This window comes from Tachyglossus aculeatus, chromosome 22, assembly GCF_015852505.1.
Source record: "Tachyglossus aculeatus isolate mTacAcu1 chromosome 22, mTacAcu1.pri, whole genome shotgun sequence".
Lineage (NCBI taxonomy): Eukaryota > Metazoa > Chordata > Mammalia > Monotremata > Tachyglossidae > Tachyglossus > Tachyglossus aculeatus.
This window is the reverse complement of record NC_052087.1, coordinates 20,301,653-20,435,519: the sequence shown is the minus strand read 5'-3', so window position 1 is coordinate 20,435,519 and position 133,867 is coordinate 20,301,653. Positions and strand designations below refer to the sequence as shown.

At 41.2% G+C, this 133,867-nt stretch overlaps 2 protein-coding genes and 1 non-coding gene across 3 annotated transcripts; 2 read left to right on the top strand and 1 right to left on the bottom strand.

Annotated features, from left to right (window-relative positions):
• Nucleotides 1–23,572: 23,572 nt before the first annotated feature.
• Nucleotides 23,573–78,426, bottom strand: PDHX (pyruvate dehydrogenase complex component X). Its single transcript, XM_038764971.1, has 11 exons — nt 78,327–78,426; nt 68,137–68,214; nt 59,513–59,613; nt 52,047–52,243; nt 46,745–46,843; nt 42,160–42,334; nt 40,692–40,839; nt 35,102–35,160; nt 30,122–30,280; nt 24,383–24,447; nt 23,573–23,972 (listed from the first exon to the last, which is right to left on the bottom strand). The coding sequence occupies exons 2-11, from the start codon at nt 68,195–68,197 to the stop codon at nt 23,708–23,710; spliced, it is 1,329 nt and encodes a 442-aa protein (XP_038620899.1). The 5' UTR covers nt 68,198–68,214; nt 78,327–78,426; the 3' UTR covers nt 23,573–23,707.
• LOC119944330 lies at nt 29,058–29,195 on the top strand. Its single transcript, XR_005455819.1, has one exon. It is a non-coding gene; the product is annotated as a small nucleolar RNA SNORA7 (small nucleolar RNA).
• A 3,205-nt stretch (nt 78,427–81,631) lies between the features above and the next one.
• Nucleotides 81,632–116,150, top strand: LOC119943438 (APAF1 interacting protein). The gene is made up of 7 exons (XM_038764413.1): nt 81,632–81,791; nt 91,876–91,976; nt 106,255–106,303; nt 110,903–111,020; nt 113,432–113,567; nt 115,131–115,298; nt 115,925–116,150. Exons 1-7 carry the CDS (start codon nt 81,732–81,734, stop codon nt 116,022–116,024), a joined length of 732 nt encoding a protein of 243 aa, XP_038620341.1. The 5' UTR covers nt 81,632–81,731; the 3' UTR covers nt 116,025–116,150.
• Nucleotides 116,151–133,867: the final 17,717 nt, after the last annotated feature.

The window sequence follows — 133,867 nt, the reverse complement described above, 5'->3', positions numbered from 1 at the left end:
AGATGAGGACAGCTGGCTCAGTAGAGGAGAGCTGGCTCAGCAGAGGAAAGGAAATTGTTCCACCTCTTCCCCGATGCCCAGTGCAACAAACATAACTGGCTGTCCCTAGCTTGGCCACACCAAGGATGGTGGAGAAAGCCCAGTACTGGGAGTCAGAAGGACCTGGGTTCTAATTCCAGCTCCACCACTTGTCTGCTGGGTGACCTTGGGCAAGTCATTTAACTTCTCTGTGCCTCAGTTACCTCTTCTGGAAAATGGGGATGAAGACTGAGCCCAAGATGGGACAGGTACTGTGTCCAACCTGATTAGGTTGTATCTGCCTCAGCACTTAGAAAAGCGCTTGGTACGTAGTAAGCGCTTAACAAATACCATCAGCATCAGCATCATCAAAAAGCCATTCATGGGTATGACCAAAGAGGGGAAGGAATTGGCATCCACTGGTAGTGATTTGACCCCGATGCTGCCCGCTGCTCAGCTGTTCCCTGTTGATATTTTCACGCGGAGTGGGCAATGCTTTTCTGCTTGAAGCTGGGTGCCTCCAGAGAGGAGAATTAGGATGGAGGAGGAGGAGGGAGCTTCCTCTCTCTCCTCAGTTCCTGGAAGTGCTTGCTGCACCCTTAAGACCTTTGTCCGAAAGAGAAAGTTATATTATCTTTTGAAAGGATGCTTTTTTCTCATGTACACGCCCTCTGAGGCAGTGACAATGGGGCTTTTGTAGCAGATGTAATCATTCCTAAGCAGCATTAAAAATGAAGCCCATTTAATTGAAGTAAAAAAAAAAGAGAGAGAAATAGAGGGAATGAGATTGACTTGGTTTGAAGGGGAAATGCCAGAGAGGCTGTGAAAAGATCCTGTGGACTGATGGTAGAGTAAAATTGCCTTAACCGTAAAACACTACAGATGCTTTCCCAAACAACCGTGATACAATGCAACAAGTAGATCTGGCTCTCATCCTGTCACTTTATTTTCCCAATCAAAGAGAAAGATCCAGTTGGGCAACCCCTTTTCTCAGGAAATTTTTCATCCAGGCTAACGGCTATTTTGCCCCATGTTCCGGAAAGTTCTCATTTTACTGCACAAATGTGCTACTTTATCAATATATAGGCCTTGCTTGGGGACTCACCATTGGAAATTTTAACTTTAAACGACTCAGAGCCAAAAAGATGAGAGACCTAAAATATATAGGCAGGGGGTGGAATTGAAGGACATACTATATACAGTGGTACCAAAGAAGATCTGTTCCATGCTTTAGACTGGAATTTTGGCAATAACAAATATCCCAGGTTTTGAATGAAGGCTGCTGAGCACTGGATATTTTTAGGCAATAAACTTACCTTGTAATTAGAGTAGCCAAATGTAAGCATCTTTAGGGAGAAAATTTTTGCTTTTTCTTCTCATATGAAGCAAGACTGTGGACTGGTTGTAGGCAGGGAATGTGTCTACCAACTCTGTTATATTGCACTCTCCCAAGCTCTTAGAACCTAGCTCTGCACACAGTAAAACACTCAATAGATATGATTGATTGATTGATTTAGTTATTACTTAAAATAAGCCAATTCATATAGTGAGTGCAAAAGACATTTGCCAGTAGTGATTTAGGACAATTTATTCATGTTCTAAGTAAATGGTGAGCACTGTAAGAGGCCTGAGAGATTTATCTTAGCTAGCATATAGAAAACAAGTCTGAAAAGTCCCAAATCTTTCCATTTCATGTGGGAAATAACAAGATGGTCTCTGAGCTGCTCACCAGGAGGGAACTGCCTTTAAGACTTTCTAGGGCTCGGACCCTAAATATCATAATAATAATAATAATGGCATTTGTTAAGCACTTACTATGTGCAAAGCACTGTTCTAAGTGCTGGGTGGGTACAAGGTGATCATGTTGTCCCACTTGGGGCTCAAAGTCTTAATCCCCATTTTACAGATGAGGTAACTGAGGCTCAGAGAAGTTAAGTGACTTCCCCAAGGTCACACAGCAGACATGTGGCGGAGCAGGGATTAGAACCCATGACCTCTGATTCCCAAGCCCGTGCTCTTTCCACTGAGCCACACTGCTTTAATACTGACTAAATCACCACCCCTACAGTTATTCCTAGGCTTGGAGAACAATGGCAAATTCACTCCCAATTACTGATAATAATAATGATGGCATTTATTAAGCGCTAACTACGAGCAAAGCACCGTTCTAAGCGCTGGGGAGGTAACAGGTGATCAGGTTGTCCCACAGGGGGCTCACAGTCTTCATCCCCATTTTACAGATGAGGTAACTGAGGCCCAGAGAAGTGAAGTGACTTGCCCAAAGTCACACAGCTGACAATTGGTGGAGCCAGGATTTGAACCCATGACCTCTGACTCCAAAGCCCAGGCTCTTTCTACTGAGCCACGCTGCTTCCTGACATCTGAGAATATATTTTAAAAGAAATGGAAACAGTTTAAAAGTAAAAGTCAGAGGTTATTTTGCCTTTCAGACAGAGGAAAAATAAAAGCAATGGCTCTAATTTTAATTCCCAAATCCACGGAATGAAATCTGCACCTACAGAGAATGTTGCAAGACAGCAAAATGGGTCCACCAAGGTCCCAAGAGTTCAGGAAAACAACTGCAACAGCCATGAAACATCTCCTCAGTAGAGGGAAAAGTTTGCTGTAGGTAAAGGCAAATGACCAAATTGCTTTTCTGCTTCAAATCTGTGAGAGGAAAGCATGAAAGGTGGGGGCTACGATTAAAAGAAGAGGTTAATATAGCTGCAGATCTAAGAAAAAGGAAATGACAGCGGAAGCCCTGAAAACCCCCGTGAAGGGTTATTGCTATTTTACACAAGAAACAGGCTGAGAGGAAATAAGCACAAGTTATATTCAAGGGGGACAGTTGTGGACGCAAAAGGCAATTACTCATGCTGTACTTGAATGGACTAGTAAGATATATATCCATTTTTCAAGTAAGAAGTAGAGCACCATTAATTATCATTAAGACCTTCGAGCCTCTTTTGGGCTACTCCATGACATGGCCTAGTGGAAAAAGCATGGGGCTGGGAGTCAGGAAACCAGGGTTCTAGTCCTGACTTCACCCCTAGTCTGCGTGTGAATTTGGGCAAGTCTCTTAATGTCTCTATGCCTCAGTTTCCTCATTTGTAAAATGGGGATAAGATATCTGTCCTCCCTCCCTCAAGACTGTGATCTCTGGGTGGTACAGGGACTGTGTCTAATCTGATCGTCTCAAACCGCCCTCAGTGCTTGGCCCATAGTATACATATAGCAAATACTATCTTAAATCAGGTGTAAGAAAATTAGTAAACAGGTCTGATTGATCTAAAACACCAACAACAAAAACTTTTGAGCTGTAGGTCATCTTGAACCTGAGTGACTACTGGCTATGTGTTATTTCTTCCTTCCTTAGGGTCCTCCCTTCTCCAACCAGCTTGGGTGGTCTGGTTGGCACCTTATCGGGTCTTTTATCTTTGGTGTGTCTTTCACCTTCCAGTATCACAAAACTCCCTCAACAATTGAGAGCTGGAGAAGCAGGTGTCTGACATTTTCATAAAGATGTCTCCAGCCTAAACAAATCTCTTCCTCACCTTTCCCTCCCTTGGTCAAGACTCTTGTCAAAGTTACACTTGAAGGTTCTCTGTGCTGGGAAGTGCTGAGTCCTGAGAGTTAAGTGCCTTCTTCACCTCACCTAAAATCCTTCCTTTACAGCAATTTGAATTTCTGGAAGAGTTTAGTACTGTTAAAACAAAGTTTCTCTTTATCAAGACCATCCAGGGGAGAGTTCAAAGGACACATCATCTAGCTGTGTCAGAGAAAGTTTGGAAGAGATGAAATTCCTCATTAAGACTTGGAAAGGTTTACGTGCCCTGGCTTGCTCATTCAAGCTGTTCTTCTAAAAGCACAGTTCACACAGTAAGGCAGACAAGTAGTGGGCCAAAAATACCACAGGCCAAAAGAGGCTTCGTTTTCCCCATCAGGATAGAGGGAGGTTTGTGGACTCACCTCCAGCCATAATCTAATCAATATCCTTCTCCACAAGCACAGAATGTATTCTCCACTATGTATGGGATTCCTTAATCACTTTGTCTGGAGTTTATGATCTTAACTGGATGTTTGTCTTGCAGGGTTCGTCTGAGCTGACAATAAGCCCTTGGAGGGTGAGAGTTATCTACTCCAGACTTTATGTCCTTCCACACACTTAGAAAAATGCAGTGTAACCCATGCTTATATTAATTGAATTCAGTGATGTTGTACTTATACAAACCTGGTTCCATCTACTGGTGGCCTCCAAGATTGCATTTACTAAGAAGCTGGAAACTATTATCTAGGCTGTGAAGCCTCATGTGGGACAGGGTCTGTATCCAAACTGATAACCTGATAAACTGATCTACCCCAGTGATTAGAACAGTGCTTGGCACATAGTAAGCACTTAACAAATACCAATGTTATTATTATTATTAATATTAACCTCTACTTAGACTCAATCAATCAATGGTATTTATTGAGCACTTACTATGTGCAGAGCACTCTTTTTCCAATCACCCCAACGTATTTTCGAAGGAAAGAGAATTGCAGGCCACAAGAATGGCAGCTCTCAGGGTCACTTTGGACATTTGCAGAAAAGGCCCAAAGTCCCAGAATTACATCAAATCATACAAGGCAGCCAACTTCACAATTCATCTGCTGTGTGACTTCTAGCAAGTCACTTCACTTCTCTGTGCCTCAGTTCCATCATCTGTAAAATGGGGATTGAATCTTCTGGTTTAGACTGAGAGTCCCATTCCGGACAGGGACTGTGTCAGCATTACCTAGAAAGCCTACTCAAGGAGTCTCATTTTGGAAGGATGTAGGAACCCCCTCTGGAGCCCTGATTTTTTTTTTTAGTCATAATTCCCTTTTCTCTCCACCTTTGAACCAATGGTGCCCTTCCAACCATGTTCTAGGCTTTTACTGGATAGATCTTTTTTTTTTTTTTGCAATGATGTTGAAAGTAGAGACCCTTAGCCAATTGTGTCCCAAAGCTAGAGTGTGTCCTGTTATATTTTTGAGGAAGGCCTCTCATTCTCTACTAAACTCTTCAAAATTTGGTAATTCTCCTTTTTTTCAATAGCCTCAGGTCTAAAACAAATACAAGTCTAGAAACAAGAGCTTAGGATATAGTAAATCACATCTTTGGCTGAAACAGAAGCAACTGGATTATCCATCTGGTTGCTAGAAGGACAGTCCATTGACACTTTGGCTCTTCCACTTGCCTGCTGTGTGATTACTTTGGGCTTAACACTTCACTTCTCTGTGCCTCAGTTTCCTCAACTACAAAATGGGGATTCAAAATCTGTTCTCCCTCCTACTTAGATTGTCAGCCCCATGTATGAGAGGGACAGTGTCCAACCTAATTAACTTTAATCTACTCCAGCACTTAGACTAGTGCTTTCCATATAATAGGTGTTTAACAAATACCATGAAAAAAAAAAGAAAAAGCTACAGCAATTATAAATGAGGATAGTCTCAAAATCCAAATGTATGAGGTTATAATTCTTTTGAAAGTCCACAACCAGAGCTAATAGTTGTTAAATTTAGACTCATTTTCAGTGATAATTCGATGTGTGGGCCAAAGCCACCTGCAAAGAAAACCTCCCCAAGTGACAGTAACTGGTATAAAGAATATCCCAGGAAGGCATGAATCACAGACCCCTCTTGATAATTAGGGCTTCTCCTAAGAGTATTTTCTTCAAAGCCGGTTAATAATGAAACATCTTTTCTTTCCTAGCATTCAGCGGAGGAGCAGAAGCTTTCTTTGATTAGGTGCTGAAACCCAGAGTGACTCAATACCAGATCCAGTTCTGACTTCAGTCAGTCAATCAGTGGTATTTAGTGAGCAGTTATTGTGTGCAGAGCACCGTACTAAGTGCTTGGGAAATCTTAAGTTTATCCAGGCTGAATTGAAGCGAAAGCTTAATAAGAATCAAGGAAATCACTTTTAGTCTTGGGAAAATGAATAGGGAATTAAAGTTTCTTTGTGGACTTATGGATGACAAAATTTAGCACACCTAATGTATCCAAATGCCAAACTAGTCCTATTACTCTATAAACACTGCAGAAGTGGATCTTCTTCCTGTCCCCAAAGCTGACAGACGAAGGTTCAGACTACAGGTATCTGAGAGTCCAGGTCTCATCAGGTGCTCTCTTTTCAGTTCGTTAAATATTTTCTTTCAACTACTCCTAGAATCCATGCAGTTAAATCTCTCCAGAGACTTTCTACCTACTCCCTTCCAAAAGAAGACCTCAAAAACAAGCCTGATGGCTTTCAGATATTGATTCCCCCACTTGGTCCTTACCATTTGGAGTGCCCCTAACTCAGTAGTCCCTAGAGTCAACAACAGCAGTTGGAATGTCTCAGGACTGGCAGCAGTTTTTTTTAATGGTATTTGTTAAACACTTACTATGTGCTAAGCACTGTACTAATTGCTGTGGAAGATACAAGCTAATGTGGTTGGCCACAATCTCTGTCCCACATGGGACTCACAGTCTTAAACCCTGTTTTACAGACGAGGGAACTGAAGTCCAGAGAAGTGAAGTCATTGCCCAAGGCCACACAGCAGACAAGTGGCAGAACGGGGATTAGAACCCAAGTCCTTCTTACTCCTAGGCCCATGCTCTATCCAATAAGCCATGCAGTTCTAGCACTACACAGACTCGGGTGCTGCAGTTGAACTGAGACTCTGCTCTGCCCCAGTCAGTATGATTGATTAATTTTCCTGTGCTCCAATGAATAAGATTGATAACGATACAGAATTTCCCCATATTTTTCACTGTTGCAGGTAATCACAGGAGTTCTGGAAAACATGAACTGAGGACTTCTTCCCTGTCATATTATTATTCTGAATTTTTTATGGTATTTGCTGAGCATTTACTATGTGTCAGGTACTGTACTAAGCACTGACTTCATTTGAGTGGCTTGACCTCTGGTACTTAGTTTGGTTTGAGGATCCTTTCTGGGACAGTGACAGTGTTAATTATGTTACAAAATAATCTCATTGGAGGAATCTCCTTGGTTGACCATACAAACATTACCATGGCACCTATTAACCAAAGAAACCAGGTGGAACCCATCACTCTTTTCATTCATTGATTCATTCAATTAATTCAATTGTATTTATTGAGCGCTGACTGTGTGCAGAGTACTGAGCTAAGCACTTGGAAAGTACAATTTGGCAACAGAGACAATCCCTACTCAACAGGCTCACAGTCTAGAATGGGGGAGACAGACAACAAAAAAAAACCAAAGCAAGTGGACAGGCATCAATAGCATCAATGTAAGTAAATAGAATTATAGATATACACACATTATTAATAAAATAATTAGAATAATAAATATGTACATATACACACAAGTGCTGTGGGGTGGGGAAGGGGATAGAGCAGAGGGAGGGAGTAGTGGAGGCGATGGGGAGAGGAGGAGGAGCAGAGGAAAAGGGGGGCTCAGTCTGGGAAGGCCTCCTGGAGGAGGGGAGCTTTCAATAGGGCTTTGAAGGGAGGAAGGGGGCTAGAGTTTGGCGAATGTGAGGAGTGAGGGCATTCCAGGCCAGAGGTAGGACATGGCCAATCTCTCCCACTGACTTAGAAAAGACATATTGACACATCATATCCTTCCCCACAAGATTTCATTCATTTTGGGATTTTTAAGTTTAGTTTTTTTATTTGGGTCAGTTCTCTTTTTATTAAAAACCAAAACAGAAAATCCCCAATTTATCAACTGTGAAAGGTTAAAAAGTGGTGTTTTCACATCCTGCTATGGTCTGTGAGTTTTCGGAAGCCCGCGGACCCAAGTCACCCTCCACATACTAGGAGAACAGGGATGCATTGCTTAAGCAATGCACAGGGAAATGGAAGGCAATGCGAGTTTTAGGACTTTGAGACCTTGGCCAGCTGTTTTCAGGAGGTGAGAGTTGGCATTTCTTCTCCATGGCTCAGCAATAGGAGTCTGATAGCCACCACTATCCAAAATGCAACAGGAACCAAATCCACTAGTATGCAAATCATAGCCTGGCCCTATTACTCTATAAAACTGCAGACTTCAGTATCAGACTTCGGGTATCAGAGACCCTCTCTTGGCAAGTGCCCTCTGTTCAGTTCTGGTTCTTTCAAAACCCTTTCAGAATTCTTAAAGGGAAATTTACCTGGGGTTCTTTCTACCCACTTAGTGCCAACAAGCAGATCTCAAACATGTCAGTTTGTTTGAAACCAGTCTGGCACAAGCCGTCCCGGCACTAGACCCTGGGTACGGTGCGCAATTAATTGTAATGAATGTGTCATTAAGATGGTTTTTTAATCTCCGAAGAGTCAACGCCAAAAAGAGAGCAGCATGAGGAGATCGGGAAAAGGGCAATTTGACTCTGGCAAGATCGAAGGAAAGTGCCGTCGGCAGTAACCATGGAGAGAGAAACCCGGGTCCTCCTCCTTTGGCTTTGGATCTCCCTGGCCCAAGGACACAGCACCAACCCTGCCAGCAAGGTTGGATGTATTCCTCTGTAGAAAGTAATGATGATGGTATTTGTTAAGGGCTTACTAGGTGCCAGGCACTGTACTAAGAGCTGGGGTGGATACAAGCAAATCAAGTTGGACAAAGTCCCTGTCCCACCTGGGGCTCACAGTCTCAATCCTCCTTTTACAGATAAGGTAACTGAGGCACAGAGAAGTGAAGTGACTTCCTCAGGGTCACACAGCAGACAACTGGTGGACCCAGGATTAGAATCCATTAGGTCAGTCCTCTATCTACTATGCCATTTCTGTTCCATTCACATTCATGATTATTCTATGAACCTGCTTTTCTCCTTGGGAGAGCTTTTAAGCCCAACCCTACCAGAGCCTTTGGGATCCATTTTCTTTTAGCACAGTTTACTTTTTTCAGTGTCAATGAAGTTTGGTCCTACTGCTAAAGTGATAGTCTCGCCTATATTCCTAATTTACTGTTTGACATTCAGGCTGGTTGGGCAGTGGGCAACCGTTGAAATATTTACCATTTCTTTCTCTGGGTATCCTTACTACCACCATACAGACATCCTTTTGCACCTTGATCTAGATAGCTGTCTAGATGAAGAGCTGATGTTTTTGATGCACTTCACCAGGTATAATAATATTATAATAATAATAATTGCGGTTCGTTAAGCATTTACTAAATGGTAAGCACTGTGGCTAAGCACTGGGGTAGATACAACAGGATCATAAAACACTCAATACCCAATGCATCTTGCTTCTCATTGGCACCAGGCACACTGTTTTCCAGGGCTCCTGACCACCAGTCCTGTGTTCTTTTGGTCGCCAGACAAATCTCTGGGAAAGGGATACCAGAAACTGAGGGAGTCAGAAGTTGGGGGAAAGAGTTTGGATGTTATCTCTAGAGTTTGGGATGAAAGGGAGAGGAGTGCTTTTCCTCCCCTTACAAATCTGAAGGAGTTTCTATACCTTTTGAGGTCTGATAATAAACTGCAAACAAGTGGGAGATTCCCTGTTAATACTTGCAAAGAAAATGACGGCTTTCTTCCATGCTGGGAACGGGGTCGGAGGGGGAAGGGGCAGGCATGCCATCAAACCCAGGCTCCAGCTTCAAGAAGATAAAGAGTATATGGGGGTCCCTGAAGGTGTGGTTGGATGCCAGTTCCACACAGAGGGTGTCTACAAGAACTTTCCTGGCAGTGTTTTGTCTGCTTGCCCTTGAATCCCCATGAAAAACGGGGTCCAGACCCTGATCCACTCCGTGGCCTATCCCTATCCCACCCCTTCATTCACAATGCCAAAATCAAGTAGACTTGAGAAAGGGATTAGTTGCTTTGTAAAGCTGCCTCTTGGGGAATTCACTGGATATGAGGATCTCTGCCCAGAAACTTGGAATGCCTTCATGGTACTTGTGTGGAGAAAGGGGCTCTCAAACCCTTCCTGCTGAAGAGACCTTCTTCCCACGACACTAGAGTTGCAGGTCCATATGGATTCAAGGAGCTAAAAAATCGAATGACTTCCTACAGTCCCTTCTCTTTTCAAACACATTCTGTGACTTCGATGTCGATTCTTGTTCCAAGTAATTACACAGGACAGTTGACAGGACAGAGGAATACATCCAGCTTCAAGTCATTTTGATAAGGCACAGGAAATGTCAATGAGCAGGAAATCAAGGAGCCAAAGAGGCCAGTGGCCAGGACAGTCTGTAGTTCCCAAAGTCTTGGTACAGGGTTCTGCACACAGTAAATATTCCATAAGTATCGCTAACTGCTGCAATAACTTCCTCTAAACTTCATGCTGGAAAATGTGATTTGAGTTTCCTTCAGTTTATCATCATCCAATTCCCTCAAAATGCTTTACAATCCCATTCATCCCCTTTCTAAGGGAAGAAAATATTCCTTTGCAAATATCATTCCACTCTTACAATGGGGAAATTGAGTCAGTTAGAGAACATCCAAGGTCACCCAAGGTCAGAAAGAAGTCTGGTCTTCTGGTTCATGCCCTCTAGACTGTAAACTCCTCCTCTAGACTGTAAACTCGTTGTGGGCAGGGAACGTGTCTACCCACTCTGTTACACTGTACTCTCCACTCAGTACAGTGCTCTGCACACAGTAAGCGCTCTATAAATGTGACTGATTGATGCCCTAGGTCCCCAACCAGTCTACCACTACACATGGAGTTACACTTCCTCCCTCTCCAGTCACAGATTACCAGAGACTAATAAAACTTTCAGAGTTAAATATCGTCACTTTAAAAAATGACTTAAATTTCATCTCATACTGGGGTGTGCCTCTGTCACGTTTTACCTGTGTGCAAACTCATCAACATCAGCATCAATTTTCCTGAGGTCTTGACTTGGAATTTGGCCAGGGAGGTGTTTTCTCAACATTAGCCCTGCTTTGTTTTCTGATTAGCCAACAACCTCTTGGCTGTCTATGTGCTGATTATTTCAAAAGATGTTATGGAGGTCAAAATCTTCTTTTCAAAGCCCTTCTGAAATAATTGTACCTCTGGGAGGCCTTCCCTGATTAATCTCTCATTTTCCTCCACCCAACTCCAGTATTCCCCAGCAAGAGCCATTTCAGAACTGCTGTCTCACCGAAGATATTGGGTACTCACCTCCTCTCCTATTTTACTTATGCACAAATCCTTATACCACTTCAATGCTCCCTTGTACCTGTAACTGATTTTCCCCTGCTACATTGAAGGCTACCCCTGCTACCACTTGAGGACAGGCATCACTTCTACTAATTCTCTTGTACTCTCCCAAGTGCATGCAATAGGCCCTCTCTGAACACTACTGACTAGCAAAACTACATCCCATTATGTGCATTACATTATATCCTGACGGCAAGGCAAACCCTAGAAAAGATTTGCACTTTTTTCACAGTCCAACATAAAACTTTTGTAACCAAAAGCGTACACTTCCAAGTAGAAACCCCTCAAACTTGAAATATTTATTAGTGAAAGGTATGCTTTAATCCGAAACAAACCAAAGACGATATTTCAAAATCTAACTCTACAAACTGAGGGTTTGCTGAGCCACAAATTTCATCTAGATAAAACTGGGAGATTTCTCAAGGTAAAGTGTCCACTACAATCAGTTCTGCACTATAAAATTATCTTGATAATTTAAATCCAAATTATACTTTAAGCGTCAATTATCCAGGTATTTTAGGTAAAGACTTTCTTGGTTTGAAAACTTTGGATAATTGAGACTAAAGCATATTTTGGCTAAAATAATTTATATCTTGGTACCGTATACCTGACCAAAAACTTGGGTAGGTTGGTCATGGCTCAGAGATGCCACTGAAAAAACAAACAAGATATGATTGGTGGTGGGTAATAGGAAATGCAGAGGCGGCAAACTGAGAATCACAGGGCTGATTCCTGGTTTTTCCACTGACTCACTGAGGGTCGGGGGTAATTTTCCACCTCTCTGCGGTTAACTTTGCTCTCGTCAGCTTTTTCTGGGGTAGCTTTCATTAGAAGGCTTTGCGTAACTTTCATAAGAAGCAGTGTGCTCTAGCGGTTAGAGCATGGGCCTGGGGATCAGAAGGACTGGATTCTAATCCCAGCTCCACCACCTGTCTTCTGGGTGACCTTGGGCAAATCACTTAACTTCTCTGTGCCTGTTGCCTCAGCTGTAAAATGTGATTAAAACTGTAAGCCCTATAAGGGAAGGGACTGTATCCAACCTGATTAACTTATATCTATCCCAGTGCTAAGTATAGTTTCTGGTACACAGTAAGCACTTTAAAAATACCATAAAAAATGCCTCATAGTAAATGGATTCTTGTGGGTAAAGTCCTATAAAAATGAACAAATAAAAGTCACTAATCTGTTTCTGAGCCATGACCAATGTACCTGAGTGTTTGGTCAAGTAAAATGTCCAGCAGCTGAGGGCTTGATTACTATCCATTTTTGTAGTTTGTGCTGGAGGTGCTATCCAAACTGCGCTCCTCTAGTCCAGTGGCCAGCCACCATTTCCTCCTTCCCATCTGATTTTGGTCCATAATTGGGCATCATTGCTATGACAGCAAAAATTGCTTTTGCCTTTGACCTTCAACCTTCCTTCTGGCACTTATTCTCCTTATGTGAATGAGTAATGGGACGTACAAAAGTGTGTTTACATAACAGACACAACTTCTCAGGACTCAACAAACTACTCCTGAATTCAAAAACATAACAATCTTAACTCTAGACTCCTTTATTTGGTGGAGTAAAAATAACAGCCCAATGTTGGCAAACATATTTTAAATAAATCTCACTGGATATCTTCTAAGACTTCTGAATACCTTGAGATTTACAATGCCTAGGAAAGAGATCAGGGCTTTAAGCTATCTGGAATCTGCAGGATGAATTGATCACATATCAAGAACCCATAGTTGGTGGAATGAGAACTGCTAGGCTGTATTGTTCTACCCCCTTTTGGCTTGTTGAAGCGTCTAGATTGTAAGGTCCTTGTGGGCAGGGAAAAGGTTTACCAAATCTTGTACTGTGTTCTCCCAAGTGTTTAGTACAGTGCTCTATAAACAATAAATGCTCAATAAATACCATTATTTGATTTGACTGAAGCTCTTCTTTGCATCAATTCATCTGCCTTTTCAACATCTTTGTTCTCCCACTTAGCAATGAACTTCTTTTTCTAGTAGGTATTAGGCCATTCTCCTCAGATGAAAAATAAATCCGTCTCACACAATGGCATTCAGAAGAATTGAGGGAGTAGATTTCATCAGACATAAAAGAACTTTGATGTACTGATCTTCTCAGACTCTTAAAGGAGAAAAAAAATCATTTGAATCCTTAAACAAATAACCTCCTTCCTCTCAAAGGGGAAAGTATATAATGGCATTTTCCACCCTGATTCCCAGATTTTTCGAAGGCAAATGTGAACTGGAAATCATCTCAGGGAACAGTTTTGGCTACTGTTTTACAAAATTTCAAATAACAATGAGGTCGGTTGAGAGGGATGGAGAAAATAAAACTTTTCTATTCTCTTTAACCTTTTTTTATGGTATTTGTTAAGTGCTTACTATGTGTCAAGCAATGCTCTAAGAGCTAGGATAGTTACAAATTAATCAGGTTGGACAGTCCCTGTCCCACATGGGGCTCACAGTCTAAGTAGGAGGGAGAACAGGTTTTGAATCCCCATTTTATAGTTGAGAAAACTGAGGTATAGAGAAGTGAAGCGACTTGCCCAAGATCACACATCAGGCAACTGGCAGAGCCGGGATTAGAACCCAGTCCCTCTGATTCCCAAGCCCGTGTTCTTTCCACTAGGCCACGCTGCTTCCCACACTGTTTTTCTACTAATATTTTAATCTATCAAATCTTTTAAAATAAGAATCCTGCAAACAGCAGTATCAAACCAGAAAAATTAAAGGAGACTTTGGTAGTGAAGCACAGGAAACCAGCTACCAGTCTTGTAGTCTCCTGTGGAGCCTGGAATTCTAATAATAATAATAGCATTTATTAAGCACTATGTGCAAAGCACTGTTTTAAGTGCTCAGGAGGTTACAAGGTGATCAGGTTGTCCCATGGGGGGCTCACAGTCTTCATCCCCATTTTACAGATGGGGGAACTGAGGCACAGAGAAGTTAAGTGACTTGCCCAAAATCACACAGCTGACAATTGGCAGAGCCGGGATTTGAACCCATGACCTCTGACTCCAAAGCCCGGGCTCTTTCCACTGAGCCACGCTACTTCTCTACAGTGAAACCCACCAAGGACATTTTATTCATTTGACCTTATTGTTCAAATTTTGAACCATTTCCTCCTGTACAATTTAGTCATACAATCATATTTATTAAGCACTTAATGTGTGAAAGTAATGCAGGGTAAATCCAAATTCTCACTGGTTTACCTCCCATTTTATATTTCTTTGAGTAATTTTCTAATGTCATTGATAAAAGAACAACCAAATGTTTTTATTTGTTCCTTAGCATTTAATCCACCCCAGCTACTACCTTTCATGAATCCGAAAGCTGCAGGGAAGCTAACCCAGGTATTCCCACCATTAGAACTGAAAGAAACCCTAATGTCAGATTAGCCTGAATTAGTCAGATACTTATTTTTACAATAGTATGTGTAATTACTGTAAAAGAGACTGCCAAGAACAGCAACAACCTCTGTTTGCCTATAAAAAAAGATGCATTGAGTACGCTTATACAGCAAAGACTTAAAAAGAAATTAAATGTCAAATTTAGCATTTCCCAATAAACTAGACATCAAAAGAGATTCTACAGTAGGGGAGCCACCCTCCATTTAGACTTAATTTGGGTATTTGAAGTATACGGAACATACTGGAGGAACCCACTTTTGATATTGAGGCAAAAATAACTGAAAAATCATACCTTCGTTTCTCTCATTCAAACCCCCCCCCCCCACCTTGATGGAAATTCTCCAAGCTAGGAGTTAGAAGGGCTTAAAAATAATCATGGTCACCTGTTCAGTTTTCCATCCAAAAAATGCTTTACAAACTATCACTCTTACCAGTCTCTACTAGTTTCTCTACAGAGAAGCAGCATTGCCTAGTGGATAGAGCATAGGCCTGGGAGACAGAAGGACATGTGTTCTAATCCTGACTCTGCCACCTGTCTGCTGTATGACCTTAGGTAAGTCACTTTACTTCTTAGTATCTCAGTTACCTCATCTGCAAAATGGGGATTGAGACTATGATCCCCATGTGGGACAGTGATTGGGTCCAACCTGATTTGCTTGTATCCACCCCAAGGCTTAGTACAATGTCTGGCACATAATAAGCGATTAACAAATTGCACAATTATTATTATTGTTGCTATGGTTTCATTTAACAAATGAGAAACTGGATGCAAAAATAAAATAAATTACTAAACCCATTATTAAATTTAGGGTGCTTAACTTTACTCAGTTCATGTGTCCTGGTCAAATGAATAAAAAATACAATAAACCGAGGCAATCCTATTGTGGGCAACCCTGGGGCAATACCAGGGCTAAGTGTTTTGACCCTGGGTGTTGTCAACGAACTCCTGGACCCACCTGTGTTTGGAAAGGTCTCCCTTGTCTTTTATTACTGTTTCACAGCAGATATGCTATAGCTTAAGGTGGGTCCTTGCCAACCTCAAATTCATGTTTCTACCACAATTAATACATTAACATCTGGTTTTTATCCTTTATTCAACTACTATCAATCAACCAATTGTATTTATTGAGCCCTTACTGTGGGCAGAACACTGTTCTAAGCACTTGGGAGAATACAATATAATAGGGTTGGTAGACATCTTCCCTGCCCACAGACAGTTTACGGTTAACTAGCTTTTAAAGTACTTAGTCTTATATTCTGAGAATCTTTCCTAAAACTGGGATTTTCCAGGGCCAGAGGGAATTTGCTCTTAGAAAGGATACCGTATGCAAGATGTGACAAACACCTTCACTCTATTCAAACAATAGATCTCTAATCATTTAAAATAGAAAGAGAATTCACAGTGGAACTTCACTATTTAGTGCTTTGTAAGCAATCAGTAAATATCATGGATTGATTATTCACTGTCATGTGATTGGAAGTTACAGATTTTTATTCGTTGGTAAGGGATCATCTCAAATATCAATTCAAAAAGGCTCAAGTAAGTATCTTCCATAGGTATTTTAATGCAGGTTACCATGTTGAACATCAACTGGCAAGCCTGGATCATAATCAATCAATCAATAGGATGTATTGGATGCCTATCACGTACAGAGCATTGTGCTATGCCCTTGGGAGACTGATGGACCCAAGTCCATCCAAGAGGCCTTCCTCAACTAAACCCTTATTTCCCCTACTCCCTCCCACTTCTGGATCACCCTTGTACTTCGATTTGAACCCTTTAAGCACCTGGTATTCACCCCACAGTCTGTTCACAGCATTTATGTACATATCCGTTATTTATTCTTATGTCAGTCACCTCCTCTGGACTGTAAGCTCCTTGTGACCAGAGAACATGTTTACCAACTCTTTTGTATTATGCTCTCCCAAGCACTTAGTATAATGCTCTGCACACAGTAAGTGCTCAGTAAATACCACTGATTGATTGGAGAAAGAAATGTTAGAGCGGCTCAGAGCAGGAGTGTGGAAGCATAAATATGTAAACCAAGAAATCTAAGTTATATTTAAGTCAAGAATATCCACAAGTGCTAAGGTATATGAATATAAGTGCTAAGGGCAGTTGTTGAATGAATTTGATATCGGAAGGTGGTGATTAATCCGAGAATGCCTCTTGGGGGAGGTGGGTTTTTCAGGAGGATTAGGGGGTGGTGAGGGCTGTGGTCTTGGGTGACTTCGAGGGAGAGGGAGTTCCATAAATGAGAAAGGGAGTAAGCAAGGGGCCAGAGTCGAGAATGAGACATAAAAAGAAAGTGAGCTTGGGAGGAACAATGAGGGTGAGCTGGCTTGTAGTGGGGAAAAGAGCTGAAGTCAGTGGTTTGGAGTTTCTGCATGATGCATAGCTCTTGATGTCACAAACAACAGGATCCTAAAATAAAGTTCATTTATTTGAATTGATGTAACACTAATCAGGCCCTAGGGTCCTGTCTTATTAAATTACTTTTCTGTAGACATGCCCATACACACACTTAAACCTTAAAAAATGTGTCTATAGACAGGAGAAAATTAAAATCACTTCAGCTAAAGAAAAGGTAAGAGGCTATTGGAAAACCTGAGATGTGTTTCCCTTAGGCATGTCTGGCTTAGCAAAGATGATTTTCTGTACAAGGAGATTTTCTCTATTTTAAATGTCACGAAAACACCTACATTTCACACAACTTTACAAACACCAGGCTCCACACTTAAATTGAAAAGGTTTACGCATTTTGTTGGAAATACTTTTATCACCTTTTTCAGCTGTCCCTAATCAATAAAATCAATTCAATGCTAATTAAAGACGCTGCAATCCTTTAAGCCAGTCTCTTTGGGTGCCAAATAAATATCTAGAAACATTTAGAAACAGGGAACATGTCTGCACAACATACCACTAATAATGCCTCATAGCTGGAGGCACTTGTGTTCTCTATATACCTCAGTCACGTTCACTGCATGTGGTCGGAAGTCACTGAAAATGACAATAAAAAGGCAAACACAGCAGCTTCGGCAGGCCTTGCCTGTGGGGCTGCAGGGAGCTCAAGATGAGACAGCATGCCTCTTGGCCTCCCATCCAATCGGACCCTCGAGCGAGGCTACCAAGGCTGCTCCTCTCAGCACTAACCAGGACCTCCGTTCCAGCATGCCCTGTGCCTGTGGGACACCAAGGGACGCGAGCAGCAGCAAGGGGCCTTCACAAAATTTAGAAGGGTGGGAAGACTTTAGTTGTGACTGGACTCTGGCTGAGCTAGGTGGAAGACACTGTGAAGCCACTACTGGTTCCAATGAACAAACGACCTGTTGGATGTTGAGCTGTCTTTTGTACTGTTGATGTCGTTTTGGGGTTTCTATTACTTTCCCTCTAGACTGTCGGCTTCTTGAGTGGAGAGAACATGTCTACAGTAGTATTCTCCCAAGCACTTATTAATAGGGCTCTGCACACAGTAAGCAGAGAAGCAGTGTGGCTCAGTGGAAAGAGCCCGGGCTTTGGAGTCAGAGGTCATGTGTTCAAATCCCAGCTCCGCCAAATGTCAGCTGTGTGACTTTGGGCAAGTCACTTAACTTCTTTGTGCCTCAGTTACCTCATCTGTAAAATGGGGATGAAGACTGAGCCCCACGTGGGACAACCTGATCACCTTGTATCCTCCCCAGCGCTTAGAACAGTGCTTTGCACATAGTAAGCATTTAACAAATGCCATCATTATTATTACTACACAATAAATACCATCAACTAATTGATTCCATCTTTCCTTATATATTTGTTGCCAAGAGCCTTCCCACCTCCTAAGGTTGTAAACCCCTGGAGAGCCAGGGACTGTATCAAATTTTCTTTCACACATTTTTGCCCACTGCTTGATACAAAGTAGGTGCTCAAAAAATGCTATTACTATTACTACACCTCACACTGTTGTACATATCATTGTAAAAGTTTGTTTCAAACTCACAGGTAGACTCCAAGGCAGTGCTGGCTAAGCAAAATGACAAATTCAGGCAATTTCCAAGGGGCAATTTTACACTGCCTTACTGAAAGGTGGCTATGGACACTTCTTAACAGCAAGATAGGTTCAGTGGGAGTTTTGAAAGCTCAAGTTGCCCTGCTACTTGCCTAAGAATAATAATGGTGGTTTTTGTTACAATGTAACAAGCGCTGTTCTGAGCACAAGATAATCAGCTCAAACACAGCCCTCGTCCCACCTGGGGCTCAGTCTAATAGGAGGGAGTACGGGTATTACAGATGAGAAAACTGGAAGCCAAGAGAAGTTAAATGACTTTTCCAAAGTCACAAAGCCGGCATGTGGTGGAGCTAAGATTACAGCCCAGGTCCTCTGATTCACAGTCCTATGTTCTTCCCACTAAGCCACGCTGCTTCTCATGGCTGCTGCCACTCCACTGTACTTCAGCTTCTCTATTTTAGCTTTTTTTTAATCTTTCATTTTATTTTACCATAAACTAAAAGTGACATTGGGGCCGCTCTGGGGACATGCCCAGGAGAACAGGACACCCGTTTTTTTCCCTGCCTGGGTCATCCCCAGATGTAGCAGAGGCCCCTGAGGAAAACAGCACAGGTTGTTGCAGCTCCTCCTGTACAACTATTTATTTACATGCAGGACAGTGCTCTGCACGCAGTAAGCACTCAATAAATACTATTGATTGATTGACTGTGGCCATACAGGATATCCAAAGGTTCCTGTATCACCTCTATTTGTGGTAGTGACACTTTAGATCAGCAACCAATCCAGATAGGGTGAGTGCTGGGAGAAATGGGATCCTTGGCTCCTGTACCAGCAGGCAATCACAGACCTGGGTGACTCAGAACACTGTTTCTGTGGATTGGACCAAATCCTGAGCCACGCAGAGAATCATGGTTCTATTGCATTCTAAATGTTAACAACCTAATAATAAAAAGCATGCTTAAATCTAAGGTCAGGCTAAAAATCATTTATTACTGTTTCCATTTCATCAGTTACTGCCTGACCCCATCTTCTTTCCAAAGCAAATTAACACAAATCAATTAAAATATTTAGTGATTCCTTCCCTTGATTAAGCTATCTTTTCCCCTACTCCCTCTCCCTTCTGTGTTGGTTCTGCACTTGGATCTGTACCCTTTAAGCATTTGAAATTCATTTCACCATCAGCCCCAGAGCACTTTTGTACATATCGCTAACATTTATTTTAATGTCTGTCTCCCCATTTTGATTCTGAGCTACTTGTTAGAAGGGAATGTGTTTACCAACTCTATTGTACTGTACTCTCCTAAGAACTTAGTGCTCTGCACACAATAAGAACTCAGTAAATACCTTTAATGATTGATTAAAACTATTTTATGTTAAAGATTATTTCATAAGCTGGAAGGTGAGAACTTAAAAATAAATAGCCCAATGTATGTACCAAATCAGAATCCCGTATTTTCAAGCCAATGAGTGTTTCCATAACTAGTTCATTCTAACCTGCAACATTCTTGCTCTTCCATTTCTTTGCCTCAGCTAAGCGGAAGTTCACTGTGCTGCAAAATGTAATGAGGACAGGTTTTATGAGCCTAGAATCCAAATACCATATTTCTTTTCACTTCTAGATATTACAGAGCTCACTAGTACAGAATATTACCTCATAGCCCTACCTATCTTCCAACAGGATGCATGGATCCTGGGTTCATTTTGGGTACTCAATCTTAAGTAACTCGACTGGAATTGCAAAGCTAAATCAAATTTTTAAAAGTAACAAAGTTGATTAAAAAATATTTACAACAGGAAGACAAATATGACAATGTTTTTATTAGTAGGCTGAATTTGTAGTTAGGAGTGGAATACTTTGATCAAGAAGAAATTAAAGCATCAGTTGAAAATGAAGTGTTTTTCATGTTAGAGAACTCTTTACAACTTATTGATTTTTACTACCAAATTATGTTAAAGTGTCTAATCCATATCATTTTACACTTTTATATTCACTTTATAGATAGCTGCCAATTATAAGGATACCATAAAGGAGGCTTGATAGTGTGGCTTTTAAGAGAAAATATGTAATACAAGGTTCATCCTTTACAATAGTCCTCATTTGGTACCTAGATTAAAAGCAAGATGGGTGCCTGGGTTCCTTCCCTAAGTAGTATTATCATAGACAAAATCAATCTTATTGAGTGCTTACTGTGTGCAGTGCACTGTACTAAGGTCTTGGGAGAGTACAATCTGAGTTGGTAGATGCATTCCCTGTCCAAGAAGAGCTTAGTCTAGAGGATCCATGTAACAGTAATTTTTTTTTATATTTGCAGATGACATCTTTGCACAGATATCATCAATATGGAAAGATGACAAAGTATGTGGACCCACTAAACTAGAGATGCTCACATCTTGATCCAAATTTGAATTAGAAATCAAATTCAGAGGTAGGCCAAACTATATAAAAAAGTTATGCCAAAAAAGGAGAATATCATCACCAGCAATTAATATATAGCACCTTTCTTGTGAGCTGCTCTTCCTGCTTAATACTTTCATCAGCTATCCATCCTCATGACAATCGTGTGAGGTAGGCAAGGGATTATTCATTATTCCTTTGTCACAGATGAGAAATTGAAGCACCAAATTCAGAATTTCTTACCCTTCAGTGCTTCAGTGCTTATGCAATTCGAACGTCAGATTGCTCAGACATAGCTCAAAAGCAAATGGCTTCATTTAGAATTACCCTGAAAGTGATTTAACTTCATCATCATCATCAGTGGTATTTATTGAACGCTTTCTGTGTGCAGAGTACTGTACTAAGCACTTAACTTGTGAAATACGACTCTTGCATTTAGCAGTGGTATTAGTTTACTCCAGTGGTTTAAAATTTTCAACTCTTAAGAATGTTTGAATAATGCTTTTATATTTGAAGTTCAAGATTTAAACTGAAAAGAATAACAATGGCATTTATTAAGCGCTTACTATGTGCAAAGCACTGTTGGAAGTGCTGCGGAGGTTACAAGGTAATCAGGTTGTCCCACGGGAGGCTCACAGTCTTAATCCCCATTTTACAGATGAGGTAACTGAGGCACAGAGAAGTTAAGTGACTTGCCCAAAGTCACACAGCTGACAATTGGCAGAGCCAGGATTTGAACCCATGACCCCTGACTCCAAAGCCCGTGTTCTTTCCACTGAACCACACTGCTTCTCCCAATGGATTGCAGCATGTTTTAGGTAACATCCGGGAGTTCCCATTATAACAGAATACTGCAGTATGGAACTTAAATAGTCAATGATGTCATACACTGTTTCTTTATGGGTGTGTTTCTAATTGAATTACATTTCCATTTTACCCCCGTTCATTTATGCACTTGAAGTTATCAGGGAATTCTTATAATTATGAGACACTTTTGCTTAAGAACTGATCTGTATTTCAATGCTGATCTTGACTAGAGATTGGACTAAATGAGGAGCTGTACTGAGTAGTCAAGAATACAAATCAAATTTTACCATCTGGCTATTTGCCCAATTTTATAACTCTCTCTTCTTGGCAGATATTGCATAAATACTGGGATTACAAGGTATTACAGTTCACCCAAGGAATTCTAATTTTATTTCTGATGCAATTCCTATTTATTGCAGGATAATATTCTGATTATTTCAAATTATGGGCTCTACCCTCTGTAAGATACATTTATCAAACTTGTGCCATAATTTACTCCATATACTCTATTAATCAGTCATATTTACTGAGTGTTTACTATGTAAAGAGCACTGTACTAAGCACTTGGGAGAGTAGAATATGAAAGAATTAGTGGACATGTTCCCTGCCCATGCCAAGCTTACGGTCTACTCTAGAAAATCAAGAAAAATTAAAGTGAATGGGAAAACATTTTACTTGAAATTAAGAGTAGCTTTTAAATACTTTCAGGAAGGAGACCTTATGTGAAACATTGATTTACATAAGTTGTCAGGCAATACGATAAATGCATTTATGAATTATTTTCTTTTTCTGTAACTGTCCATCTCAAGGCTAAGTGGTATTAATTGTTAATCCACTCCTATGCATCTTGCTTTTGCAAGTTCACAGGGTAACAATATTATGAGCAGAAAGAGTCTGAGACTCCCCTCATGGCAGTAACATAACAAACATATAGACCTCAGGTGTCTACACAATCCCTCAAGATGAAATCCTGCTTTCAAAACGCCTGTCCCGCCGTCAACCCCCGGCCCATGTCCTCGCCCTGGCCTGGAATGCCCTCCATCCACACATCTGCCAAGCTAGCTGTCTTCCTCCCTTCAAAGCCCTACTGAGAGCTCACCTCCTCCAAGAGGCCTTCCCAGACTGAGCCCCCTTTGTCCTCTCCTCCTCCCCATCCCCCCTACCCTACCCTCCTTCCCCTCCCCACAGCACCTGTATATACATTTGTACAGATTTATTACTCTATTTATTTTACTTGTACATATTTACTATTCTATTTATTTTGTTAATGATGTAAATTTAGCTTTAATTCTATTTGTTCTGATGACTAGACACCTGTCCACATGTTTTGTTTTGTTGTCTGTCTCCCCCTTCTAGACTGTGAGCCTGTTGTTGGGTAAGGACCATCTCTATGTTGCCAACTTGTACTTCCCAAGCGCTTAGTACAGTGCTCTGCACACAGTAAGCATTCAATAAATACGAATGAATGAATGAGTATCAGAACATCTGCTACTCATTTTCAATGCTGTGGTTCAAATACAAGCTGGAATCATGCTTGAAAAACACAGCTTAAATTCAGTTAATGGATGACATACTCAATTTTAACCCAATATACATCATAAGAAAGTCAGATTTCTGTCCTTGAAATGTTCTCATCTCTCTTCACATTTTATAACCATTTTCCAATCTGAAGTACATATAGATGAAGAATAACCTTTTAGCTATTTGACTGGTTAACTTGGAATTTGAATATATAAATATCCTCTTCCCTTTGATTAGCCTTTAAACATCTCTAGCTTTAAAATATATTGATTTCTAAAAGTTGGACATGGTCAAAAGATGGGTCAGAAACATTTCTCCCTCAAATAAATGCAAATAAATTAAATATTTTATTTCTCTGTCTTCCACCAACCATTTAAGTTATTTTCTTCTAGATGGTAACTTTTTAGTAACAACCTGTACATTTTTCTAAGGCAAAGACCAATTCCATTTTAAATCATTTTATGACAAGGCAAGCCGGATAGGATTCTCTAGGTTCGCCTTAAAGTTTTCAAGAAACTTTGAAGCCAGTTCATCGTCTACCACTCGGCAATCACTCGCCAAGGAGACTGTCATACGCTGCTGTTGCTGCAGTCTGGTATTTCCTTCTTCATCGTGGGTAAGTCTGAGTTCAGGTCGAGAGCTTCCCACAGCCAAAATGCAGGCCTGAGGAGGGTTTATTACTGCTCTAAATTCGCTGATGCCAAACATTCCCAAGTTGGAAATACTAAAAAGCAAATAAAAATGACTGAGTTATCAAAACCTCTCTTTTAAACACAAACAATCTTATCACCTAAAAATGATGCCTTAATTTGAATATGTAAACACATTTACCCTTTGGGCAACTTGTGCATGGTTATTTCAAAATGAACTGATTCCACCAAAGGGAACAACCATTTCAGTGCACTTGAACATTTCTTTCTGATTTTCTGAAAGGTTCTTTAATATGAAAATACCGATAATGGCCTTGGACAGGTTTTCTCCTTATGGTTTCTATTATCTTAAAAGGTAAATGTCAAAGAGGATGAACTTTCTGGGGTAAAAATAAAATAAAATGAAGAAAACCTGTATTTTACAGAACAAGTCAAATTGCTAAAACCCCTATTATTCTAAAGGCAATTAAGATTTCTATTTTACCTAAAAGATCCTCCTTGATATTCTTCTGGTAACAATTTTCCATCTCTTGCTTTCTTTGCCAGAGCCTAAAAATGAAAATAGAAAAATGAACACTCAAGATAGTCAATCAGTCAATACTGCAGACAATTATTCCTGCCAATTGGAAGATTTTGCCATATCAGTTTAAACATTTTTGTTAACTGGGCCTACTCTTTCCCAGTTGTGCCCTTATTTAAATTTTCCTTATGTCTGGTGTCTTCTGTTCCTACTGATATTTAAAATTTTCCAGGCATTTTCAATACTAATTTTTCAAATACTAGAATGACTGAAGACCATTAGCCATTTCAGTGAGCTCAACATTTTAGTGAGCTTCTAGTTCCCTGATGAGTAATGTAATTATGGTGTCTGTTTTGCAGCAAACATATTGCTAAAATTTTAGTTGACCTCATTTAGCTTTGTAACTCTATCTCAAGTTTGGGGTGAGGTGAGGGACAGAGACAATCTCTCTCAAAGAAACACTATCAAACTTTCATCACCTTTGGATTAAAAAAGAAGCATGTAGGCTAGTTTTCCTTTATTTGTAATAACACAGAAGTACAAACGTTCAAGTTTTCTGCTCATGACTTAACACAGAAATACTTGGTTATAAGCCAAGCAAGGCTACTGTGAGAAAGCAACAATAATATAAATGGGTTGGAATATAGTCAAAATAACCAGTCTTTAATGAACAAAATTATCTTACAGAACATGAATAAAAGCCAGACTAGAATAAAGATTAATTTATAGTATAACAATCACAGATGGTAGCTAATGAACAATTAGCTACAGACTGTTTTAATTTTCTTAGACAAAAGTAGGATTTTACCGCCAACTCAAACTATCACAGATGTGAGCACTGATTAAAAAGGATTTGGATTTGAAATAACAATGGAATGGCTAATTATACTGATGATGATGATGAAAGGAGATGGGCTGTGATCTGTGTTAGACCCTGAAATCTAGGGAGCAAAGAGAAAGCGATCTGCAAATGTCTCTTTCCTTAAATGGGCAATTTGGTGATCAATCATTGACCATGACTGCAACATCACCCTCTTCAACAAAGTTATTTTTTATGGTATTTGTTAAGCACTTGCTATGTGTCAGGCACTTACTTATTAAGCGCTGGAGTAGATACAATCTAATGAGGTTGGATGTGGTCCATGTCCCACACAAGAGTCACTGTCTTAATCTCCACTTTACAGATGAGGTAATTGAGGCAAAGAGAAGTGAAATGACCTGTCCAAGGACACACGGCAGACAAATGGCAGAGTTGGGAATAGAACCCAGGCCCTTCTGACTCCCAGGCATGCTCTATATATCCATTAGGTCACACTGCTTATCTACTGAATAAGCATGTACAGTATGCAGAGGAGGCACTTAGGAATTTACAAGAAATGGCAAGAAGTAATCCCTGCACACAAGGAGCAGGAAAAGACAGATGAATACAAATTATAAAGATACAAAAGAAACCAAAGCAGAAAGACATATTCAACTAGTAAAAGCGGAAGTGAACAAAAATGAGTCAATACACATACTAAATAAGCAGATTTACACCTGAGTACTCAGGGTGATTAATAGGATGTCCTGTCCAGTAAGGTGGGGATTAATCTGGGAAGACTTCCTGGAAAGCATATGTGGGGGTTTTTAGGCAGAGGATCAGACAAGTTCTCGATGACCACAATGGACTGTACGAGAGCTTTTAAACTGCAGGAGAGTTTGGTTGGGCATAAGGAAAAAACCTCAGCTGGGGGCACACATCAACACTGGAGCAGCTGAGGAGTTCCCATTCTGGGAGATCTTTAAAATCAGGAACAGGCAACCAGCCATCTGTCCTGGATTGTTTACGCATTCTTCTGCTTGGAATCAGGAGTCTGAACCAGTGACCTCTTGAAATCCCCTCCCAGCTCCACTATTCTATGCCTTGCCTGCAGCAAAGAGATTTAACATGGCGTTTTTTTTTAAAAGATCAATGACATCATTTCTTGATGAAAGCAACACACTCTATTGGGCTAGGAGGGGTAACAGATGTTCAAAATTGATTTTTAAGAGGCAGTGAGCAGTAAGAAGTAAGTTTAAGATAATAAATAATAATAAAATGATATTTATTAAGCACTTACTATGTGCAGTACACTGTACTATTCCCAGGTTCCAAGTTTGGTCACAGTCATACTTGCTGATGGCCCCACATCCTGAATTCTGGGAAATGAGTCCAGGCCACCTCCTAAGAAAGCTCCTGGTTCTAGAAATTCCAATCCCCACTCACTTCCCTGGGAATGTGGATGTGAAAACAGCATGGTGGATACTACTTGCACAGGTTCCAGTGATATCTACCAGCCAAAGACTTGAAAGGTACTTTACTGGCCTGAGAAAAGATGCGATAATTTTTTAATTGAATAGTTTCACATTCACTATTAAAGTAGTTAAGCACTTTTATGATTCTATAAACAAAAGGATTATTGGCAGGCTATTCATATGTGAATGTGCCAAATCATTTAGCAACTGCTGTATTAACTTGACTTTTCCCATTCCCATAGCTTAGATGAAGGATTAAAACAGCTAGCCGCTGAGTTTCAATAAATTGAGGGACAAAGTCATTCAGGGAAATGGGACAGTAAAAGTCCAAATCTGTTGAAGGCCCTTGTACAATGCCATCCCAGCCTTCAAAAACCGTGTTGTACCAGCTAGTTGTTGCAAAAGAGAAGGATCCAGGAACATGCAGGCAAGTGAACCTCAACTGTTTATCCCTGGGGTGGGAGTAAAAGAGGAAGAGGAAGGATGGTGATCATCACCTCACCCACCCTGATTCACAGGGGGTAAACCAGCCAGACCTGGGAGCCCTGGCATAAAACCTTTCAAAGATTTCAGCAACTGAGGCCAAGGGAACGTGTCTGCTAATTCTGTTGTACTGTATCCTTCCAAGAATTTAGTATAGTGCTCTGCACATAGTAAGAGCTCAATAAATGCAATTGACTGATTAGAAGTCAATTCTACTCACATGTGCTTACTAGCTTTTCCTGTCACCTCTCACGACTTCCGATACTCAGGCTAACTCAGTGTTCTCTTGCTCTGCCCATCTGGATCACTGCAGGTCTGAAAATGGGGACTCTAATCCTGTCTTTGCCAATCCCTAACAATCACTGGCACATCAAGACAAGCAGCATGGCTCAGTGGAAAGAGCCCGGGCTTTGGTGTCAAAGGTCATGGGTTCAAATCCAGGCTCCCCCAATTGTCAGCGTGTGACTTTGGGAAAGGCACTTCACTTCTCTGTGCTTCAGTTACCTCATCTGTAAAATGGGGATTAAGACTGTGAGCCCGCTGTGGGACAACCTGATCACCTTGTAACCTCCCCAGTGCTTAGAACAGTGCTCTGCACATAGTAAGCACTTAATAAATGCCATTATTATTATTATTATTATTATTATTAAGTGCACATGTCCCTACTCACACATGCTTGTTCATGCACCAGGCTGGCCCTGTTGACTTGCCTACTTTTGCCAAAGCATCACTGGGCAAGCCACGAATGGCCCAGGGAGGCTGCTGCCTCTCCTAAAAATGTAAACATATTCGGGAAGAGATGGAGACGTGCACAAAGCCACAAACTAATAATGTCTGAATGCAGGACCCATCTGCTTAATATTCTAGCATTTTCTTCCTCTTATTTGGACCATGAGCCCCATATGGAACTGGAACGGTAATCCGGCATGACTAACTTGATTGGCTTTATCTGTTGCCAAATTGTACTTTCCAAGAGCTTAGTACAGTGCTCTGCACAAAGTAAGCGCTCAATAAATACGACTGAATAACCTGTATCTGTCCCATCCTAACAGTGCTCAACATATTAATAAGCGCTTTACAATACCATTTAAAAGAAAAAAGCGTGCCGAAAACTTCAGTTCTCCAAAAATAAAGGTGAATATTTCTGAAATCATAGCAGCAGCGTGACCTACTAGAGAGAGAATGGGTCTGGGAATCAGAAGGACCTAGGTTCTATTCCCTGACTCTGCCACTTGTCTGCTGTGTGACCTTGGGCAAATCACTTACCTTGTCTGTGCTGTGGTTAGCCCATCTAGAAAATGGGGAGTAAAACTGTGAGCCCCAAGTGGGCCTTGGACTATGTCCAACCTAATTTCCTTGTATCTACCCCAGTGCTTAGAACAGTGCCTGGCACATAGTAAGCACTTAGCAAATGCCATATAGAAGTGCTGTCTTTGTCAGTTTACTGAATTCCTCCAGGTCTGTATTTTTTAAGCCAAAAAAAATAACATAAAAGCAAGAATAAAAAGATCAGGCCACCAAATCAGAGGAATGCTATGTGAAATTTTAAAACTGGTCTCTTGTAGTACTTTTAGATTTTTAATGGTTGTGATCAGAGATTGACAACTTTTTTTTTTGTTTCCCTCCTCTCAGAGATTTATTCAGGATGAGATTAGTGGGTTTTTTTGTCATTTTCCGACAAAAGTTTCTGCCAAGTTTACACTCCTGGCAACATCTAGCATTCAAAAGGATGGCAACAAACTGTTCTTTACCTTCAGCAAGGTCCAAATAAGAGGAAATATTCTCCAGCTCAGCATAAGGGGCTGAGGAGCGATATAAGGAACACATTTTCAACATGGAAGAATTTGGGGTGGGGGTTTGTGGTTTTTTAATGGTATTTGTTTCCCTTTCAGGGTTGCACCTGGAGAATTTCCAGTACTCTACCAGTCTCCACTACGAAAGGGAGAGTCAAACAGAGGCATATCCACTCCATTCCTAGCTTAGGCAGTGGCTAGCAAGTGGAAGGCAATCTGTTACAAGTCAAAACTCACCTGTGCTGAGCAGCAGTGGCATGGAAAAAAGTCGAGGGCAGAGACTCAGCTTTACCGTGGAATGAGGCAATGGTAAACCACTTCCATATTTTTACCAAGAAAACTCTATGGATACATGACCAGAATGATTGCAGATGGAAGTGGGGTGTTCTGGGAGAGATATTTACTATTCTATTTATTTTATTTTGTTAATATGTTTTGTTTTGTTGTCTGTCTCCCCCTTCTAGACTGTGAGCCCGCTGTTGAGTAGGGACCATCTCTATATGTTGCCAACTTGTACTTCCCAAGCGCTTAGTACAGTACTCTGCACATAGTTAGCGCTCAATAAATATGATTGAATGAACGAATGAATGTGGACATGGCATCGTTATGGGTAGGAGATGACTCAACAGCATAAGACAAGACAGTGGTATTTGTTAAGCATTTACTATATGCCAAGCACTGGGGTAGATACAAGCTCATCAGGTTGGACACAGTGCCCAAGGTCACATGGCAGACACATGGCACAGCAGGATTAGAACCCAGGTCCTTCTGATTCCCAGGCCCATGGTCCATCCATTAGGCTACGCTGCTTCTCGTTATTATACCCATGAAATGGCTCCGGAGGCTTTCTCTGAAGGTCGTTAAAAGGTGGTAGAATATTGCCTCTTTTGTTTGGCTTCTAAGTGGCATGGCCCGAAAACATGAAGATGGACTTCTCAAAGTCTCTTCCAGGCTATGCTCAAATTAAACGATGGACTTTGCTTATCTAGCCTAAAAGCACTACATGGCAACCTGTGCTTCTTCCATGCACTCACTCAACTGTCAAGCTGCATTTAAATTAAAAATCATCCTTTGTCTAGACTGTACCTCAGATTAAGGTAGGAGAAAGTTGCACTGCTGGATATTCTTACATTACTGTCAATCTGAAACATACCTTGGCAGAGGCAGCAATTTCTTGAATTCCCTTGGTGGCGGCATCTTTAATGATTGGTGTAATGAGACCTTTGTCTGTTGCAACCGCAATAGAGATGTCAATGGAGGGCAGCTGCTTCGGGCCTTTTCCATCCCAGTTCACATTCACATCTGGCATTTGCTAGAAGAGAGAAGCAGAAGGACATCTGTTAAAGCAGCTTCGGCACAACCAATTACTGGAAAAATACAAAAATAACATGCACGCGTGCATTTTCCAAAGGTAATTAACAGAGGAAGAGACTACAGTTTTAGTATGAAGATCACATCTTCTTTATGAATTGCCAGGAGCAAGAGGAAAAAAAATAAAAAGTGAACCATTTGGTCTCAAGAGAAGTTTCTCTCGGAACAAAGGTGAATTTTCACAAGCCTGACAAATGAAGGTGAAGCCTTGCTGAAACCAAAATGATCTAAAATTATATTAAGCACTTGGTGCCTTCGTAGTAGTAATAGTATGTATTTAGTGCTTCCTAGATACAAAGTACTGTATTAAAAAACACACAGGTGAGTGTTACACATGGTTCACAGTCCGCATGGGGCTCACAATCTAATAATGAGGTGGAGAAGGGTTTGGCGATGGACACAATAGAAAAAACAAAATAACAGAAATACAGAATGAAATAAAAGATAAAAGCCTTAGGATAAGTAGTTAAATGTGTCCAAGAAAACATCTTTCTGTGAACCCATATGGGTATTCTTGAAAGGTATACAAGTTAAAACAGGATAATGCCAAGCCAGCCCCACCTAAAAGCAGCGGTCAAACAGAAGCAGAGATCATTTGCATTTTTGAAAGATGTGAATCTTTTTCATAGCCCCATAACAACATGGCACTTAAAATAAAATCTATGGCTTTAAACATAGTCTTCTGGGATGGAGGAAATAGCAGCCCTGGAAAACACTAGTAAGGCAAAAATCAGGAAGTTTCTTACAGGTTTCCCGATGCCAACACTCCTTTAAATTACACATTGATGGAGAAAAGAAGTGCCTCAGGCAGTTCTCTGCACAGAATAAAATGCTATTACTACAAGGAATACTTGGATAACCACTCTGAGAGCATTGCCCTACTGGTAACACCAAGGGAATACACTATAGTTGCTTGCCAGTTTTGCACAGAAGAGGGACAGAAACTCTATACTGAGCCTGGGAGTATCCATTTTCATAAATACAACCACTTTTGAAAACAAAAGCTTTTATAGAAGTGGAGTCCACCAAGAGCAGAAGCCAAAGTTCCATGCTTGGTTTTCTGGGGCACTCTTTGATCTCCAGGGATATTTATGAACTGCTAACTAGCAGGAACAGTTTATTTAATACAAGGTCCAATCCTAAAGATGATGACACCATATTACATTTCAAGTCTATTTCATCTTAGAGAAGCAGCGTGGCTCAGTGGAAAGAGCACAGGCTTTGGAGTCAGTGGTCATGGGTTTGAATCCCGGCTCCGCCACATGTCTGCTGTGTGACCTTGGGAAAGTCACTTAACTTCTCTGGGCCTCAGTTACCTCATCTGTAAAATGGGTATTAAGACTGTGAACCCCATGTGGGGCAACCTGATCATCTTGTATCTCTCCAGAGCTTAGAACAGTGCTTTGCACATGGTAAGTGCTTAACAAATGCCATCATTATTATTATTATTATCTTACAATGTGCAACACTATTAGAGCTGTAATACCTTCCCAAATTAAGCCCTCTTTTCCATGGCTCCCTCTCCCTTCTTTGTCATCTATGCTCTTGGATCTGTGATCTTTGGGCATTTGACATTTTTGCCTCACTCAACTCCTCAGCACTTAGTATAACAATTTAGTTATATTCATGTCTGCCTCCCCTCTAGACTGTAAGGTCATTATAGACAGGGAACGTGTCAGCTCTGTTGTACTGTTCTTTCCCAAATGCTCAGTACACTGCTCTGCACAGAAGTGCTCAATAAATACAACGACTGATTAATTGATATTGCAGCAATTTTACAATGTCCAAATACTCAGGGTACATAAAAAAAGATGAAATGGGTCTTTCTCCTTTTCATCCGTAAGGACTAAAGTTGAAGAAGTCAGCTTGAAAAGGGAAAGATCTAAAAACCCATTTTTTGTTTCAAATTCTTTAGCAAAACAATCTTTACAGTAAAACAATCAATAACATTCATATTGTCAGTTATAATAATGCAGCACTTAGATTTGCATTATAAGATCATATACAATAGTTCTTCATATATTTTGGAAAAATACAACACGGCTGGAAGTTCAACATCCCATGTTTGAAGATGTGAATCCCACCAGGATGATTCAAACATTACATTCTAATAAAGAATTATTTTCTTTTTTTGTCACCTCACCTTTTCCGTAACCAATGCCAGTGATTTTAAAGACCTCTCCACCTCTAAGAAGGATGGATTGACTTTTAAAAATAGTAGTATTTGTTAAGCGCTTACTATGTGCCAAGCACTCTTCTAAGCACTGGGGTAGATACATTTAGTATGTGCTTGATGCACTGGATTACAAAAAAAATGAACAACCTTGTGGAAAGTGATGGATGACAGCTGAAAATGTGGGGACTGTGCCACTACTAAGGGATGTGGTCCACGGTACCCCTTAGGCTAGCAAGCCTCCCTCCAGCACCTCCATCCCCATATACAATGCATATGCCTTCCTCTCAACCCATGAACACACTGGAAACTGCCCAGATCCACCCTGCCACAAAGCCTAGTCCACTTCACAGCAGGTGGACTTCCTGCTCCCTTTATATCCTCAATGGAGGGGAAGGGGGTTGGGGGGGAAGGTAGGGGCAAGGAAGCACATTTTAGGCAGGCAGATGATGTGACACTGCATATAAACAATAAGACTCCCTGAAAGCAAGCACAGATCCGATTTCAGTTTGGCTAGGGCTCAATTCAGATCCAGTTTGATGCCATACATGGGCTGGGACCAGGGTAGGCCCACTCAGGCTGGGTCCCAGCTTTCCTCACCACTCAGGACATATTTCCTGCTGCTCCCCAAAATGTGCCAGTGGAGACGGCCACTCCAGCGCCTCCCAGGAGAAGGTGCACAGAAAGGTTACTGAACTGGCTAGAAAAGTAATGGGACACCATCTTCCTCCCTACCTTTTTTTAAAAGTATTTGTTTAGCGCTTACTATGTGCCAGGTACTGTACTAAGCGCTGAGTATATATAAACTAATCAAACTGGACACTGTCCATGTCCCGCATGGGGCTCAGTCAATCACCATTTTACAGAAGAGGTAACTGAGGCCCACAGAAGTAAAGTGACTTGTTCAAGGTCACACAGCAGACAAGTGGCAGAGCCGGGATTAGAACCCAGTCCTTCTGACTCCTGGGCCTAGGCTCTATCCACTAGGCCATGCTGCTTCTTGAAATCAAAACGGACAAAGACTAAAGATGATGCCCCCCAACCCCCCCAAAAATCTCTGTAGTCATACCTGAAACCAAACCAAAGTCAATTTGAAGCAATTTTGAAATCTCTATTTTGCTCACTATGCTGATTTCTCAGGTTTCTGATTTAATATTTTATGCAGATGTGTGAATAACAGACTGATGATTCAGGCACCAGCAATACAGATAATTGCAGATTTCTAATCAATATCTCTAAGAAACATGCAGAAGAGCAATAGCATGTGAAATGGACCTGAATTCTAAATCATTTTTTCTATTCAATAGGGTGCAAACATTTTCTACATTAAAGTAACTTGAATAAGGAAAATGTGGAACTAAGCAAACAGCCGCATGTTCAGCTGCCTTTTTTTGCCAAGCACAGACTATATGCTTTACATACATTAAATAGCTTGTCTTTCAGCCACAAACTAGCAGCATCCTGGAAAGCTCTACTGAAAGCTGTCTACTCAGTTCTAATGAGCTGAAGAGATTATATCAATTTCTGAGAAAATTGTTCATTTATAAGGATATTACCAATTAGCTGATAGGGAGATTATTCTTAAGGAGCAAGCTTTGGCTATAATACAAGAACTGCTGTAAGATAAACAAAACATGGACACAATTATTTGATGAATATCAAGGGTTGGGGGGAGAACTTCTTAGAAATTCTTTTTTAATTCACCCTAGAAATATACTGCAATTATACTTTAAAAAATAAAAGAAACACAGGAGAAAGCAGAAGCAAATAAGATACTAAAAATAGGCTAGATGACTAACAAATTCAGTTTTCGAAAACTTATGTATTTCTGTCCTGTCAACTAGTTTAAACAAGTATCACATTTTTCTACTGAGACTATATGAAACAGTGAAATACAATACTGGAACAGGTGAATTCTTGAGGAAAAATTTTTCAAATTTTCCCCCAAAAGTCAGAAATGAACTTGCCAGAGTTTGGTCAGCACTGTAACACATTTCCAATCAGCTCCGGGAAACAAATGCACTTTGAACAAATAAGAATATTGCCGTAACCTACACTGCAGAAATACAGTAACCTCCTCATGCAAACTCTGATAATAAAAGATCAATGCCTTTTTGTCCATACACTGCAGGGACAGAACCCATAAAAGCAATCTATCCATGAAATGCCTTCAGAAAACAGTTGTTCTTAAGATGAGAATTCAGGTATCTACATGATGGATGACTGTACTATAGGAACAAAACAGGATGCTGCCACAGATGTCCTTTATTCTTCAAAGGTAAAAAAAAAATACATATACTTTCCAATCATGAAAGGACAAAAATTACTGACAAAGCAAGACAAAGCCTATTTTAACTTCTTAAACTTCCATATCACATTAAATACACAAAGCACTTGAAGCAATTCAAGTGCGGAAACTTGGATTATAGTCCTTATTTAGGAAAAGAGCCTTGGAGGTTTTAAGTCAGAATCCAAAGAAGAACTGCAAATAAACGTCAAGTTTAAAAACTTCACCAGTGATGAGGGTTACAGAAAGTTAAAAGATTATCGTTATCAGTACACAAGCACTTCAAAATTTCTGTGACATACCTTGAGGGTTACAGCTATTGCCTTGATAATAAAGTCATTTACTGACACTTTAATGTTATCTGAAAGAGAAATATGACACAATCAATAAAAATATTCACGTAGATATTAAGAAATGCCATAGTTTATTTCAAATTGGCAGGTTGATATAAAAATGTTTAATTTCTTAGTCAATAAAGGTTTTTCATTTGTAGTAGGACTCCTGAAAGATGAGATGCAGAGTGGGCAAAACTCTCAGTTCCAGTGTATAAATCATACAAAAATAGCATCACACTTAATACAGCAGTTATTCTTTGAAGGCGCATCACATTTGGGATTTGAAAATTGTACAACAGCTGCAATTACTGAAAAGCAAAATCCAATACTTCTGATTAACACAATTTAAACCATATCCTCAGAATCCAGATCATTGCAGACTAAAGGAGACTCCAAATTTGATTATGATGTGTCAAATCAAACAAAATGCAGACTAATGCCAGAAGTAAAGCAATGTTAGCTGGGATATTAGTACAAGGGTCCATAGCACTGGACCCTTTTTAGTCAATTTCCCCCAATGATTGTAAAACAAATGTGTATTTACTTATAAACACACACAGCACTCAATAATTTCCTTATCCCAATTGAGAAATAGAGTAAGCATGCCTCCTTTATGTGCCAGAAGCAGTTAGGAAGAAACAAAGGGGAAGGAGGAATGGAACAAACTCCTGATAGGACTGCCAATGTTCGGTCTCCAGACTGCCATGTTGAGGCCCCCCACAATAGTTCACAGGGTCCCCCTCAAGTTATGTGGAAAGAGTGGGGGGAAAATGGCTAGGCTGAATTACACTTCTTGAAAGAGCTTGTGGGAAGAGACTATTACCTTACGCATGACCAGTGCTATGTGGCAAGATACAGACAATCAGCTGCAATTTTACACCTACAGTAGCAACAACCCCAAGGCATATTAAAGATTTTTGGAGGAGATAAAAAGAATTATCTGAGGTTTCAGACTGCCGCTCCAGTACACAGATAAGATGACTGCTGGCTTCCAAACAATGCAAATTCTTCTGATATGAATATCAGAAAATACATAGACAGTTTTTAAACAGACTTGTAGCTATAGTTCACTTATCCGTTAACCCGGTCCCTATATTTCATACATATAATGTAATCAATATACTCTGCTCTTGTCTCATCCACCAATTAGTTCATGTGCATTAAAACAAGAAAAAAAATAGGCTAGGGAGAAAATACTGAATACCAAATTATACCAGCTAAACCTTCCCACCTAAACTTTATAAAGAGAAAAGAGTTTCCCCCTGGCCTATAAGTCACGAGTTATTATGAACCAATTTTTCTGCATGGGTCCTCTATTGAAAACCCCCAGTCTCCTCTCACTTTCGCCAGTGGCTGGGGGCAAGGGTGCCAACTTGTGATTTTGAGCGGAGGTGAAAACTTGTGAGATATGGGGGGTGACGTTTCAAGAGAATGGAGCTTTGAAAATTCAGGGAAGGAAAAGAGGGAGAAAAAAGAAGCTAAAGGAAGGGGAAGGAATTTAAGTAAGGAAAGGTAACTGGTAGGGGAGGGAACTGGACCGGAGAGGGAGATAAGGAAGAGAGAGAAGGGAAGGAGGGGGACAAGAGGAAGAGGAGATAAAAAGGATGGAGGAGGAGGAAGAAGAGGAGGAAGAAAATGAGGAAAGAGGAAAAGGGGGAGAAGGAGAAAAGGAGAGCATCATAATGGCAACCCATCCTTTCCTGCACCTCATCCCCACTACAGCTCCCTGCCACCCTAGCTCTCATCCAGAGAGCCTGGCAACCTGAGGGATCCACTAGGACCATGGTGGGAGTCAGAACCCCAGGGCCAGTTATAAGCCTGTGAGGCTGCAGTTCTGGGCTGTTCCCTGGTTCCAGGTTCCCTTCCTGCTCATGTAGAGGCAGCAGGCACCTGATTGGGAAGCTCTTGGAGGCAAGTTTAAAGTTTGTTTGGCTGAGCAGCAGCCAAGTCTGTATCAGGAAACGGTATGCAAGTATAACACACACAAAAAACCCCAATGACATTCTCCTTTACCAGATCACCTGAAACAGAATCTGAGAATGGAATCCTTCTGTGATCTTCACGAAACTGTCCACTTCAGAACAAGGACACAAACTCAAGTGTCACAGAACAGGGATAGGGTTGTGCCCAGGAGAAAGAGATGCTCATTCATTTATATTACTGTCTCTCTCCCCTCTAGACTGTGAGCTCATTGTGGGCAGGAATGTGTCTGTTAAACTGCACTCTCCAAAGTGTTTAGTACAGTGCTTTGCACACAGTAAGCGCTCAATAAATACGATTGAATGAATGAATGTCAAGCAGGCCAGCAGAAAGTCGAATAGTTTCAGTGTCAATTTCAAGAGTAAGGGCAGTATAAAAATCAGACTTATTTGTTTATTTAAATAGGCTATTTTAGATTGAGAGTTGAGAGAGATTCTAACCAAAAATCTTGGAAATTAGAAAAATGAATAAATAAACAAATATGGAAGGGCCTGTTGGGAAGTCTTTCATGAGACAACTGGATGAGCTTGGTGAATGACTTCATGAGTACAATTACATGGACAGAAGTGCTGCTTTAGATTTTAGACTGTAATTTACAGTTATAACTGAGACTTAATGGTGCACTCTGAATGTATCATATAAGAACAGTGTCTGAATATAACCCAGGACTTTCAATAAACTAGCTTTCCAACTGTTTCCCTACATCTTTATTCAGAGCTGAATTAATAATTAACCATCAAAGCTTTATCCAAAGAGAATCATATCATATCACTTGGGTTAGACCTTCCGGTTAGAAGTATGAGAGTTAATTTAGCTCTGTAGCATTTCTCAGGATTTCAGGAAAAAAAAACCCTTTGCTTCAGGCACCAGCATCTGGAGTGTGAAATACCGTTAAGCAAAAAATTTTCTGAAGCTCTGAATTAGAATATCCTGGGTGTGCAGCCCAGACACCATTCTCCACACAGCTGCACAAAGATTACAGTATAAGCAAACCATAAGGCAAGGCAATTTTTCCCAGAGACAACTAAATTGTGAATTCTAGTTCACGTTGGCAGGACGTTGTTCAGAACACATAATACAAATGGGAGTGTGAAAGCTTCAAACTACTGTGTGCATTTTTCTCTTTCTCTCTCTCTCTCCATTTTTCCTGTAAATTTTTCTAGTTAGTTGAAACTTCTGCAAAAGTAGAACTGTTCTTTCAACTTAAAACATCAAATGTTCAAGATGCTTTCGAAAATGATCAAGATCACAATTCATCTGTGAAATAAGTATGACCTTTCTAAAGAGGGAACTGAGACCTAAAGATTTTGATTTGCCCAAGATCAGATACAATGGGCAGAATTATCTATGGGAAATTAAGAAGTCCTAATCTAATGGCTTCCTTTTTGCCATTCTAAGAGTAAACTGGATTACTCAATCCATGGCATCACTTTACATTCAAGAGTGGCCCGGACTGCTACTGCTTCCTAAGTGGAAGAGAGGATGGTCAAAAGACTTTTGGCATGACCTCGAGAGGCAGCCGTACCTTCTGGAAAGCAGTGCAAATGTGCAGAATTGCAGATTCCTATCCCAAGACAAAATGTCCTTAAAAAGGGTGATGAAAACATTTAAACAAATAATTGTTGCTGGTCTAATGTTAATTATGAGACTAGGAGACACTATAGGTTTTTGGGAACAGTAGTCCCCTTTGTTCAAGTCACAAGAGAAAATTAATACAGTAAAACATCTCAGAATCAATCCATGAGATTAAAAATGGCAGCGGGAAAATGAGATGCATTCAAAAATTGATTTCTCATTTGACTAGAAAAGAATGTCTTTGACTAAACCAGTTGTATAGAAGTTGACCCTTCTTTTATTGTTGATTGGAAGCCCCCCAAGGGACAAGGATTGTGTCTAACTCCTACCTATGTATTCTATTCCATCACTTAATACAATGTTCTACACATGGTAAGTGCTTAATAAATATACATATGTATGTATATATATATATATATATATATATATATATATATATATATATATATATACATAAAGCAGGTATATATGTGCATATATACCTGCTTAATTTATTTATTTTGACCACTATAGATGTAAAAATATTTATGTTTGCCAAATAGAGTGTAAATTCCTTGTGGGCAGGATGTGTCATTTTGTTAGTCTGTTCTGTTAGTCTGTTAGTCTCTCTGTTGGCGGCACTACAATCCTTCCCGTCTCACAAGCCCGCAACCTTGGTGTCATCCTCGACTCCGCTCTCTCATTCACCCCTCACATCCAAGCCGTCACCAAAACCTGCCGGTCTCAGCTCCGCAACATTGCCAAGATCCGCCCTTTCCTCTCCATCCAAACCGCTACCCTGCTCATTCAAGCTCTCATCCTATCCCGTCTGGACTACTGCACCAGCCTTCTCTCTGATCTCCCATCCTCGTGTCTCTCTCCACTTCAATCCATACTTCATGCTGCTGCCCGGATTATCTTTGTCCAGAAACGCTCTGGGCATATCACTCCCCTCCTCAAAAATCTCCAGTGGCTACCAATCAATCTGCGCATCAGGCAGAAACTCCTCACCCTGGGCTTCAAGGCTGTCCATCACCTCACCCCCTCCTACCTCAGCTCCCTTCTCTCCTTCTACAGCCCAGTCCGCACCCTCCGCTCCTCCACCGCTGATCTCCTCACCGTACCTCGCTGTCGCCTGTCCCGCCATCGACCCCCGGCCCACGTCATCCCCCAGGCCTGGAATGCCCTCCCTCTGCCCCTCCGCCAAGCTAGCTCTCTTCCTCCCTTCAAGGCCCTGCTGAGAGCTCACCTCCTCCAGGAGGCCTTCCCAGACTGAGCCCCTTCCTTCCTCTCCCCCTCGTCCCCCTCTCCTTCCCCCATCTTACCTCCTTCCCTTCCCCACAGCACCTGTATATATGTATATATGGTTGTACATATTTATTACTCTATTTATTTATTTATTTATTTTACTTGTACATTTCTATCCTATTTATTTCATTTTGTTGGTATGTTTGGTTTTGTTCTCTGTCTCCCCCTTTTAGACTGTGAGCCCACTGTTGGGTAGGGACTGTCTCTATGTGTTGCCAATTTGTACTTCCCAAGGGCTTAGTACAGTGCTCTGCACATAGTAAGCGCTCAATAAATACGATTGATTGATTGATTCTTAGCAAGTACCTAGTACAATGCACTGCACCAAGTGGGTGGTCAATAAATGCTACAATTGCTACTTTTCTTATCCCCACAAATGACGAGAATTTCCTCAGAATTACAGAACTCAAGGAGTCCACGTGAAGCACTGGCACCTCAATCTGAAAATCTCATTCATTTTCCCCAGCTATCATCAATATTTGCTGGGCACCTACTGTGTTGTCTGATGAACCTTTCCTAATTCCACAATGTGAGTCTATCCAAAATGCATAATGAAAACACATGCAATAGCAGAATTAACTTTAAACAGCACAGTATAAAAATCTACATTTAATAAACTTAAAATGCCTTAGGTGAGAGTGTACTTTTGGCAAGTAATGGCTATATATGGTAGGTTAGTCTGTGCACTGCATTATCCATAGTCAACTTTACTAACCTTTGACCAGATCTTGCCTTATTTTTAAGATAGCTTCAAGGTTACAATCAGTAGTAGCATATGCGTGAGGAACAGTACTTTTAGATTCAGTTAACCGCTTGGCAATAACTCTCCTAATGTTGCTGGCAGGGATTTCAGTAAATGTTCCCTGAAAAGAAACAACAATCTGTTTATTAAACCATGGGTGGTAAAAGACAATAGCATTTCATAACTGGGTTCCTGTCCTTACCATAAAATAAGGATGCTTTTAAATTGTGACATGCACAAAAACTTACAGCTCCAATGAATAAGGCTCAAAAAAAAATTTAACCATTTGGAATTAAGATTTCAATTCTCCTGGATTTTGAAAGGTGTGTAAATACATCAAACAAAGGTCTCTATGGGACAAATGGTGACAAAATTGAACACACTGGTGTTCATTGTGTTTATATAACATCTTAGCCTCACAATTCCACAGCACTGAATTCATATAATCTTCACAAGGATAAACAACATTCTAAATTTTTTCCCTTGAAACATTATTTTTACTATTGCTTAGCAAGATCATATGGTCACATTAGCATTTAATGAGTCTTGATTCAACTTAAGCCTGCATTATTTTTTCTTCACCTCCTCTCTGCTTTTATGTATACAAGTGAAAGCATTTCTGAATGACTGTCTTCACTTTTCATCACTAAACCTCTGATTGTTGAATTCATTTTTTATAATCCTTGAAGATTTATCTGACTTACCCTGCAACTACAAGGTTCACCCAGAGTTGGGATATGACATTCAGTTCTTCAGTGAACAGAACAGATCATGACTGTTTGTATACAGAAAAATCCAATTTTATGTATACAAATGAACTTTGTTTCACAACTAGGCATGTTCAAATTTCACGTTTTGAATGAAACCGGTATTACAGTGTTTTTCCAGTTCCTGTCCCCAAAATTGAGATTCCCTCCTTTAGGACGATGATTGATATTTCTCCTTTACAAAAGCCTTTGATTTGCCGTCAAATCAATGCTACCCCTAATCCACTGATTGAAAAACAAAACATGTTCACAGTGGAAAAATTTGAAGATTTGCTTGTGTAATTACTGAGATGAGGAAGGGAAGCGAGCAGAAACGAAACACCTGACAGCATACATTTTGTGCTGAGGATACCAAACATTTCTGAAGCTTAACAGGAAAATAATTACAGCACAAAGTGTTTATATAAAGTAAAAGTATTAAAGGAAATAATCCAGCTCCTAATCTGAGACCATCATGAGGTGGGTAGGAAGTAGGGTTAATAATCACCATTTAATATAATTTTTTATTCTGTGAATTTCTGGCTATTAAAAATAGACTGAGTTAAAGAAACTTCACCTTACCCCAAAATATTAATCTGACAATTTATTTTGTAAAATAATCTATCCCCCAAAATGAACCGGGCAATCAATATATTTTCTCAAGTCAAATCGAGTGTCTGAAAAAAAGGCATTACCAATGCATTGGGCTTTCCTGGAGTTGAAATAGGAGGAATCATTGGTCTTGGATACGGTGCTGACTCAGCTGCTGGAAAGGCCAAAGTTGCTGCAGTCACTTGTGGGGGTGCAGGAGAAGCTTTCGATTCGGGAATTTTCCCAGACTCCTTCAATTGCAAGAGTTTGAGAGCATCTCTGGAAACGAGATGGAATTAAAACACAAGTACCAGGATGAAAATATTGTTAATTGAGAACAGAAAATTTGAGAGGTAAAAATTAATTCTTTACCTATGAAGAAATAAAATCCAAGATTAGATTGAGAACAAGTTAATGGTAAGAATCAATCTATATATTATATTTATTGAGCACTTGCTGCATACCAAATACTGTATTAAGTGCTCGGGAAAATACAATAAAATTAGTAGATATGATTTCTGACTCAAGGTGCCTACAAACTAGTGAGGGAGACAGTCACTTAAAAAAAAGACATGTGTAAACCAGGAAAACAGAATAAGTAGGAAGGTAAGTAGGGATACAATGAGAATTCAAAGTACTTATGCTTCCAGGTTTTTTTTGTTTGCTTTTTTATGGCATTTGTTAACCACTTACTATGTGCCCAGCACTGTAAGGGCTGGGGTAGTTACATGCTAATCAGGTTGTACACTTTCCATGTCCCACATGGGGCTCACAGTCCTAATTCCTATTTTACAGATGAGGTAACTGAGGCATAGAAAAGTTAAGTGATTTACCCAAGGTCACATGGCAGACAAGAGGAGGAACCAGGAATAGAACTCTGCTCCTTATGACTCCCAGGCCTGTGTTCTATCCACTAGGCCACACTGTTTCTCTGGTTCTAGGGCCTATTAAGCCTCATTACTTACAAAATAAATGGTGTTTTACCAAACGAAAATCCAAATTTATTTGGACTAAACTCAAAGAGAAAGAAGTTTAGTTTTATCAAGTCATTTGATGGATAAGTAATTTATTAACTAAAATAAAAGAACTGCGGATTGACAGGATCTAGTCTATCTGCACTTCGGAAATCACTAAAGTTTTCAGAAACTTCCCCGTTTATCACACTCGTGATTTACAGAGGTGGTGTTATACTGCAAATCAAGTCATTTTATTGGCAAAAATCCAGTTTTTATTCAGTATATCAGCATAAGTGAACATCGATTACTACTAAATACACTGAAAAGAAACATTACAGATCTGCCTTGTTATCACTAAAAAAGTGAATTTCTTTGCATCTCAAGCCTATATGTATTACACTATAACATGCCAAATACCCCAATCAGATATTCTTACAATACACAAAAAACCTAGAGTAATTTATCTCAATGACTAATTTTTTAAAATCCATCATTTTAAAATACATTTAAATTCCAACCATGTTTTGTCTAACACACGTTTTCCACCACAGATTGCAATATTATTTTGAAATGAGCTGAATAACGCATGATGGGTCGATTTAGAGACCAACCAGGCCTACCCAAGTGAGTTAGCTAGCTTAATTGGTTTCCTTTGACCATGGGTGATCAGATGGTCAAGAATTCTAATCCCGATTCCGCCACTTGTCTGCTGTGTGGCCTTGGGCAAGTCACTTCACTTCTCTGTGCCTCAGTTACCTCATCTGTAAAATGGGGTTTAGGACTCTGAGCCCCATTTGGGACAGGGACTGCATCCAACCTGATTTGCTTGTATCCACCCCAAATGATATTCTTGAGAAACAGGCTATTTTGTTTTACCTTCAAGTAATTAAGATGAAATAGACTGAAAAGACTTAAGAGCTGTAAAAGGTTTAATGGGCAAAGCTCTCAATCCTTAAACAGGCAAATAAGAAATCTATTCTGGTTGTTAGAATCATTGGTTTTAGCAAACTTCTATTGATGACTACATATTTAAAAATACCATGTTCTGTAAACTTTTTTCACATAAATCAGTTATTTCATGTAATTAAATTCTATGCAAAACAGAAAAAGCACGAATGGATTAATCTCAATTTTACATACAGATGGGGAGATGGAAATATATTCAGAGTGGACAAATTATATCCTGGAGATCTACAAGCATCAGTAATTCTTCCATATTAAAAAAAAATCAATTTTGAATGCTTCATTGTGAACCACATTGTCTTGAGAGATATAGTAGTAAAACCAGAATTTCTTCAAATTTTTCCAATGGTATTTGTTAAGCGATACTATGTGGCACACACTGTACTAAGTACTGGGGTAGATACAAGAATAATCAGGTTGGACACAGTCCATGTCCCACATGGGGCTCAGAATGCAAATCCCCCTCCACCTCCTATTTTTTTTTTTTTTTACAGGTGAGGTAACAGGCACAGAGAAGTTAAGTGAGTTGCCCAAGGTCACACAGCAGACAGGTGGCAGGGACAGGAAAAAAACCCAGGGCCTCTGATTCCCAGGCCTTTGCTCGTTCCACTAGACCACACTGGTTCTCCTGCTTTCAGAATTCAATTTGTCCCAAATTGTTCAGAAATTTATCCCAAAATGTATCCGATACAATTGCTCTTCAAACAAAATTGCAGATGCATTAATTGAATAAATACTATTAAAATAAGCTTTTCGCAGGTCATCATCTAAAGATATCCATAAAGGATAGAAGTTACACTACTCTACTTTCCTAAAAATGTTTGGGACCTGTCAAGAACATTTCTTTCCATTACAAATTAAGTAGGCAAGATGGAGAGGAGAGTGGGAATATGGAAAGAGTGAGAAAGTGTTCGACTGCCCCATGACTGACTAGAAGAGATAATAAGAGTACTTGGTATGAAGTTTGATGTTGGCTATAGAATACAGAATTATTTTGTTTGCTAGATACTACGGGTTTAAGTGAACATCTTACAGTTCTTCCAAAACAAAGCAAAATGACACTCACCTAGCATATGTTTAAGCACAACTATTTAAACAGTATATAATACTAGACTGCTTCAGTATTTACAACTACTTATTTTAAAATAACAGATAAACCATAGACTAAATCTTAAACATAATATGACCAAGTTGATCTCTTTTGTTAAAAGGCACAAGAAGAACAAGTTTAAAAGACATTCTGAAGCTATAATAATTACCTTCCTAATGAAATCAATGGTACATCTCCATGGTGACTAAGAACTTTAATTAGATATCTCAGAATTCTAGAGGGTTCTCAGCTGCTATGAAGTAGTTACACACCATAAATTACTGGTATGCTTACATAATTATAAAGCTATATGACAACATTTCATTACAAATGATACACAATCAATTTAGCTCAATTTTACACAAATATGAAGATGTTAATTCCCGTATGTCTTACTTTCTTGCCATTTGTTATCATGTTAATGACCCTTTAAAATAGGGTAATAAACCTGATTGTCCCAAAATAGTAAAAAAACAAGTGGATACCTATGGGATTGCAATATGATTGCAATTTTTTAAGTGTATGTATCTGCCTACTTTAAACCAAAGATTTTTTTTTTATTTAAACCAGAGCAAATAGAAGAGAAGCAGCATGACCTAGTGTATACAGCACAGGCCTGGAATCAGAAAGACCTATGTTCTTATCTTGGCTCCACCACTTGTCTGCTGTGTAACCTTGGGCAAGTCACCTAACTTCTCTTGGCCTCTGTTACCTCATCTGTTAAATGGGGATTAATACTGTGAGCCCCATGTGGAACATGGACTGTGTTCAAACCGATTAGCATGTATCTACCCTATCACATAATTCAGTGCTTAAGCACATAGTAAATGTTTAAATACCATAAAAAAGAGTCTTCTGAGACTCCCATCATTGTTTTAAGTGGTTAGCTTTTTTCCTTTTAAGATGAACTGGCTTGAGCTGGTAAATGTAAAATATTTTGGAAAGTCCTAGGATCATATGTAAAAACCAATATTCTCCCCAAGTGAGATCACTTGAACCACACTTTTAGTGCTCTCCTGAATTGTGGGCCATCCACATAGAATATTTTTATAGCTCATATGACAACAAAGAGCTGAAGAATCTTTTTGATTTCCTCCACACTTCAATATCAATTTCTTCATATTGCTAATTATCTGGAGCAAATCAACTACACTTAAATTTTCCTAAATGAATGCAACTTCATTTTTCTCTAAGCTATTCTATTATTTTATTGCCCTTTCAGAAATTCTGAATGGCCCCAAAATGTGAGGGGAGGCCCAGAAAGTGGGAGGAATCTTCTGGTCAATTTTGAAATAACTGAAAATTCAACAGAAATGATTTCCAGTGTTTCTGAAACAAAAATGTCACATGGCTCTTTCACTGCTCTTAGTACAAACCTAAAACAACACTATGACAGAGTGTCACTGTTCTGCCCTGTAGTCTTTACCAGTTGGCTCCGGTGCCCTAAATCCGGTTCAGTTACTAAAATAGAGTTCTTCTTTGGGGAACAATACTACTGCTTAGAAAAACATCATGACATCACAGTACAATAATCCTCACATCCTGTCAGACGTAATTAAACATACAAAAGACTAATGCATTCTGGCAATTCACTGTGTATTTTTCAATTGCATATTCTGGGCAGGTTTGTTTTAAGGAACAGATGATCATGATAAACTCATCTGGCAAGTGCAAACATACTCTTTCGTGAATATTCCCCGGGGCCCTGAGGGGCTGCTCTGGCTGGCATCAAGTCCATGTTTCTCCAGGATGTTACGAGCAGCGGGACTTAAACGGAACCTGATTAGGAAAAAGAGGACAGTGACAGATCAGTCGATCACTCATACTTATTGAACGCTTACTGTGTGCTCACTGTACTAAGGGCTTGGGAGAGTTCAATAAAACAAGGTTATAGATACATTCCCTGCCCATGAGATTACGGTCTAGAAAGGGAGACAGACATTGATATAAATAAACTATGAATGTGTACATCAATGCTGTGGGGCTGAGGAAAGGGTGAAGAAAGGGTGCAAATCCAAGTGCAAAGACATATCTCAACCAACTCAACGGTTAAGTAGAACAATCTAAATCTTCATGATTTTGTTGATTCCATTTAATAATAATAATAATAATAATAATGGCATTTGTTAAGCGCTTACGATGTGCAAAGCACTGTTCTAAGCACTGGGGTGGGGGGTACAAGGTGATCAGGTTGTCCCAGGTGGGGCTCACAGTCTTCATCCCCATTTTACAGATGAGGTAACTGAGGCTCCGAGAAGTTAAATGACTTGCCCAAGGTCACACAGCAGACATGTGGCAGAGCCAGGACTCAAACCCATGACCTCTGACTCCAAATCCCGGGCTCTTTCCACTGAGCCACACTGCTTCTCTTTGACAACATCTGACAACAGGTAACTTCTAATGTCAAACTTTCACATTCGAGTCAAGCTAATATCCATCATTTTGCTGCAAAAGTGTCTCTGCAATAGCACTTCAGTTCAAAATATCCTTTTAATAAAAGCACATTTACTAGGACAAAGATCTGTATTCTATGAGGATATCTAAGCAACTGAGAGATCTATGACAGACAATAGGAAGAGTGAGGGCCAGGGAGAGGGAGGAAAACATGGCCAGGAAAAAGGAGGATACAAAAATGTACTTGCCACACAGCCACACTCACAATGAATGATATTCTTACCTACAATAATGGGCTTAATGTAAAACTGACCGAAGAAATAATAGTGACTAAAGTGATACAGAACATCCAACAGATGCCAGTACTGCTCCCGGTTCAACAAATTGCCTCATGGAGCCAGTGTGGGAAATGGGACAGCTAATAACATGGGTAATGGCTGTAACTTCGCCGACTTTCCCCTACTACTGATACCCCTATCTTCCGTATCTCTTGCTTTCCTTCTTTGACCCTTTCCCCCACCTTCTGACAGACCAATTCCCCAGTTCCTTACAGTTTTATGTAGCAAATTATGCACCTAGCAGCAAAGATAGCTGGTGGTGGTAGTGGGAGTGTTACTGTTGCTCTGTTTGCTTCCACACTGAGGGTATCTTTTTCAATATATAAAATATCAAAAATTTGTGACTGTATGAATGAATGTGTGTGTGTGTGTGTGTCATGGGGAAGAAGATGAGAGAAACAGAGGTGGGAGGGGGAGCAAGAGAAGAAAGAAGAGAAAAGGAAAGCTGGATAGGGGTATTGTCTTTTTCCATTGACATCTGCCTGTCTTTTAGGGTCCCCATACAGTATTTCAATCAGTGGACATCAAGGAGAGTGCTAAACAAAATGGGGCCTGCTGGTTTGCTATTGGAGGGAGTTTAAAGGAGATAGTCCAGGGTGGGGAGGGAGGGGGGTTGAGGGGTATGAGGAATGCAAGGAACAGGACTTACATAACTTTTGCACTGAAGAAGTTGAAAGGTTGGAGAAATTGTGAGAATACATAAATGCTAACCATCAAAGGAGCATCAGGCTGGAGAATCAGAAGATATGCAGCTCAATTCTCTGTACTGAGCAAATCAAATATCTAACACTGCACAGAGCAGATGGAAGATATTTCTGAGCCTCCTTGGGCAGCCAATCCCAGGGTTTAATTCCCTGTATGTCTAACTTATTTCCTTTCAAAGCAATGTAAATCTGTTATCTCTTGTTTGGTCCTCTGAGGAACTGAAGAATGACTGCTCATACCCTCCTCATAAAAAAGTAATAAAAAAAAAACCCTTCTAAGTCTCTCACTTTCCTCACAGGACTTATTTCTATCCATTTAATCCACACTGGTGTTTTTCTCTCAACCTTCTTGTTGTGGGCAGAGAACATGTATAACTCTGTTATACTGCACTCTCCCAAGCACTTAGTACAGTGCTATGTACAGAGTAAGTGCTCAATAAATACCACTATATGAAGTTTCTGAACAGTCTTTTAAGGTGTGGAGACAAAACTGAACTACTCCAATAAGAACTTGACTAATGCTGAGTATATAGCATACAGATTATATCCTGTGCCTGAAGGCACATCTCCAGTAATACAGCTCATTACCGATAGGTGGGAGCCTTTAAACATTACTATATTGCTGATTCATAACTTATATTCCATCACAACAACCAGATCTTTCTTCCATTAAAAGTGGCAAAGTGGTCAAAGTGGTCTCTCCTAATATCTACACTGTTCTTTTTTGGCACTAGACATTACTCTTTAGGATTGTCTTTTTTATAAAAGCAGAAACATGAAAAAAAATTAAAGGGAACTGCAAAATATACTCATTTGGGTCCATGGTTAAACTACTGGGAAGCACTATTCTAGTGTTTTTCTATAGGAATGATATTTTAAATGAAGGAATGAACCTTGGTATTTTATTTACCAAAAATAGAAATGGCATTAGAATTTACAAAAAGCATATGTCAACAAAGAAAGTTGGCAAGAACTCAGTTTATGCTCCATACGTAAATGCAAATGCCAAACAACAAATCAAAGAATGTGAATCAATTATTAATACTATTGGATTTGTTAAGTGCTTTCTATGTGTTAAGTACTGTTCTAAGTGCTGAGGCAGATACAAGTTAATCAAGTTGGACCCAGTCCCTCTCCCAAATGGGGCACACAGTGTAAATAGGAGGGACAATAGGTATTTAATCCCCATTTTACATTTGAGGAAACTGAGGCACAGAGAAGTTAAGTCACTTGCCCAAGGTCATACAGCAAGCAATTGGCAGAGATGGGATTAGAACCCAGGTATTCCAACTCCATGGCCCATGCTCTAAGTCATGCTGCTTCTTAATAATAATAATAATAATAATGACATTTATTAAGCACTTACTACGTGCAACGCACTGTTCTAAGCACTGGACTTAAGCTTCTTGACTTTATTGTAAACGTTCTAGGCCACCAGACCTCTAGGCCATGATGCTAACTTAATTTTGGAATTTGGAATCATTGCCCAAACAACCTATTCTTTAAAGTAAGGTCCAAAGACCTGAATTTTGCTTGTGGTTTTTTGGGTTTTTTTGGCCGCCTCTTTCATTAGTGTTTGACCAAGCTGAGTCACTCACCAATTTAGGGCTCAAGAATCAAACTGTAAAAATGGGGTGTGCATTATCTACCTTCTAGCATCTTCTTGTCATATATATTTTGTCTGTACTATGTCCCCTGGGGGAGAAGGACTATGTTTAATTCCCACCTCTGAATTTCTTCCCACAACTTAGTACACAGAAAGCACTTATAATTACTATTACTACCATTATAGAGCACAGGCTTGGGAGTCAGAAGGATCTGGGTTCTAATACAGGCTCTGCCACTTGTCTGCTATGTGACCTTGGGCAAGTCACTTAACTTCTTGATGCCTCAGTTACCTTCCCTGTAAAATGGCGATTAAGTGTGAGCCCCATGTGGGACAGGGACTGTGTCCAACACGATTTTCTTGTATCCACAGTGCGTAGTACAGTGCCTGGCACACAGTAAGGGCTTAAAAAATATCATCATTAGGCATTCATAAAGAACTGAGCTCTCAAAAAGGGTCAATCAATCTATCAATCAATCGTATTTATTGAGCGCTTACTATGTGCAGAGCGCTTGGGAAGTACAAGTTAGCAACATATAGAGACGGTCCCTACCCAACAGTGGGCTCACAGTCTAGAAGGGGGAGACAGAGAACAAAACAAAACATATTAACAAAATAAAATAAATAGAATAGATATGTACAAGTAAAATAAATAAATGGAGTAATAAATACTTACAAACATATATACATATATAAAGGTGCTGTGGGGAAGGGAAGGAGGTAAGGCGGGGGGATGGAGGGGGGGGGAGGAGGAGAGGAAGGAGAGGGCTCAGTCTGGGAAGGCCTCCTGGAGGAGGTGAGCTCTCAGTAGGGCCTTGAACGGAGGAAGAGAGCTAGCTTGGCGGATGTGGGGAGGGAGGGCATTCCAGGCCAGGGGGATGACGTGGGCTGGGGGTCGACGGCGGGACAGGTGAGAACGAGGCACGGTGAGGAGATTAGCAGCAGAGGAGCAGAGGGTGTGGTCTGGGCTATAGGAGAGAAGGGAGGCGAGGTAGGAGGGGGCGAGGTGATGGAGAGCCTTGATACCGAGGGTGAGGAGTTTCTGCCTGATGTGTAGGTTAATTGGTAGACACTGGAGAGTTTTGAGGAGGGGAGTAACATGTCCAGAGCGTTTCTGGACAAAGACAATCCGGGCAGCGGTGTGAAGTATGGATTGAAGTGGGGAGAGACAGGAGGACGGGAGATCCGAGAGGAGGCTGATACAGTAGTCAAGATGGGATAGGATGAGAGCTTGAACGAGCAGGGCAGCGGTTTGGATGGAGAGGAAAGGGTGGATCTTGGCAACGTTGCGGAGCTGAGACCGGCAGGTTTTGGTGACGGCTTGGATGTGAGGGGTGAACGAGAGAGTGGAGTCGAGGATGACACCAAGGTTGCGGGCTTGTGAGACGGGAAGGATGGTAGTGCCGTCAACAGAGATGGGAAAGTCAGGGAGAGGGCAGGGTTTGGGAGGGAAGACAAAGAGTTCAGTCTTGGACATGCTGAGTTTTAGGTGGGAGGCAGACGTCCAGATGGAGATGTCCTGAAGGCAGGAGGAGATGCGAGCCTGGAGGGAGGGGGAGAGAGCAGGGGCAGAGATATAGATTTGGGTATCCTCAGCGCAGAGATGATAGTTGAAGCCGTGGGAGCGAATGAGGTCACCAAGGGAGTGAGTGTAGATCGAGAACAGAAGGGGACCGAGAACTGAACCTTGAGGAACCCCCACAGTAAGGGGATGGGAGGGGGAGGAGGAGCCTGCAAAAGAGACTGAGAATGAACGACCGGAGAGATAAGAGGAGAACCAAGAGAGGACAGAGTCTGTGAAGCCAAGGTTGGATAGCATGTTGAGGAGAAGGGGGTGGTCCACAGTGTCGAAGGCAGCTGAGAGGTCGAGGAGGATTAGGATAGGGTCCATAAAATACAACACATTATGGCTAAACAGCTTAAATCAATTTCACACTCACTGAAGTTTTCCATGTGCTTGCTCCTGCTTGACAGAGACAAGAACCTGTGGAATGGTGGGAGTTGACGGCACAGTTGGTTGTGGTGATACTGGAGGCCCTACATCCTTGGGAATTTCTACTTGCTTCCAATCTTCTCCTTCTTCTACCATCAAAGCAATTAGTGCTCCTAGTCGAATGCCTTTACTTCCTTCTTCTACCTGTATTGTTAATGGAGAAAAACTGAAGTGTGAGCAGGTGGTTCTACAGAGCAGCGTGGCTCACTGGAAAGAGTCTGGGCTTTGGAGTCAGAGCTCATGGGTTCAAATCCTGGATCTGCCAATTGTCAGCTGTGTGGCTTTGGGCAAGTCACTTAACTTCTCTGGGCCTCAGTTCCCTCATCTGTAAAATGGGGATTAATGTGAGCCCCCCATGGGACAACCTGATCACCTTGTAACCTCCCCAGCACTTAGAACAGTGCTTGGCACATAATAAGTGCTTAATAAATGCCATCATCATCATTATTATTTTTATTAAATATGGAAGTCTTGGTCCAGCATCAAAGCCTTCAAAGCCTTATTGAAAGCACATCTCCTATCAGAGCTCCCCTGAATAAGCCCTCCCATTCCTCTTCACCCACTCCCTTCTGTGTTGCTCTGATGTGCTCTCTTTATTCATTTCCCCTCCGGCCCCACACTACTTATGCATATATGTGTAATTTACTTATATTACTGTCTAGACTATAAGCTCGTTGTGGGCAGGGAATGTGTCTGTTTATTGTTGTATTTTACTCTCCCAAGCGATTGGTACAGTGCATTGCACACAGTAGGTGCTCAACAGAGACAAGTGAATGAATGAATGAAAGCACACTAGATCAAGGAAAACACAATTAGAAAACATAGTTATCTCAATCTCCCAATTTTATTTCAAATCCAGGAAGTGCTTTATATCATGGCTAATGACACTTCTGTAACTGCCAATTACTGCATTTGCTTAACAAGTCCCATTATGTGAAGGAATAAAAACTCACATTTTTAAGGTCACAAACACCAAAATTCCTAAATACAATAACTTATTAATAATTGAGTTACTGCTTAAAGTGGCCCAATAAACTGGCACAAATTTAAAATAAATAGAACATTTTTTTTAAGAGAGATGACTCACTTTGAATTTGAAATTAAGGTGATATGTTTCTAATTAAAACATATTCACAACAGTCCAGGTTCAGACATTATAGAGAAGAATAAACAATATAAAAGAAAAGGAAATTACTATGGAGAAGATCTAACAAGATGGAAAATATCAAGCCATAATTAGCTCTTCCAACTTGACTCAGGGCTAAAACAGAAACTTCATGAAAACCCTGAATCCAGAAATAAATTATTTTCTACAAGCTAGTATTTTCTGGGGAAATCTTTTTTACCCAAACAGTGAAATGTAACCAAGGCAGGGACAACTGAGTAGCTTTGTAATAACTGATCAAAATTTGATGGCAAGTGCAACTTCCCCAATTATAACTGCAGATGGTCCTTAGGAGGAAAAAAACGTAAATATCATGCATAATAACAATAATAACAATAATAATAATAATAATAGCATTTGTTTAATGCTTACTATGTGTCAGGTACTGTACTAAGTGCTGGGTTGGACACAGTCCCAGTTCCACACTGGGCTCAGAGTCTTAATCCCCGTTTTAAAAATGAGGGAACTGAGGCACAGAAATGTGAAGTGACTTGCTGAAGGTCACACAGTAGACAATTCATTCATTCAATTGTATTTACTGAGCGCTTACTGTGTGCAAAGCACTGTACTAAGTGCTTGGGAAGTACAAGTTGGCAACATATAGAGACGGTCCCTACCCAACATTCATTCATTCGTATTTACTGAGCGCTTACTGTGTGCAGAGCACTGGACTAAGCGCTTGGGAAGTACAAGTTGGCGACATATAGAGACGGTCCCTACCCAACAGCGGGCTCACAGTCTAGAGCGGGAGGCAGAGAACAAAACAAAACATATTAACATAAAAAATAAATAGAATAAATAGGTACAGATAAAATAGAGTAATAAATACGTACAAACATATATACATATATTCAGGTGCTGTGGGGAGGGGAAGGAGGTAAAGGGGGGGGGATGGGGAGGGGAAGGAGGGGGAGAGGAAGGAGGGGGCTCAGTCTGGGAAGGCCTCCTAAGCGCTCCTCCAAGCGCTCCTCTCCCAAGCGCTTATGGTGGTGCTCAATAGAGTTGGATTCATTCGAGCATATTTATTGAGCGCATACTGTGTGCAGAGCACTGTACTAAGCGCTTGGGAAGGGCAAGTTGGCAACATATAGAGACGGTCTCTACCCAACAGTGGGCTCACAGTCTAGAAGGGGGAGACAGACAACAAAACAAAAGATATTAACAAACAAAAATAAACAGAATATGTACAAATAAAATACAGTAATAAATCCATACAAACATATATACAGGTGCTGTGGGGAGGGGAAGGAGGCAAGGGGGAGGGGAGGGGGAGGAGGAGGAGAGGAAGAAGGGGGCTCAGTCTGGGAAGGCCTCCTAAGCGCTCACGGTGGCGCTCAATAAATAGAGTTGGATTCATTCGATGGAGGAATAGGAATTAGAACTCAGTCCTTCTAACTCCCAGGCCTGTGCTCTATTCACTAGGCCATGCTGCATTTCCCTGCTGTTTACAATCTGATTTTAATACTTGAGATAATTTATCTACCCTGAAGAATGCCAAAGGATCTTTCCTCAACCAGAAGTGTTCATTTCTCTACCTCAAAACAAATTAACTTCTTGGGGAACTGGTTTAATCCCAGGGCTGAGAGAAAGGAGATCCAATTTAGTGAGCGCACTGTTGGGTAGGGACCGTCTCTATATGTTGCCAACTTGTACTTCCCAAGCGCTTAGTACAGTGCTGTGCACACAGTAAGCGCTCAATAAATACGACTGAATGAATGAATGATGCACTTGCCCATATTTTAGAAGGCCAGAAAGGGGGACCTCTTTCACCCTGAACTATGTCCTGCTTGTGGTACCCCAACTCCTGATTCCCAAATACTCTTTGATAAAGCCCTTTAATCACAACCATTTTGGGGACCCTCAATTTAATCATTTAATTCTCATTATGTTCAGTCTCTGGTGTAAAGAATAATCATTCTCATTCACGTGGGTTATTTATGTCTACATCTGACTAATGAGACTGATTTGAGATCATCAAGATCTCCTGAAGCTTGGAAAAAACTTCTACAGGGGAAGGACACTTCAGAGTTCTCAAATGGTTGCTTTTAATAATAATAATGATGGCATTTATTAAGCGCTTACTATGCGCAAAGCACTGTTCTAAGCGCTGGGACATTTACAAGGTGATCAGGTTGTCCCACATGGGGCTCACAGTCTTAATCCCCATTTTACAGATGAGGTAACTGAGGCACAGAGAAGTTAAGTGACTTGCCCAAAGTCACACAGCTGACAAGTGGCGGAGCCAGGATTTGAACCAATAACCAATGACCTCTGACTCCAAAGCCCGTGCTCTTTCCACTGAACCACACTGCTTTTGCCACTGGCTTGTTTCCATGTTACTGTAACAGATGGAAGCTTCAAACTGATGAACACCTTAATCAATCAATCGTACTTATTGAGTGCTTACTAAGTGCAGAGCACTGCATTAAGCACTTATATTTCATTATTCCTTCAAGTGGTGTGATCACTGCCTAAGGTACCCTAAAAATGTTTTATACTGCATTTTTTAAAAAGATCCGATGAGAAATACCTTTGCTTTTCCTTTTTTAATCCCCCTTCCTACTTGCCATCCCCTTGGTTCAAGTGGGAATAAAGCACTTCCTTGCTATGAGGATCTTGAATGGTACATTTTTAATCACATACTCGGAGTAATGAAGCTAATGGTTAACATTCATTTTCTCAATATTTGTAAAAATCTCTTGTGAGAGAATAATAGATACATTTGACTTGGAAGCTCTTTCAGAGACAGCAGTGTTTTTTCAGAACTGCAAAACGGCTTCCATTATTTGTTCAAATCTCAGTTCCATGTAGCAATGTAGTGGTTACAGCTGATGGATAAACTATAAATTTCATTTCATATTAAGTGTCACAGTCCTTAACTATACATTTATTCAAATATCTGAAGAAAACATTTACAGGTTAAAATTGGCTTTGAATATTTTCCTATGGGACTGGAGTCACCAATATTTTTCCTTCTATAGCCTCAGATCTCTTCCCCTTTAATAATTAAGGTATTTGTTATGTACTTAGTGAGTCAATCATGTTTATCAAGCATTTACTATATGCAGAGTACTGTACTAAGCACTTGGGAGAGTTTAATATAACAGACACATTCCCTGCCCACAGTGAGCTTAAAGTCTATGTGCCCAACACTGTTCTAAGCACAGGGGTATCTAACAAGGTTATCAGTTTGTACACAGTCCCTGTTCCACATGAGGCTTGCAATCTAGGTGGGGGGAAGTAAGATTTAATCTGCATTTTTACAGATGAGGAAGCTAAAGCACAGAGCCACATAGTCACTTGCCCAATACCACACAGCAGACAAGTGGTGGGGCCTGGATTAGAACCCAGTACCTTTGGATACCTCCCCACCACCACCAAGGCCCGGGGTCTTTCCACTGGGCCCCGCTGCTTCTCTCACTTTGAGTCTCACCTCACCCCCTTTACCTCCAAATGGTTTTCTAATTCACAAAATTTACATTCCCGAAACCATAAAAATATGGCATAACAATAGAGACATCAAGCCTAGTGAGCAAGTAGAATTTTTAATGTGGGCTTCTAAAGCTTCTACAACTGGTTCCTTCAACTGTTTGGCATTTGTGTGGTATTAAAAGGCTGGATGAATAGGCGCTGTTGACCTAATGACATTGTTAGCAATTCAAAATACATGTCCAAGCAGCTGAGTGGAAAATGCTATCAATTTTGTGAGATGTTTTCATCTAATCAATGCAAGAGAAAGGCCAGCAGCACTGCTTGTCAGAAACAAAAACATAATGAAATGCAATTGGATTTATATATAGTAATTCAAATCATTTTGGTGTTATGTTTTTGCAGGGTGCCATATAAAGAAGAGCAAAATCAATGAAGAGTTTTGGTCTGATATACAGTGATTTTCTGGCTAGCTATAAATGGGGATTTCATATGCAAAAATGTGAATTCTTCAAGCACTGACATGGGATTCAGCTGGTCGCAATTTTGGACATACTGTTACACAACTAGGAGGATGTGCCTAGCATTCAATGTTGTGGAAACTTACATGACAATTGAGTCCACAATCAGAAGTAACAGACAAGCCTTGGCCCAATCTTAAAGGCTGCTGGACTCGCTGGACTCAAAGGAATCTATTACAGACATAGGGGAACTTTTGTTCTGGGCAGGGAACATGTCTGCCAACTATGCTGTAGTATACTTTCCCAGAGGCTTAGTACAGTACTGTGCACATAGTAGGCACTCAATAAATACCACTGATTGATTGATAAGGCAAATCTGTTTGTAATCAGTCGGCAAAGACATTAAATGTGCAAGTACAACTGGTCAAGGTTTCCTCTAAAGTGACGTTTTGCGATAACATAATGTTCATGTAACAACAGAGAGCTTGGAGTGGGGAATGGTCAGGTCAAGAAAAGTGATTTTGGTCTCCAATTTTTAAAGAGAAACTGGAGAAAGTTCTTTAAAGTATGACAAAAACAATTAGGTCGTAGTAGAAAAAGTGGTATAACATTTCACATACTATCTTTACTTGAAGAGGTCACAAAAAACTGACACAATCTGGAGAAGAGACGATGGCGGGGGAAATTTAATAACTGGCTTTAAATATAATATGAAGGAGAATTCTTAGAGGCTGAACTCCAGATTTAGAGACAGAAGTTTAAGATAATTACATTATAGTAAGGAGAATGTGGCCTAGACTTTTTGATAGGGTAATAAGCACTGGAATCTGCTACACTTGAAATTCTGTCCCTGGAAATTTTTGAAAATAAGACTGAAGCCTGGGCTCATAGCCTTAATCCCCATTTTACAGATGAGGTAACTGAGGCACAGAAATAAAGTGACTTGTCTTGTTAGTATGTTTGGCTTTGCTCTCTGTCTCCCCCTTTTAGACTGTGAGCCCACTGTTGGGTAGGGACTGTCTCCATATTTTGCCAACTTGTACTTCCCAAGCGCTTATTACAGTGCTCTGCACACAGTAAGCGCTCAATAAATATGATTGATTGATTGATTGTGTAAGGTCACACAGCAGACAAATGGCAGCACCAAGATTAAAATGCAGGTGCTTCTGAATCCCAGGATCATGCTCTATTAGGCTATCTACTTCTTCTTGGGATTGAACTGATCTTTGGCTAAGGAGAAATTCCATCAAAACTTTGATCTTAATTTAAGGTTAAGAAAACACCACTTACATGCCACTCATTTTCAGACTAAATATTAGTGCCCTTTTCATTTCAATAAAGATATCTTGAGATAGATCTGTCTTTGAAAAAGTTTTGATTCTATTTTTTTTGACTCCTGAGAGGTTAACTTGGCTTTAAAAATAGAAACAAATTTATCGGGATCAATAGCATTTTCGTTATATCTTTCCTTCACTTATATTTTCATTTTACCACAGACTTGCATTGTACACTTTAAAAGCCTTGGTATAAGCACCAACTGAAGTCCATTTCACATTAATTTTTACACCTGCAGAGGCTGCCATATTGTAGATCACATTTTTCCCATCTTTCATTAGAAGAAAATATAGTTCTAAACAATATGATATACTTTATATAACCTTAGGGGGTAACTGCAGTAACTCTCTGGAATACAAATGCCCACTCAATTATTCCTTTGTACAAACACTATTTCAAATAGAAAACCTTCAGGAGCAAGAGTAATTCTTAGTTATAGGGGATCCATAAAACAATAAAAGCACCAATCAGCAAACTAGGCTTGCCTAAGGGCTACCAAGGTAGGAGAACAGTAATAGAAAACCACCTATTCCTTATCCTTAATCTCCTTGAAGCACTCTAAACTCACCTAGCTTCTCTCAAACCCCAAAACACATAGCAATCAAAATGTGGATGGGCTACGTTCAAGGAATTTTCTAAATTTTATCATTTGATGTTAAAAACTTAGCACTTAACTAATGCCTCCTCAACAAGGACTGCCTCATATTTTATCAGCATTAATTTTAATAATCATGAAAACAGCATTTAAGTGCTTAATGTGTGCTAAGCATTCTACTAAGCGCTGGTGTAGATACAAGATAATCAGGTCATACCTCTTCATTCTAGTCTCTAAGAACTCAATAATCACTACTGATGAAGGTGACTCTTTGCTTAATGAGTGGCAGTTTATAAACTGGCAATTTAAAAATGCTAATGAATGCCTATAAATAGAGGAGTGAAAAACACAAGCTGTCAAAAGTGCACAAATGTAAATGGAGTGTAAACAATATACAACTTCAAGTTAATACATAAATTTATTCTTACCATTATTTTAGCCAAAGTGCCATCTTCGCTTGAATCCAAGGTAACCACTGCTTTGTCAGTTTCAATTTCACATAATGCATCTCCAGAACTCACAGTTTCACCTAGAAAATACACATTGATGTTTAAAATGAGGCCCAACTGCCTTTCAGGAAGCACTGAAACATAGCACAGTTTCTACATATGTAGATCCTCAACGACAGTCACATTCTCACTTTCCTCCACAGGCTGTGGATCAGTGGCAAACCCTAGTCCAAAGACTTGGATAATGCAGTATCATCATCATCATCAATCGTATTTATTGAGCGCTTACTATGTGCAGAGCACTGTACTAAGCGCTTGGGAAGTACAAATTGGCAACATATAGAGACAGTCCCTACCCAACAGTGGGCTCATCTTTAAAAATACAAAAACTTAAAACATTAAAAATAATTTTCACAGAGAACACGCCAAAAATTCCAGGCAGGTCAGTCTGTCAGAAAGAATACATTTCAACTAGAATCAAATGTGGTAACTGTAAGTAAACCCTCTGACGGCAGGAAATGTGTCTACTGAATCTGTCTTCTTATACTTGCCCAAGCACTTAGTATAATGTTCTGCACACAGTAAGCGCTCAATAAATACCATATCTGAACACTTTAGAAATGTCTGTGCTATTTAAATTACTTGTATTTGTCACAGAAATGGAAGGTAGAAGTTAGAGAAATATTTTTGATTGGATGTCACTTTACCCCAGACTGAGCCCCCTTTTTCCTCCCCTCCTCCCCTCTCCACTGCCCCCCCACAGCACTTGTATATATTTATACACACTTCTTAACTCTATTTATTTTACTTGTACATATTTACTACTCTATTTTATTAATGATTTGCATATAGCTATAGTTGTATTTATTCTGCTGGTTTTGACACCTGTCTACATGTTTTGTTGTCTGTCTCCCCCTTCTAGACAGTGAGCCCATTGTTGGGTAGGGACCATCTCTATATGTTACCGACTTGTACTTCCCAAGCGCTTAGTTCAGCGCTCTTACTGCACACATTAAGTGCTCAGTAAATGCGATTAAATGAATGAATGAATTACCTAATACAGAGTTCTACCAACCTGACAAAATCTAGAGTAGGTAGGAGCCGAAGGAGGACCAACAGAGAGCTACTGGCTTTGTTGTTGCTTTATCGCTTTTGTTGTTTAAACCCCATTGTTTCTTTCAATGGGGCTTAGTTGTCAGTTCCAAGTTCCCCTCTTTGGACTGCAAACCCTCTGCAGATCAGGGGCCATGTCTAAATTCTAATCTTTGCACCTTTCCACTGCTCAAGCACATCGCAAGTGCTTACCAAAGGTTATAAATAATATTTAACTACGCATTTTACATTTTTAGATATTCCTCAGGTTTTTGCATTACTTCCCCTTGTTATACAGTTCATAAAAATAAGTGTTCCATCTTGTTTTTTGTACCAAGAAAATTCAATGACTTTCATCTTTCATAAAAGGTTAAAGAAGAAGCATTTTAGAGAGAAGAAATACATTGTTTTGGATTGTGCCACCTTATGGGAATAGCATGGTACAGTGGATAGAGCACAGGCCGGAGAGTCATGGTCATGGGTTCTAATCCCAACTCTGTCACTTGTCTGCTCTGTGACCTTGGGCAAGTCAGTTCATTTCTTTGTGCCTCAGTTACCTCATCTGTAAAATGGGGATTGAGACTTTGAGCCCGACATGGGTCAGGAACTATGTACAGAGACTATGTCCAACCCAATTTGCTTGTATCCACCCCAGCATTTAGTACAGTGCCTCGCACACAGTAAGCACTTAAGTACCAAATTATTATTATTATTGAAACATCTTGCAAAAAAATCTGTTTCACTAAAGGAAATCAAAAATTAGGATTTATTATCTCTCTCTCTATATATATATAGCCGTTACTGCACATGCCTTTATAAATATAATTCCTGTACATTTAGAACATGTTTTTCAAAAAGAAATGAAATTCATTTCAATTTCTTCACGGAAAAAGATAAAATGAAAAAAATTAAAAAACAAACAGTACTCCTAGTAAGCTATTAACCAAAACATTATCTTATTTTTTTTTGGTGTCTAACATTTGTTTTGTGAAGTACTTAAACACTGGAAAAATTATTTTGCTTTTTATTATCTGTCTTCTGTGCAAGTGGTACACACGTACCTTGGCTTAAAATATTAGAAGTGTAAAATAAAATAAATGAAAAGGAGAAAAATATTTATTATTGTTTCGGTGGCCTTTGCTTAGGAACTATAGCACTGTAGAAGCTCCTCAATTCGTTGGGCATGAATTCATCAAAAAGAGACATGATGCTGTGTTGACACTAATCACAATGCCAAACCTTTTTTATTATTTTAAAATAAGCAGATAAGCTAATGTAAAGAAAATTGTTGGTTTGGGGAATTAGCAACAGGATAGGACACTGCAATGATACCACCTTCAGAGAAGCACAAATTGCTTTTAAAGCAGGGGATTTAAGAGACTCGTAGGAGGTCATGTAGAATTGTCGATGGTGGTGAAGGAAAAAAACCCTCAATCTTGTGCTCTGACAATCCTGCTGCCTTGCTCTTTTAAAATGTCAATAGGAAGTTTAGCATGCAGTTTGTTGTGGGCAGGGAATGTGTCTATTAACTCTGTTATTCTGTATTCTCCCGAGCACTTAGTATAGCACACTGCACACAAGTGCTCAAAAAATACGATAGATTGATAGATATCTACTGTGCTGCTGAATGCTTTTTCATGACCTCTTTAAAACAATGTATCAAGGTACAATTTCTAGTTTTTTTTTAAACCTAGAATTTTTTTAAAAAAACAAAAAACAAAAACCAACTACCATTCTGGTTTGTTATCAGTTGTAGAGTCTGCTGAGAAACCCAGACAGGAATGTGTTAGAGGAACAAGATCCCTAAGATAGCATGTTAGGTAATCCTAAGAACAAACTTGCTCTACTACTACTAACTCCATTTTAAAAAAATACTCTATTCACAGGTCAAAAATCTTAAAGGAAGCATGACTATCAGAAACCACTTTCAAACAGCACTGATTTGCTGTGGAGCCTGGGGGGGAGAGGGAAGCTGTTAAATATATGATTCCATTTTAGTACAAGATATATATTTACTTAAATTTAGTTTCCAAATCTTCTAGACTGTAAACAGGGAACATGACTGCTAATTCTATTGTGTTGTACTCTCCCAAGCACTTAGTACAGTGCTCTGCGCATACTATGCATTCAATAAATACCACTGATCAATTGAGTGATTAAAGAATAAAAGAAAGTTAGGATTTTCAGAATAGAACAAAGGACAAACAGCAACTGGAACAACACTCTACCGACCCCTGCTGGTTTTGCCTTAAAAATAATGCAAAATCAATTTCATAAATCTTTTGTCTTCCGGAAAAATAGCTAAACTATGAAAGGACAGCTGCCACTCAAATCTCATGCTTCTCTTTATTCTTTTATAAAGCACTGAGAAGCATTGTGGTCTAGTGGATAGAGAACAGGCCTGGGAGTCAGAAGGGCCTGGGTTCTAATCCTGCCTCTGCCACTTGTCTGCTAGTGACCTTGGGCAAGTCACTTAACTTCTCTGTGCCTCAGTTCCCTCATCTTTAAAATGGGGATTAAGACTGGGAGCCTCACGTGGAACATAGACTGTGCCCAATATGATCATCTAGTCTCTACCTCAGCACTTAGAACAGTGCCTTGCACATATTAAGTGCTTACAAACACTATTTTTTAAAAAGGGCTTTATAGCATTAAGAAATTAGGTCAGTCAGGCTTCCCATATCAATGCTTCCCTTGTTGTGATTTGACTATTAGAAATTGGTTTGCTCCAAACCAACAGCTGAATGAATAACAAGAAGAAAGGAAGGAACCTTACTGACCTGAGGTTAACACAAATACTGAACATCTTTTACTCCACTGCTCCAGACTAAAATTGTACTAACTTCTCAAAGGCTTTCAGGGAAGTCGTCTTTGCAAGGTGACAGGTTGGGGCATTGAGGGAAAAATTAACCTAGTGCTGCACAGAACATATAACTGTTGTTTTACCAGGTAGCAAACCAGAGGGGCAGAATCTGTAGGAAAAGAGGGTGAAAATCTGAGTCACCTGCTGATGGCTGCTAGGCCTACAGAGAAGGTGAGAGGGAACAGGAATTTCTCATGGAAGAGTAATCCCCAAAGTGTTTCACAACACAGTGGCTGAACTGCAACACTTTAATTTCTTTCAGGTATATGAAGTCTTTCTTTGTAGCAACTCAAAGCACTTCACACACATTGGGGGTTAATAACATTCTTATAGCCTTGTAATTTAAGAGGGATTGTGGAAACATCTGATCTACTGTAAGGTCTACAGACCTAGCTAAAGGAGAAAGTCCTTAGCTTACTATTCAAAAAGGAAAGAAAATCCAGAAAGATAGAGTGTCAGGAGACTAATTTTAACACCTTAGTATTAGGTCTTAAAACAGTTAGTATCATCTAGCACCTTCCAAATGTTTTCATCACTACCTTCCTGGCTTACTAATTTTACAGAAAAGTCTCTAAAAGCTACTTGAGAACTTTTTTAAGCACTTATTAAGCAGCAGGAACCAAAATAATTTTCTGCAAAGCTTTATAGACTGCTAATCTGAAAAAAATAATCAAAGAGCTTTCATTGGAACCATTCCATTTAAGAGACCTTCATTTTTACAGTGAATTTTTCATACTTTGCAAAGAGTAAACCACACTTACTGAGAGTGGGTTGGCAAAGGAGTAGGAGTAGCACAGAAACAATAATTTAAATTTTGCCTTCTTGTGTCAGCCTTATTATCATTTTTAATCCTGGGTACTAAAATCACAATTCTACTAAAGTAATCTAAATTCCCCAGTCAAACAAAAGTAACACATCATATGGCCCCTGCTTTGGTTGTATTGACATCTTTGGTTTAGCTCTGCTTTACTTTGATATCTAATTTTTCACTCTCCTATCGCACGTATGTGAATTAAATATGGGACTTCACACTTGTGAGTCTTAACTTTAACATAATAAAGTTCTCAGAGTGGTAATTATTGGAAATCTGCACTCCTCATGTTCCCTCACATTTCTTCCTTTCTACCTAACTTTCCCAACAGTCTGGAAAACACTACCACCCTGTCAGTTTCAAGACTGAAACCTTGACATTAACCTCAAATCCTGTTGGTTCTTTCTCCACAATATTTCCAGATTCCACCATTTTCTCCATTCAATCAGCCTCATTTTCAATTAAAAAAAAAGAGGGCTGGCAATCAATTCCTTTTGTTGAATAATTTCCCAAATCATGATTACTGTACTCTCCCAGCTGCTTAGTACAGTGCTGGCCACACTCTAGCACTCAATAAATGGTATTGATAGGTGCAGCCTAATTGAAGGGTGTCTGGGGGCTCTACATTTGTTTCATTACCCTTCTGCTAGCACTGCTGACTTTGGGGTCATCAGTGAAGCACTCTAGGAAACAGTGAGATCTGAAAACAGGGAAGAGAACCTCAAAAAATCCCCAAATACCATGTGTTGATAGGGTGAATGTATTAATGGTACAATTCCTTGGAGTGAGCCTCATGCAGGTTTAATAATAGTTCACTGTTCCACAAACATTCCTCCTGTCTGCATGGACGTCATTCCACAAAACATCTTTTAGGAGCCGAGGGTTAGATTTGTCTCACATAGATTTGGGTCAGAAATGGATATTTCAAGCAAAAAACTCTCAAAAAATTACCCATGCTCTGTGATGTCTTAGCCACTGAATAGTAGTAAGTGTTTAGTAAGATACCAGACCAGAATGTGAGGAGGCCAAAAGTGGAACCAGAAACAACTGGTGAGCCAGAGTTGTACTTATCAGTATGTAAACTATTTTTACAATGGGATTTCCTTGTAGGAGGCAAAGCAAGGTCCACCAATCTTGAAAAAGAAGTTTCAGGAGGGTGTTATGCTATCTGACATATCTGGAAAATTCTCCTTAAAAAGCAATGTGCTCTATTTTATACATGAAAATGGAACAAGTTAAAAGGCCATAAATCTTGCCGGTCCCTAAAATGCTTTTCCCATATTCCAGTAATCATGAATTAATTATCAGAGGACAGCAAGCAGGGGGTACAAAAAATGAGTTAAATGTAGGCCCACAGTGACTTCTTGTGTGATATTTAATTAACTCTTGGAGTTTTGGGAAATGAATCATTCTATAATCATTCCCTAAAGAGTTGTTCCATGTCTGAACTGTCATTTCAGAACAGTGGATACCATTAGTCTTGCATACTTTAGGTAGAAATAGCCCATGTTCGGTAATGTACCAGGAAGAAACTTAAAAAAAGGTCAATGAACTCAGTTATTTATAACAGAGAAACCTTCTTCACAACATTACCAAAGTCTGTACCAACCCCAGAGTTGCCTGCTCTCTTTGGGCTCTTGCCCCCTGGCTACTGCTGAGAAGCAGTGTGGCTCAGTGGAAAAAGCACAGGTTTTGGAGTCCGAGGTCACGGGTTCATATCCCGGCTCCGCCAACTGTCAGCTGTGTGACTTTGGGCAAGTCACTTAACTTCTCTGTGCCTCAGTTACCTCATCTGTAAAATGGGGATGAAGACTGTGAGCCCCCGTGGGACAACCTGATCACCTTGTATCCCCCCCAGCGCTTAGAACAGTGCTTTGCACATAGTAAGCGCTTAATAAATGCCATTATTATTATTATTATTATTATTATTACTAGGACTGGCTAAACTACCCTCCTGAAACCCCTTCACCTTCTCTCCCCCAGCCCCAAACCAGTAGTGCTTTGGGGATTGAGTGGTGTCTTTTTCCCCAGTGACATGCTCCACCTGCTCTGGGCATGTCACTCCCCTCCTCAAAAATCTCCAGTGGTTGCCTAACAACCTTCAAATCAAGCAAAAACTCCTCTCAGCTTCAAGGCTGTCCATCACCTCTCCCCCTCCTAACTCACCTCCCTTCTCTCCTTCTACAGCCCAGCCTGCGCCCTCTGCTTCTGGGCCACTAACCTCCTCACTGTGCCACGTTCTCACCTGTTCTGCCATCGACCCCTGACCCACGTCCTACTTGTGGCCTGGAATGCCCTCCCTCCACACATCCACCAAACTAGCTCTCTTCCTCCCTTCAAAGCCCTACTGAGAACTCACCTCCTCCAGGAGGCCTTCCCAGACTGAGCCCACTCTTTCCTCCCATCTTCCCCATCTCCCCAGTCCTACCCCCTTCCCCTCCCCACAGCCCTTGCATATATTTGTACATATTACTCTATTTTATTTGTATATATTTATTACTCTACTTGTTTCATTAATGATGTGCATGTAGCTATAATTCTATTTATTCTGATGGTATTGACGCCTAATTGTTTGGTTTTGTTGTCTGTCTTCCCCTTCTAGACTGTGAGCCCGTTGTTGGGTAGGGACCGCCTCTATATGTTGCCGATTTGTACTTCCCAAGCGCTTAGTACAGTGTTCTACACACAGTAAGCACTCAATAAATACGACTGAATGGATGAATGATGAATAAATAAATCTTAAGTCGCTCCCCAGGCCAACAGGCTGGAGAGTCAGGAAAATAAGTCATGAACACGGGACAGTGCATCTATTACAAAACGTTGAAATTTATAAATAGGATTGTAGACTGTCTGTATTTCTCATCCACATATTCCTTCCCAGCGTTTAGCAGAATGATTTGCATGCCGTAATACTTGATATGTCCCTCCACATGTGAACCTCATGTGGAACTGGGACTGTTTGTGACCTGATGATCTTGTATCTGCCCAGTGCTCAGTACAGCGAGTGCTACATAGTGCTCAACAAACGGTTAGAACAGTGCTTCTGGAGGCCTTCCCAGACTGAGCCCCCTCCTTTTGCTCCCCCTCCTCCCCCTCCCCATCCCCCCACCTTACCTCCTTCCCCTCCCCACAGCACCTGTATATATGTTTGTATGTATTCATTACTCTATTTATTTATTTTATTTGTACATGTTTATTCTATTTATTTTATTTTGTTAATATGTTTGGTTTTGTTCTCTGTCTCCCCCTTCTAGACTGTGAGCCTACTGTTGGGTAGGGACTGTCTCTATATGTTGCCAACTTGTACTTCCCAAGAGCTTAGTACAGTGCTCTGCACACAGTAAGCGCTCAATAAATATGATTGATTGATTGACTGATGAATATTACTACAAATTACTACAACTACTCTAGATACCGTTTGAATGACTCAACTGCACCCTCTAGTGCCCCACACAATTCCAATTCCCGTTAAGTGTCTCAAACACAACGAGAAGATAGACTCTTCCCCTGAAATAACATTCCTCGAGTCTTTTATTCTAGAAAAAATCTGAAATCATGTTCTCCCCAGCTGGGGATACATTACTAATTTTCTCCAAACGAGACACTGGAGAAACACAAAATAAGTATTTTTGGCAGCATACCACTGAAAATACAGCTCTGCACACAGTAAGTGCTCAATAAATACAACTGAATGGAAGTCTTACTTGTAGGACCTTTCATGAGGGTCAGGCATCCAATTCAGTTCATTATCCAAAACAGACTTTATTACAATTATCTGTTTCATCTTTTTCTCTAATTAAATAACAAGGACACAAAAGAACTTAAGGATATGCTTACCTTCCTTTTTTAGCCACTTCACAACATTCCCTTCTTCCATTGTAGGAGACAGTGAAGGCATTAATATTTTGATAGTAGCTGTAAAACAAAATATGAAAATTACCCATTAAATATTTTCATTCATTCAATCGTATTTATTGAGGACTTACTGTGAGCAGAGCACTATACTAAGCACTTGGGAAGTACAAGTCGGCAACATACAGAGACAATCCCTACCCAACAATGGGCTCACAGTCTAGAAGGGGAAGACAGACAACAAAACCAAACATGTAGACAGGTGTTAAAACTGTCAGAATAAACAGAATTACAGCTAATGCACATCATTAACAAAATAAAGTAGTAAATATGTACAAGTAAAATAAACAGAGTAATAAATCTGTACAAATACATAAAAGTGCTGTGGGGAGGGGAAGGGGGTAGAGCGGGTGGGGATAGGGAGAAGGAGAGGAAAAAGGGGGCTCAGTCTGGGAAGGCCTCCTGGAGGTGAGCTCTCAGTAGGGCTTTGAAGGGAGGAAGAGAGCTAGTTTGGCGGATGTTTGGAGGGAGGGAATTCCAGGCCAGGGCAAGGACATGGGCCAGGGGTCGACGGCGAGACAGGTGAGAACGAGGCACAGTGAGGTTAGCGGCAGAGGAGCAGAGGGTGCGGGCTGGGCTGTAGAGGGAGAGAAGGGAGGTGAGGTAGGAGGGGGCAAGATGATGGAGAGCCTTGAAGCTGAGGGTGAGGAGTTTTTGCTTAATTCATAGGTTGACAGGCAACCATTGGAGATTTTTGAGGAGGGGAGTGACATGCCCAGAGCGTTTCTGTATTTCTGTACAAAGATAATCTGGGCAGCAGAGTGAAGTATGGAATGAAGCGGAGGTTTATCTAAATTTGTTCAATCAAACTGACTTTAAGGTTCCTGTAACTTAAAGGAGTTTAATCTGGGATTAAGAGAGAGAATCTACAAATTTTAAAAGAAAGGAACTAAATCAATCAATCAATCATATTTATTGAGCGCTTACTGTGTGCAGAGCACTGTACTAAGCACTTGGGAAGTACAAGTTGGCAACATATAGAGACAGTCCCTACCCAACAGTGGGCTCACAGTCTAGAAGGGGGAGACAGAGAACAAAACCAAACATATTAACAAAATAAAATAAATAGAATAAACATGTACAAATAAAATAGAGTAATAAATACGTACAAACATATATACAGGTGCTGTGGGGAGGGGAAGGAGGTAAGGTGGGGGGAGGGGGAGGAGGGGGAGAGAAAGGAGGGGGCTCAGTCTGGGAAGGCCTCCAGAAGCACTGTTCTAACCGTTTGTTGAGCACTATGTAGCCCTCGTTGTACTGAGTACTGGGCAGATACAAGATCATCAGGTCACAAACAGTCCCAGTTCCACATGAGGTTCACATGTGGAGGGACAGGGAGAACAGTCATTTCATCCCCATTTTGCAGGTGAGGAAACTGAGGCCCAAAGAAATTCAAGGACTTGCCCAAATGTCACCAGGCACATGAGGGGCAGACCTGGGCTCTTTCCACTGCGCCATGCCTGCTCTGACCCCACCAGGGGTGGACCCGAGCCAACATAAGGGTCTAGGAAATGCTACGGGAGGGGTCCCTGGAAGTCCAGGGGGACAGAGGCACCCCAAACCCACCTCCCTCCCTTCCCCCAGTGGCTCACCAAAAAGCTTTCATGGTTAACCACTCCCCTCCAGAATTAAGTGCATTAGCTTCAAGACAATCCATCAGTTCTCTCCCTTACTTTATTCATTCATTCAATTGTATTTATTGAGTGCTTACTGTGTGCAGAGCACTGTACTAAGTGCTTGGGAAGTACAAGTTGGTAACATGTAGAGATGGTCCCTACCCAGCAGTGGGCTCACAGTCTAGAAGGGGGAAGACTTTATCCACTCTCTTCTCTCCCTATACCTAATCAGTGGTATTTATTGAGCACTTACTGTGGGCAAAGCACTGTACGAAGCACTTGAGAGAGTACAAAGCTCCAAAAGGAGCTTACATAATCTACAGTCCATACCAATCGAGAGTAAGAGTATATTGAGTACCTACTGTGTAGAGGGCACTGTATTAAGCAATCAGAAAAGTAGAATTAATAAAACAATAACCCTGCACACAATTTTACAATCATATTTATTGAGCACTTACTGGTGCAGTGCACCAAACTAAACGCTTGGGAAAGCACAATATAACAGAGCTGGTAGACACAATTCGGCAAGGACACTAAAATAATTTACAGGTAAGAGACAGAAGGGAAATGAGTACTTGAACAATAGAATTGTCCAAAAAGGCTGAAGGTGGGTGTGAATATATTAGTGAATGGCTGGTGCAAAATGCTAGGGTTGCAGTTGGGGGAATAAAACAAACCGAGGAGGAATTAATCAAGGAAGGCCTCTGGGAGGAGATTACATTTCAGAAGGGCTTTAAAAATGAGTAGGGAAAGGTGTAGTCTGACAGACACAAAGAGGAAGGAAGGTTCAGAAATGAAGAAGGAAAGGTATGAGCAAGAGATCAGAGGCAGGAGGGATGACAGTGAGCCTAGTGAATCTGCGCTGAGGTATTGTGGGAAAAGAAAAAGATAAATTACTGGGGAAACAAGTTTATTGAGTGCCTTAAAACTGCCTGTCAGGAGTTTCTACTTGATGCAGAGAGAAATGGGTAACCGCCTGAGGTTCATGAGAAATTGGGAGATGTATGAACAGCAGCATTTGAAGTATGGACTGGAGAAGAAACAGGCTGGAGGCAGAGAGATCAATAATGATGCTGATGCAGTAGTCAAGCCAGAATATGACAAGTTCCTGATCCAGCATGGTGGCTGCATTGATAGAGAGGAAGGGGTGAATTATGGAAGTGTGATGGAGGAGAAACCAACTGGCTTTAATGATTTGTCGAATATGGGAATTGAAAGAGAGAAGAGAGCCACGTATATTATGAAGGCTGCAGGTTTCAGAGACAAAAAGGAGAGTGTGACTATGACACAAAAGCTTGGTAGAGATGTTAGCGGTGAAGATGAGGAATTCAGATTCATACATATTGAACTTGAGGTGTCAGTAGGCATCCAGATAGACACATCCTGGAAGCAAGAGAAAACATGACATGGTAGTGGCAGTAAGAGGTTAGGACTAGCAAAGTAGATCTGGGAATCAACCACATATATGGAGGTTGAAGTTAAAAGCAGTGGGTATGGATGAGCCCTCTGAGGGAGCAAATGTATAAGAAGCAGGGAAGAGGACTGAGGGCAGAGTTCTGAGGGAAACCCACACTTGGCATATCAGAGGCCACGGAAGGTCTGGTGAGACAGACTGATAAGCAGCTAGAGAGGTTGGAGAACCAGGACTGAGGAAGCAGCATGGCCTAGTGGATAGAGTAGGGGCTTGGGAGTCAAAAGAACCTGGGTTCTAATCCCAGCTCCACTACTTGTCTGCTGTGTGATCTTGGGCAAATCACAACTTCTCTGAGGCTCAGTTATCTCATCTGAAAAATGGGGATTAAGACTATGAGCCCCATGTGGGACAGGGATTGTGTTCAATCTGACTAGCATACAACAGTGCCTGACACACAGTAAGGGATTAACAAATACCATCATTCATTCATCTTGTTTACCAACTCTACTGTGATCTCTAAAGCACTTAGTGCACACAGTAAGAGCTCAATAAAATACCTCTGATTTTCTGAATGCCCCATTGTTCTGTAAGCTTGTTAAGGGCAGAGATCCCACTTCTACCTTTAGTGCTCTCTTCCAGGTGCTTAGTATGCTATTCTGCATACAGTAGGGGCACAATAAATGCTATTAAAAGACAACAGTATCTATCCTCGGCACTTATAGCATTGGCACTAGTAAGCATTTAATACCATAATTAAGTGATCCTCAAGAGAGATGGGAATTGCATACATATACAAAACCTCTTCCTAAGGGAGCAATTTTAATCTACTCCCCTACTAAACCTTTAATAAGAAAGGCTAACAAGAAACAAAAGAGATTTCACTTTCCTCTCCTCTCCCTTGACCCTGTTCACCATTCACTGAAACTAATAATATGCAGTGAAATGGCCACAGGGAGAAAGCGTGATTCATAAGCTGAATAACTGAGGAGAGAAGGTAATGGGAGAAATATAGATCTCATAAACTAAGAAAGGCTTCAAGTTAACCCTGAAGGAAATGCAATGACTTGATCAACTTAAATCAGTTCTTTGCAATCTCGCATTTCCTCCTGCCTCCAGGACATGATTACATGGATGTTCCCCACCAGCCCTAAATCAAACTCCTCATCTTCCTTCCCAAATCCTCTCCTCCTCCTAAGATTCCCATCACTGTTCATTCATTTATTCATTCATTCAATCGTATTTATTGAGCACTTACTGTGTGCAGAGCACTGTACTAAGTGCTTGGGAAGTACAAGTTGGCAACATTCTCCTTCCTGTATTTTATTTTAGTGTATCTTCCCAACTACACTATAAACTCCTTTAAGCAGGAATTGTGTCTATCAGTGCCTCTATTGTACTTTCCCAAGCACTTAGTAAAGTGCACTACCCAGAGTGCTCAATAAACAATAATAATAATCGTAATAATGATGATGGTTATTTGTTAAACACTATGTGCCAAACACTGTTCAACTACTGGGTAATTATACCCTGGGTGAAGTCTAAATCTGTACATTGGACACCTTACTGAGCTGACAAAATTGAGTAAAATGAGCTTTGCCCAAATGTCTGGAAAACTGGAAATGTATATACACCTTTACTTCCAGAGTTCTATTTGACTATCTTTAACTGGGTTATGACAGAAGCAATGGAAAAAGAAGAGGCATAAGCAAAGACAGAGGTAAGGCAGAGGTGAAGGCAGGAAAGGCAAAGACTAGTGGAGACAGACCTTCAGATTAATAGAAATCCAGACAAGAACAGTGAAATGAAGTCAACCAATGCAGAAATAAATTATCTTCTGCATTGGTTGACTTAAGAGCAGCATGGTTCAGTGGAAAGAGCACGGGCTTTGGAGTCAGAGGTCATGGGTTCAAATCCTGGCTCTGCCAATTGTCAGGTATGTGACTTTGGGCAAGTCACTTAACTTCTCTGGGCCTCAGTTCCCTCATCTGTAAAATGGGGATTAAGACTGTGAGCCCCACGTGGGACAACCTGATAAACTTGTAACCTCCCCAGTGCTTAGAACAGTGCTCTGCACATAGTAAGCGCTTAATAAATGCCATCATCATTATTATTATTATCGGGGGGGGGGGGTTGTTTTATTTTTTTTCAGGCAGGCTCCCTGTAGTTGCCCTTAATGTGTTTTCCAGGATCCCTAAGGGGTGGACTTGGCTCATTTAATCACCTACCTTTAATATAGCTCATTAAATACAATCAAACTGTTAAAACCACCTTAAAGATAAAACAGTTCAGCCATCTGCAGGTTAGATAAAATAGAGCAAAGGAAACAAGGGAAATTTTTAAGCAATACTAGAGATACACAGACAGAGCTTTCAAAGGGAAGTGCTGCTAATTCATTGAGGAGAGTACTCTACAGAAGCAGTACACTGAACGTTCAAAGGGAAAATGTTCCTTAATTCACTGAGGATAGTAGCCCCTAGAAAAAACTAAATTTTACTGTCATAAGCCTTCTTTTTTCAAGAGAAGTAGTGAGGCCTAGTGGAAGGAGTACACACCTGGGAGTCAGATGACCTGAGTTCTAATCCCAGTCTATGTGACTATGACCTTTTTTTCTTCAATTTTTGTGGTATTTCTTAAGTACTTACTATGTGTCCAACACTTTTCTAAGTGCTAGGGTAGGTGCAAGTGAAATAGGTCGGCCACAGTCCCTGTCCCACATGAATCTCACAGTTTAAGTAAGAGGGAACACAGGTATTTAATCCCTATTTTACAGTTGAGGGAACTGAGGCACAGAGAAGCTGAGTGACTTGCCCAAGGCCATTCAGCTCCATGCTCTTTCCACTAGGCCATGCTGTTCGTCTTGAAGAAAGAAGACTTGTAACAGTAAAATTGAGTTTTCTCTTGGTGATTAAATATAGTACTTTCTTCAGTGAATTAAGGGGCATTTTCCCATTTGAAAGTACTTAACCTCTATGTGCCTCAGTATCCTCACCTGCAAAAACGGGAATTAAATCCTATTCCCTCCTACCTAGACTGTGAGCCCAATGTGGAACAGGCACTGTGCCCAAACTGATAACCTTGTATCGACCCCACAGCTTCGACCAATGCTTGACATACATTTAGGACTTAACAAATGCAATCACTTATCCTATCCCGCCTTGATTATTATATCAGCCTCCTGTTTCTCCCCACTCCAGTCCATACTCCATTCTGCTGCCCAAATTATTTTCCTTCAAAAACGTTTAGACCATGTTTCCCCACTCAAGAAACTCCAGTGGTTGCCCATCCGACTCTGCATCAGACATAAACGCCTCACCATTGGTTTTAAAGCACTTTAAAGCACTTAAGCACCATGCCCCTCCTTCCAGAGCTTAGAACAGTGCTTGGCATATAGTAGGCACTTAACAAATACCATAATTATTACCTCACCTCGCCACTCTTCTACTACAGCACAGCCCACACCCTTGGTTCCTCTAACGCAAACCTTCTCGCTATACCTCGATCTCATCTATCTCACCACCGACCTCTTGCCCACATCCTACCTCTGGCTTGGGACACCCTCCCTCCTCATAAAATTGCTCTCCCCCACTTCAAAGCTTTATTGAAGGCACATCTCCTTCAAGAAGCCTTCCCTAAGCCCTCCTCTCCTCTTCTCTCACTCCCTTCTATGCTGCTCTTACTTGCTCCTTCATTCATCCTCCCTCCCATCCCCACAGCACATATGCATATATCTGTAATTTATTTAATCTATCCATTCATTTATATTGATGTCTGTCCCCCTTTAGAGTGTGGGCTTGTTGTGGGCAGGAATGTTTCTGTTCTAATACTGTACTCTCCCAAGCACTTAGTACAGTGCTTTGCACCCAGAAAGCACTCAATAAATACAACTGAATTAAATGAACAAATACCACTATTATTATTTATAAATTACCTTAAAGAATCCTTGGGAATACCCAGGTACTAAGGAGAAACTAGCTAAATGCATTATCAAAATCCTTATTTTGAATGCAAAGGGCACTGGATTGTCATTATGAAATCTTAAGAACAACAGGATCTATCATCTAGACTTTCGAATAGGGGAGGATATTGTTAACAGGATGCTAACTAAATCAATGACTATTACAATACATAATGTTCAAAATGATTTATAAATAAGTTATGCATTGGGGGATTTAAACAAATCATAAAAGATTGGGTTAATTTGGCAAGTGTAAGGGCTGGGAGGAAATTAATTTTCCAGCAGTGACTCGATGTGACACTGGGCTACACTGCCAATTGCTGCATGGTGACATAACTGGATTGTTATGTACTGAGGTTGTTTGGAACAGGGGGTATGTCTGTGCTTCTCTGTTGCCATATCTATTAATAATAATGGCATTTAGTAAGCTCTTACTGTGTGCAGTGCACTGTAGTAAGCGCTGCAAGAGCAAGGTGGGAATTAGACATGGCCCCTTGTCCTTTAGGAGGCTTCTGATATGTGTGTATGCAGACTTGAGCTTCAAGTTTCCTCATGATTTGATTTGTATCCTTGTTTGGTGGGGGGAGGGGGGTGCTTTCCTGTTAAGGTCTGTTTCTTCAATCTTTGGTAAATCAATTCAAAGTTTAGAAGATAAGCAAGAGCTGTTGGACATGAGTAGACAATGGCGTTATTTTGTCATGATTGCTGATGACTACTGTGGGGGAGCCCCATCCTTCATGTGGAAATATTTATATCCATCTCAAGGACACCGTGAGCATTAAGGTGTTTGGCATACAGGGATTCTTCAATATGATTATTACAAGGAAAAGTCCTTGATGATTAACTATGAACCTCCCTTAAAAAAAAAAAAATCACCCTATTCATCATCAATACATACCTTTGGACCTTTCCTTCAAAAACTCTCCTGGAGAGTTATGCCAAGAAAGCCTTCAAGATCTCTTTTCACCCATTCCCCAAAACTGACACAATTAACTTGGAGGAAACTAATAGTAATAGTGGCATTTATTAAGCACTTATGTGCCAGGCACTGGGATGTATACAAGCAAATTGAATTGGAGGGAATTCCTCTCCCAGATGGGGCTCACAGTCTTAATCCCCACTTTCCAGATGAAATAATTGTGGTATAGATAAGTCAGGTGACTTCCCCAGGGTCACAAAGCAGATAGGGGGGTGGGGGGTGGGGAGTGGTGTCACAATTGGAACTCAGGTCCTTCTGAATCCCAAGCTTGTGCTCTACCAGACCACGATGCCATTTAAGGAATCGTCCTTCCAACCACAAACATCCACTTATTTTTCCCCTAGGAGACGTGGACAGGGCGACCTCAACCTAACCAGGTGGTTTTAGTAAGAACCACTAGGAAGATTTGCTTTCCCTTCTTCAAGACCTTAAAGAGTTTGATGATCCTTAACCTTGCTTCTGCTCATGCCATTCATTCATTCACTCAATCTTATTTATTGAGCGCTTACTGGGTGCAGAGCACTGTTACTAAGCCGGGTGGTTTTAGTAAGAGCCACTATAAAGATCTGCTTTCCTTTCCTTTCTTCAAGGACTTTAAAGAGTTGGATGACTGTTAATCTTACTTACACTTATGCCATTCATTCATACATTCATTCACTCACATTTATTGAGCGCTCACTGTGTGCAGCACACTGAACTAAGCGCTTGGAAAGTACAATTTGGCAACAAATAGAGATAGTCCCTACCCAGCAAAGGGCTCACAGTCTAGAAGGGGGGAGACAACAAAACAGGACCAATCAAGTGGACAGGCATCCATAGCAACAATATAAATTGTCTAATGCATGACCCTGGGCAAGTCACTACTCTGTGCCTCACATCCCACATCTGTTAAAAAAAAAAAAAAATGGGGATTAAGACTGGGAGCCCAATGCGGGACGGACTGTGTCCAACCAGATTAAGTTGCATCCACCCAAGCGCATGAAACAGGGCTTGGCACACAGTTAGCACTTAAAGAGTACCCCAATTATTACTAATTGAGAAGCAGCGCGGCTCAGTGGAAAGAGCCCGGGATTTAGAGTCAGAGGTCATGGGTTCAAATCCCAGCTCCGCCAATTGTCAGCTGTGCGATTTTGGGCAAGTCACTTAACTTCTCTGTGCCTCAGTGCCCTCATTTGTAAAATGGGGATTAAGACTGTGAGCCCCCCGTGGGACTACCTGATCGATTACCTTGTAACCTCCCCAGCACTTAGAACAGTGCTTTGCACATAGTAAGCGCTTAATAAATGCCATCATTATTATTATTAATAAAGAGACCCATTCCCGGCCCACGGCGAGCCATCCCTAGGAGGCTTTGGGAAATGAAGGGGCGGGCGGGGGGGGGGGGGGGTGTCCAAGGTCACCCACCAGTCTCATTCATTCAATCGTATTTATTGCCCGCTTAGAGCACTGTACTAAGCGCTTAGGAAGTACATGTCAATCAATCAATCAATCGTATTTATTGAGCGCTTACTGTGTGCAGAGCACTGTACTAAGCGCTTGGGAAGTACAAGTTGGCAACATATAGAGACGGTCCCTACCCAACAGTGGGCTCACAGTCTAGAACGGGGAGACAGAGAACAAAACCAAACATACTAACAAAGTAAAATAAATAGAATAGATATGCACAAGTAAAATAATGAGTAATGTCGGCAATAGTAATAATAATAATGACGATGGCATTTATCATCATCATCAATCGTATTTATTGAGCGCTTACTATGCGCAAAGCACTGTACTAAGCGCTTGGGAAGTACAAATTGGCAACATATAGAGACAGTCCCTACCCAACAGTGGGCTCACAGTCTAAAAGTGCTTACTATGTGCCAAGCACTGTTCTAAGCGCTGGGGTAGATACAAGGCAATCAGATTGTCCCTCGTGGGGCTCACGGACTTAATCCCCATCTTCCAGGCGAGGCCCAGGGAAGTTAAGTGACTTGCCCAAGGTCACACAGCTAAGTGGCGGGGTCGGGATTTGTACCCGGGCCCTTTCCACTGAGCCACGCTGTAGAGACAGAGACGGTAGGTACCAAGCAACGGGTTCACAGTCTAGAAGGGGGAGCGCAGTCCGGGGAGGGGTTGGGGCCGGCCCGGTCTCCGCGGCCGGGCACTCACCCTGCAGCCAGCCGGCGCTGTGGACGCATCGCCCAGCCCCGCCGCCCAGGACGACGACGGCGGCGGCAGCGGGCGCCGGCACGCCGCGGGCTCCTCCCGGTCGGCTCCCCGGGCCCAGGACGAAGCGGAGCAGCGCCCGGCCGCGGCCTAACTGCAAAGACGCCGCCATCTTCCCACCAGCGGGCCTCCGCCGCGCTGCCGCATTGACCGCCTCACGCCCCGCCTCCCTCCTCATTGCATTCATTCATTCAATCGTATTTACTGTGTGCAGGGCACTGTATTAAGCGCTTGGAAAGTACAATTCTCCACCAAGCAATCATCAATCGTATTTATTCATTCATTCAATCGTATTTATTGAGCAGTTACTGTGTGCAGAGCACTGGACTAAGCGCTTGGGAAGTACAAGTTGGCGACATATAGAGACAGTCCCTACCCAACAGCGGGCTCACAGTCTAGAAGGGGGAGACAGACAACAAAACAAAACATATTAACAAGATAAAATAGAACAGCAAATTCATTCATTCAATCGTATTTATTGAGCGCTTACTGTGTGCAGAGCACTGGACTAAGCGCTTGGGAAGTACAAGTTGGTGACATATAGAGGCGGTCCCTACCCAACAGCGGGCTCACAGTCTAGAAGCGGGAGACAGAGAACAGAACAAAACATATTAACACGATAAAATAAACAGAATAGTAAATATGTACAAGTAAAATAGTTATAAATATGTACAAACATGTATATGCTTAGAACAGTGAGCCCTTAGAGCGCTTAGAACAGTAAGCCCGTTGTTGGGTAGGGCCCGTCTCCATATGCTGCCAACTTGCCCTCTGTGTGCAAAGCACTGTACTAAACGCTTGGGAAGTACAAGTCGGCAACACATAGAGACAGTCCCTACCCAACAGCGGGCTCACAGTCTAGAAGAATAATAATGATGGCATTTGTTAAGTGCTTACTACATGCAAAGCACTGTTCTAAGCGCTGGGGAGGATGCAGGGTGATCAGGTTGTCCCAGGTGGGGCTCACAGTCTTAATCCCCATTTTACAGATTTTAACTGAGGCACAGAGAAGTGAAGTGACTTGCCCAAAGTCACAAAACTGAGAAGTGGCAAAATCGGGATTTGAACACATGACCTCTCCCTTCAAAGCCTGGGCTCTTTCCACCGAGCCATGCTGCACCAGAGACCATCCCTACCCAACAATGGGCTCATGGTCTAGAAGGGGGGGGAGACAGACGTCAAAACAAGTAAATGGGCAACAGTAGTATCAATATAAATAGAATTCTAGATATGCACATCATTAATAAAACAATATAATAATAAAATCAATATAATAACAAGAATAAATATATACACAATTGCTGTGGGGGGGGTGAGGGGGGTAGAGCAGAGGGAGGGAGGGGGCGATGGGAGAGGAGGAAGAGGAGCAGAGGAAAGGGGGGCTTAGTCTGGGAAGGCCTCCTGGAGGAGGTGAGTTTTCAGAATGGCTTTTTTTTTAATGGCATTTATTAAGCACTTACTATGTGCAAAGCACTGTTCTAAGCGCTGGGGGGATACAAGGTGATCAGGTTGTCCCACGGTGGGCTCACAGTCAATCCCCATTTTACAGATGAGGTAACTGAGGCACAGAGAAGTTAAGTGACTTGCCCAAGGTCACACAGCTGGCAATTGGCGGAGCCAGGATTTGAACCCATGACCACTGACTCCAAAGCCCGTGCTCTTTCCATTGAGTCACGCTGCTTCTCTCTCCTTTGAAGGAGGGGGAGAGTGATTGTCTGGCAGATTTGAGGAGGGAGGGCGTTCCAGGCCATAGGAAGAACGTGGGCCTGGGTTCGGTGGCGAAACAGGCCCAGTGAGAAGGTTAGCCCCAGAGGAGCGGAGTGTGCAGGCTGGTCTGGAGAAGGGGAGAAGGGAGTTGAGATGGGAGAGGTCAAGGGGATGGAGAGCTTTGAAGCCTCCCTCCTGCACACAGTCTTTAATTTGTGAATACTATTGCTTGAAGTAGTTTGAGTGAATTTGACCTATATCCAAAGCTGGTACATCTTGAACAGAGAGAGATCATTCAGAGGAGAAACTATATTATAAATTCCTTGAGAGCAGGGATCATATTATTATTATTATTAAGTGCCGTTTCCAATTCATAGCGACTCCACGGATATACTGTCTCCAGAACGTCCTCTCCTCTGTCATAACCTTTTCTATTGGGTCTTCCGTTATCGTTATTATGGTGTCTATCCATCTAGCTTCGGCCTGCCTCTTCCACTTTTTCCCTGGACTTTTCCTAGCATCAGTGTCTTCTCCAGAGAATCAGTCCTCCTGACTATACGTCCAAAATACTCATAATCTAAGTCGAGTGGTTTGGCCTTCCAAAGACCACTTTGGTTTAATTTGCTCTAAAATCCATTTGTTTGTCTTTCGGGCACGGTGCTCGCAAAAGGCTTCTCAGACACCACATTTCAAAAGAGTCAATGTTCTTTCTATCCTGTCTTTTCACCGTCCAGCTTTCGGCTCCCATGTCATGGGAAACAGCATAGGGTTGACAATTTAATAACGAGAAGCAGCGTGGCTTAGTGGAGAGAGCCCGGGCTTGGGAGTCAGAGGTCGTGGGTTCCAATCCCGACTGTACCACATCAGCCGTGTGACTTTGGGCAAGTCGCTTCACTTCTCTGTGGCTCAGTTCCCTCATCTGTAAAATGGGGATCAATCAATCAATCAATCGTATTTATTGAGCACTTACTGTGTGCAGAGCACTGTACTAAGCGCTTGGGAAGTACAAGTTGGCAACATATAGAAGCATAGTTGGCAACATAGAGAAGCAGCGTGGCTCAGTGGAAAGAGCCTGGGCTTTGGAGTCAGAGGTCATGGGTTCACATCCCGGCTCTGCCACTCGTCAGCTGGGTGACTTTGGGCAAGTCACTTAACTTCTCTGGGCCTCAGTTACCCCATCTGTAAAATGGGGATTAACACTGTGAGCCCCACGGGGGACAACCTGATCACCTTGTAAATTCCCCAGCGCTTAGAACAGTGCTCTGCACATAGTAAGCGCTTAATAAAATGCCATTATAAAACATATAGAGACAGTCCCTACCCAACAGTGGGCTCAGAACCTGTGAGCCCCACGTGGGACAACCTGATTAGGACAGTGCTTGGCACATAGTAAGCGCGTAACAAATATCATCATTATTATTAATGGTGACTTAAGGGCAATTGTCGCCCCTCCTCCAGGCCGGGTCCCTGTCCCCGGCCCGCCCGCTCCCGACGCCCCGCCCTCAGGCTCGGGCTGCCCTGCTCGCCGCCTGCTCGGCCCGTTTGCCCTTCAACCCCGCGGCCACTTCCCGGGCCCGGGAGGAGGGAGGCCGGACCGTCCTCCCGCCCGCTCCCTCGGCCTGTCGGCGCCTTCCCCACGTCATGTGTGCCTGTCCCGACCCGGCGGGGGACCAGTGCTGCCCTCGCGGAGGATCCGTCCAGGTACGATCCGGGCGAGACAATAATAACAACAGTATGCTATCTGTTAAGCGCTTACTATGTGCCAAGCGGTGTACTAAGCGCTGGGATAGACACGAGGTAATCAGGTTGTCCCACGTGGGGATCACAGCCTTCATTCATTCATTCGATCGTATTTCATTCAATCGTATTTATTGAGCGCTTACTGTGTGCAGAGCAGTGTACTAAAAGCATGGGAAGTACAAATCGGCAACATATAGAGACGGTCCCTGCCCAACAACGGGCTCAAGAAGGGGGAGACAGACGACAAAACAAAACATGTAGACCGGTGTCAAAACCGACAGAATTAATAGAGTAATAGTTATGTAATGATGGCATTTATTAAGCGCTTACTATGTGCAAGGCACTGTTCTAATCAATCAGTCGTATTTATTGAGCGCTTACTGTGTGCAGAGCACTGTACTAAGCGCTTGGGAAGTACAAGTTGGCAACATATAGAGACAGTCCCTACCCAACAGTGGGCTCACAGTCTAAAAGGGGGAGACAGAGAACAAAACCAAACATACTAACAAAATAAAATAAATAGAATAGATATGTACAAGTAAAATAAATAAATAAATAAATGAATAGAGTAATAAATATGTACAAACATATATACATATATACAGGTGGTGTGGGGAAGGGAAGGAGGTAAGATGAGGGGGATGGAGAGGGGGACGAGGGGGAGAGGAAGGGGCTCAAGTGTCTATTTTCTAACAAAACAGAGTAGTAAATATGTACAAGTAAAATAGAGTAATAAATCTGTACAAATATATACATGTGCTGTGGGGAGGGCGGGGGGGATGGGAAGGAGGAGAGGAAAAAGAGGGCTCAGTCTGGGAAGGCCTCCTGGAGGAGGTGAACTCTCAGTAGGGCTTTGAACGGAGGAAGAGAGCTGGTTTGGCAGATGTGTGGAGGGAGGGCATTCCAGGACAGGGGAAGGACGTGGGCCGGGGGTCGACGGCGAGACAGGCGAGAACGAGGCACAGTGAGGAGGTTAGCTGCAGAGGAGTCGAGGGTCTTAATCCCCATTTTCCAGATGAGGGAACTGAGGCATTGAGAAGTGACTTGCCCAGTGTCACACAGCTGACCAGTGGCAGAGCCGGGATTAGAACCCACGACTTCTGACTCCCAAGCTCGGGCTCTTTCCACTAAGCCACAATGCATCTCAAGCCTAGGGGAGGCCCCGACCCCCTCACCCCGACCGGGGCTGCACCCGGACCCCGGGCCCAGTGGTTTCACTGCGCCTCCCGCCTCGTCGTCATGCTGGGAAGCAGCATGGCCTAGTGGTTAGAGCATGGGCCCGGGAATCAGAAGCTCAAGGGTTCTGATCCCTCCTCCTCCACTTGTCTGCTGTGTGGCCTTGAGTAAGTCAATTCACTTCTCCAGTTACCTCATCTGTAAAATGGGGATAATTACTGTGAGCCCCATACGGGACAGGGACTGTGTCCAACCCAATTTGTTTGTATCCACCCCAGCGCTTAGTATAGTGCCTGGCACATAGTAAGCGCTTAACAAATACCATTATTATTATTAAAATGGAGATTAACCACCCAGGGATAATCATCATCACTGTGCTTGGTAAACGCTTTCTACGTGCTAAGCACTGGGATAAATATCCGATAAACAAACCGAACGCAGCTCCCTGTCCCACGTGGGGCTCTCAGTTTCAGTGGCAGGGAGAACCAGTAGTGAATCCCCATTTGACAGATGAAGAAACTAGGCCACAGAGAAAAGTTAAGTGACTTGACCAAGGTCACGCAGCAGGCCCTGGAGGGATTACAACCCAGGCCCTCTAACTCGTAGGTCCATGCCCTCTGCCCTTTCCACTTGTCCATGCTGCTGCTTCCTGTTCTCCCACCCCCTTAGACTCTGTCTCACCTAATTATCTCCTACATACTCCAGCGCTTAGTGCAGAGCTTGGCACATAGAAAGTGCATAAAAATCATCATTGTAATTCTTAGTAGTAGAAATAATGATACTCTCCTTTGCTGAAGTATTCATCACTCCCACCAAGGATTTGGGCTGCCAGGGCAGATGTCCAGAAATAATGTTTCCCCAAAAAATGGTAAGAATGCCATAAAAAGTTGATTACTTAAGATGCTATATATCAATGGTATTGATTGAGCACATTCTGTGTGGTGAGTGCATGGTGTAGGGGATAGACCACGGACCTGGGAGTTAGAGGGACCCGGATTCTGATCCCAGCTCTACCACTTGTCTTCGGTGTGATTTTAGGCAAGGCACTTCGCTTCTTTGGGCCTCAGTTCCCTCATCTGTAAAATGGGGATGAAGACTGTGAGCCCCACGCAGGACAGGGACCGTGTCCAATCCGATTTGACTCCCCCCCACCCCACCCCCGGGAAAAAGGCCCTTGTTATCACCAAGTTACATTAACGACAACATCATTCGCACCTACTCAGCCTTCCTGTCCCGCCATCGACCCCCGGCCCACATCCTCCCCCGGGCCTGGAATGCCCTCCCTCTGCCCATCCGCCAAGCTAGCTCTCTTCCTCCCTTCAAGGCCCTACTGAGAGCTCATCTCCTCCAGGAGACCTTCCCAGACTGAGCCCCTTCCTTCCTCTCCTCCTCGTCCCCCTCTCCATCCCCTGCATCTTACCTCCTTCCCTTCCCCACAGCACCTGTATATATGTACATATGATTGTACATATTTATTACTCTATTTATTTTACTTGTACCTATCTATTCTATTTATTTTATTTTGTTAGTATGTTTGGTTTTGTTGTCTGTCTCCCCCTTCTAGACTGTGAGCCCACTGTTGGGTAGGGACTGTCTCTATATGTTGCCAGCTTGTACTTCCCAAGCGCTTAGTACAGTGCTCTGCACACAGTAAGCGCTCAATGAATACGATTGATTGATTTGCTCATAGCCACCCCAGCATTCACTACAGTGCCTGGCACATAGTAAGCGCTTAAATACCATTATTATTAAGTGCTTGGCAGAATATAATAGGGTTAGTAGACATGATCCCTGCTCTCAAGGAATTTATAATATAGCTTCTCCTTTGAATAATCTCTCTCTTCTCAAGATGTACCAGCTTGGGACAGAGGTCGAATTCACACAAACTACTTCAAGCAATAGTATTCATAAATTAAACACCAAATGTGTGCAGGGCACTGTACTGGGCGCCTAGGAGAGTACAGTAGAGGTCATTGACACTGCCTTCAGGGAACGAACCATTGAATGGGAAAGACCTAATGTATTTTCGAATAGTGCAAGCCGTAGCTTGGGACTGTCTACCCAGGCCTGCTCATCCCATCTCTCCCACAAGAGATGGGGATTAAGGCTGAACCCCATGTGGGACATGAACTGGTTCTGACCTGATTAGCTTAGTACAGTGCCTGGCATATAGTAAGCGCTTAACTAATACTTCAAAAATAGTAGTACTACCAATAATAATAATGATGGCATTTTTTAAGCTCTTACTATGTGCAAAGCACGTTCTAAGCGCTGGGGAGGTTACAAAATGATCAAGTTGTCCCACATGGGGCTTACAGTCAATCCCCATTTTACAGATGAGGTAACTGAGGCACAGAGCAGTTAAGTGACTTGCCCAAAGTCACACAGCTGACAATTGCCGGAGATGGGATTTGAACCCATGACCTTTGACTCCAAAACCCATGCTCTTTCCACTGAGCCACGTAGTATTTATTGTGCTTACTGTGTACAGAACACTGTGGCTATCAAATAATCAGTGGTGTTTATTAAGCACTTACACGTTGTTGGGTAGAAACCGTCTCTATATATTGCCAACCTGTACTTCCCAAGTGCTTAGTACAGTGCACTGCACACAGTAAGCGCTCAGTAAATATGATTGAGTGAATGAATGAATGAATGCAGAAAACTGCACTTGGGAAAGTTTGGGACAAAATAATTGGCAGACATGATCCCTGCCCACAAGGAGCATACAGTCTACAAGAAGCAGCGTGGCGCAGTGGAAAGAGCATGGACTTTGGAGTCAGAGGTCATGGGTTCAAATCCCGTCTCCGGCAATTGTTAGCTGTGTGACTTTGGGCAAGTCACTTAACTTCTCTGTGCCTCAGTTACCTCATCTGTAAAATGGGGATTAAGACCGTGAGCCCCCCCGTGGGACAACCTGATCACCTTGTAACCTCCCCCAGTGCTTAGAACAGTGCTTTGCACATAGTAAGCACTTAATAAATGCCATCATTATTATTATTAAATAAATTACAGATGATAGCAGAAGCAACAAAAGATAAGGATATGATTACCTAAGTGCTTTAGGGGTTGAGAGTAGAATGAGTATCCAAGTATTTAAGTGGTCTGGACAATCCCTGAACCACATCAGATTCTTTTTACAGGTGCCAAAACTGAGGCCCCAGAGGTTATGTGACTTACTCAAGGTCATGCAGTAGGCTAATGGCAGAGCTGGGAATCGAATCTGAATCCCATCGAATCTGACTCGAATTACTCCCAGTCCTGTGCTCCTTGTATCAAACTACTGCAAAATCCTGAATCAGAAAATAATAAGGTTTTTATTCTGCTTATGTGATTAATTTCCTTCTAGGCTATATGCTCCCCATGGGCAAGGGTCGCATCTACCAACTCTAGTCCACTACAGTCTCCCAAGTGTTCAGTGCAACACCCCAGGTACAATAAATTGTTCAATAAATCAGTCATTAATGGTATGTAGTGAGCACCTACTGTCCACAGAGCACTGCACTAAGCATCTGGGAAAGCACACTACAACAGAGTTGACAGACATGCTCCCTAACCACAATGAGCCCACACTCCCGTGGGTAATAAATAGCAAGAATAAATGACTAAGTATATGGTGTACAAAAATTGATAAAGAATTGTAAAACCTAAATGATAAAGGTGGCAAAAAATGCTCAAATCCAATCTCTACGTCCCATTTCCTCCTGGTTATTTTCTCATCTTAACCTTCTGATCCTGGACCTGAATCTTCTGCTCCAACCACTTCCTTTCTCTTAGCTTCTCATTCAACTGCCTAATCTGTTTATAAATCTTGATCTAATAAAGCTAAATGAGGTGATTGTAGGTCAAGATTGAATTATGCATATAGTTGAACCAGACTATTAAATGCATCCAGTCTTTTTTAATGTAATACCCAATCTTATCCCCAAACCATTTATAACAATTTTGGATTCTATGGAGAGGCAACATTATGTTCCTTACCCTTATGGATGATTGGCATATTCTTGCTGGGTTAGACTTTTAAAAAACAGTGCACTTATCAATCAAGAGTATTTATTATGTGCTTATTCTAGATTGTAAGCTCTCTGTGGGTAGGGAACATGTCTACTAGCTCTGTCGTACTTTCCCAAGTGCTCAGTACAGTGCTCTGCACACAGTAACCACTCAATAAATACTATTGATTGATTCACTGATTGCAGAACATTGTACTAAATACTTGGACGATACAAGGAAAGTTGATAGACATGTTCCCTAATTGTTATTTGTTTCCTCCTCAGAAGTGTACCCCTACTTACCTTGCTTTAACATTTGCAGATAAAATTCACTCATTTCTGTGGATGGGCCCCTTTAAAGGTTGAACATTTGTATGCAGACTGGTTTTTTTAAACAGCAAATTACAAATATAGTCATACAGAAATTTTTATCAAACCAACTAGTAGAAATGGTATTGATTGACTGTCCATTGGAGGGAATGGGTTGTCCTAAGCATTATGAAGCAGAATAAAAGGAAATCAGTGAATAAACGCAGCTATCGTAATGGATAGATCACGGGCCTGAGCGTCAGAAGGTCATGGGTCTAATCTCATATCCACCACTTGCCTGCGATGTGACCTTGGGCAAGTCACTTCACTTCTGTGCCTCAGTTACCTAATCTATAAAATGGGGATTGAGACTGTGACCCCGACAAGGCACAGGGACTGCGTTCAACTCGATTTGCTTATGTCCACTTCAGCATTTAGTACAGTGCCTGGCACTTAATAAGTGCTTAACAAGTACCAACATTATTATTATTATTATCATGACCACAATTATTATTTTTAGTTGCAGTATTAGTGGGCCAAAATACAAGAGAGAAGACAGGAAAAGAAGAGATGAAGACAGTCAGGCCCAGAGACAGGCATAAACCTCCTACGCCCTTTCACAAGTGCACACTTTTCCAGATGGTCCTTTCTTGGGACGGCAGTAAGGAGAGAGAGAAGAAAGCAACTTTCCCCTGCTCTTAATGAATCAAATGGTGGTATTTATTTAGCACTTACTGTGTGCAGAGCATCCTACTAAGTGCTTGGGAGAGTACATGGTCTATGCCCACAAGGAACTTACAGTGTAGAAAGCCTGGGTACGAGGAGCTGCCGGACTGGCCACGGCCACTGTTCTCGTTGTGGGGGGCTGTGGGGGCAGAGGCCCCCAGCACCCTGGAAGCCCAAGAAACCAGCACAAATAGCCACCATCCTCTCTAAACTGTAAGCTCACTGAGGGCAGGGAACCTGCCTACCAACTCTGTTATAGTGCATACTCCCAAGCACTTACTGCAGTGTTCTGCACATGTGAGTGCTCAATAAATACCATTGATTGATCTGCCGTCAACAGCTCAGAACCTCACACCCGGCTTCCTGTCCCACCTGGGATGCAAGTTTGGTACCCAGACCTTTGAATAAATTTTTGTTCGAAGACTCAGCCAAACCTATTCAAGGTCATGAGTCTATGATATAATTTCACATAGATCCCATATCCTTGTGGACACATAAATAAAAATCAGTTTTAGATAGCTGTAGTTAAAATAGGAAACTTGCCGTAGAATGAAAATTATGGGCAGGGAATGTGTCTGTTTGTTGTTATACTGTACTCTCGCAAGCGCTTAGTACAGTGCTTTGCACACAGTAAGTGCTCTATAAATACGATTGAATGAAAATGTCAGGTCAGTTTATTGCCGCTTGGTGACCACTAGGGGGTACTGCTGAGCTTCATGCTATGAAAATAGTCTCACCCAACAAAGTCAAATTGTGGGTTATAATCAATCAATCAATCAACCGTATTTATTGAGCGCTTACTGTGTGCAGAGCACTGTACTAAGCGCTTGGGAAGTACAAGTTGGCAACATATAGAGACAGTTCCTACCCAACAGTGGGCTCACAAGAAAGAAAAAATTGGAAGGCTATTTTTATTTCATCTTGGTACTCACTGGGACAGGGACAGGAACAGCATATAAACAACATATTTTTTCCCTTTTCTGCCAAGTAGCCTGATTAAAATAGTCGAGTAACTTCCCAGGAGGAGTTACTCAGTTAATTTTTGTTTTCTTAAATTTGCACCTTTAAGACATGCTGTTGGATTGGAACACCCTAAAATTGAATCTGGTTAATTCATAAATGAATGGGAGAAAAATAGCCAGTGTTGCTTTAGGAGTAGAGTTTCTGTTGTTGTGGGTTTTTTTTCCAGGGTGTTTGTTTAGCACTTACTATGGGTCAAACAGTCAAAAGCTCTGGGGAGTTAATTAGACCAGAGATTTTCAAACTGAACAGGGCTCTGCCCAGGGTATGTCATCGGCCCCCTGAACTGAGCCTTCTTTTTTGTCCAATGGCCCACCTACCCCATCACAGAACAAGTTGTGGTCTAATATAACCAGGAACGCAAAGCATTTCCTGCAGGCTGAACCCAACCTAATCAGACACTTAGCAACCCTGTACAATTCTCACCGGTGTGGTGAGTGCTGGTCAAATCAGTGCAGTACTGACTTGACCTATACTCTCCGTGATTCTTTAATTGTTTTTACATATATCAAATATAAAAATATCGATATAAAGGCATCAACCCTACTGCAGATAAATCAGAATCATCCACATGGATCCCCTCAAAATGCCCTTAGTGCTTAAGTTGCAGTTTAGCATGCTGCCTCTTAAGATTTATAGAAGCTTTGTGTAAATTTCATCACACTTGGAGGGGTGTCTATATTTCTGAGCCTCTGCATTCAGAAGAAATAGTAACAATAAATGAAGTATAGAGTAGGGGGAAATTGTACTGAAATTGAAGACAAGAAAATGTTATTTTTTCCTTTTAATAATAACAATGATGGTTTCTGTTAAGCGCTTACTATGTGCCGAGCACTGTTGGGGTAGATAGAAGGTTAACAGGTTGTCCCACATGGGGCTCACAGTCTTAATCCCCATTTTACAGATGAGGGAACTGAGGCACAGAGAAGTGAAGTGACTTGCCCAAAGTCACACAGCTGACAAGTGGCGGAGCCAAGATTTGAACCCATGACCTCTGACTTCCAAGTCCGGGCTCTTTCCACTAAGCCACGCTGCTTTTCCATCTAAACTGTATATGAATGAATGGGTTTTCACCAACTCATCTTAGATATGCATATGCATTCTCTAGTCTGTAAGCTTGTGGGCAGGGAATGTATCTCTGAAGTTTGTTGTATTGTACTGAATACACTTAAGCACACAACTAATACTTACACTTAAGTATTAAGTAATACACGTAATACAGTGCTGTGCACACAGTAAGCACTCAATATAAATACCTTTGGTTCTCACTGTTACGTGCTTATCTTCCTTGGAAATTTCATTTCATGTGTAAGAAAGGTTTTGTCAATACTCAGCTACACAGCTGCTTTATCAGTTGTTTTTCTTTCATGTTCCCAGATCTGTTAAGTGCTGTAAAACAGCATTTGAAAAGACAAAAGGAAAAAGGAAGGCTGACAATACGTGGCCATTTTCTTTGACATGTTTGTACTTATTGTACAGATTGCTAGTTTTCAGGTTTTGAAAACTGCAGGGTCTGTATCCATTAGATGGAACTTTGTGTCTAATTAAAATACCATTTTTGTTCCCAAAAATGGAAGCTATAAATTACCAGGGGCCTGGATAATTTGAGAGACTTGTGTAAAGAGGACTTATTAGAGTAGTCCATATCGATTCTCTTTACACATTTTATGTCTTTATGTTGAAGATTGGCAATTTTCACTAGAGACTGATGATAGCTTTTTTCAATTTCCATTTCAACTGTTTTTGATTTTGTGTTCTAAATGTTATCCCATCAATTGCCATTCTTACTGCTCATTTGTAATTTTACTTTATTCTCTGATCTAGTAAAGACTGTGCTTATGTATATGGAATTTCCCCCTTAATAGCTTTCCTAGTCTTTTTGCATATTACCAGAATCTAATCCAGGTTTAATTACAATGGGAAAATAGTGGCACAAATGGTAATTTTATGATGGTCTCAATATAAATTATTTAAAGATTCATCTGCAGATAGACTTGTTAATTAAATCCATGAATAAATTGGCAAAAGAAAATCAAATCCTTCCAAATTTGCCCACATTAACCCTCTTTCCATACCCCACCTAAATCCACCACCCTGAAAATGGGTCTATCCAGACACATAAGCTCATAGTACAGTGCCTGAGACATAGCATATACAGCTATAGACACATAGTGCTTAGCAAATACCATAAGAAAAAAAGAGCCTTCTATTGATTGAGCGCTTAACCCAAACTAGATTCAGAAAACCATTCTATTCCTAAATGTGCATTCTTTATCATGTTTTTCTGGCCCCTTTTTGAACTTTATTTAAAAAATGTATATAATTGTGGTTTTAGTTAAGCACTTAACTGTGTGTTGAGGAAGCACTGTACTAAGCCCTGAGATTGAAACAAGATTATCAGGTGGCACCTGCAGCTCACAGTCTAAGAAGGGAGAACAGGTAGTGAATCCCCATTTTACAGATGAGGGAGTTTAGGCACAGAGAAGCTAAGTGACTTGCCCACAGTCGCACAGTGGACAAGTGGCAGAGCCGGTATTAGAACCCAGGTACTCTGACTCCCGGTCCAATATTCTTTCTGTTAGGCCACTCTGCTTCTGTATATAAATGTTTTGTTTTGTCAGAAAATAAGTTGATGGTGGAAATGTAAAGGAAAAGATTCTGAAATCAGAGAGAAAAGAGACTAGGAAAGGAGAATCTTTGATAGATCCGGTTCTAGAATCAAGGAGTTTCAACCCTCCCTTTGGGGTTTCATCATCTAGAGATGATCTCTAAACTGAATAGATCAAAATACTAAGGTAAACTTTATTTGTTTTTTAATTAAGGATAAAGAGCATCCAAGAAATCTGATCCCAGAACTCTGCAAACAGTTTTATCATTTGGGATGGGTCACTGGGACTGGAGGAGGAATTAGCCTGAAGCATGGGTAAGTTACTGCCTATCCTGTTTTTGAAAATCCTGATTTAACTCTTAGAGGGCCCCAAGGAATAATGCCAGGTAGGTTTGGTGTTTAATATCAAGAAAATCAGTTGTTTTATAATATACTACTGTCTGGGAAAAAAATTACCCTTTGTATAATAGAGTGAAGAAGCAGCTGGTGTGCTGAAAGAGCTGGTGCAAATTTTCAAGATGTTTTGAAACCGTGGTTTCCGATTGCAGGAGCAGCTCAATCTCACATCTTTAGGAGACTGAATAATGGTTGGTTATCTGTTCCTGATTTTAAAGATCTCCGGGAATGTTCTCGTGTGCCCACAATTAAAGTATTTTTCCTTATACCCAACCAAACTCTACTGTAGTTTAAATTCTCTTGTACAGTCCTCTGTGGATATTGAGAACTGGTCTGATCCTCCGCCTAAAAACCCCACATATACTTTCCAGGAAGCCCTCCCAGATTAAGCCCCACTTCACTGAACAGGACGTCGTATTGATCACCCTTAGTACTCAGGTGTATACCTACTTATTTAGTATATGTGCTGATGCTTTTACTAGTTGAATCTGTATTTCAGCTTTGGTTTCTGTGTATGTTTATAACATATTCGTTTGTCTTTTTCTGCTCCTCGTGGGTAGGGATTATTTTTCTTCTTTTCTTGTAAATTCCTAAAGGCCTAGTCCTCTGCATACAGTATGTGCTTAATAAATAGAGAAGCAGCATGGCCTAATAGATAGATTACAAGCCTGGGAGTCAGAAAGACCTGGGTTCTGTTCTCAGCTCTACCACTTGTTTGCTGTATAACCTTGGGCAAGTCACTTCACTTCTCTGTGCCTCAGTTCCTTCATCTGTAAAATGGAGATTAAGACTGTGAGCCCCATGTGAGACATGGATTATATCCAACCTGATTAGCTTGTATTTACCCCAGCACTTAAAACAGTGCCTGGCACATAGTAACCATTTAACAAATACCTTGAAAAAAACTAGAAAAAAATTGTTCCCAAGAAGCTTTAAAACTAGTAGAAACGTACTGTGATGGTTTGGGGCAGGAGTGAGGCAGGCAAACCAACTTCTGATACTGGCTTCAGGAATAGCTGCCTTTCCTGCTGGTTGGGAACTTTCTTGGGTTTTCATTAGCCCTAGCCCTCCTGCAGCCTGCTATTCTGGGTCCTCTGTCGCTTGCCTGTGACCACCGTGACTCACGTTCGGGATCAGGGCCCCAGGTCCCCCGAGCATTAACCAGAGAGGTGGGAGAAATGAGGAGCCTCTCTAGGGAAGGGGAGGCAGCTGAATCCTGCTGCTCGTGAAGAAGCACACAGCACATCCTGTCCCCTGGTGCCCCTAAAAGCCGCTCAGTTCCCACCACTTCATTTCAGAATAATAGATTGCCCAGCCCAAGGTCAGCCAGGACATAAATTCTCAAAATTGTCCCATATCTGGGACTCAGTGGTCAGTCAGTCATATTTATTGAGCACTTAGTGTGTGCAGAGCACTGTACAAAGCACTTGGGAGAATACAATATTGTTATATTGTTATAACAATATAACAGACACATTCCCTGCCCACATCGAGTTTACAGTCTAAGAAAAGAGGCAGCCTCTCCAGGATTCATCTTCCCAGGGAAAATGTTGGAGGATCACTACTCTTACTAACAGCAGGGGTTCCTAGAGTGTCTGCTTCCTTTATATGATAGTATAGTTGTGTTCCAGAAGTGTCTGCAAGTTTGTGGTGTGGATATGTATATGTACATGTATCTATGAGTATGAAAAAGGCATTTTACATATTCTTCCATTCAGCATGTAACTTTCAAAGTGACATTAAAACTGCAATTTAGCAGCGAGAGAATATGCACCTCACAATAAAGAGCTGGTATGTGTAGGTAACAGTTATATGTGGGTGTGTTTTAACAGCATCACATTAATGTGCTATGTCATATTTAGTTTGTTGTGCAGTATCCATTTCTGGTTAACAGTGAATGTACTGGTAAATTAGACTGTGAGCCCCATGCAGGACAGGGACTGTTTCTGATCTATCTTGTGTCTATGCCAGCATTTAGTACAGTGCTTGGTATATAGTAAGTATTTAACAAAGAATATTATTATTATTATATTACAAACACTGTTCTGTGTAAGGTTGAAAATAATTTCTAGACAAACTATTATGTTCAAAATTAATTTCTGCACTTGTCAGATGTGACTGTGCCAGTTACTGTGGATATCCTGGTTTCCACAGTGTTAATGAGTTAAGCAACGTTGTTTTCAGTACCTTCTGGTGTAGAAATTCAGTTTCATGTTTAGCCAAGAGTCAGTTGGACCAGTTCTTTTCAAAACAAAATCGGAATTGACAAGATAATATTAAAATTCTCAATAGTAGAAGACGGATTATGTAAATGATTTTTTGGTGTGAAACCACCCATTCTTTTCAACCAGCAATCCCTTATCCACCCACTTTAAATTGGTTTGTAGCATATTTTTAGTTGTGTGATCCCTTAGCAAATTAGCAAATCAAAACATTATTTTAAGTCAGTTCAGAATAAGGATGTGTCACAGAGAATGGAGCACCTGTTTTTTTTTTTTAATTGGCTGTTAATAGCTACACAGCTCCTCCTAGCGGTCCATTATTGAAAAGATAAAGTATTTTTAGGGTGAGGTGTTTTTTAGAGCTTAACCCACTTTCTAACCCCGAAATCTTTTTTTAAGGTTCTTCTTTCTCCAGCCTCTCCAAACTTTTGAGTTAAAGTTTTCAAAATTTTCACCGCCAAAATGAACAAATTAATTTTTGAATTCATCCTAGTTCTGTCAGTTGATAAATCAATTGAGCACATTTTTCTACCCTTGTAAATAGAAGTTATACAGATCTTATAATTTAATGTCTGGATGCATCATAATTTTTTTCTTCTTACTAAAAATAAGTTTGCTTGGGTAACTGGCACCTTTGTTCAGCTTCTGCTCATATCTTAAGTGAATGGCATCATTCTTATTGCTTCAAAATCAAGATTTGGACATTGTTAAATCTAGTCTGATATCCTAAGCAAGGTTGTTTAGGAGTTCAGTGTTGATAGATATATTCCCTGCCCACAGTGAGCTCACAGTCTAGAGAGGGACAGACAATATAAATAATTTACCAATATGTACATAAGTACTGTGGGGCTGAGGGATGGGTGAATAAAGGTCGCAAATCCAAGTGCCTGGGTGACACAGATGAGAATGGGAGCTGAGGAAATGAGGCTTAATCGGGGAAGGCCTCTTAAAGGAGATGTGTCTTTAATAAGGTTTATTGATATTCATTTATTCAGTCGTATTTATTGAGAGCTTACTGTGTGCAGAGCACTGTCATAAGCGCTTGGGAGAGTACAATATAGCAATAAGCAGACACATTTCTTGCCCACAAGGAGCTTACAGTCTAGAGACAAATGATACTCTTGATGCACTTTGATACCCCACCCTCAGTCCCACGGCACTTATATACATATTTGTAATTTATTTGTTTGTGTGAATGTCTGTTTACCTCCTTATGTGTAGCTCCTTGTGGGCAGGGAGCAGGTCTAACTCGTGATACCGTCCTCTCCCAAGTGTTTAGTCCAGTACCCTGCACACCGGAAGTGCTCAATAAATATCATTGACTGTTTTGTACAGTGGTGTTAAAGATGGCTGAGAGATCGAAGAGTATTAGGTGAGAGCATTGGATTTGGCAGTCAGTGGGGACCTTCTACAGTCTGGTGTTTAAAGGTCTGCAGTCCGTTACATGTTGCATTAGAGATTTGCTTGCAAGCAGGCAGCAGCTTTGTGTGGTGGGAACAGCAGCATGTGTTCAACATCAGGAGGCGCTGCTGGTTAACGTTAAAGCACCCATTCAGAGCAACACCTTTGCTAACAGAGGTGGGAGAGGGGAATGCAATGGTTCTGGAGCAATGGGGGTGCTTCAGATTTTCCCCAGTCAGTGGTATTTATTGAACTCTTACTGTGTGCAGAGCACTCTACTAAGCGCCTGGGAGAGTACAATATAACAGACATCCCCTGCCCACAGAGAGCATACAGTCTAGAGGGGGAAATAAATTATGATGAAAGTGGTATTTGTTAAGCACTTTGTGCCAGGCACAGTTCATTCATTCATTCATTCAATCATATTTATTGAGCGCTTACTTTGTGCAGAGCACTGTACTAAGCGCTTGGGAAGTACAAGTTGGCAACATATAGAGGTGGTCCCTACCCAACAGTGGGCTCACAGTCTAGAAGGGGGAGACAGAGAACAAAACAAAACATATTAACAAAATAAAATAAGTAGAATAAATATGTACAAGTAAAATAAGTAAATAAATAGAGTAATAAATACGTACAAACATATATAAAGGGAGCTAGTCAGGGTGATGCAGAAGGAAGCGGGATTAGAGGATGGGCGGGTTTAGTCAGAAAAGACCTCTTGGAGGAGATGTGCCTTCAGTCAGGCTTTAAAGGCTGAGGGGGGCAGGTCACATGAAAAAAGAAACCCTCGTGGCTCACGGGGTTGAGCAGATTTCCTCCTGGTGTCATTACGGTACACTGCATGCACGATTGGCTCAGTGTGATGAATGGAACAGAGGAGACAGTCAATATTTCTGTGCCTCGGGATAGCCAACTGGCTCGAGTCAGCACTGCCTGCAAGGTCTGCTGGTAAATGATTTGAATGCCTTTGGCTTTATCTCTTTCTGACAGCAAAGAAGAAATTTGAATATGTACTTCACCCCTATTTTTCTTTCCTCCTTTCTTCTTCCCCTTTTCAGCTGAGCACTGGACTGTCCACAGGAGGCTATCGGTGCCCAGTTCTGAGCTCGGCCCCAACACGACTAGTTTTGTCTATGTGTTGGCCAAACACGGCCCCACAGGCTTAAATCGCAGGACCCGTGCATGGGCAGCGTGTTCTACTTTGCCTGTTACCTAATAATTCAAGGTAGAGTACCTGTATGTTGTGAAACTTTGGCATTGCCAACATTAACGTTCCATATGCAAACTTGAACCTAAACTGACAGGTAACGTTGCTTTTCCAGACTTTCACGTAATTCCCCCAGACTCTTCAACCAAGAAATGCTAGACGTCTGATGAGTCAGTGGTGTTTATTGAACGCTTACTGTAGTTCAGCGTATAGCCAATGGATCTGGCCTTTGAAAATTTTATGACATTATTTTGAGAAAGCATGTAATCATTGAATTGATTAAAAGAGGGCACTTTCCTCCCCCAAAAAGCTTGTGCCATTGTTCAAAGAACTATCAGTCTAAATATAAACAGTCTCTGTTTGGTGAACTGAAGGGGGGCACACATAAATTCTGAGAGCAGAATAAGTGGTGAAGCACAGTCTCCTACAGCGCCACGGAGCAGCAGACCACTGAAGCAGACAGGCCATCCTGGAGCACCATAATTGGCGGTTGCTCTACTCAAGCAAAGCTTCATAAAGCTGGAGATAAAAAGAGGTCAAATCGAAAGAGAAGACAGATCCTGTATAGGGCAGCCCATTAGTACAAAAAATGTCTATCTCTGTTTATTGTCGTAGTGTACTCTCCCAAGCACGTAATACAGTGTTACGTACACAGTAAGCGCTCAGTAAATATGACTGAGAATGAATTATGTGTAAGCATGCAGAGGGAAATCAGTCTTGCAGTGGTCTTTTCAGCCAAACTCCCAGTGTGGTTAAAAATCACCTATTAAGACCAAGGATAGGTCATTCAGTTGATCAGATATATAACTCCTAAAATCATCTTGTCAGTCTGATCTCTAGATCTCTGTAGAGACCCTATATACACACACACACACATCTCCATACCTTACACTAAAGTAACAAAAGGGGAGAGCTGAGGAAAACTGAGACACAAGAAAATGGAAGGACAAAAGAAGTGGGAAGAAACGAGCAGAAACAAAGATGCTGACAGAACAGCACACATTTCTCGTTGGTCTTTCAAATACGGTATTAAATTTTATATGTACAAAGGGCACAGTAATCCTGAGATATGTCAGTTAGAATTATTCCTTGATCCATTTTCTTGATCATTATCCTCAACTCATTTCTCTCACTCACCCCACATATCCATCTGTCACCAATCCTGTCGGTTCAACCTTTACGACGTCACTTATATCCACTCTTTCCTCTCCATCTAAGCTACTGCTACATTAATCCAAGCACTTATCCTATCCTGCCTTGATTACTGTATCAACCTCTTTGCTGACTTCTCTCCCTCCTGTCTCTTTCCACTCTAGTCCATACTTCTCTCTGTTGCCTGGATCGTTTTTCTGCAAAAACATTCAGTCCATATTTCCCCATTCCTCAAGAACTTTCAATGGTTGTCCATACACCTCCACATCAGACAGAAACTCCTCACCATCAGCTTAAAGCACTCAAATCACCTTGCCCCACCACTCGCTATTCTCCTACCACAATCCAGCCGGCACATTTCAGTCCTCTAATTGCCATCTTACTCACTGTACCTCGATCTCGTCTATTTCACTGCCGACCTTTCGCCCATGTCCTGCCTCTGGCCTGGAATGCCTTCCCTCTTTATATCTGACAGTCTATCACTCTCCCCACCTTCAAAGCCTCACTAGAAGCACATCTCCTTCAAAAGACCTTCCCTGACTAAGCCCTCATTTCGTCATGGCACCCTTGTGCTAGGATTTACACCTTCTAACCACCCCTCCATCAGCCCCATACCACTTATAAATTATCCGTAATTTATAGGAAAATCTGTCTCCCCTTCTAGACTGTAAACTCACTATGGGCAAGAACGCACCTACCAACTCTGTTATATTGTATTCTCCCAAGCTTAGAACAGTGCTCTGCACACAGTAAGTGCTCAATAAATATGATTGATCTGTTTTCTAGATGACAAAATGAAGACACGGCATAATAGAAAGAAGTGATTTGCAGTGAATGGCTGAATTTAGAATATAATTCATAGCCTCTGTCTGTCTTTTACCCTATTCTCATGAAATGTCTCCAGGAAAGCTTCCAGAGCTCATTTTACTTTGGAAGCTAAAACTTTTTTGTTTGTATTAATTCAATGAAACAACTCCTATAATTTTTGGTATTCCTACTTTAAACATACTGAGTAATCCTTCTGAAATTAAAGCTCTTTCATTTTCCTTAATTTGGTACTTTTTGTAGTTACATTTTATAAAGGTATATAGCTAAATTTTCAACTGTTTGAAGTTTCCAAGTGTAATGACTGTATAGCCTCTTGTTCATTTGACTAGACAATAATGGAAAGTAAACAAAACAAGACATTTTTCATTACTTTGGCAATTACATTTGTTCATAAGCAAATAACCTTCCTCTTTATTTGGGTCCATTACTATAACACGGGTCTGGGAGTCAGAAGGATCTGGGTTTTAAGCCTGGCTCTACCACAAGTCTCCTGTGTGACCTTGGGCAAGTCACTTAATTTCTGTGCCTCAGTTACCTCATCTCTGAAATGGGGATTAAGATTGTGAGCGCTGTGTGGGACAGGGACTGCCTCCAACTTGATCAGTGTGTATCTACTGTAGTGCTTAGCGCCTAGCACATAGTGAACCCTTAACAAATACTATAAAATTGCACATTTTTTTGCCTAGCAGAGAAAATTCTGGTTAGATATTTGAACTGCGACAATCATGCAAGTTATTAAAATCACCTTTACAGTTCATAAAGATAAAAATATATATCTACTGATTCTGTAGCCTTTAAGAGGCTAATTTTTGCATACCCAGCATTTTCCAACCTTTAAATGAAACTCAGCAACACTTGGCCAATCCTTAATTCAGATTACTATGTTTTGGAATGTAACTCACATTCCCTGGGGACTGCCAACTTGTACTTCCCAAGCACTTAGTACAGTGCTCTGAACACAGTAAGTGCTCAATAAACTTGATTGATTGATTGATTCCCTTGATCTATCTTCTGCACCATTATTTAGACACCCACGAATTTGCTAATCTGGTTTAATAATCTTCAGTGGTATTTATTAAGTGCTGAGCACTCAGTGCTTGGGAGACTTCAATAGGCCCAAAACACACTTGCCCTCTAGAAGTATAGAATCCAATGGGGGAATGGAACAAAATGATTTACCAGTAGTGGGAGTTATACCATAATAAGAAGAATATTATACCAGGAAGTAGTACAACTAGAGGTAATGAAATATCTGAATGCATAAGGAGGGACAAATATACCATAGGAAGACAGGCATAATGAACCAAAAACACATGGCTGAGAGCTGCAGGTGAAAAAATAATAATAATAATAGTAAAAAAAAAAATCTAAGAGGAAAGTGAGCAGGCATTCTGTTAAGGGGGAGAGTGTGGCATTGAGCAGGAAGAGGATATGGATTTTTTTAGTGCTTAGTATATGCTAGGCACTGAACTAAGCACTGGAGTAGATACAAACTAGATTGGTCACAGTCTCTGTTCCACATGGAGCTCACAGTCTTAATCCCCATTTAGCAGATGAGGGAATCGAGTCACAGAGGAAATGAAGTGACTTGCCCAAGTCTCACGGGCAGGCAGGTGGTGGAGCCGGGATTAAAATCCAGGTCCTTTTGACCCTCAGGCCCGTGTTCTATCCACTAGGCCACACTGCTTCTCATTTCACTTTGTGCTATTTAATTCTGAACCAAACCACCCTACCTAATAATGATATTGATTAAGGACTTATTCTCGGCTGAGTACTGACTGTGCTAAGCACTGGGGAACTCCTGCATGGGGCTCACAGTCTGAAATGGAGGGAGAACAGGTACTGCCTCTCCATTTTACCAATGAAACTGAGGCCTAGAAAAGTTAGATGATTTGACCCAGGTCATACAGCAGGGAAGTGCAGCATGGCTTAGTAGATAGAACACAGGCTTTGGAGTCAGAAAGACCTTGGTTCTAATCCCACTCATCTGCTGTATGACCTTAGACAAGTCACTTAACTTCAGTGCTTCAGTTACGTCATGTGTAAAATAGGGATTAAGACTGGGAGCATCATGTGGGACATGGTGTGTGTCCAACCTGATGATCTCATATCTCCCCCAGCGCTTAGTATAGTGCTTGGCATGAGGTAAGCACTTAACAAATAACACTTTAAAAAAAAAAAGTCCTGGATCTCCTGACTCTCAGCGCCTATGCTCTTTCCACTAGGGCCATGTTGCTTCCGGTTCACAGTGCTCCTATTGTTTCTTAGCGTTTTCCTCACCAGCCTCAAGTACCACCACCTGATTGAAAATAGCGTTTCGGCCTTTTCCTGTACCTCTCCCTGCCCCCTCCCCACCTTTCCTCTCTGTAGACATTGTCCGCAGGATCTAGAGAGCAAGAGCACTGACAGTAGAGTAATAATAATAATAATAATAATAATAATAATGGTGTTTGTTAAGCGCTTACTATGTGCAAAGCATGTTCTAAGCGCTGGGGAGGTTACAAGGTGATCAGGTTGTCCCATGGGGGGGGCTCACAGTTTTAATCCCCATTTTACAGATGAGGTAACAGGCCCAGAGAAGTTAAGTGACTTGCCCAAAGTCACACAGCTGACAGTTGGCGGAGCCGGGATTTGAACCCATGACCTCTGACTCCAAAGCCCGTGCTCTTTCCAGTGAGCCACGCTGCTTCTCCATGTTTTCCATGAGTGCAGGTTGCCATGTAAAGACTCCATCACTCCCATGCACCGAGTCTTAAATCAGGTGGATTTCCTGGTGAATCAGGACAAGCACACAATTCGTAAACCCTTGGCCAAACTCCTATATCTACAGTGGTTCAAGCAAAAGGATTTCAGCCAGTCAGGAAATTTTCTGACTAAAGGAACTGGTTGCAAATACCTCTGTCATTTGATTGGAAATAAGACTGGAAATGTTTGCACCACAAATAAACACTGAGTTTTTAATAAGTGTTGGTTTTGCCCTGCTCACACAAGCCATTAACGGTCTTTAGGGAGTGGAGAAGGGGGTGAAGTTCTCAAGCGAGGGCTTTTTCAATCAATCATTTAATATGCTTTGGACTACCTTGCTGGTTCAATCTCTCATTTTATCCCGACTGGATTACTGCATCAGCCTCCTCTCTGATCTTCCATCCTCCTGTCTCTCCCCACTTCAGTCTATACTTCACTCTGCTGCCCAGATCATCTTTGTGCAGAAACACTCTGGGCATATTACTCCCCTCCTCAAAAATCTCCAGTGGCTGCCTGTCAACCTATGCATCAAGCAAATACTCCTCACTCTCGGCTTCAAGGCTCTCCATCACCTCGCCCCCTCCTACCTCTTCTCCCTTCTCTCCTTCTACAGCCCAGCCCGCACCCTCTGCTCCTCTGCTGCTAACCTCCTCACTGTACCTCTTTCTCACCTGTCCCGCCATCGACCTCCAGCCCATGTCCTTCCCCTGGCCTGGAATGCCTTCCCTCCACACATCTGCCAAGCTAGCTCTCTTTCTCCCTTCAAAGCCCTACTATAAGCTCACCTCCTCCAAGAGGCCTTCCCAGACTGAGCCCCTTTTCCTCTCCTCCTTCCCGTCCCCCCCGCCCTACCTCCTTCCCCTCCCCACAGCACCTATTTGTATAGATTTATTACTCTATTTTACTTGTACATATTTACTATTCTATTTATTTTGTTAATGATGTGCATTTAGCTTTAATTCTATTTGTTTTGACGACTTGACACCTCTCCACATGTTTTGTTTTGCTGTCGGTCTCCCCCTTCTCGACTGTGAGCCTGTTGTTCGGTAGGGACCGTCTCTATATGTTGCCAACGTGTACTTCCCAAGCGCTTAGTAAAGTGTTCTGCACATAGGAAGTGCTCAGTGAATGCAGTTGAATGAATAAATCATATTTATTGAGCATTTACTGTGTGCAGAGCGCTGTCCTAAGCAGTTGGGAGAGAATAATGTAACAGAGTTGGTAGACACAGTCCTTGCCCACTACAAGCTTAGAGGGGGAGACAGCCATAAGTATAAATAAATAAATTACAAATATTTACATAAGTGCTGTTGGGCTGAAGGAGCAGTGAAGAAGGGGGTGAATCAGAGTGATGCAGAAGGGAGTGAGAGAAGAGGAAATCAGGATTTGTTTAGCACCCTATGTTGTAGTATTTGGAGGTTTCTTACAAATGCTAAGCGGCCCTCAAATGCAAATAAGCAGTTCCTTTTGGTCTCTGCAGGCAGCAACCTCCAGGATCTCAGAAGTGAATACTGAATGAATTCTAGACCCACTCTAAAGATTCTTCAAAAAGCGTATTAAAAGCAATTTAAAATCTAATTGTTTCTCTTTAATTTTGTGGGTAAAATATCTGCAGAGATTTTCAAGATTTTATTTCCTTTCTCTCCCTATTCTTGATGACAGTCTGTTGTCATGGAGATAGTTGCGGTGGGATTAAATTCAGGTTGTCAAATTAAGGAAGAAGAGGGAGATTTTGTTCTAAACATTTTAATTTAACAAACATTTTCTTAAAAAATATGTGAAAGAAGAAGATATTTGACAGTAGAGAAGATTTTATTATGCAGACACTAATATGAACCTCTTAAGCATGGAAGGAATTTGTAAAGCAGCATTGGGTAAAGTAATCTTTCAGAGTAATCTGTTGAAGTCAGTGGAGAATTGGAAATACTTCACAGGTTTCAAAAATGACAAATATCTTAGCAAAGCTCTTCAAGAATATCTTTCAAGATATTGATGGGCTTTTTGAAAGTGTTTATCCTTTTAGAAAGAAGACTTCATGTCAGTGATCCAGGCCTGGTGCCGCCATACAAAAATTTGGGTACTCTAGAGATAGCTGGCACTATCTCTGTAATAGCTGATAAATCTCAGCTTCCACCCTTCACAGCCTTATTCCCAGGCTCCCAGATCTCCACAGCCTTCATAAATGACTCTTTAGAATGGAGTAAGTGTTGGGGAAGTAAGAGGAATGTCATTTTTAAGGAGGAAGAAACTGGGTGTGAATAACCTGGAAATGGTCGACTTCTTTGAAGTCTGAGTGGGTGAGTGGGGAAGATCTTACTTGTCTGGGAAAATTAGATGGCCTTGTTTTGGATTTGTACCTATCCAGTTCTCCTAAAATGAGGGGAATTAGTTCATGCAAATTTTTGCATTCAGGAAAACTCATATTGCAGTACTACTCATATTAGGCCCCGCTTGCATGCATACAACCATTTCTTTTGACACCATCTGCTGAATCTACCACATCCTGTCAGCTAAAATCTGCCCTTTCCTCTCCACCCTAACTGCAGTCAATCAATCATATTTATTGAGCATTTACTGTGTGCAGAGAACTGTACTAAGCGCTTGGGAGAGTACAATATAAAAGTTGGTAGACATGTTCCCTGCCCACAATGAACTTACCCTGATCTAAGCACTTAATATATCCTGCCTTGACTACTGCACCTGCCTCCTCGCCAACCCCCTGCCTCTTGGTTCTCTCAGTTCCAGTCCATACTTCACTCTGCTGCCCAGATTATTCAATCTATGTCCCCCTCAAGAACCTGCAGTGGGCTGCCCATCCACCTCCACAAACAAACTCCTAACCATCTACTTTAAAGCTTTCAATCAGCTCTCCCCATCCTACTTCACCTCTCCGATCACCTAGCCACAACCCAGTCCGCACACGTCGCTTCCCTACCACCAACCTACTCACTGTACCTAGATCTTGTCTTTCCCACAGCCGATCCCTAGCCCATGTCGTCCCTCTGGCCTAGAATCCTCTACCCCTTCGTAGCCCAAAGACCACCACTTCTCCCCACTTCCAAAGCCCTATTAAATTCACATTTTCTCCAAGAAGCCTTCCCCTACAACACCCTCATTTGCCCTACTTGCTCTCCCTTTTGGGTCACCTATGCCCTTGGATCAGTGCCCTTTTAAGGACTTGATATTCACCCCACCCTTAGCCCCTGAGGACTTTTATATATATATATTTTATATATATATGAAACCATTATTTATTTCAATGTCTGTCTCTCTCTTTAGGCTAAGCTCCTTGTGCGCAGGGATCATGTCTACTATCACATAGTACTCGCCCAAGTTCTTTGAACAGTGCTCTGCACACAATAAGCACTCAGTAAATACCACTGATTGATTCCTTTAACTTCATTAGCACATAAACCGGCTCTCCAGATAATCAAAGCCATCTATGTGACCACCAGCAAAGTGTTCTTTATAGAGTATTTCTTCCAAATTCAGATGTTTATGACACCATGTCTTTTTTAGGAAACACTTTATTGGAGGGAAAAAATACCTGTAGCTTGCCTAACCATTCACTAGAGGTCTCTGCACTTCGTATTTTCTTTTTGGGCATTTTTAATTATGGCATTTAAAACAATAGTAGTACGAAAAAGAATCGGCTTAGTTGGTGTGCATGTCATGACACCATTGCCAAACCTCCAAAATACTCTCTTTCCATAAAAAAAAAAAGATACGGAAACTGCTAATTTCCAACCTTAAGCCTCGATTAAAGATATGAGGTGGAGGAAATTAAAATTCCTTAGTAATATTGGTCCCAGAGACTGGAACTAGGTGTCTCTCAGCAGCTGTCTGAAAATTGCAAGGACAATTCAGCTTTTTCAAATCCTCTTCCTTTCACATTTCTTTTCTTAGTTTAAAAATTTGCTTTCCTGTTGTTGACGAATGAGAATTATTGAACATTATTGCAGTAATGTGCTGAGGATGAGATGCCCAGGAATTGAGGTACCTTAACTTAATTCCTGGGCATTGTATTGCAAGAAAAAACATTTTAAATGCTCCCCTTTCATAAAAAAATTGTATTCACTTAAACTCTTAGGCACTCAGTAATTACTATTGATTAGTTGATGGACTTCTTTGAGCTTTGGATTTAAAATATGTGTTAATTTACAAATTGGGAGGAACTACCATTGTATCTAACAAAGAATTAGGCAAGAGTTAAAGAAGTTGATTTTCTAATTTTGTTTCCAAGGCAGCCACATTATGGCACATTTTATAAAAGCACCATGAAAAAAAATCAACCACATTTACCAGCCCGCCTTTTGGTTTCTTTTCTTTTTTTATTGGACCTCTGACAGGTACACAGGAAAATAAGGAAAATTAAATCAAATATTTTTCTACTCATCATAAATTGTTATTCACAGTCTCTGTAAAAGTTATCATTTACACTATGTAATAAACACTGCTTTTCTTGAACTTGTATTTGTGTATTTTTCTTGTCTTATTTTTTCCAATATGAACTTTTGTATAAGTGGTATTTATGAGCCCAATTGTCACCTCAAATTCCTGTCAATACTTGTGACTTCTCTCAAGTAGATAAAATGATCTCACAAAATCTTGATTAGTTATACTTCTGAATTTTGTATTTCAGCAATGAAATTTACATAGCTCCATCAGGAGTACAGAAAGAACGAATTCAGGTATGTAAAATTGATTTTTGTTTAACCATTAACCAATTACATTTATTGAGCACTTATCGTGTGCACTGTACTAAGCACTTGGGAGAGTACAATATAACAGAGTTGGTAGACACATTCCCTGCCCACAAGGAGCTTACAGTTTAGAGCAGGAGTTGGACATAAACATAAATAAATTATGAATATGTACAAAAGTTATGGAAGGAAGTGGTGAAAGAGAAAATGAGGGCATAATCTCTTTTCCGTGGTTAAGAAGTAAGTATTTTGTGAAGTAAATCATTTTCATTGAAATCTATGATTAGGGAAATTAAAAAAAAATGCCATCACACCAAAGGTAATAAAAAAATTTATGCCATCACACCTTTGATGGTGACAGCTCTCTTTAAATAAGTTACAATTATTGAGAAACTCATCTTAACCGTAGGGTGGGGAGAGAAAGCAGCTCATTCTCAAATCAGAATAATATTATGTGTCTGTGGCAGCTGAACAGGACCAGTTCCATCTGCCAGATTGGATGGTCAGATTGTTTTTCTCATCCCCTTTAAGCCTGAATGTCAACATCCAACATCTAGACATAAACCTATATGTTATCTACACAGGCCAACCCTTTGGAGGCTAACTAGTATTATACTGTAATTATGCCATAGTAAATAGACATCCCTGAATAAAAACTTTAGTTCTATTTGCTTCTTCCAAAGATGGCTTACTGACAAACACATGGAATAGGAAGTCAGGTGACCCACCAATTAATTGCCTGCTTTGTGACCTCGGGCAAGATATAACTCCTGTGTGCCTCAATTTCTTCATCTGTAAAATGGAAATAAAACACCTGTTAACCTTCCCTCTTAGACTCTGTGCCCTTGTGGGATGAGGACTTTGTTTGACCTGATTATTCTGTATCTATTCAAGTGCTTAGCACAGAGCTGTCATCACCCTCTAGACTGTAAGCTATTTGTAGACAGGGAACATGTCTACCAAACCCTGTTGAGTGTAGTCTCCCATGTAGTTATTACAGAGCTCTGCAGATAGTTAAACAGCTCAATAACTACTATTGATTGGTTGACTATCATTAAGCATGTCGTTTCTCCTATCTGCATTATGGTCGGTATTTATTGAACACCTACCCTGTATAATGCACTGGTGAAATGTAAAAGGAATAAGGCTTAGTCCCTGCTGTTGAAGACCATATTATCTATGGAATAACCCCCTCCCAACATCCCAGGAACATACTTTTGAGTTAAAAAAAAGCACAGGGAGCAGAAGTACTATGACTTGGTAAATAAAGTGATTTTTTTGATGGGGTTTTTTTATGATAGTTGTTAAGTGTTCACTTTGTTTCAAGCACTGTTCTAAGCACTGGGGTAGATACAAATTAAGCAGGCCAAATACAATCCTTGTCCCAGATGGGACTCACAGTCTAAGTAGGAGGGCAAGCAGATATTGAATCCTCATTTTTGGAGTTGAGGAAACTGAGGAACAGAGAAGTTACATTACTTTCCCAAAAGTCACACATCAGGCAAGTGGCGGAACTGGGATTAGAACCTAGGTCCACTGGCTCCTGGACCCGTGTTTTATCCACTAGCCTAAACTGCTTCGATTCACAGTCCATCTCAGTTTCATAACTCTGGGATCAAAACCCGAAACCCTTTGGGAAAAGGAAAACTATATACATAATAATGAACAATCATGAAGTCCTTCTTCCCATGTCTGAATGGCTTCCCCTCTTCTCCATAGAGACCTTCATTGAGCTTGCTTCCCCCCCTATTTTAAAGGGAGTGTAAGTTCAGTTGCACAGATGTGGGGTAAGAGGGAGGGGGCTAGGTGGTTTTAACTTATGAAATGCCTTCACTCTGCAACACTATGATCCTGTACAATCTTGCAGAATTGAACCAAACAAAACTTTGCCCCACAAAATCAAGAAGAGAAACTGCTGCCCTTCAGGGGCAGACACTTTGTCTGACCTGATTATCTTGTATTTACCCTAGTGTTTAATGCAGAGCTTAGCCTATCAAAAATGCTTAACAAATACAGTTATTATTGTTGTTATTGCATTATCAGAATATTAAGGCTATTTGGTAATTGCCCCAATAAAGTACTTTAAGGAAAAAAGAAAGATTCAAAACTGAAGGCAATATGAAGTTCTTATTCTAAAGAGAACTAATTCAAAATTAAATTTCCTTGCATGCATTATTCAAGGTTATCCATTTTGCCAGTAAATCTTTTCAGATAAGAAAATGTATCTTTGTGTTTATTTTCACCCTAAAATTTAAGAGGAAATTGCGTCCACTGAAGGCCATATATTTCTTCGGGGCCTATGCTATTTTTCTTAGTTTGTCTCAGCAAGACAGGACCACAGGCAGTGTGAAATAGCCCACCGGTAAAAAATCAATGCTTGCTGCATCACACCGTGGCAAAACAGGTGGGTAAATTGAACAACAGCAGGATATGCAAACTGCTATTCTATGGCCAAGAGAATGTACAGTAAACCAGAGGACAGGGGGTGCATTTTATAAACACAGTGAAGCCAGAGAAGTAGTCAACCTGTGGATAGAGAGGCAGCAGCAGAAGACAGACTGGTGAGATTATAATGGGGTGATTATCAAAGAGAAGCAGCTTTGAGATCATTGAAGTACAAAGTAAAAATGCAGTGGCATAGCAAGGGGTAATCAATCAATCAGTGCTATTTATTGAGCACTTACTGTGGCAGAGCACAGTACTAAGCTCTTGGGAGAGTATAACATAACAGAGGTGGAAGACATATCCCCTGCACAATCTTTCATTGCACACACCAAGGAAAGGGTTACAGTCATGCAGCAGTTTTATCAGTCACATTCTCACACATAAAAGTGTGGTTTCCCACTTTGAAGGGCATATAAATGGATGCATAATAATTTTGATTTGTAAATAATTGAGTGAACAGCTGAGAAGGACAGTATTTGAAAAGATGGACAACCCTGACTAAAATTATTTCATTTAAAATGTAGTTTAAATTTAAGAAAAGCAGATTAGGGATTAAAGCATGGAGTTCAGAACATGTTCAGACCAACACAAGCTAAATTGGCAGCGTAAGTGTTTAATTTCTTATTCACTAGAGGAAATTCCTTGGTAAAATTTTTAAGTATTTTAAGGATCTGAAAAATAGTAAGTTGGACTACATTATCAACTGGAAACAAATTAATTTTCTTCAAAAACATGAGTAAAATTGCAATTAAGACCGTGTTTCACCTAAATTAACTTCATTGAGGGTAAATGTAGAGAAGCAGCCTGGCTTAGTGGAAAGAGCCGGGGCTTGGGAGTCACAGGTCATGGGGTTCTAATCCCACCTCTGCCACTTGTCAGCTGTGTGATTTTGGGCAAGTCACCTCACTTCTCTGAGCCTCAGTTACCTCATCTGTAAAATGGGGATTAAGACTGTGAGCCTCATGTGGGACAACCTGATTACCTTGTATCCCCCCCAGTGCTTAGAACAGTGCTTTGCAAATAGTAAGTGCTTAACAAATGCCTTCATTATTATTATTATGAAGGACTGTAATTACAGTCCTAGATATAAGCTCATTATGGACAGGGAATTTGTCTCTTCATGCTGTTGTACTCTACTCTCCCAAGTGCTTGGTACAGAGCTCTGCACACAGTAAGTGCTCAATAAATACCATTGATTGAATGATAAATTATTAAGCACTTAGTGTCCAGCACTACGCTAAACACTGGGGTCAATCAAATAATCAAATAATTCGGTCTCCCTTGGGACTCGCAAGCAAAGAGGGAGGGATAAAGAGTATTTTATCATCATTTTACAGTTAAGGAAACTTAGGTAAAGAGGAATTACATGACTTGCTGAAGGTCATACAGCAAGTATATGGTAGAGTTGGGATTCATTCATTCATTCAGTCGTATTTATTGAGCACTTACTGTGTGCAGTGCACAGTACTAAGTGCTTGGGAAGTACAAGTCGACAACATATAGAGACGGTCCCTACCCAACAATGGGCTCACAGTCTAGAAGGGGGTGACAGACAACAAAACAAAACATGTAGACAGGTGTCAAAGTTGTCAGAACAAATAGAATTAAAGCTATATGCACATTATTAACAAAATAAATAGAATAGTAAATATGTACAAGTAAAATAGAGTAATAAATCTGTACAAATATATATACAAGTGATGTGGAGAGGGGAAGGAGGTAGGGTGGGGAGCGGGGTGGGGAGGAGGAGAGGAAAAAGGGGGCTCAGTCTGGGAAGGCTTAATAGAATTCACATCTCCTGACTCCCAGTTATGTGTTCTTTCCGGTAGCCCTCACTGCCTCACAGGGCTCAACAGTATTGGCTCAGTGCAACAGTAAAAAAAATGCCAGTCAAGTATTCCTTGTCATTTCAATCCTGCTCTCTTTTGACATTTTTTCTTTTGTTTTATGTTGTTGTGGGGTATGAGAATTTTCCCATTTCTCAGTGTCTCTATGCTCCCTGCTGTTTTGACTAATTACACCCTTCAACCTTTTTATTTTACCTCTGACTAAAAAAATGCAATCTGTTGGGCTCTATTTATTCCTACTGTGTGAAAAATCCATTAAAAAGAAGACATGATATTTATCTCTCTTTCCTTACAGCCAGAAGATATGTTTGTTTGTGACATAAATGAGCAGGATATCAGTGGACCTCCACCATGTAAGAATCTAAGGAAGAGTCAATGTACTCCTCTCTTTATGAATGCTTATACCATAAGAGGTATGCCAGAATTGTGTTTGATTCCCAGAATAATCAACCTATTTGCATATTTAGGGCTCCAGCTTCCCTTCCTAACTTTCCCATCACCGTTGACAACACCACCATCCTCTCCCAAGCCTACAATCCTGTATTATCTTGACATTTTTCTAAAACAAGAGTTCTTTGTACATCTCCCCACTCCTCCAAAACCTCTTGTGGTTGCCCGTCCCTCTCCACATCAAGCTGAAACGCCTGATCATTGTTATTAAGGCACTCAGTCAGCTCTCTTCCCACATATCCTCACTGCTTTACACCCAGCTGACATGCTTCACTCCTCTCAAATCAACATGCTCACCATGCCTCATTTTCACCCATCTCTCACCTCAACTCTTGCTCACCCCCTCCCTTCTGGCTGGAATTCCTTCCCTTTCACATTTGGCACACCACTGCTCTCCCAACTTCAGAGTCCTTTTCAAATCACATGTCCTCCAGAAAGCCTGCCCTGACTAACCTCCCACCCACCCCACACTGCCACCCCAAACACTTGTGAAACACCTAAGCACTGCTGTGCTCACCAACACCCATAACACTTATATACCTATGTTTAAATTCTTTACTTCCCCCACCTGTAATTTATTGTAGTGTCTGCTCCACAAGATTGTAAGATCTTCCAAGTTAGGGAGCATGGCTGTTAATTCTGTGCTTTCCCAAGTGCTCTGTAGAGAGTAAGCACTCAGTCAGTACTACTGATTGGTTCAATGCAAAACGTTTAGAGCCAGGTTGCCATCTGAGTGGGCTGTTTTGGAGAGAGGAAACAGTGTGGTGCTAGATCAAGGGGAGTCAAAAGGTCACCTCCCCTCCCCACAGTACTTGTGTGAATATGTACATATTTATAATTATAATTCCATTTATTTTTATTAATGTTGTATACATAATCTATAATTCTGTTTATAATGATGCTTCTGATGCCTGTTTACCTGATTTGATGTCCATCTCCCCCCTTCTAGACTGTGAGCCCATTGTGGGCAGGGATTGTCTCTATTTGTTGCTTAATTGTACTTCCCAAGCGCTAAGTACAGTGCTCTGCACACAGTAAGTGCTCAGTAAATACGATTGAATGAATGAATGAATAATCCTGGCTCTACCACTTGTCTGCTGTGTGGTCTTGGACAAGCCAGTTCATTTCTGTGCCTCAGTTACCTCATCTGTAAAATGGAGGTTAAGACTGTGAGCCCTGCGCAGGACAGGGACTGTGTCCAACCTGATTTCCTTGTACCCACACCAGCGCTTAATACAGTGCCTGGCATATAATAAGCACTTAATAAAATACCAGAAGTATTGTTATTATTAAGACTACAGTTCTTCATATTGAGGAGGTCATAACCAAGAGCCATTAGCAAGCTTGAATTTGGAAATAAATTAGGTAGACCATAGCTTTTCACCCAACTAAAGTAGCTTGAGAAGCAGCATGGCCTAGTACCTACAGACAGGCCTGGGAGTCAGAAAGACCTGGGTGCTAATCCTGGGCTCTGCCACTTGTCTGCTGTGTGATCTTGGGCAAGTTGCTTAACGTCTGTGCTTCAGTTACCTCATCTGTAAAATGAGGTTAAGACTGAGTCCCATATGAAACATGGACTGTCCAACCCGATTAGCGTGAATCTGCCCCAGTGCTTAGTACAGTGCCTGGCACATGGTAAGTGCTTAGATACATTTTTAAAAAAAGAAAAACTAAATAGGAATGTTCAGCTGAAATAGTGAAATTTGACCATTTTCCGACTTGCTCAACCAGTTGAATTTTAGTTCCCACACAGTTTGGTACACAACAAGCCTGAAAGATCATTTGAATATAAAGGCTTGTAATTGAAATGCCTTCTCAACTGGAACATTAGAGCTACTAATGCCAAACCTTATACTAATACCACATAATTGCTGAATTAAAGTAGATGATAATATCGTGTTCTGATCTTCAGCAGAGTTAGTGTCATACTGACAGCTTTATGTTCACGCAGAGGAATTTAAATAGTATCTCCATAAACTAAAACTAGCTGAAACCATCTGCAAATAGTGCACTCCTAATTTCTAGAAGTTGTATGTAATTGTCACCGTATGTAATTTCAAGTTTGTACAAATACCACCTGTGCCCCAAGACCTATTCCGTCCCCTGTAATGCCCAGCAAATAACCACAGGGTTCAAAAACCTCAATGTTGCAGCTGGACCTAGGCCCACCTGTGACTGGTAAAGGTTTTCTTTTGCATTTTTTATTTAGTTTTATCTCAGTAGCTATTTCCTAGCCCTTCATCCATCCCCTGGAACATTTTCTGGCACAGGTTGGCAAGAGGAATAAAAATAACCCCTAACACATAACCTGTCAAGTGAGATATTGTGGATGGAGGTCTCGTTTTCCCAAAAGTCTTTTCCTTCATATTTCTAGGAGCCGGAGCAGTGATCCACAGTCATTCTAAGGCTGCCGTCATGGCTACCCTTATCTTTCCGGGACATGAGTTTAAAATTACGCATCAAGAGATGATAAAAGGAATCAGAAAATGTACCTCAGGAGGATGTTATAGGTATTGTACTAAGAATCTTCTCTTTGACATTCTGTCATTCTGGTCCTGGGGGATATAAATCAGTCATACTTATTGAACACTTACTGTTGTGCAGAGCACTGTACTAAGTGCTTGGGAGAGTTGATAGACACGTTCCCTACCCACAGTGAGATTTATAAAGATATCGTAGAGGTTTATGTATGTGTACCAGGCACACAGTGCATTAAGCATTGTTGAGCAAAGGACAGTATATGAAGCCTCATTTGTAGAACATTTGTATAAAACTCTTTGAGTTTAAAAATACCTTTTTAAAAAAAATTCTGGCTGACACATAGCTAACTATTCAATGCTGTATATGCCAGCAAGAAATAGAGATTCATTCATTCAAATAGAGATGTGAGTTATTGAAGGAAAACTCTAGTCACGTAGGGATTGGAAAAGAGGCTTTGTATATTAAAGCACCTAAAGAGAAAGGGCATCCAAACCCATCCATATACCCAGTGCTGGGTTTTGTGGTCCTTATCTTATTCAGAGGAGCAAAGCCTCATGTACTGTCAAGACCACTTTATATAATCTCTGATTGAGGTACAGTAATCTCTCCCTCCCTTATGTTCTCCATTCCACTGTCTAGTGTCTCCATGCCTTTCGCGAAGGCACTTTGCAGAAGAGAAGCAGTGTGGTCTAATGGAAAGAGCACAGGCCTTAGAGTCAGAGGACCTGGGTTCTAATCCCGGCTCTGCCACGTCCCTGCTGTGTGACCTTGGGCAAGTCACTTAACTTCTCTATGCCTCATTTCCCTCATCTGCAAAATGGGGGTTCAATACCTGTTCTTCTTACTTACACTGTGAGCCCCATGTAGGACCTGATAATCTTGTATTTTGGCACATAGTAAGCACTTACCAGGTACCATTATTAGACAAAATACACTTCACCAAAGTCAAGCCCAGGTGTTTTGGAAGAGTAGATTTTGTTTTTTTTAGATGAGTCCAGATATGAAGACTGATTGCACTTTGTTTAGTATCCTGAGGTTATTGCCAGAAGATCTTTTCTTATGAAAGCCTAAAACTCCAGGCAGAGTGAAAGAGCTGCTGTATTTACACAAACCTGCTGTACAGTGCTTTGGGACCCAGTTTAGCATGAAATAAGTAAGAGAGAAGATTGTTTTGTAGAACTGCAAAATTCCTTGTTAATAGTCAGTCACTAATCCTTTCTACATTTGCGATCACAAGATTTTTTTTACCTTCCCATCTTTAGTTAAAAATATTCTGCTTTTCACCGCTTCAAGGAAATACTTGTAAGGTCTTGATGATTTTCTTTGTCAGGCACTAATGTACTGTTCAAGTTTCTGCCACTTACGCTTAAGATTAGAACAATGCCAAAAAAACCCCAAGCCCATTTTGCTACAGATGTTTGTGCAGGAGTCACAGTATAACATGCAACATCTTGTCCATAGAGAGTTTGGCATTAACTTTCCAGGTATGATAAGATTGTCTCCAGCACTAAAATGGCTTGAGAAAAGTCTGAAGTTATGTGAGTGATTGAAAATGTTTTGTACAATGAACTGTCCCTTGTTTTTCTGGGCAGATACTGTGATACACTAGTGGTCCCCATTGTTGAGAATACTCCTGAAGAGAAGGATCTTAAAGAACGCATGGCCCAAGCAATGAATCAATACCCGGATTCCTGTGCTGTATTAGTGAGGCGTCACGGAGTATATGTATGGGGAGAGACCTGGGAAAGGGCCAAAACCATGTGAGTATCAAATAAAGAAAATCTGGGAAAACATTAAATAAAAAAGCTCTTTCAAACCTCAGTACCTTCTATACATGAGAGACAGAGAGAAAAAAAATTTGCCACACTGACAACGTAACATCCAGATTGGAGAGAAAATGGCTTACTGCCTGAAATATGTCAAGAGGAGATTAATGGTCACTTACATTAAAATAGCAATTATTCATAAATGCTATTACCGAGCAGCACATTTCATTTGCCATATTTTAAGCAGTTCATTACTCCTAATAATTAATAGACTGAATTTTCTTATCAGAATGTTCCAGTGATTTATCTTTTCATTCTTGAAAGCAGTATGTCTTGAATTAAGAAATATAAAATTTTGTTCCTGTTAGTCAAGCCCTACTCTTTCTGAGCAAATTGAAACCCGTTTCCGTGATCGAGATGAGTTTACTAGCATTTGTCTGTCAGGGAAACAATATAGAAAAGGGCCCAAAATAGAAAGAAATGAAGTTGTGTTGATGAGCACACTTCGGCAGAGCAGAGGCTACGAGATGGAGACAACAAGGTAAAATTGAATAAGATCAGAGGGATCATTTTCACTGCTCACTTTTATCTCTCCTTTTCACCTTATTTTTATTTTAAAGGTGTGAATGCTATGATTACTTGTTCGATATTGCAGTACAGATGAAGATGATAGGACTGGACCCTTCAAAGCATCCGGCTGGTGAAAATGGAATTGTATAACCCGCTACAGTACTTACTTGTAGCTAATGAACCCAGAATTTCTACCCTGCTTGCATTGTACTTGCCCAAGCACTTAGTATAGTCTTCTGCACATAGTAAGTGCTCAATAAATAACTTTGTTGATGATGCTGGTTCAGAGATTTTGTATTCATAAGGGGCATGTTACACTATTACTGAAAACTTTGATATACCATGTCAGTAGGAATAGTATATTTGATTACTGAGTTTTTTGGTGGGTGTTTGAATTCACAATTTCCCAAGGTATGCCATTTGACTGCTTTTCTTTACACTGCTCTACTACAGCTGGGAGTATTTGTCATGAAATCTACAGCCTAGCTGCTACGATCCATTTGCTGCCCTTGATAATACAAGATCAGTTACTATTTTTAATATACGTATTCAACTCAGCGTGTCCAGAACTGAACTCCTCATCTTCCCTTTCAAACGTTCACATCACAATTGACACCACTATCCTCTCCATCTCTTTCAACTTCCATGTTCAGTTTGGCGCCAAATCCTTTCTATTTTTCTTCCACAACATTAAAAATCTCCCACTTGTCAGCTGTGTGATGTTAGACAAGTCCCTGAACTACTCTTGCCTCAGTTTCCTCATCTGAAAATAGGGATTCAATACCCGTTCTCCCTTCCCCTTCAAATTCAGTAGACTGCAGTGTTCTGCGTTTTCAAAGCCCTTGTGAAATACCACCTCCAGGAGGCCCTTCCCTAATTCATTTCCCATTTCCCCCTGCCTTTTTCCCTCTACTTCCTGCTCAGCACTTCTATACCACCTAATCGCTGGTACACTCACAGTACCAGCAGTTTGTACATATTTTTCACACTTTATTTTGTAAAGACTAACTCATAATAATAATAATGACGTTAAGTGCTGTGTGCAAAGCACTGTTCTAAGCGCTGGGGTGGATACAGGGTGCTCAGGTTGTCCCACGTGGGGCTCACAGTCTTAATCCCCATTTTACAGATGAGGTAACTGAGGCTCAGATAAGTTAAGTGACTTGCCCAAGGTCACACAGCAGACATGTGGCGGAGCTGGGATTTGAACCCATGACCTCTGACACCAAAGCCCGTGCTCTTTCCACTGAGCCACACTGCTTCTCCATGTACATATGTACATATCCCCTGTTCCTCCTTCCTCCTACTTGTAATTTGAGTGTTTCCCCAGCTGGATTGTAAATTCCTTGAGAATAAAAATGGTGCCTACTAATACTGTTGTACTCCCCCCAAACATTTAGTACAGAACTCTGCACATAATAGGAGCTCAATAAATGCTATTGATTTAACATTCGAAGGAGGAGTTCCCATTTTCTACTTTTGTATTTTAAAGAATTGTATCTAAATCTCAAGTCAACTGAAGAGATAAAAACACACATTATTTGGGAATTATTTTAAACATCCCCTGTGAGCCTCAGGATTTCCTTCAGAATTTATAAAATAGATTAATTACTGCTTTTTTTAACAGATTAGGAATTTATTTTTATTACAACCAATGCCCCTCAATTATCACAAAATAATATTTAAATGAAAATTAAAATTTATTTAAAATATGGTCGTAGCAAATCTAATTATTTTCCCAAATAGTTGATGTGAAATTCGTCACCATCGTTTATGTTATAGCTCTTAACATGTCGCTGCTTCCAAATTAATCAAGACCTCTTGTCTACAGTTGCTTTGGGGTGAAAAGATAGCCAACCCCAATTAGGGAATGTCCAAAGTTCCTGATTCTCCCTATGAACTGCGCCTCTATGTGCAAGAGAACAGTCAGGGTGGTGAACAGACCTAAGGCAATCAACTAGGCTTTCAGTTTGTTAAGTGCAGGACATTCCATTCACACCCCAAATTGGATAAGGGATTAACATTTTAGTTGCTGGGTGTGTCTAGTTCTTGGTGAGATAATGCATTGTTTCTCAACTGATTCTTTAGCCTTTCGGTTCCACCCAGATCATTTTTTTCAGGGAGGACCTCAAAGTAAGGCAGCTGTCAATTTACGATTCCTTTTTCTATATTTCCCGCTAGTTTCTAGTACTCCCGCATAATATAGCCTTCATGTTTTGAAGCTGAAGAAACAGACTGATTTTATTTCTTTTCTCAGCTGTAAAGCACTCAGTCACCTTGCCCGCTCCTACCTCACCCGCTGCTCTCCTACTACAACCCAGCCACACTTTGCTCCTCTAATGCCAACGTACTCACTGTACCTCGATCTTAACTATCTCACTGACAAACAGCCTCTCTTGCGCGTCCTGCCTCTGGTCTGGAATGCCCCCACCACCCCATTCAGATCCCAGAGTTACTCTTCCCCCTACTTCAAATCCTTAATGAAGGTACATCTCCTCCAAGAGGCCTTCCCTGGCTCAGCCCTCTTTTCCTTTTCTTCCACTCCCTTCTGCGTTGCCCTGACTTGCTCCCTTTATTCATCCCCACTCCCAGTCCCACAGTACTTATGTACATGTCTGCAATTTATATCACTGCTTGTCACCCACTCTAGGCTGGAAGCTCATGTGGGCAGGGAATGTGTCTGTTATCCTGTTAAATTGTACTCTCCCAAGTGCTTGTACAGTGCTCTGCTCACAATAAGCGCTCAATAAATATGAATGAATGAATAAGCACTCAAGAAATGCAATTGATTGATTTTCCCTTTACCATTTTCATTGGGATCCATCTCAATGCCTAAATATGAAATACTGTAATCCAGTTATTTTGTTGTCAATTTTTAATCTTTCATAATTATGGTTCTTTTTATGTGCTTACTGTAATCCAAGCACTGCTCTAAAGTGCAAGGGGAAGATACAAAATAATCAGGTTGAACACAGTCACTGTATCAGATGGGGCTCCCAGTCTAAATAGGTGGAAGTAGGATTTAACCCCCATTTTACAGATGAGGAAACTGAGGCACAGATGCATGGAGCAGCTTGCCCATGGTCATACAGCAGACAATGTGAAACAGCCTGGCCTAGTGGACAGACCACTGAGGAAGCAGCATGGCTTAGTGGAAAGAGCATGGGCTTGGGAGTCAAAGGTCATGGGTTCTAATCCTTGCTCTGCCGCTTATCAGCTATGTGACTCTGGGCAAGTCACTTAATGTCTCTGTGCCTCAGTAACCTCATCTGTAAAATGGGGATTAAGACTGTGAGCCTCACATGGGACAACCTGATTACCTTGTATCTACCTCAGCCCTTAGAACAATGCTTGGCACATAGTAAGTGGTTAACAAATACCATCATCATTATTATTATAGACCACTTGTCTGCTGTGTGACCTTGGGCAAGTCACTTCATTCCTCTGTGCCTCAGTTCCTTCACCTTTAAAATGGGGAGTAAGACTGTGAGTCCTATGTGGGACAGTGACTGTGTCCAATTGATTATCTTGTATCTACCCCAGGGCTTAGAACAGTGCTTGACATAGTAAGTGCTTAACAAATACTATCATTATTATTATTGTTATAAGTGGTGGGTCAGGGACTAGAACCCATGTCCATCCTCTTTCTACTGGACCACACTGCTTATATAAACTGGAAGATACCTTGAATCGGAAACTAATTTGTCTGTTACACTTATCCAAATTAGGTTTTGTCGAAAGTACTCACCTGGCTATCCAAGTTCTCTGACTGCTCTTCAGTCTCTTTCTCTGTTTCCTCTTCCACCTCTCATCCCCTAACTTTGAATGCCCTGCAAGGCTCTGTCCTGGGTTTCCTACTCTTTGCTATACCCTCACTCACATGGCTTCTGCTGCTTCCTCTCTGCAGAAGACTCCCAAATCTACTTCACCAGCCCAACTTCTTTTCTAAATAATCTCACATTTCCTCCTGATTCCAGGACATCTTCACATGGACGTTCCAGTAGCATCTCAAACTCAACGTGTCTAAAGCTGAATTTATCATCTTCACCCCAGAATGACTTTTGGCAAGATCACTCTCATCCCTGTCCCAAGGTCCACTGCTTTGGTGTCTTCCCTTTACTCCTTGTTGTCCTCTGGCTCTCACAATCAGTTGCCAATTCCTGCTGATTATTCCTCAGTCCTAGACTCTCCCCTTCCTCTTTTCCTAAATTGCCACCACCCTGGTTAAAACCTTGATTATATTACATCTAGACTACTGTATCAGTCTCCTTATTGTGTCCCAGTCTCCAGTCTATGCAGATGCGCCCCCAGACCCAATTATAATACAGAATTACATTATGCACCGATTACTGACGTAGCCCAGAATCCCAAAACTCTACCTGCCATTATGTCCGATTGCTGTTGCAAAGATCAATTCCCTCCCCATCTCCCTCTCCCTTCACACCAACCTGTGCCCACTCTGCCCTATTTGGAAGTTTGCCACCCTCCAGACATCCAACCCTGACCTCTTCCCAACCCTCTCATTTGAAACCAAAAACACATCAAAACACCCTGCTGTGGGGCTTTACGCATGGCATGCCAATATACTCGCCACGTTCCCGGCTCATTTGGTAGCAGCAGTGAGCGTGCGAGGAGACAGGGGCATGGTTAACCCTCACAGCCTTGGAAAGGGAGAATAGAAGTGAGGAGGTGTTGACAGCTGCTCAGGGATTTGAGGTCCTGGGCTAACAGGGTCCCATGGAGTGACACTCAGAGGCTGGGCATAGTGATAAGAGCTGGACAGAGAAGAGTGAAGCAGTCAAGTTAAACAGCACTCAGGACTGGGATCCAACTGTCCAACTACTGGGAGGGTGACCCCTGGACCAGGGTGAGAGGAACTGGGGAGGAACTTGGGTACAGGGGATCAGGAAAGTTCCTAGGGATACTGGAGAGGAAGGAGAAGGATCAACAATGGGCTGTTTAATTACCTATAGGGCTTGGTGGTCATGTTGGAACAGGTAATTAACAAATTACATTTAAGTCTGTAGGAAAATATCGGCCAATCAGTGGTATTTATTAAGTGCTTACTCTGCGCACAGCGCTGTACTGAGTGCTTGGGAGAGTATAATACAACGGAGTTGGTAGTTCTCTGCCTAGAAGGAGCTAACATCCAATACACCCACCTTTTTGAGGAACATATTACATTCAGATCCTAGTTTACGTCTGTATTATTCTATTGCCCAGATCGTCTTTAAAGGTCGAGCAGCACACACTTCTCTCTTCAAATTCCTCCAGTGGCCACCCGTTCACCTCCATATCAAGCAAAAACTTTTTATTCTAGGGTTCAAGTCTCCCCACTCCCTTTCAACTCTATTCACTGGCTACATCCCAGCATGCTCTCTCCAATCCTAACACACCCTTTAACTACATCCTGTTCTTGACTCCCCTGCCTCTAGTCCCTTTCACCATCTCCCTGCATCATATTCATTCAATCGTATTTCATTATTTCAATAGTATTTATTGAGCGCTTCCCACTCCTTTCATGTCTGCCAGACCACAGTTCTCCCATCGGCAAACCCACCTAAAAGGCCACCTCTAGAAAACCTCTCCCATTTCCCATCGCCCCAAAACCAACCCTGAATTTGCATCTATCCTTAGCATTTGTATATATTTTTACCACTCTTAGCAATTATGTATTTGCTCCCATCTTCAGCATTTAGTGTAGATTATTATTTATCTCTGTGTAATATAATTTGCATCTACCTGTCTTCTCCATTGGATTGTAAGCTCCATGAGGACGGGAGCCATGTCTTCACTCAATAAATACCATGCACTGATGGTTGTTTGAGCAGTTTTTCCCAACCCAAGTCATAAGAGGGCTTGCAAACATCGTTCTCCCATAATTTTGAAAGATGTAAAATTTCAGGGATGTGGAGCTGAGTGGAACAAAACTGTTATAAAGGAGATGATTTTCAAAACTTTCACTCTATTCACTGCCACCTATCTAATCAATCAATCAATCGTATTTATTGAGCGCTTACTGTGTGCAGAGCACTGTACTAAGTGCTTGGGAAGTACAAGTCAGCAACATATAGAGACAGTCCCTACCCAACAGCGGGCTCACAGTCTAGAAGGGGGAGACAGAGAACAAAACCAAACATACTAACAAAATAAAATAAATAGATATGTACAAATAAAAGAAATAAATAAATAGAGTAATAAATATGTACAAACATACAAAAATATATACAGGTGCTGTGCGGAAGGGAAGGAGGTAAGATGGGGGGATGGAGAGGGGGACGAGGGGGAGAGGAAGGAAGGGGCTTAGTCTGGGAAGGCCTCCTGGAGGAGGTGAGGACTTCAAATAAAGGAAAATGTAGTTTCAATTATCTCCCTAAAAAGGCAATGGTTTGTCTACTGCCTTAGTGATGGAAATAGTCTTTTCCCTATAATTGTATTTAGTACCCTTTATTTGAAGGTATCATATTTACTTGCATAATTCTCCCCATCACATAATTCTCCCCCTCACCCCTTGGTTTTTGAGGAGGAAATAAAAAAAAAATATTTTTCTAAGAAGTGATAGCAATGATGCTGGAGTAGCAGGAGGAGGAATCAGGTTAGTTTGCTCAGGGTACCGATTTGCGATGTAGTTTATTTGAAACTTGCGTGATGCATCAGATAGGGAGAGGAGAAGGGAGAGGAAGTTACCGTAATTCAGTGAGTGCCAATTAATTCACAGAAATAGCGTGCAGTAGAAATGAGTCCTCTTTCCTTTCTCTTCCTCCTCCCTTTCCTCTTTTTTTCCTCCTACTCTCCTAATTGTTAGACTTAGTTCCCCACAGAATAGCCCCTCCCCTGCTTTGGATTGCAGAATTTATGCAAGTAAATATAGTAACCTTTCTTTTCCCTTTTTGTTGGAATATGTAATTGAATTCTTCCTTTCCTTGTTATTGCTCTGACCCCTTAATGTGTAACATATGCTAACCTATGAAGTCCCAAATTCTTTTCAGTTTTCATTTGGAGTAATTTAGAAACTGTAGTATTACAGATGAAATCTGAGGGAATAATCCCATGAAAGATCAAGCATATTCAATATTTAATATTAATATTTAAAATAGCTATCCTAGTTAAGTGACAATTTGACCAGAAAAGCTAAAACCTGTAATTTTCTGGTTTTATCTTACAAGCCCTATATAAATGCACATTTCTCTGGAGGGAAGAAAAGTAAATATACCCTGGTACAGATGAGAGATTTAAACCCATGTCCTAAAAGTCTCATCTCAGCAATGTGGCTGACTCCTTCAGTCAGTAAAGTTCTTTTCTTTGGCTTGTTATTATTAGAACAGTGCTCTGCACATAGTAGGCACTTAACAAATGCCATTATTATTATTATTATTATTATTATTATTATTATGGGACGATATCCTAGTACCAGTTAGGAGGTATGAAGATGTAATGATCTGATTATAAAACCTAGAAATAAAATATTCAACATGGTGCTATCATCTAAGGAATGATCCAAGTTTGGTCTTAGTAGTACTTCCATGAAATTATTTTATCTACTATATAACAAAAAAACATATTTTCTTATTATGCCTTTCAAGGCAGGGTATATAGGTTAACTATTAATACTTCATGAGATTCTCTTCATCCTTAAAACTTTGAAAGGCCAGTATTTTAATGTTATCCTCAGCACTCAAGAATCGAACTTTATTTTCAATTCTGTGTACATTCAGTTATATTGGGCTGTTTTTTGTTCATGTGTTTGTGCTACTTCTGCACATAACTTATTTTTCCGGTTTTCAATCAATTAATCAATTCATGGTATTTACTGAATACTTGCTGTATGCAGATCACCGTACTAAGCGTTTGGGAGAGTACACTAGAGGACCTGATCCCTGCCCTTGTGAGGTTTACAGTTTAGCAAAGTTGATATCCTAAGGAGGAGCTTTATAATTTTTGCCTATCATACAAATTAGATTGCAAGCTTGGAGGCAGAGAACTTGTACCTTGTTACTGTTGAACTCTTCCAAGAGCTCAGTACAGTACTTAGCATATAGGAGGAGCTCAATAAATGCCATTGATTGATTGATTGAATTAGCTGAACTTAGACCCAGGACAAGAACTGCCAGGTTTGGTTGGGCCTGGGTGGGGGTGTGTACGTTTCACCCTCTGTGAGGGAGAAGCCTACTCTGTGGCAGCACCCTAACCTGCCATACATTGTCTGTTTTCTGGCCATAGATGTCTCTAAGTAATAATAATAACAATAATTGTCGTATTTGTTAACCGCTTACTTTGTCCCAAGCACTGTACTAAACACTGGGGTGGATATAAACAAATTGGGTTGGACACTGTCCCTGTCCCACATGGGGCTCACAGTCTCAATCCCCATTTTACAGATGAAGTAACTGAGGCACAGAGAAGTGAAGTGACTTGCCCAGAGTCACACAGCAGACATGTGGCAGAGCCAGGATACGTTGTTGAGTAGGGACCATCTCTATATGTTGCCGATTTGTAATAACAATGATGGTATTTGTTAAGCACTTACTATGTGCCAAGCACTGTTCTAAGCGCTGGAGGGGGCGGGGGGAATACAAGGTAATCACGTTGTCCCACGTCGGGCTCACAGTCTTAATCCCCATTTTACAGATGAGGGAACTGAGGCACAGAGAAGTTAAGTGACTTGCCCAAAGTCACATAGCTGACAAGTGGCGGAGTTGGGATTAGAACCCATTTGTACTTGTATTTTTACTTCCCAAACGCTTACTACAGTGCTCTGCACACAGTAAGCGCTCAATAAATATGATTGAATGAATGAATGAACCCATGACCTTCTGACTCACAGGCCTGTGCTCTATCCACTATGCCATGCTGCTCTTTATAAGTGATGAGACTCTAAGGGGCTGTTATCAGTCCCGTCCAAAGCTGACTGGATTCCCTCTGGTTCAGTGGGGCCCACAGATCCAGGACCCATGGCATGACCCAATCCCTTTCAAGTCTCTAAATCCCAACTGCTTTTTCATCACTTTACCTCTGAGTCTAATGCTTGCTGTGGACCTTTCCCACAATTAAGTCAAAAACTTATTTTCAACAATTTCCCATCCTCGTGTCTCTCCCATCCTCGTGTCTCTCTCCACTTCAATCCATACTTCATGCTGCTGCCCGGATTATCTTTGTCCAGAAATGCTCTGGGCATATTACTCCCCTCCTCAAAAATCTCCAGTGGCTACCAATCAATCTGCGCATCAGGCAGAAACTCCTCACCCTGGGCTTCAAGGCTCTCCATCACCTCGCCCCCTCCTACCTCACCTCCCTTCTCTCCTTCTACTGCCCAGCCCACAACCTCCGCTCCTCCACCGCTAATCTCCTCACTGTACCTCGTTCTCGCCTGTCCCGCCGTCGACCCCCGGCCCACGTCATCCCCCGGGCCTGGAATGACCTCCCTCTCCCCCTCCGCCAAGCTAGCTCTCTTCCTCCCTTCAAGGCCCTGCTGAGAGCTCACCTCCTCCAGGAGGCCTTCCCAGACTGAGCCCCTTCCCTCCTCTCCCCCTCGTCCCCCTCTCCATCCCCCCATCTTACCTCCTTCCCTTCCCCACAGCACCTGTATATATGTATATATGGTTGTACATATTTATTACTCTATTTATTTATTTATTTATTTATTTATTTATTTTACTTGTACATTTCTATCCTATTTATTTTATTTTGTTGGTATGTTTGGTTCTGTTCTCTGTCTCCCCCTTTTAAACTGTGAGCCCACTGTTGGGTAGGGACTGTCTCTATGTGTTGCCAATTTGTACTTCCCAAGAGCTTAGTACAGTGCTCTGCACATAGTAAGCGCTCAATAAATACGATTGATTGATTGATTTCTGGAAAGGCAGCCAATCACTGCTTTTCGTAGGAATGTCACCAATTCCCATGTACCTTACAGATGCTCAACTCAGTTGAAAAGCTGATTACCTGTTGTCTTTTGACATTTCTGGACCAGCTCTCTGTGCAGCTTTTTTGATTAAGAATACCCTCCTGCTTCAACAGAACGACCTTTTCTGATTCCAGCACTAAACCAACTATTAAACCAAAACCACGAGATGCTCATAGGGAAAAAAAAAATACCTTTCAAAGGTATTAGGTTGGGACATTTCTCATATGGGCGTTCTTTGGTTGAATTATTATCCATTCATAACATTTCATTTGTCTTCTGGGGTGAAGTGAAACACTTTGGGAAAACATTAACTCTTTGAGATAATCAGGGGGCAGTTTTGTGCATCTCAGCATTGTGTATAGCAATACACCAAACATCCCCTTTAAAGCATCCAGGCTCTTCCCAAGTATCTTGCCTACTATGAGGGCAGAAATTTAGGACAACTTAGTTAAATTTCAGCAGCTCTTAGCAAATAAGCCAGCCAGCAATGTAATTTCTTTCAGAATGTGAGAATTAATTGAAATGCTGCCTGCATTTTTTTAATAGAAAAACCCCACTCTTCATATTGGTTTAGCCGTGCTTTCCAGTATCTCCTGTTAAAAATGATACTGCTCACAATTCAATAACACTTATGTGATGAAGCAGTGACAGATATTCCTTGGTCGTAGGTACTTTTCTCTAAGTATGAGTTTGAGGCCTCTATTCTGATTCTGACTCATGGGGCAGACACAGACTTACTAATGGATGTCATTTCAGCCCAAGCCCTAACCACTTCCGGCTGATAATCCAAATCATTAATTACCACTGAAAACTCATGTCAGCTATTTCACATAACTTACCCAACACAACATACCACTGCTCATAGTTCCAGTAGGAAGCAAATAGCTTATATTAGGCAAAATCTTATAACATTAAATTATCTGATATCCTTCAGCAATTTAGCATCACTAAGTAATCAGACCATCACTCCTCATCATCTTGCACATCATCTAATCAAACAACACTAAGTCTTATGAAATAGCACTCTGTAGGTTTGGATGTTGGATAGATTGGTGAATATTCAGTCTCTAAATGAGATGACTCCACTTCACAACAATTTGCAACATTAAACTACAGCACCTTGGGTCATATGTAGGGCTCTTGATACGGCAATTGATGAATGGTGTTTACTGAGTGTCTACTGTGTGCTGAGCACTATACAAGGTACTGGAGAGAACAATACAGTATTGGCGGTAGTCACATTCCCTCCCCACAAGGAACTCACAGTCTAGAGGGGGAGACAGGCATTAAAATAAATTACAGATTGGGAGATGGGAGAATAGAAGGATTTAAAAATAATAATAATTATAATTATGGCATTTGTTAAGTGCTTACTATATCCCAGGCACTGTACTAAGTGCTGGGATGGATACAAGCAAATTGAGTTGGACACAGTCTCTGTCCCAAATGGGGCATCCGGTCAATCCAAATTTTACAGATGAGGAAACTGAGGACTAGGGAAGTGAAGTGACTTGCCCAAGGTCACACAGCAAAGTGGCAGACACCCATGTTCTTCTGATTCCCAAGCTCTTGCTCTAGCCACTATGCCATGCTGAGTGACAGAATCTATCATCTCAAGATATAAAGGTAAGGATGGATCATCTAAGATCCCTATCTTTTTTCCATTGGATCCCTGTTTTATCTCTATTAACTAATTTAACCAAACCCTTCTTGAACCAGTTTTATTTATTTTGTATGGTATTTTTAAAGTGCTTCCTATGTGCCAGGCACTGTACTAAGTGCTGGGGTAGATATAAACTAATAATAATAATAATGATGGCATTGCAACTTATGCAAAGCACTGTTCTAAGCGCTGGGGGAGATACAAGGTGATCAGGTTGTCCCATGTGGAGCTCACAGTCTTAATCTCCATTTTACAGATGAGGTAATTGAGGCACAGAGAATTTAAATGATTTGCCCAAGGTCATACAGCTGACAATTGGCAGAGCTGGGATTTGAACCCATGACCTCTGGCTTCCAAGCCCATGCTCTTTCCATTGAGCCACATTACTAATCAGGTTGGACACGGTCCACCTCCCACATAGGGCTCACAGTCTTAATCCCCATTTTACAGATGAGGTAACTAGGCACAGAGAAGTGACTTGCACAAGGTCACACAGCAGACATGGTAGAATACTGAAGAGCACTGTACTAAGCACTTGGGAGAGTAAAATACAGCAGAGTTGGTAGACACATTCCCTGTCTACAGTGAGTTCACAGTCTAGAGGGAAGGTGGAATATTATTTAAGTCTCTATTCCTTCTGATTCTGGTGCTGCATTTTGGGGCTACTAAGCCAAGAAAGTGGTTTCCTGGGAATTTAACTGTCATTATTTCTGTTTTTCCCAGTCTGCCAGGCAGCTCCCAGCTTTACACATGTATGCCTCAGGGACCACGCTAAAAGCCCAGAAGAATAAACCAGAATGAAAATGCCCCTTTTTCAGTGGCAGTATTTTTTTCCTTCTAACTCAAGACGCAGATCTAACTCTTCCTCAGTTAAGTGTTTAAAATTGGGGTAGGGCTGCTTTATTCGCTCTAAGTACTGTTCGTGGAAATGGTTTCCCAACCCAGTTATCTCAGCTTGTTCATGGTGCTGACTTGTTTGTGTTTCAGAATCAAGGAGCACCTATTACAGAGGGAAAAAAGCTCTGTAAGAATGCAATGCCTATTGAAATTTCAATGACCTCGACTCCATTTTTAAGCAAGCCAGACTGCAAATAGAGATCTTAGCCAAAAGACTGCCTCCCATTTTCCAACATAACCAGACAGCAAATAATGTTGTTGGCCAGAATACCTCAAAGCTATTAAGAACTAGAGGGCGGTCAATGTGCCCTCATTACAGTAGATTAAACATCTGGCTTCCAACTTCTTTTTCTTTATTTCCCACCCACCATTACAATGTCCTTGCCACACAGGAGCAGAAGTGGCACAGACAACCCAATACCAGAGCTATCCCATGTCACAGGTTTAAGGTCCCACGCAATTTTCCATAATACCACTGTACTTCTTGGCCCCGGAGCTCTACCTCGGGTCAGAAAGGGAAAGGTTGAGAAGGGTCATGGTTGAAAGAGGGTAGGCAAAAGGGAGTCAGAAGGACCTAAGTTCTAATCCTGGCACCACCGCTTGTCTGCTGCGTGACCTTTGTGCCTTCCCTATGCCGCAGTTACCTCATCTGTAAAATGATTAATACTGTGAGCCCCATGTGGGGCATAAAATGGGTCCAATCTGATTAACAGACATCTGCACCAACAGTTACATGGCTTAGTGGATAATCATAATAATAAGAAATGGTATTTGTTAAGTGCTTACTATGTGCAAAGTACTGTTCTAAGCACTGGGGGGATACAAGGAGATCAGGTTGTCCCACGTGGGGTTCAGTCTTAATCCCCATTTTACAAATGAGGGAACTGAGGCTCATAGAAGTGACTTGCCCAAAGTCACACAGCTGACAAATGATGGAGCCGGGATTAGAACCCATGACCTCTGACTCCCAAGCCCATGCTCTTTCCACTGAGCAATGCTGCTTCTCTCTGGACCTGGGAGTCAGAAGGACCTAGATTCTAATCCCAACTCTGCCTCCTGTCCACTGTGTGTCCTTGAGCAAGTCACTTCACTTCTCTGTGCTTCAGTGACCTCATCTGTAAAATGGGGATTAAGATTGTAAACCCATGTGGGACAAGGACTATGGTCAACCTGATTATCTTTTACCTATACCAGCGTTTAGTATACTGCCTGGAACATAATGAGCACTTAACAAATGCCACAATTATTAACAATTACCATACAGTGCCTGGCACATAGTAAGCTCTTAAATACCATAATCAAACAAACAAACAAAAAGAACATAGAATTGTTCACCAAAGTTTACTTGAGGAGAACTGGGTACTAGAGTTGCAGTTTGAAGGTGGTAGAGTTCAACAGGAGAAACAATTACTCATCCATTGAGTGGTCAACATCTGGGAATCTATTTCCACAGAAAGTGTGCAGACCACAATTACCAACAGATGGCTCCGATATTTGTCTGCTGTGTGACCTTGGGCAAGTCAGCAACTTCTCTGTGCCTCAGTTACCTCATCTGTGAAATGGGGATTAAGACTGTGAGCCCTATGTGGGACAGGGACTATGTTCAACCTGATTAGCTTGTACCTACCCCAGTGCCAAGTGTAGTGCCTGACACATAGTAAGTACTTAACAAGTAGCATAAAAATAAAAATAAATACCATTAAAACAACAAGGGTTTGGTTAAATTAGTAGCAATAAAACAGGGGTGTAATGGAAAAAAAGTTAGGAATCTTAGATGATCCATCCCTACCTAAATATCTTGAGATGGATGTCGAAGAGGAAAATCATCACAGTGTTGAAGACAGAATACTGAGCTAGATGGACAACTGACCCCCTGGAATAGGGTTTCTATTGTTCTTATGAATAAACATAAGCAGGCATGTGTGCATGCTTTCAAAGGATATGAGTGGTAAATTAATAAGACAAAGAAAATGATTTAAAATCCTCAGTGGACCTTAGGACTGGGTAGGATCAATCAATGGTATTTATTGAGAGCTATACGTCTGTGCAGTGCCCCATGCTAAGCATTTGAGAAAGCTCAATATAGCAGTTGGTAGACACATTCCCTGCCCACAAGGAGCTTACAGTTTAGAGAGGGAGATGGATATTAAAATTCTATTTATTCTATTTTGTTAGTATGTTTGGTTTTGTTCTCTGTCTCCCCCTTTTAGACTGTGAGCCCACTGTTGGGTAAGGACTGTCTCTATATGTTGCCAACTTGTACTTCCCAAGCGCTTAGTGCAGTGCTCTGCACACAGTAAGTGCTCAATAAATACGATTGATTGATTGATTAAAAGTAAATTATGGAATATGTGCATAAGTGCTGTGGGGCTGAGGGTGAGGTGAGGAAAGGATACACGATCCAAGTGCAACGATTTTGTAGTAAAGCAATGGCAGCACTCACTTCTTATTTACTTTGTAGATCATGAGCTTCTTGAGAGAGAGAACTAGATCAAATTTATATTAATCCTCACCCTTGACCCCCGTCCTGAGCCCACCTTCCACTGAGCTTCTCAGGGCCAGTGCCCATTGCCTACCTTGACCCCCACCCTATGACTGCTCTCTGATGAGCTGCTCAGGTACAGTGCTCATTCTCTACCCTGATCCCCACCCTGAGTCGGGTGATCCTGCTGTGTCCTGAGCTGAGGAAACAGTGACAGCCCACTCACTCTTTCCCTTTTCCCACCATCACCACTGGGGTGCCCCGGGCAGGAGCTTGTGGGATGGGGTGGTGGAGAGAAGGGGTCTCTAGGGTGGAGAGCTTCCTGGGAAGGGGGAGAAATCCAAGAGCCACCAGGCTGAATCTCAGCAAACCCTGCCTCAGAGGCAGATTCCAGGTCAAAGCGGGAGAGGCTGGCCCAGTCCCTAGCACCTTGGCAACCCAGACTGCAGCTCTGTCTCCACTGGGGGACCACCTTGCTCCCACTGCCTGTGGGAACAGCAGAAGAGGAAAAGAGTGGAGAGAACTATAGGCCCTTTCCTGAGGTTTCTGTTCTCTGCTAGATGGGGAGAATGGAGTCCCCAGTGACTCCCTCCCATTTTTATTTTTGGTTCTGCATTATTCCAACCCACCCCATGATGTCATGTTGCAATGCAGGCCCGATGTTATGTCTGCAATGTCATTTGCTCTCAGGGGAGACATTTTTTTTTTTTAACTTTCACTTCTGCTTATCTGCCCTCCTCATCCCTTACTCCCCAACCCATGCCCCAGGCTCATCCCAAGCAAACCTTCCCATTGTCCCTCGATGTCACCTCTCCCACCTTCAGCCTCTTGTTCACATCCTTGCTTTTACCTTGAAAGTCAGGCAGCCAGTCAATCATATTTATTGAGCACTTACTGTGCACAGAACACTGTACTAAGCACTTGGGAGAGCACAATATAATAGAGCACAATATAACAAACATATTCTCTGTCCACAACAAGCTTAGACTCTAAAGGGGTGACAGGCATAAATATAAATAAATTACAGATACGTTCATAAGAGCTGTGGCGATGTTGCGGGGGGGGATTGTGGATGAATTAAAGAAGGGATGAATTAAAGGAGCAAGTCAGAACGATACAAAAGAGAGCAGAAGGAAAGGAAATGAGGTCTTTGGGAAAACTTCTTGGAGGAGATGTGCTTTCAGTAAGGCTTTGTATAGGGGGAGAGAAAGTCCTCCCCTTCAAATTTCCCAGGCCACAGTTCTCCCCATTTCTTCTTCTTCTGTTTCCTCTTCTGTAAAATGGGGATTCAACATCTGTTCTCCTTTACCATTCTACCATGAACCCCATATGGGACAAGAACTTAATCCAAGCTATATTATATCTACCCCACAGCTCAGCACAGTGTTTGCATAGTAAACACTTAAACATTATTATTATTATTATCTGTAATTTAATTTGTGTTCATCTCCAGTAGATTGTAAACTCCTTGAGGGCTTAGGTAGTGTTTTTTTGACTTCTATTATATGCTCCCAAGTGTTTAGTTCAGTGCTTTGCAAACAGTAGGAGTTCAACAATATTAACTGATTGATTCTGAGGGTATCTTTTTGAAGTACACATGCATTTAATGGTTTGGGCTCAGATTCAGTTTCTCTATCCCTGTTTCAAAATGGCATTGTTTTGCTAATTCTAAGTTTTATGCTAATCATAAGTCTGGACCACAGCTGGAATCGTGAGCACCTTAAAACCTCAATTATCTAAAATAATTGGGTGCAAGGTCAGGTTATATACCTGAATATTCTGGATAATTGCATTTTTCCTATGTTTATTTAGATAGTCACAGTTGCCGTGTCACGTGTAAATGAGCAGCCAACACAAACTTTAAGGACTGGAAAGTACCACACAATATTTAGTTACCTGAACACTTACTTTATTTGAAGTTACAAAGCTGTTGGTACTTATCCACTTTGTGTTGTTTTTAAACTCTAATAGTGAAAGTATTCTATCATGCCCTGTATTGTCATGTTTGTTCAGTCAACTGCAAAATCCTATGGCACCTTCCTCCAAAATCTATCCCAGAGCCATCCCAATAACCATCACTTTGTTTCAAGATTAGAACCATCATACAATGGTTAGACTACTGTATCAGCACCACACTAGCACCCTAACCTCTGTTCCCTCTTCCTATCTCCACTCCATACTCCAAATTCCTGCCTGGATTATTTTCAATCCATCAGTAGTGCATATTGAGAGCTTAATGTGTGGAGAGTACAATAGAATTAGTAGACACAATTCCCTGCCCTTCCTGAAATGTTGTTTAGCACACATCTCTCCACTCCTCCCTCGATAATCTCCAAAAGTCAGAAGGACTTTGGTTCTAATTCTGGTTCTGCCACTTATCTGTTGTGTGCCTTTGGGCAAGAAGCAGCATGGCTCAATGGATAGAGCACAGGCCTGGGAACCAGAAGGACATGGGTTCAAATCCTGGATCCACCACATGTCTGCTGTGTGACCTTGGCCAAGTCACTTCACTTCTCTGGACCTCATTTCCTCATCTATAAAATGGGGATTAGGAGTGTGCCCATGTGGGGCAGGGACTGTGTCCAGCCTGACTGACTTGATTCTACTCCATCAATCGTATTTATTGAGCGCTTACTATGTGCAGAGCACTGTACCAAGCGCTTGGGAAGTACAAATTGGCAACACATAGAGACAGTCCCTACCCAACAGTGGGCTCACTCCAGTGCTTAGAACAGTGCTTAACAAGTACAATAATAATTATTATGAAGTGTTTAACAAATACTGTAAAAAATAAATAAAAATTAAGAGCTGCCCGTCTCCCTCTGCACCAAATCAACACTACTTGGCTTCCATCAGCTTTCCCCTGCTTAATGTATGGGCCCTTTTTACTTGCTACTTCCCAGTTTGCACTCTTCTTGCCTCCCAAGATTACCTTTTTACCACATCCCCTCCCAACAGTTCCAACTCCCCTGGCTTGGAATGCCCTCCGTTTTCAAATCTGCCAGACCATCAGGGTTCTACATCATCAGTGTCCTCCTAAAATCCACCCC

What these genes read in the sequence shown, in the direction of transcription:
- PDHX (XM_038764971.1), bottom strand. Translation starts at nt 68,197, where the DNA reads ATGCCTTCACTGTCTCCTACAATGGAAGAAGGGAATGTTGTGAAGTGG. An exon ending in GAAGTGGCTAAAAAAGGAAG is followed by an intron (nt 59,614 to 68,136) that starts GTAAGCATATCC and finishes TGTATTTTCTAG; the next exon opens with GTGAAACTGTGAGTTCTGGA. An exon ending in CAAGCACATGGAAAACTTCA is followed by an intron (nt 46,844 to 52,046) that starts GTGAGTGTGAAA and finishes TTTCCTAATCAG; the next exon opens with GTTCCGTTTAAGTCCCGCTG.
- LOC119943438 (XM_038764413.1), top strand. Translation starts at nt 81,732, where the DNA reads ATGTGTGCCTGTCCCGACCCGGCGGGGGACCAGTGCTGCCCTCGCGGA. An exon ending in ACCTCAGGAGGATGTTATAG is followed by an intron (nt 113,568 to 115,130) that starts GTATTGTACTAA and finishes TTTTCTGGGCAG; the next exon opens with ATACTGTGATACACTAGTGG. An exon ending in TGGGAAAGGGCCAAAACCAT is followed by an intron (nt 115,299 to 115,924) that starts GTGAGTATCAAA and finishes TTTATTTTAAAG; the next exon opens with GTGTGAATGCTATGATTACT.